The 141616-nt window shown below is 35.7% G+C and overlaps 14 protein-coding genes, 1 long non-coding RNA gene and 3 pseudogenes across 19 annotated transcripts; 10 read left to right on the top strand and 8 right to left on the bottom strand.

The window, feature by feature from the left end:
- The first annotated feature begins 6026 nt into the window (after positions 1-6026).
- LOC110707736 (aldehyde oxidase GLOX1-like) lies at positions 6027-8841 on the top strand. Its single transcript, XM_021885776.1, has 2 exons — positions 6027-6747; positions 7004-8841. The coding sequence occupies exons 1-2, from the start codon at positions 6097-6099 to the stop codon at positions 8324-8326; spliced, it is 1974 nt and encodes a 657-aa protein (XP_021741468.1). The 5' UTR covers positions 6027-6096; the 3' UTR covers positions 8327-8841.
- Positions 6582-7056, bottom strand: LOC110707737. The gene is made up of 3 exons (XR_002508586.1): positions 6968-7056; positions 6767-6842; positions 6582-6667 (listed from the first exon to the last, which is right to left on the bottom strand). It is a non-coding gene; the product is annotated as an uncharacterized LOC110707737 (long non-coding RNA).
- A 1616-nt stretch (positions 8842-10457) lies between the features above and the next one.
- On the top strand, positions 10458-12998 carry LOC110707734 (probable xyloglucan endotransglucosylase/hydrolase protein 26). Its single transcript, XM_021885775.1, has 4 exons — positions 10458-10980; positions 11386-11486; positions 11560-11753; positions 12148-12998. Exons 1-4 carry the CDS (start codon positions 10737-10739, stop codon positions 12566-12568), a joined length of 960 nt encoding a protein of 319 aa, XP_021741467.1. The 5' UTR covers positions 10458-10736; the 3' UTR covers positions 12569-12998.
- Positions 12999-14139: 1141 nt separating this feature from the next.
- Positions 14140-16702, top strand: LOC110707733 (AAA-ATPase At3g50940-like). Its single transcript, XM_021885774.1, has 3 exons — positions 14140-14740; positions 15130-15613; positions 16060-16702. Exons 1-3 carry the CDS (start codon positions 14217-14219, stop codon positions 16423-16425), a joined length of 1374 nt encoding a protein of 457 aa, XP_021741466.1. The 5' UTR covers positions 14140-14216; the 3' UTR covers positions 16426-16702.
- A 1583-nt stretch (positions 16703-18285) lies between these two features.
- LOC110707735 lies at positions 18286-19561 on the bottom strand (annotated as a pseudogene).
- Positions 19562-22936: 3375 nt separating this feature from the next.
- LOC110707731 (casein kinase 1-like protein 3) lies at positions 22937-27487 on the top strand. Of its 2 annotated transcripts, none has more exons than XM_021885771.1 (15): positions 22937-23394; positions 23530-23570; positions 23803-23872; positions 24011-24159; positions 24264-24359; positions 24442-24512; positions 24629-24690; positions 24771-24834; positions 24928-25012; positions 25108-25234; positions 25360-25442; positions 25533-25587; positions 26529-26665; positions 26774-26941; positions 27027-27487. In XM_021885771.1, the coding sequence occupies exons 1-14, from the start codon at positions 23319-23321 to the stop codon at positions 26933-26935; spliced, it is 1278 nt and encodes a 425-aa protein (XP_021741463.1). In that variant the 5' UTR covers positions 22937-23318; the 3' UTR covers positions 26936-26941; positions 27027-27487. The 2 variants fall into 2 exon arrangements, with proteins under 2 accessions (XP_021741463.1, XP_021741464.1); XM_021885772.1 differs by having other exon boundaries at positions 23295-23394; positions 23803-23894.
- Positions 27488-31118: 3631 nt separating this feature from the next.
- LOC110707732 (probable lactoylglutathione lyase, chloroplastic) lies at positions 31119-39805 on the bottom strand. The gene is made up of 9 exons (XM_021885773.1): positions 39353-39805; positions 38360-38561; positions 38155-38279; positions 37964-38028; positions 34981-35193; positions 34852-34899; positions 33573-33680; positions 32328-32468; positions 31119-31506 (listed from the first exon to the last, which is right to left on the bottom strand). The coding sequence occupies exons 1-9, from the start codon at positions 39480-39482 to the stop codon at positions 31465-31467; spliced, it is 1074 nt and encodes a 357-aa protein (XP_021741465.1). The 5' UTR covers positions 39483-39805; the 3' UTR covers positions 31119-31464.
- Positions 39806-61372: 21567 nt separating this feature from the next.
- Positions 61373-70604, top strand: LOC110707730 (protein phosphatase 2C and cyclic nucleotide-binding/kinase domain-containing protein-like). The gene is made up of 16 exons (XM_021885770.1): positions 61373-61748; positions 62003-62044; positions 62335-63643; positions 64728-64859; positions 64961-65188; positions 65297-65422; positions 65963-66108; positions 66731-66962; positions 67042-67358; positions 67466-67553; positions 67691-67757; positions 68304-68581; positions 68742-68807; positions 68927-69048; positions 69550-69706; positions 69803-70604. The coding sequence occupies exons 3-16, from the start codon at positions 62615-62617 to the stop codon at positions 70046-70048; spliced, it is 3234 nt and encodes a 1077-aa protein (XP_021741462.1). The 5' UTR covers positions 61373-61748; positions 62003-62044; positions 62335-62614; the 3' UTR covers positions 70049-70604.
- Positions 70605-74885: 4281 nt separating this feature from the next.
- Positions 74886-76568, bottom strand: LOC110708106 (E3 ubiquitin-protein ligase ATL42-like; the record flags this gene model as incomplete). The annotated part of the gene is made up of 2 exons (XM_021886216.1): positions 74886-75246; positions 75334-76568. Coding segments are annotated over 2 exons (1398 nt in total), but the record flags the coding sequence as incomplete, so codon positions are not given.
- Positions 76569-78756: 2188 nt separating this feature from the next.
- LOC110707729 (ninja-family protein mc410-like) lies at positions 78757-83184 on the bottom strand. Of its 2 annotated transcripts, XM_021885768.1 has the most exons (4): positions 82873-83184; positions 81654-81758; positions 80647-81509; positions 78757-79724 (listed from the first exon to the last, which is right to left on the bottom strand). In XM_021885768.1, exons 2-4 carry the CDS (start codon positions 81695-81697, stop codon positions 79273-79275), a joined length of 1359 nt encoding a protein of 452 aa, XP_021741460.1. In that variant the 5' UTR covers positions 81698-81758; positions 82873-83184; the 3' UTR covers positions 78757-79272. The 2 variants fall into 2 exon arrangements, with proteins under 2 accessions (XP_021741460.1, XP_021741461.1); XM_021885769.1 differs by lacking the exon at positions 81654-81758 and having other exon boundaries at positions 82873-83182.
- A 9722-nt stretch (positions 83185-92906) lies between these two features.
- On the top strand, positions 92907-96717 carry LOC110707725 (sugar transport protein 14-like). The gene is made up of 4 exons (XM_021885765.1): positions 92907-93543; positions 94738-95060; positions 95187-95816; positions 96111-96717. Exons 1-4 carry the CDS (start codon positions 93402-93404, stop codon positions 96558-96560), a joined length of 1545 nt encoding a protein of 514 aa, XP_021741457.1. The 5' UTR covers positions 92907-93401; the 3' UTR covers positions 96561-96717.
- A 1078-nt stretch (positions 96718-97795) lies between these two features.
- On the bottom strand, positions 97796-102022 carry LOC110707724 (protein FAR1-RELATED SEQUENCE 8-like). Its single transcript, XM_021885764.1, has 2 exons — positions 100505-102022; positions 97796-99304 (listed from the first exon to the last, which is right to left on the bottom strand). Exons 1-2 carry the CDS (start codon positions 101725-101727, stop codon positions 98248-98250), a joined length of 2280 nt encoding a protein of 759 aa, XP_021741456.1. The 5' UTR covers positions 101728-102022; the 3' UTR covers positions 97796-98247.
- A 113-nt stretch (positions 102023-102135) lies between these two features.
- On the top strand, positions 102136-107853 carry LOC110707728 (annotated as a pseudogene).
- Positions 107854-113495: 5642 nt separating this feature from the next.
- Positions 113496-116068, top strand: LOC110707727 (probable glycosyltransferase At5g03795). Of its 2 annotated transcripts, XM_021885767.1 has the most exons (4): positions 113496-113706; positions 113807-113937; positions 114551-114801; positions 115046-116066. In XM_021885767.1, the coding sequence occupies exons 2-4, from the start codon at positions 113919-113921 to the stop codon at positions 115712-115714; spliced, it is 939 nt and encodes a 312-aa protein (XP_021741459.1). In that variant the 5' UTR covers positions 113496-113706; positions 113807-113918; the 3' UTR covers positions 115715-116066. The 2 variants fall into 2 exon arrangements, with proteins under 2 accessions (XP_021741459.1, XP_021741458.1); XM_021885766.1 differs by lacking the exons at positions 113496-113706; positions 113807-113937 and having other exon boundaries at positions 113948-114801; positions 115046-116068.
- Positions 116069-116155: 87 nt separating this feature from the next.
- LOC110707726 lies at positions 116156-118601 on the bottom strand (annotated as a pseudogene).
- A 720-nt stretch (positions 118602-119321) lies between these two features.
- LOC110708105 lies at positions 119322-120434 on the bottom strand. Its single transcript, XM_021886215.1, has 2 exons — positions 119829-120434; positions 119322-119702 (listed from the first exon to the last, which is right to left on the bottom strand). Exons 1-2 carry the CDS (start codon positions 120432-120434, stop codon positions 119322-119324), a joined length of 987 nt encoding a protein of 328 aa, XP_021741907.1.
- A 5965-nt stretch (positions 120435-126399) lies between these two features.
- Positions 126400-130568, top strand: LOC110707723 (probable glycosyltransferase At3g07620). 2 transcript variants are annotated; one of them, XM_021885762.1, is made up of 5 exons: positions 126400-126590; positions 126972-128027; positions 128200-128300; positions 128722-129070; positions 129509-130568. In XM_021885762.1, the coding sequence occupies exons 2-5, from the start codon at positions 127272-127274 to the stop codon at positions 130175-130177; spliced, it is 1875 nt and encodes a 624-aa protein (XP_021741454.1). In that variant the 5' UTR covers positions 126400-126590; positions 126972-127271; the 3' UTR covers positions 130178-130568. The 2 variants fall into 2 exon arrangements, with proteins under 2 accessions (XP_021741454.1, XP_021741453.1); XM_021885761.1 differs by having other exon boundaries at positions 128164-128300.
- A 1476-nt stretch (positions 130569-132044) lies between these two features.
- On the top strand, positions 132045-137513 carry LOC110707722. The gene is made up of 9 exons (XM_021885760.1): positions 132045-132867; positions 133770-133857; positions 134042-134291; positions 134420-134524; positions 134646-134774; positions 135289-135338; positions 135443-135540; positions 135734-136018; positions 136733-137513. Exons 2-9 carry the CDS (start codon positions 133788-133790, stop codon positions 137240-137242), a joined length of 1497 nt encoding a protein of 498 aa, XP_021741452.1. The 5' UTR covers positions 132045-132867; positions 133770-133787; the 3' UTR covers positions 137243-137513.
- Positions 137514-141616: the final 4103 nt, after the last annotated feature.

Below are 141616 nucleotides of genomic sequence, written 5' to 3'. Positions count from 1 at the left end.
AATGAAAAATATTTACACATACGATATCATATCGCTTATTTATATTATGGTGTACTTTTTGTAGTTTTATTTGTAAATAGATATCTATGTTATTAGTTTACCAAACTAAAATTATTTTTTTCTGATTAGAACTTATTTTTACTGATTTTCTATTTTTTATTAAAACATATTATAAATGGATCTCATTTTAAATAACTTTTTGAAACGAATTTTATGATGGAACTAGTACTAAGTTATAAGATATTTATTAAAAGTTACAATTAATTTTGTATATATGAAATATTAGAAATATATCGATAATAAAACACTACAATATTTTTACCTTACAAAAATCCATCCAAAATTCGCTTACTTAGTATCTTATATGTCACAATAATACCTATTTTTCGCCTACGTGGCTCGACACTTGGCGAAAAATTGGAATGCCAAGTGTCGCTATCTCGTGACCTGGCTGCGAGACCGGCTTTATATATTAGTGATATGATAAGCCATATAATATAGTATGTCTAAATATCCTACATTATCATAACGAATTATTTGACCGTATTTAACATTCAAGTGTAAACGTTATCTTAAAATTTTATCAACCGGCACAAAATCGACACTTGGCATTCCAGTTTTTCGCCAAGTGTCGCGCCACGTAGGTGACAAATAGGTATTATTGTGACACATAGGATGCCGAGTAAGCGATTTTTGGATAGATTTTTTTAAGATTAAAATGTTGTATGGAGTTTTATTATCTATATAATTCTAATATTTCATATATAAAAAATTAATTATAACTTTTAATAAATATCTTATAACACATTACTATTTCCATCATAAAGTTCGTTTTAAAAAGTTCTTTAAAATGAGATCCATTTATAATATATTTTAATAAAAAATAGAAAATCAGTAAAAAAAAAAATAAGTTTTAATCAGAAAAATAATTTTAGTTTGGTAAAAATACTTTCAATTCATTAGAAATAATTTAAGTGCAATAAAAAAAACATCAAGTTAATAATAACATAGATATCTATTTACAAATAAAACTACAAAAAGTATACTATTATAAAAATAAGCGATATGATAGCGTATGTCTAAATATTTTACATTATCAAATGGGGTTATATGATCGTATTTAACATTAAGCTAAAAAAAATAGGACAATTTGAGCATTGCCTGGACACAAAACTAGTATGTATAGAATGAAGTGGGATCATTATGCGTCTATATAGAGAATGGAGAGGAGAGCATCGGCCCTATGTGTTTCCAAAAGATATTTAAAGAGGAGTACAATGGTAAATTAACCTCTGTAAAGATATTTTTTAGGGTTACATATTTTGTATACTACTAGGGTTACATATTTTGTATACTACTATGCATGTATTTAAAGTACTATTAGTGTATATATTAGTACAATAATATCTCATAATAGTATAAAATTTGATGTATGTTAATATATACAACTTTGCGATTTTTATTTGTTCACAATTATAGGGCCTATGCGCCAATACTTCTCCAACAGAGAGTACTTTACGTCTTTACCCCATTTGACTTTTAACAATCTCCAAGACACATTTTAAAAGATAAATATTTTCTTAATTGGAAAAATTGCATTAAATAATACCACCTTTCACCCGTCCGCTAAAAATAAGTCGACCTTTTGATTATCTCTAAATAATACCACCTTTGAGGGGTGTCCGCTTTAAATAAGTTGCAACTTGTTGGTAACCTGATTAATAGGTTATATGGACACGTGTCATCATTTTATTGGTCTGAAAATATAATTTTTTTTTAATGTTTTTAACTTTTTAAAAATTATTTTTTTTTTTTTTAAAAAAAAAAAAAAGCCACCCATCCCCCTCCCCCTCCCCCACGACCCAGCCACCTCCTCTCCCCTTCCCCCACACACAACTCCACTGGCGACGGTACGGCCGACGCCCAGCTCCACCACCACCACCGGTCGTACCACCCCTTTCCCCTTACCCCGACTTCACTTGCCCCTGTATTCGAGCCGTACCGGCAGCCCAACCACCACCATTGAAGCTGAAAAACTTTAAAAGCTTGTAGAGACAACAATGGAGGAAACTCCATTGAAGCTCACGTATAAGCTTGAGGACAAAATGAAAACATGCTCATTTCTTCACCAAAACGCATAAAATTGGTATCAAAACACTCACATTACAATATACAATAGTTTGGTACTAAGAATTATGCAAGTAACATCACCAAATGAAAACCCCCACTATGATTTTACTTAGGGTTCTTCACAAAAAAAATTGCCCATTTCCCCCCCACCGGAATCGGCCCCTCTCCCCTTCCCCCACCCTGAATCGACCCCCTTCCCCTTCCCACACCTAAAACAGCCACCCCTAACCCTTAAACACTAGCAGCTTCCTCGCAGCCTCATCTTCAAAATGACGGCATGACCCCAAACCTCACCCCAAAATTGAACCTAAAACCCCAAACCAAACCCCTAAACCAAACCACTTTCAATGGTGGAAAGGAAAGGATGGCGGCGAGGAAGCAAGTGGAGTGTGGATCGGTCAGCCAGCGGGGAAGGGGGGCTTGCTCCAACGGGGAAGAGATGGCTACAAGGGGTACCGAGGGTATTGGGGGCTGGTTGAGGTGGAGGTTGGGGGGAAGGAGGGAGGGGCTGATTTCTTTTTTTTTTTTTGTGTTTTTAATTGTTTTTAATTTTGTTTTTTGATTTAATTGTTAAAAAATCATAATTAAAGTTGTTATTAAGAGTTAATTACATTGTTAAATAAATTTATTAAAAAAAAAAAAATTAACCGGTTATTCAGGTTGTAGGTAAAATAACTTGTTTAAAGCGGAAACCCCCAAAGGTGGTATTATTTAGAGGTAATCAAAAGGTCGACTTGTTTTTAGCGGACAGGTGAAAGGTGGTATTATTTATGTAATTTTTCCTTTTTTAATTTGTACATTTTAAAAATTATAAATAAAATTGATTTTTTAGAATTAGATATTAAACCACTTTTTGCAAGATCTCAAATGAATATATTACTAGGTAGTACCCGTGCGATGCTCAGGATGTTAATTATGTATATCTATGTTAAAAATTATTGATATTATAAAAAAAAAATAAAAATAAAAAAAAATAAAAAAAACCACAAGAAGCAAAATACTACATATAATTTGAAATCATTAGTGTAAAAATTTTGATTGGATAAACTTGAATATCAAACTAACCAACCAAACGGCAGTAAAAAAAAACATAGAAGATGATTAAAAAATTTTAAAAAAAATAATAATGGAAGTAGGCGGGATTATAACTCTTTTGGAGGGAAACAAAAATATCGCTTCAGTATAATAATATAGATTTCTTATAAAAAAATTGTGAAAATATGTGATGGATCAATCTATGAAAAAAGTGATGATAACATACTAGTGATCCATCACTCTATGTTGTGATGATAATAGATTTGTATGATTGATGGGAAAACATAGATTGATCCATAATACTTCCTCCGCCCGCAATTATCTGCAACATTTACTAAAAATAGGTGCTCTCTATTATCTGCAACACTTTTTTTTTCCTCTTTTGGTAAATTTTTAGCAATAAAATGTCAACTTTACCCTTACTTAAAATTTGTAACTTTGTTTACAATTTGTTAATTACATTGACTAACCAACTATTCCACCACCTTACCCCAACCATCTTCGTCGCCCCTACCACCAGCCCAGACGACCCCAGAGCACCAGCTCCACCGCAATTCGTCGCGCATCTCCACCACCGCAATTTGTCGCGCATCTCCACCAGCACCACCTTACCCCAGCATCGTCGTGCATCTCCACCACCTTATCCCAGCACCACCGCAATTCGTCGCGCATCTCCACCACCTTACCCCAGCATCGTCGCGCATCTCCACCACCTTACCCCAACACCACCGCAATTCTCCATCACCTTACCCCAGCACCACCGCAATCCCGCGTCGCGCAATTCTTCAGATCTGAGTTTCGTGGTTGGTTTCGTGGGTTTGGTGATGGGTTTCGTGGGTTTTGGTGGTGGTTTCGGGGGGTTGCGTATGTGGGGTTGGGTGTTGGTGGTTCGTGGGGTGGCGTATGTGGGGTTGGGGATTGGTGTTGCGTGGGTGATTGTTGTTTGTTGGTGTTTCAAGGGGAAAAGGAGGGGCGACGATAAGGGGTTGGGAGGGGCGGCGCCGGCATAGAGAGGGGGGGTCTTGACGTCAGCGAGTGTGGGGGTGGGGACAGGGGGCAGGCGGGGTGGCTGGGCTAGGTTGGTGGTTTTTTTTTAAGTTATTTTTATTAATTGTGTGTTTTATTTTAATTAAGTTTAATTATCCCTTCTCTCTCCTCTTACTTTTCATTAATCTTGCTTAAGAAGTTTTGCCTAGGAGTCCGCAAAACTGTCCTTTGTTGCAGAAAACCTCGGGCGGAGGGAGTATATGTTGTGATGATAATAAATTGATCAATGACGATGAACAAACATACAAAGCTAGCAAAACAAAATGAAACACACATGCATGGTTTTGCATTTCTGCGGCTAGCCTAACCCGCTTAAATCTCTGACCTTTGTAGATTCAAATGTGGACTATTTAGGGGATGATCACAAATGGGGAATTCATGTTGTAATTACTCTCCTGTTTTCACTAGGAAAATGAGGCGATCTACTTAAAATTCATCAAGTATGACATGGTCAAGTCTGATTTGTCTTGTGCGATATGAATTTCGACCACATCTAAAAACATCAAGGCGGTTTTTGTTACGAGTAGATAGTTTTAATGTTTAATGTTTAATACTCCGTTTTAACTTAGTTTCCACATATACAAATTATTGATATTGATTTGGAATTATTAACATCCTGTTGTAAATAAAACATAGCCTGAATGGTTTAAAACATGGATGCTAAATTAAAACTCATTTTAAAAAAAAAAATTACAAGGATTCAAGGAGATGAACTTGGAAATATAATTAGAATTGGAAATATTTTTCGTAACCTAATCCATTTCTCATGTTTGTTAGGTAAAAATAGGAGTCGTAAATAACATCGAGTTGAAGTGTTGAACCTTAATGGTTAAGTCAATACTTCAACTCCCCAATCCTAGGATCACAATTCTCATTTCAGTACTCGAGCTTGAGCTGATGTCAGCGTCCTTTTGTCTAGAAAACTCACTTCCTACAAAAAGACTTTCCAAGGTGACCTCCAGCAAGGCCTCTTCCAAGTGATGGATCGAAATAAGACGGAGTTTGGTGAGTTGAAAGTACGTCAAAACCTCAATTGCACAGGCAAGCAAAATACAAGAACCCGGGGTGTCTACTATTCCTTCTGCCGTCCTTTGCCGCACCAACCTGAAGCCCCCGGGCTGCTCGTCCGTCAGGATGGCTCGACGTGGATCCCTGTTCTTATTCCTAGTTCCACCTTCTTGACATACTTTCCGGCAAGAGTTCTACCTTACTCTCTTGAACAAGCAAGTAAACTACCTTAATGCAAGCACTAAGTAAGTCAACTACATTATCGTGGGGGATGGCCCCACATAATATATATATACACACATTAACATGCATAACAATCAAGCCTTATTTTAATTAAAGGACTAACTAAACTAGTGTGACTCGTATCCCAAATTGACCTATATTTTTGGTCACACTAAGATTTACCATACTACATTTGGGTACATGAAATCAAAAATTACAAGAAAATCTTTTACACCCTAAATCCTCTAATTAACTTTGCTAAAAATAGCTAAAAACAACCATTAACCATCCATATTTTTGGCCACACACCACCACCTTAGCTTCATCCAGGTGAGAATTGCAACAAACAAAGGCAGCCCATAATTGAACACATTGCCAAAGAAAGTAAAAAATTCCTCAAAAACTAAGGGTATAAAGAAGTCATATTAAGACAATTAAAGGAAAAACCAAAAAAAAAAAAAAAAAAAAAAAAAAAAAAAAAAAAAAAATCAACTAGGGTAAATAATTTCTTCAAAGAGGGAAAATCAAACAAATGAAACATTTTTCTTTTGTTTTTCCCTTAATCTTAGTTTATATGTATTATTATCAAATGAAATAAAAAAAAATTAAAAAAATTGTTAATAATCATTTTATAGCTCATAATAATAAATAAACATGTCTACCTCTTGTACCTTGATCATCAAGTTCTTATGCATATTTTCTCTCCTCTTTGTGTGTACCTCAGCCCAATTATTTTTTGGATTTCCTCGTTTTGATGATCAACACCAAGGACAAACACACAATGGTAAACATAACGACGACAACAATGAGGAGAGACAACCACGACTTGGTGTTCCAGAACTTCACGATATATTTGGGCGCCTTATTCCAAGGTTTAAATTTGATATAGGAGGGGAAGCAGGAATTGGTGATGTACCTGACTTGCCCCTTCCTATAAGGGGTAGACAAGAACCAATTCATTTAAAAGATTTTCCTAAAGGAAAAAAACAAAAACCTAAGAAGAAAAAAAATAAGAGAGAGAATTTACCGGTACAACAACAACATGTACAACCAGAAGTAATTGGAGAGACAAATTACCTAGGAAAATGGGAAATAGTTTCTCAAAGTTCTGGAGTTTCAGCCATGCATATCCAGCTAATGCCTACCAATAAACTTGCCATGTTTGATGCCACTTCTTTGGGTAAATCAACAGTTGAATTGCCTCCTAATCGTTGTCGCCTTGTTCCTAACACAACAGATCAGTTTGATTGTTTTGCACACGCAGTTGAATATGATCCTGAAACCAACAAAATCAGAACACTCAAGGTAATTGTAGTTTTATTACCTTCTTGTATGCATGTCAGATCATGTGTCTCTATGACTCCTCCATGTCTTGGCATGAAATTTTTCGGCTTAAAACGCTGTTAGAAGACATGGCATAAGACGCACACAGATAACAACACACGTAAATTGGTAAAAATGGTAATTAACTTAATTGGTAAAGTCTTGAAATGTACATGTATATAAAACGGAATGAGAAACCAACCACATACTGCTCCGTAATTTTCAACCTTTTTTCCAGGTCTTAACTGATCCATGGTGCTCAAGTGGAGGGCTAGCACCTGATGGTACCCTAATTAGTACTGGTGGATGGAAAGATGGAGAGAGATCACTTCGATACTACGACTCCTGCGACACATGTGATTGGAAGGAATCCAACATTTTGTTGGCTGATATCAGGTGGTATGGAACCCAGACAATGCTAGCTGATGGACGGTATATAGTGCTTGGAGGACGTCGTGCCTTTAACTACGAGTTCCTTGCTCCAGAAGGCCAACCTAGCCCTGGAAGGATAGATCTTCCCTTCCTTAAAGAGACAACTGACCTACATGAGAACAACCTATACCCCTTTGTTCACCTCGCTCCAGATGGGAATCTCTTCATCTTAGCCAACTTTAAAGCCATCCTTCTTGATGTAAGAACCAACAAGATTGTCAGACAGTACCCTGACTTGCCTGGTGGAGCTCGAAACTACCCTGGCTCCGCTACCACTACCATCCTCCCAATAAACCTACAGAATGGCAACAAAGACATAGAGGTACTTGTTTGTGGTGGTGGACAACCATTAGCCTTTGGTAAGGCAGAGAAGGAGGGAATCTTCCTTCCAGCATTGGATACCTGCGGAAGGATTAAGGTCTTAGACCCTGCTGCCCAATGGGAAACCGAAACAATGCCTGCAGCTCGCGTTATGAGTGACATGTTGAACCTACCAAACGGCCAAATTATCATCCTTAATGGAGCCCAGAAGGGAGCTTCAGGTTGGCAGTTTGCTGATGAACCTATTTTAACCCCATTTCTCTACAGCCCAGACAAGCCAAATGGTCAGCGTTTCAGGTATTGGCACCCAGCCAGATCCCTCGTATGTCACTCATCATCCGCGGTCCTCCCAGATGGAAAAATTCTCGTTGCAGGAAGTAACACCAACCCAGGATACCTATTCAAGGATGTCAAATTCCCAACTGAACTTCGTGTTGAGAAGTTCGATCCTCCTTACCTTGACCAAGCCCTTGATGTTTTCAGGCCTAAAATGGTCCAGTTGCAAAACAAAGCCATAGGTTATGGACAAACTATTCAGATGACATGTAACATCTTTGCTCCCGCGCCAATCCTACAGAATGATGTAATGGTTACAATGTACAAGCCACCTTTTACCACCCATGGCTATTCCATGAACCAAAGGCTACTAAATTTGAAAATTTCTAGCTTCACCCTTCAACCACTCGGCAACTTTCAGTTACAGTTGGAAGCTCCTCCTAGTGGTGAGGTTGCACCTCCTGGTCATTACATTCTATTCATTAACTATCGCGGTGTTCCCAGTGCCGGTTCCTGGATTCAGCTGCAATAGTTTGCAGGGTTTATCAAAGTTACTTGTATTGATCTACTGTAGTTTCAAATTTTGGTATGTCTGCACTTTTTTTCTTTTTTTCTTTTTTTTTTTTTTTTTTTTTTTTATATATATAAATGTAATGTTTTATGTAATGTAGTTCTCAAACACAGCCATGGACTTTTTTATTACCTTTTTTGTTTTTTTTTTTTTTTGTAGAGCAGATGTTTAACATTAAAAAAATACTTAAATTCTTAAATACTGAAGGAATATCTAACAAAACAACAAAAATATTTTTAATAGCAACCACCTCTTGAGAAGTCTACTAAATTTAAATAGAGGAAAGCGCGTAAAATATTGATGATATCAGCAGCGTTAGGTTTTGTATACTACAAGATCAGAAAGAGGTGAGTTTTATGTAATTATATTTGTGCTGTCTAAGACTGTTGTGTATAATACACCTGTTGTATACATGATTTTTCCTATCAATGAAAAAAAAAAAATATTGTAGACATTTAAATCACCCGGCTAACCTTGTACTCAAGGAGTCATGGCCACTGAAGCTGAAAGAGCACGTCTGATAAAATCAGCCTGCTCGCTTAGGCAGATATCTTCCTCCCTGCTTTGGAAGAAGGTGACAGTAAACACCATAACCAAATCAATTTGAAGAAGGCGAATGTAAAAACCCTGACAAAAACTACCTGAAGAAGGCAAATGTAAAAACCATGACAAAACTACTTGAAGAATGCAAATGTAAAAACCATGAGGAAAGCACTTCGTGTGAACAAATCTCTCAAAGACCTAGCAAAAACAATCAGTCGCATGCAGGGAAAGAAGTTAACATCGCGCTATCATAAATAGAAGCGTGATACAGAAGAGAAAATGACTTGCAACAGATCAGATAAATACCCCCGCACTTCCAATAATCATATAAAAATATAGGCATCTCTTTTATATGTTCATTGCATTACATAATATTATATTAGTCTCTTTCATTTGGCCAACTGCATTAAGATTAAATAATAATAGAACTATAGAAGTATAGCATGAATAATTAAATGAACTATTTGACCAACTAACAGCTAAGAGAATCTAATTCTCTACAACGCCTGATGCACGTTTTTACCCCAAAGACCACAACTCCATGTCTTCACTTCATCCTAGCACATAAAATTTTAGTCCTCTGCACGTCTATTACCGCGTTCCAGCTCTGCAACAATGTTGTAGCCTTATACTTTTTCAGTTTTACATGAAATGTACGGAGATGATTTTCTACAATTGAATAAATTCAATGTTCAGGGGAATTTTTATTATTTGAAAGTTGAAACAATTATAATTAATAATTTGAATCATATTTTTGTAATTTCAAAAAATAGGATTTTTGTCAAAGGCTTATTAGATTAAACAAAAAAAACACACACAACAACATGGTGTAATATCCTGCCCATCAGAGATTTACTGTCATAACTTTTTTTTTTCCTTTCACTTGCTACATATATTGTCATCCAAATTCAATCTATAATAAATTAATAATATTCATTGGCTTTCATCAAGTAAAAATTGTAGCATGAGAAAATCAACATATAAGCTGAGACTAGGCATTTTAATGATAAAAGAACAATGCAAATGGCAGGTTAAATACTTGGTAAACCCATTGTAAATTTGATGTGGTACAACCGTTGTACTAGAAAATTATAGGGACGGATAGTATTATTACCGGTGTTTCAAATATCAGTGGATAAATATCAGATTTTCATACCACAACCTTCCATTGACGAACCAATATATGACAAGTTGTATAGGGAGTTAATATATTGCAAGCAACCTAAAAGAGTCCATAAGACCAACACAAGGCCAACAATGCTCAATAATAAGAAGATATAACCGATACAAATTCATTCAGATTACCATGACCCTTTAAGTTACACTAGATTAATACACTTTGGTGCGACTATACCCCTGCTTCCGAATTTTAGAGTTGCAAGTTTAAGTCCTCGATGATTTACCTTAACAAACCCCTTCCTCCCCGACAACCAGTCAACCACCCAAAAGTCACAACGGTTAAGGAGCAACGAGATACATGATAAGAAGAGCAATTGCAAAACTATCTAAAATGAACACAATACGGGAGTTCAGGTGTTCCATCCCAGTTATTTTTCTAAGCAATAGTCTTCACATGGATAGAGTTAAATTACTGAAACACAAGTGACTTGAGCTTTGAAGTTAATTAAAAGAGTAAAAGACTAGTCGTTAGGATTAATTGTCAAGAACAGTCAAATGAAATAGAGAGGCCAACAGAACTACAAAATATTAGAGACAATGAGACGCGGATCAGGACCATTTCAAAGAAAATTAAAAACTATATTTTGCATACATGGTATTCATTCAATAAGACGGCATTGCAAGAAGCTATATAAACTATGTCATACCAATGGAAGAAGCATCCCACAATAACAACTCTCAAGGCATAAAAAAAAATCAAAAAATTAAAAAAGAAAAAAGAGAGATGGGAAACCTGAAAGCAGTTCTCATAGCTTTCTTTGCCTCTGCAATTGCTCTTCAAGCATGCTCGGTTCGTGCCACATTATCAGACAGTACCAATTTCTACTGGGGTGAAACCCGTGGCAAATATACAGGTCCAGACAGTGTTGATCTAGTGTTGACAGAAGAAGGAGGTATGTATCTGCAGCAAATTCTGCTTTCATTAAGATATTGTTCTATGATATCTCATGCAGTATACGTATGATTAGTGAGCAAATCAGTTTAAGTCAATAAATTGTGTCGTTTAGGATTCATTCCATTCAATCACAAGATATGTGTAAGATAGCTTTTTGAAATCTACATATCAGAAATTTTATGGTGAAGAAAAGATAATATTAATAGACAACTTGACAAACTAATATTATTGTCCTAGTTTTAGAAGCTGATTAAACTGTAGCATAGTTGTCAGCCCCCGTTAAGGGCAACATGAATCTCTCTTCGTCACAATCTTAATACTGCATGAAAATAAAAGGCTAAAGGCCTGAATGTTGAAACCGCCTGACACAAAAAAAAAAAAAAAATGTCTGCTTCTTTATCAGGAACTGGAATAAGGTCAAATGTCAGTTACATGTATGGATCTATTACCTTGGGAATCATGCTGCCTTCTGGCAATTCAGCTGGGACTGTCACCACCTTCTATGTAAGTATCCTCCAATTCAAATTTGTCGTAGCATTGTATCCAAGACATACTGCTTACATTTGTGTTCCTGCAGCTGTCTTCTGCTAATAAGGCACATGATGAGATAGACTTCGAGTTCCTTGGAAACACTACAGGGGAGCCTTTCACAATTCACACAAATATTTTCACCCAAGGAAAAGGTAGTCGTGAAGAACAATTCAAGCCCTGGTTCAACCCTTCTGATGGTTATCACTTCTACACCATTTTCTGGAACACCTACGAAGTTGTGTAAGTTAAAAATCTTGAAATTTTTAATGAAAAACACTTACTCTTCTCCCTCCCCACCCTTCTCTAATTTATGCCAGGTTGTTTGTATTAGTTATTTACAAAGATGTTACTATGGTTGCATTTATGTGCAGATTCACCAATATTTTTGCGGAACAACCAGAAACCAATGCCTTTCCATATTAGTTTAACATTATGGCTTCTACTTTTAAACCAATTAACAGCTTTTCTGTTTTTACCAAACATATTATCTTGTTTAAGTAAAATAAAAAATCTTAAAGTCAATCACCAAACTAAGGTCTTAGTCAAACAGAAACACAAAGAAGAAAATCCCCCCAAAAAATCTAGATATAGATTATATCTTGGGAATTAAATTTTTCTCCTTTGCATTTATCAGGTGGATGGTAGATGGTGTACCAATTCGAGTCTTCAAAAACTTTCATGACTCCGAAATCAACTTCCCAGATGCACAACCCATGAATACATATTCCAGCTTTTGGAATGCTGATGATTGGGCAACCCAAAAAGGAGCTGTCAAAACTGACTGGAGCCTCGCACCATTTACAGCAAGCCTAGAAAACTACAACGTAGATGGTTGCTACTGCTGGAATACCGAAACCTGTGTGGAAACATGTAGCAATGCAGATGATTCTGCTAACTGGTGGACCCAAGAGAGTTACACTCAGCTCAGTGACAGTCAGAAAGAACAGATGACCAAGATCAGAAACGAGAACATGATCTATGCCTACTGCACTGATTACAGTAGATTCAATGCAGAATTCCCTAGACCAAAGGAATGTGACCTTCAACAGTATTAAAATGACGATCATTAATGAACCTCTCAACAAAGCAAGGCGTCTGCAGCAGAATTGACGCTATGAACCTTACACGATTCTTTTTTTAATTTTGTTCCATGTTTTCATCCTTAATGTTTCATTTCAGTAATATTATTCAATTATGAATTCTTGGTTATACAACATACATACATACATACATTACCTACAAATAATGGTTTCTTGGTTTGCTATTTCATTCTATTGTTTTGTATCAAATACATTATGGTGTTTTTTACCTTCTCCGAAAATTAACTACATATGTCAATCAAATAACTACAAAATCGTCAATTCAACCCAATTGTATCTGCCTCTAGTACAAGGCGCACCCAACCCCCTAGTAAACAACAACAATACTTGTTTTGAAAGATTATAGGTACTCATTTCAAACACCTTAGCTCATTTGCAAAATGAAAATGAGCAGTTAAGACCAAACAATTGCTAGCCTGGAAATGAAGAACAATAGAAAACTAGTAATACTCATTTGGGGAAAAAAAATATGCTAAGCCAAATGAGCATTAAGGGGTTGTTTGTTTCAACTAATATTATCTTATTTTGTCTTATTTTTTAGTTTAGATGAGTTTTGATGATTGATAAATTCAGGAAAAATTAATATGTGCGGCCTATGTTGTGCTCAGTTGCTCACACAGTCACGCTTGGGTGTAACTTTAGCTTCCTTACTCATAGTTAAAAATTACGAGAATGTAATAACATAATTATTCTAAAGGGTGGCTCCTTAGTCCTTAGCTCCTTACTACTTGTAGGATTTGAGTAACTTATAATTTCACCTCACAATAAATTATTTAATTTCCATCATCTATTAGACTAATATTCCTTGTTAGTCCAAACGAGTTAGATTTTTTTTTTTTTTTTTTTTTTTAATATTCCCTGTTAGTCCAAACGAGTTTCTAGGTTTTTTTATTTCTATTTTTTTTTTTTTTACTACCCCAAAACCTCTATGAATTTGTACCAAACTATCAAAGTAAAGTATTACTCCTTCGCCTCTAAAAAAAACTCACTCAGTCACTCGTATTTAAGAAATTCATACAATTAGAAAATGCGTTGTTACCAACTAAGGGCTTGTTTGGCATTATCAACAAACCAAGTTTTAACAAAAAAACCAAAAAACAAAAAGGTGTTTTCACTTTTCTGTTTGTCAGTTTTCAAAATTATCATAATTTTAATAAGTTTGACTAATTTTTGATTTATTATATAATATATATCATATAATTTTGAAAAACTAAAAACCAAAAAACAACAAATTACAGTGATACCAAGCGAACCCTAAATTAACCGACTGCCCATAAATCAGTCAATATAAAATTAAATTTAACAACTTCTTATTAGTTGTTTTTACTGATTATGGAGTACTTTTTAAAAATAACAACTGCTTCAAAAACTAATTAATTATTACTAATTTTTCCTATTCGGTAAAAAAAAAATGAAAAAAACTAAAATAAATTACCCATTGACATTCGCTTCAAACGACGCCGTATCCTCCAAAATCCCCTGTCTTTCTCTTCAAGAAACTGATGGATTCTTCATCATCTTCACCGCCATTATAAATTCCTACCAAAAACACAAAACAAAAATATAATTATTTTTTCTAATCAAAATTATTCTTATAAACAAAATGGTAACTTTTAGCTGCGAGACCGTGAATTTACCGCAAGCAAACACCATAATCTCAACCGCGGCCTCACTCGCCGCCACAGCCGTGCTCATTGGCACACTCGCAACCGATTTCATCCCCGAACAAGTCCAATCTTTTTTCTCAACCCGCACCAAACGCATATCAAAGTCTCTCTCCTCCCAACTCACCGTTGTAATCGACGAGTTTAATGGGTTAACGCCTAATCATATGTTTGAGGCATCTAATGTTTACTTGGGGACTAAGGTATCCCCTTCGACTCGTCGCATTAAAGCTAACAAGAATATCAAGGATAATCATATTAGTTTGTGTATTGATGTTGCTGAAGAGATTGTTGATTATTTTGATGGTGTTAAGCTTACTTGGGTTCTTAAGAGTTGTTCTAATGTAACTAATGAAGGGAGTTCTAAGAAGAAGAGAGGGAATGGGAGTGGGTTGGAGAAGTTGGAGATGAGAAGCTATGAACTCAGGTTTAACAAGAAACACAAAGATATGGTGATCACAAGGTAAATCTCATCGTGTCCTTTTAGTTGTGATATTTTAACTTTTACGTTATGTACGATTTTTAAATTGCAACGTTTACATTTTTTATAACCAAACTAATTTTTGTTTTACGTGCTTATAAAAGAATTACACTTGTCGAATATATTTGGAAAAAAATCCACTGATATAAGTGTAAAAATCAAAACATTGCACCTATAACTTGAAACCCAAAAAACCCACTAACCTAATGAGGAAGGTAGTCCTTTGGAAAGAAAAAAGAAAGTTTGTGTGGATTCTTAAATTTTGTACTTTAGGAATTTTTATGATTTTCCTAGGGTGTTTTTAAGAATGTGACAATTTACTATGTCTTACAACATTCAAAGAATGGGAATTTGTTTGCTGAATCTATTAGGTATTTGCGTCATGTTCTTCAAGAAGCGAAGAAGATAAAGCAATCAAGCAAAGAGATTAAGTTGCATACAGTGGACTATAATGGGACTGATTATTGGAGTTGTATAAATTTGGATCACCCAGCAACATTTGACAAGATTGCGATGGATCCCAATGTAAAGAGGGATTTGATTGAGGACCTTGAGAGGTTTATAAGCAGAAGAGAGTATTATAGGAGAGTTGGGAAAGCATGGAAACGCGGCTACTTGCTGTATGGACCTCCCGGAACAGGGAAGTCTAGTTTAGTAGCTGCCATGGCTAATTACTTGAAGTTTGATGTGTATGATTTGGATTTGAAGGAGGTTATGTGTAATTCTGACTTGAGGAGACTGTTGATTGGAGCTGCAAGCAAGTCGATTCTTGTGATCGAGGATATTGATTGCTCTGTAGAATTGCCTAACAGAGATGCCACAGAGGATGGTGCTAAAGCTGTGGATGATGATAAGGTATGGTTTCTTTTTGTAAATTTTTTAACAGGCTTCTGTTTTACTAACAGTGCACATCCTAGTTCACATGGCCTTGTGTCCAAGGATGATTTCGTGTTACTAACCATGGTCTATTTGAAGTGTTTGTGATTAGTGTCCGTCTATCTAAGTATCCTACATGGATACTTCAGGTCTTTGTGTAACAGAAGTCTGTCATGTATTCTGTATATTGCCACAAAAACTGTTACTGGGTAAATTACTCTGATGAGGTGATGATAATTTGTCAGTAACCATTGCTAAGCTTCATCTGTGAGCGTCATAATGCATGAGATGTTGCCCTTATTCAGTCAGATCTTAGAATCATATACAATCTGAAAATTTTTAGGGTTACACATCTTTATGAAATTTGTCTGAGACTCAGTTGACAGTGCTATATTAAGCCTCTCTATTCTCTCCTCTTACAATAGGTGACTTTATCAGCATTGCTCAACTTCATTGACGGGTTATGGTCTACTTGTGGGGATGAACGAATCATAGTATTCACAACAAATCACAAGGACCGTCTTGATCCTGCCCTGCTACGCCCTGGCCGCATGGATGTGCAAATCCACATGTCATACTGTACTTTCAGTGGGTTCAAGCTACTTGCAGCTAACTATCTGGAAATTAATGATGACCCACTTTTTAAAGTGATAGAGGAACTCTTTGACAAAGCTCAGGCTACGGCTGCTGAAGTTGCTGGCGAGCTTATGAAGAGCAATGATCCTGCAGCCGCACTTCAAGGCCTTGCTAGTTTTCTAAAAGATAGAATCAGAGATGATATGAGATTATGAGCAAGCATCGTGGCAGAGTTTATGTGCAGATGTCATGTGGTTTTGTTCATGCGGTCTGAAGCCACTAGTTTTTCAATTTTGATAGGGAGTTTATTTCTGCGCTACTCACTAAGTCTTTATAATCATTACTTAAAAAATTGTGGCACTAATTCTGTTCATCAATGATTATAATTGATGTAAAGTGAATAAAAGGTTTACGGAAAAGTTCATAATTTCTGCAGTTTTCTAGCAAAAAGTGTCTTTTGTTCATCATTGCATTCTGTACTAACCCTAAACTAATAGATTATCAAGGCTATCAAGCTTATCAAATTTCAATGATTTTTAAGATCAACGGCATAGCATAATTCAAGAACTTAAATAAGTAAGCAAATTAAACAATATGCAGGTCAATGGCTCTGTCAGTACTCAGTATGCCTGCTCTAATGGTTCCCTCCGTTCTAAATTCTAACTGGTAAAGCTCCTTATGTGACAGGGTGTATCTATTGAAATTTGTATGATCAAGGCTAAGCAGGGTTAGAGAACTTAAGAGTTGGAAAACTACAATGATATAATGAAGGAATTCGTATAAAAACAACTAGCACAAACCAAAGTGCTCAAAATAACTAAGCACGTGGTAAGCTAACATGCACGGTATAACTTAACACAGCAAATTTTGTACTGATCTAAGCCTTAGAAAGCTCTTTCGTTCCTCCTTAATCTTTTCCTCCAGTTGCATTTCCATTTTTGCATGACAACTGACTATTTCATGAACGAAAGTATGTTGCTGTCATAACTCATAAGATGGTCGTAACTATTAAAAGGATTATGGAAATTGACAGCTAAAACAAGGGAACAGAACAAGAGTGAAGTGGTGTTGAAGAATGTTCTACTTCATGATTCTCAAACAGCTCTAATTTTAAGCCAAGAACACTCATCTCAAAAACAAAAAGTTGCCGACTCTTAGGATAAATATTGCTCTGAAGTTATCCAGGCATCTTGATACAATGATACATATCAACCTTGATTATGTCAGGACACTATTCAGGCATAAGCAAAATAGTATATAGGCTTGCAGAATCTGAGCTCTGTTAGTATTCATGCTAAAGGTTATGTTCACTCTAAATTCTTACCAGACAACTAATAAATTCTCAACTATTTATGCATTTCAGACTACTGCCCTTGAAAATTCTGCACACCAAGACTAATACTAGCAGACCTACAAAGGGTCAGAGCCCCACCCACCACTATTTCATATTGTAGATACGTAGTATAGAAAATTCTTCAATGAGTATGAATTGCTCATCACTACCAAATCCAAAGTTATCAATGCTTCACAGTTTCAGATGTGGGCATAGGGCTAATATGACAACCGGCCGTCCACGTAATCATCAGACAAGGATTAATCAATCCGTATATCAGAAATGATCCATAGAACAATACACATAATGGCATAGATTATCACCTCCACAGGTGAAAATGGTTTTAATTTCCTCACAAGTATTCCACAATGCAAGTCCTCTCCTCACACTTTCTAATACCTTCAAACCTTAACTACAGGGCTACGATACACAGACTCTGGTGCTTGTGTCACTTTCCGGTATATGTCCATTGTCCAAGTATTGATTCTCAGGTAATTATACAAAATGCTTACCTGTTTAAGGTCTGTTTACATGTTTATGTCTAATAATATGAACTATGAAGTGTCACTTATCAGTGTCGAATATTCAACTCGGGCTACTCGGGTATTTGGAGTGAAACAAAAATTCGGAACCACAAAGTGAGATAATTGATATGCTATTAGGTAAATGTTTCAACCTTTCAGCATGAAAGCATCCTTTAATTAAGGGGAAAAATCAACACACTACAACATTATCATCACCTCAAACATTTGACCAACTATGAGATCTCAATGTTATAAATTTTAATCAAAATTTGACAATATCAAGTAATAAGATCAACAATATTATAACAAAAACACTACAAAATCGATCAAATTTACAGAATTAAATCAAATGGGGTAATCCCAAATCCAAACTTGAAAACCCCAGAAAAGTTCTCATCACATAACACAAAGCCAAACACCAAAAACAATGAAAAGAGTACCAAACAAAGCATACCCAATTCGAGTTTTCTCACCCAAAAGCATCCCCATAAGAGCAGTAGCAGCAAAAGTCGTGGCATTGGTAACAGGAACAGCAAGAGAAATGGGGGTGTGACCAAGAATAGCGAAAAAAGAGGCGGAAGCAGAGAGATTAAGGAAGAGGGGAAGTGAGTACTGCCATGTTAAAAAAGAGATTGAGGTAGTTTTGAAGAGAGAGAATGATGCGATTTTGAAGTGGAGTTTGATTTGATTGTGAAGATTTGAGTGATTTTTGGTCCCAGATTAGTGCGCCTTTTCGCATTAGGGCGTTTGTTGCTCCCCAAATTAGGCCTACTGCTATCATCTTCTCTATGTCGCCGATCGCCATCGTTGGTTGGTTGCTGATTTGATGTGAGCTCGAGAAGAAGGCACTAGTATTCGTTCCCGTACTGCAACGGGTCGTTTGGTTGGAGGGATAGAAATAAGAGGGATAGGAAAGAAGGATAAAGATAGGAGATTGATGAGTAGGATAAGGATAAATAATTTTTATGGCAATTTCATGAAATGCACTTAAAAAATTCATGAAATGCCATCGTATTTTCCGGAATTCACCAAATGTCACTTACAAACAGTAAAATGTCATGACATGTCATTAATGAAGTATTTCCGTTAGTTGACCGCCAGTGCCCGTTAGTTGACTCCACCACTTGCCACGTGTCACCTTCTGATTGGTCCGTTTTTAAAAATAAAAATAATTAAAAAAACCAAAATATTTAAAAATAATAATAAAAATAACAATAAAAAATTTTAAAAAAAACAACAAAAAAAAAGAGGAACTTAGAGGTGGCAGCCACCACCTCCTCCCTGCCGTCGAGCCCCCTGCCCACCCCAAAACCTTAGCCACCACCACCCCCTGCCGCCAGGGCTAGCACCAGGAGGCGCGCCGGCCGCCGGCAACCTCTCCTCTTCCCCTCCCCTATCTCGTCGCGACCCCCTAACCTGCGAAATCCCACACCCATACCTCCACCACCCCGAAACCCCACCCCCCTTCCTCTTCCTCTTCGTTTTCCGACCACCCTACCCAAAACCCATCCCTTTTCGAAAACTTGGTGCAGGCTGACCTTGGTGTGGCATAATGTCCATCAAAGTCTGTAGATGCCTCATAATGTCCATCGGAGAGGGAGAGGAAGGGGGGGTGGGGTTTCAGGGTGGTGGAGGAAGGGGGTGTGGTTTCGCAGGTTTGGGGGTCGCGGCAGGATAGAGGAGGAGAAGGGGAGGGGTCGCCGGCAGTGGGTGGTGGTGGTTAGGGTTTTGGGGTGGGCAGGGGGTTCGACGGCAGGGAAGAGGTGGTGGCTGCCACCTCTAAGTTCCTTTTTTTTTTTAATTTTTTTGATGTTTTTTTTAAAAAATTTTTATTGTTTTTTTTGTTATTTTTTATTATTATTTTTTAAATATTTTGGTTTTTTTTTTATTTTTTGTTTAATTATTTTTATTTTTAAAAACGGACTAATCAGAAGGTAACACGTGGCAAGTGGTGGGGTCAACTAACAGGCACTGACAGTCAACTAACGGAAATACCTTATTAATGGCATGGCGTGACATTTTACTGTTTGTCAGTGGCATTTGGTGAATTCTGAAAAACACGATGTCATTTCATGAATTTTTTAAGTGCTCAGTGGCATTTCATGAAATTGCTGTAATTTTTATCCCATATTTGGTAAGTATGGGAAATAAATTAGCGATAAGTAATAAATTTATAAAAGTACCCTTACTAACTTCTATCCTTTTTTCTTACCCTTTCAATTTCATTAAGGGTAATTTAGTCTTTTAAAACCCATTTCTTATCCCTTCCCTTTATATCACCCCCTTAGTTATAGAAATAGAGGGATAAGTAGGTGTTTTTATCTCTATCCCTAACCCCCTTCTTATCCCCATCCCTCTAAATAAACACTATATATCTTCTATCCCTATTTTTTATCCTTGTCCCTCTTCTTTTATCACCCTAAATAAACACCCTCCAGGAGTACTGAAAAATAAGGGTGAGCATGAGACGGGTACCCAAACAGTTAGTACTAACAGTTCGAGTAACTAATAACCAATATCACTAAAAGTGATATCCATAAATCAAACCGATATTCGGGAACCCGGATTTTCAAATCGGTTATCGGGTACCCAATAAATTATTCAATAATGATAATTAAACTTAATAATGTAGTTATTATGATATCATTTAACACTAATTAACAACAATACCACATGATCTTAACCAAATTATTATATTAATTTTTTTTTACGGGGACCAAATTATTAATAATATTACTAATCATTGATATTATAAAGTGATTATGAAGTAAAGTAAGAGTTTAGATTTTGGAAAAATAGATTCAAGTAGGAAAAAAAAAAAACAAAAAATTGCTTATTGGATCGGAGATAACCGTTAATTTTAAACTGATACCCAATAACCATACTCGATAACGGGTACCCGAACCGTTATGGTTATCGGATCGGATACCCTAATTTTTGGAACTGTTATGGATCAGGTTTTCGGTTTTTCAGGTAGTTTTGCTTAGCCCTACTGAAATTAGTCGAGGTCTAAGTTTAATCAAATCAAGCTATTGGATCAAATCAAATTAGTCAAGCAATTAGATAAGCTAATATAACGTGAATTAAACATAGCTTAAGGGTATAGGTGGTTTCAAACAAAAATGCTCTTAAACCATTCGGAATCGACCGATTAGAATTCTAGATGGCTTGAGCCATTTCGTAATAAGCTGAGATAGTTTTACCGGCGTAAAATTTTGAGCATTTTTATTGATTTTGAAATTTTATAATGTTAAATTTGGTATTGGGGTGATTTTTTATTGTCATTAGTGCGGTATGGGACCATTACGTTTGTTAGTGGGGGTGAATAGTTGAATTTTTAATTGTTTTTATAGAAGTTAAAAAAAAAAGGAGAAAATATACTTGTAATAAACTAGTGGGATCATAGGGATGACCCTAAAATGTGTGTCAACTAAATTGAGACGGGGAAGTATAACATTATGATCATAATTAGGCTTTGTTTTATCAACGTATATAAGTTAATATAAAACTTGATTAACTTATAACCTTGCATGTTCTTGTATTTGCAGGTTGTGACTCTAAAGACATAAGCATTCAATATATGTATGGCCATAATTAAAACTACCCCATTTTGTGACCCATACATTTGCAAGTCAAAAAGAAAAATTATATTTCAAAAACAATTTTGAAGAGTGGTATCTACTCGTAATTAATAAATTCTCTTACCAAGTATGTATAAATTTTTTTATTTATCTCGATGGTACTTTATTTGTCTCAATTTCTACTATATTTATTCTTGTGATGATTTAAAGATTTAGGTCATGTTTAGCTCACCTTATTTTTACTTATTTCAGATCAAATCAAAAAAATTAAATTCATATCAGATCAGAAAAAATAAGTTCTGACATACTTTAATCGTTTTATGTGTGGCTTTTTATCGCTAAATATCTTTAATCTCGAAATTTAAAAATTATGAAAATTACATATTAATATTAAATTACACATTATTACGAATCTAACAAGATCCAGCTTGGTATATTTTTTCTTTATTGATTATGGCACACAAGTCAAAGTTTAGTTAAATCAGACAATTAGATTAGATCAAGCCGGATCATAGCAGATCAGGCCAGACCAAATAAGTTTAGATTAGATAAGATAAGCAAAAATTAAGGCGAACTAAACATACCTCTATTTATTTTATTTTATTTTATTTGTTTTTTTACAGGAAAACAAACCCTAATTTAACAAAGTTTTCATCAGAGTGTTCATCAATTTAATCAAGATTTTAGTTTTCTTCAACCAAAAAAAAATCTATATGCAACCAACTTAAGACAAGGACTTATTAACATTTATGCAGTGGCAAATTGACATTCATTAACCATGAAAGTAAATTGTAAATAAACACACATAAATAAATTAATAAGTTCAAAAAAAGGTGCAGTTTTTTTTCGATTGGCAAATGCCAGGGTTGTCTTCCGAATGAGTCCCCGACCAATCATGGTAATTCATGTTTCAAATCTACAAAAAAATTTCTAATATGTTATGAAACACTGAAAAATTCAATTTAAAATCTTTGTGTTTTTTATTTTTTATACAATCAGGTTAAATTTAAAGATCATGACAATCAAATTTACACAATAAACAACTATTTTGCTTTAATCAATGTCTCAAAAAAAAAAAAAAAAAATTCAACTACAACCCACAAATATAACAATCACATACCTAACACACATCCCACACTTCTAGATGCAACCATTTCCAATCAAATAATCTCTTTAAAAAATTAACAAATTGAGATAAATACACTAAAAAATCCTTAAAAAAAAAAAAAAAAAAAAAAAAAAAAAAAAAGACGCCAAGAGAGTCAACAAGTCAAACACAATTTGCAAAATAAAAAATCGATAATAATAACAACACATCTCTCTCATTTGCTTATCCACTTCCAACTCAAATTATAATTTCCTTTCTCTCTCCAAAAAATAAATAAAAAAAAAAAATTAAATCGCCGAAAAAACCCACCTCAGACCCTCTGTCTCTACTTCCTCTCTCCTCTTCCCCCAAACAACCCCCGCGTGTGGCTTCAATTTTCTCTCTCCTCACCTCACTTTATCGGCACCTTTCATCGGAATCCTTTCTCTCTCCTCCTTTTTCCCCCAATTTTTGTATTAAACCCTACCTTAATTCTTCAAGTTCATGCTATTAAATCCTCAATTTCGATAAATTTTTCAATTAATTTTGTTGTTGATTGAAGTTTGATTCATCCATTATTCTTATGGATCGGATCGTCGGCGGCAAGTATAAGCTTGGTCGTAAGATCGGAAGTGGTTCTTTCGGCGAAATTTTCGTTGGTTAGCTTCAATTATTGTTTAATTTGATCTTTCAATTCTAACTTTTTTGGAATTTTTTTGCTTAGGTTTGTTAAGTTTTGCTTTAATTTGTTTTCTGGTGTTGATTGCTGATTTTTTTTTTTTTTTCAATTGCAGCTACTCATATTGATACCTTCGAAATTGTCGCGGTGAAGCTCGTAAGTTTGATTTTTATTGTTTTACCTAATTTGTTATTATTTGTTGAATTGATGAAATTTGATGTTAATTTTGATTGAGAGTAGTGGTGGAAGTAGCTTGGTAGCTGTTGATTTGATTAGCTAGCATAAAATTTTGCTTTTCAAGTAGTTAAAACCTTGATGATTAGCTCAATTTCAAATTTAGATGAATGAATATATTCTTATATTTGTTGAATTTGATAATGTTTTACAGGAGAATACTAAGACGAAGCATCCACAATTACGGTATGAGGCGAAGGTATACGACATTCTTCAAGGAGGAAGTACGTAACGATTTATCATCATGTATAGTGTTATTGCTACCATTATATCCAACTTGACTTTGTGTGTCTTTGGTGTTGTTACTCAGCTATATGTTTAATTTTTTTTTTTTTTTCCCCATTGATATTGTCTCATTTTAGGTGGAATTCCAAGTGTGAAGTGGTCCGGGGTGGATGGAAACGATAATATCCTCATTATTGATTTGTTGGGGCCTAGTTTGGAGGATCTCTTTGTATACTGTGGGAGAAAGTTTTCGTTGAAGACTACCCTAATGTTGGCTGATCAAATGGTACAAACATCTTTGATTTCCTGCTTTACATGATTATACGAGCTCGTGGGATATAAGAATCATATATGTGTGTATTTACTGGTGTTGTTATTTTGTTTTCCCAGATTACAAGAATAGAATATGTTCATTCGAAAGGCTTTTTACATCGAGATATCAAACCTGATAACTTTCTCATGGGTCTAGGTCGAAAAGCTAATCAGGTAGGTCATATGTAATGCCTTCTTTGTTTATCCTGCTATTATTGTTCCATACATTATCACCCTAAACAATTGTGCATAACAGGTCTACATTATTGATTTCGGACTTGCAAAAAGATATCGTGAACCAACAACGAATCGCCATATTCCATACAGGTGAATCCCTCAGGCTGATATGTTTTCTTTCTGTGGTTCTGAAACTATGGTTTATGATCCTCTTTAAAAATTTCTACCTGCATGTAACTCCTGAGCTATCTGCTTCATTTGTTCAGGGAGAACAAGAATCTGACAGGGACTGCACGTTATGCTAGTTGCAACACTCATCTTGGCATTGGTGAGTCTGAAGTCTATGGTTCTGGTTTTTTTATTTGTGGCCTTTGGTTACTGTCTCTTTATTTAGTCTCTTCATTGTAGAGCAAAGTCGGCGTGATGATTTAGAGTCGCTTGGATATGTTCTCCTTTATTTTTTGAGAGGAAGGTGAGCTATTTTCCTACATCTTTTAAGATTTGTCAATCTCAAGTATTACACAATGTATTATTCATAATTTGATTTTTATTTATCTCTATATAGCCTACCCTGGCAAGGTCTTAAAGCTGCAACCAAGAAGCAAAAATATGACAAAATATGTGAGAAGAAGTTGGCTACTCCAATAGAGGTATGTCAGCTCTGTCCACTGTCCCTAACCTCATTTGATTGTTTGTATGATGACTTGTGAATATATGTAATCCTGTCGCCTTTTTTCCTTCAAAGGTCTTATGCAAGTCACATCCTGTTGAATTTGCCTCGTACTTGCATTACTGCCACTCATTGACATTTGATCAGCGACCTGATTATGGGTTCTTGAAGCGCTTGTTTCGTGAATTATTTACTCGTGAAGGTACTTTATGGTAGTTGTCTTCTGTCTTAATTATTTGCAGTGCCATGAATCTAATTTTGTCGTGTCCCATTTTATGCTCAAGTTTGAACTGATTTGAGCTTTGATCATGTTCTCTGTATTCTCAGGATATTCTTTTGATTACATCTTTGATTGGACCATTATGAAATATCAGCAGGTTCAAAAGAGTAGAAATCAGCCTCAGTTATCGGTGAGTTCATACACTAATTTTTGCTCAATTTAGATGTGCTTTTCATTTATTTGTACCTCTGTGGGGATGTACATTGACATATATTTGCAGCCAGCTGCAGGAGGAAGTAGCAGTCGTGCAATGCCAATGGATGTGGACAATCAAGGTTTGATTTCATTGTGTGTTCTTATTTAGTCGTTTTTTAGGAGTGGTTTAGAAGCTGTCACTAAGTTTGGCTCATAAGCATCTCTTTCTTTCTTGCTGTTTTGCTTCATTTGTTGGTTATTTGACTAGTACACTAGTTACTGCTGCCTTTTTTTTTTTTTTTTTTTTTAAAATGTCAAAAGTTGTCGTCTGTCAACCTATTGTAAAGATTTGGTTGTCTATCTTTAAAAGGATTAAAGATTCTGAAATATTTATGTGGTGAAAATTTGTGAAACTTAGGCCCTTTAGAGCCTTCATGAGGCAAACCATCACATCTTTTGTTTTCTTTTAGAGTGAAGCTTGTGAAAGATTATTTTCTTAACCTCTGCCACTCCACCCTGTACTCCCAACCCTTAAATCCAAATCATACATAAGAGCAACAAATCATGTTCCTTAAGTTGTTGCTGTTGGGAAGGGGGGAGGGTGAAGAAAAGCATGTTTGTTTATTTCTATAATCAGTAGTCTAGGAACTTTTCAAGTTCTGTTTGTATTATCTACGTGCTTGATTATATCTTAATATTATGCTATGGGATTTTGTGATTTCCTCCTGCTTAAGAGGCAATTTCATAGTTCACTAGCAAGACCTATTCTATGCTGCCTAATGGAGCTGAGGCAGGGTAATATTCCTTGTATATTAGCTTCATTGTTGTTGTTGTATTATTTTGGTATTGTGAATAGCTATAAAATGAGTGCACTTTTTGAAGTCTTTGTAGTCATTACATGTCTGGATTAATGCTGTATGAATTTTCAGCTTAAATAGTGATGATACTTAGTCAAATTGTGGCCATTAACAGGGATGTTATTGGAGATGTTCAGTTTTGTCCAATTTTTTTAAAACCCTTTATCTTTGAGTGTTTGAAGGAAGATCTACACTTCATTGTTTAATTACTATAATGTTTTCAGGGGGGCAATATGCCATGCATGCTCATGGTATCACTGACCGTGCTAGAGTGGGCAATGGTGCAGCTTTTGATTCCCACATGCATTCTAGTTTAGCCGTTGAGAAAAAACGGACATCTGAAACCATGGCATACAAAGATGTAAGTCTATTTCAACACTAAAATCTAATGATGTGGCCGGTTTTTATTTTTTTTTAATAATTTCCAACATTAGCTTCGGCCTGAACTTAATCTTTTGTGAATGTTCAGTTACCATCAACTTCATTTTCTTCACAAGGGATCTTGAGAAAAGATGCTGCTGATCCTGTTAGGCCCACTGAAGCTACAAACTCGAATCAAGAACATGTTAATAAAACTGGTCCTTCAAGCAGATGGATTTCTCCCCTGATGCGAATTTCATCTGCAAAGTGATTGAAGGTGGTAATATTATCTATGGACTGCTGAATCTGTTTTGTGCAATGTATTGACATATGTTAAAAAGGATTACCTATCCTCCTTCCAGGTGAAAATTATCCTGGATGATCTCTTAATGCAAATCTCTGGGCACCTGTTGCACCTCAGTTTTGCCGCAACCATTGCTATTTGAGCTTGTGCCATGCAAGACATTCTCAGAAGTGCGGCAAATATATTTGGACTTACAGTGTATGACCTAAAAAAGCTTGGTGCAACTGGTGTGCTGATGCCATGAATCGCACACATCACTCTTGTATTTACAATCCTGTGTAATATGACAACTTGTGGCATATTCATCCGTGTGTGTTCCATAAAGGTTGCAGAATCCTCTCTGCCACACGGTTGTCCTCAACAGCGTCCATCTATTTGGTTCATGGTTTTGTGAGTTGCATTTTGTACTTTTATGAGAATCAGGTGTATGTGACAGTAGCAACATACATTAGCTTGACTATTATTAATTCTCTTCTGATCTTAATAAAAAAGTTTGGTGGTGTTTATTGTACCTCTTCATTCTTGCTACTCTATAAAGAAGCTGTCAGTTAAAAGGAAGTTTACATCATATCTCATATGCAAGTGCTCTATTGAGACTTTACTTGCAAATTTTTGTTGTCATGTTTTCCCTTTTCAAAAAGCTTTTTCTTAATTACTGGCAAATTGATACTATTGAATCCTGTTTTCATGGGCGATTTTCAAATTAATTTTCAATTTCTTTGATTTCTTATATTACATTGTCTAAACTAATGGATTTTGTATCTGTGCTTCTTGTGTAATAATCTTTGCTGGTTATCTTTCAGCATCTGCAATTATATATACTTCTTTTGTTTTCCATGTTTCACTGGTAAAATTTTGAACAACAGTTCTACAATGCACTTTCACAATGTATTCTGTTATCTGACCTCATTCTACATATCTATTGTCTGGTCTTACTGAGTTCCTTGGTAGTCCCCGGAATCATTCTGCGGTATAAGGTCTTCTTCTTATCTTACTTTCTGGCTTTATGTATGCTTCCTTTCCCGCCCTGATTTTTTTAATCTCATAATTCTGTCTCATGTCTGTTTTCGGTTTCATAAATATGCTTTAATCATTCTGTATTTGTATCGATTAAAGAATGCTCTGTATTTAGATTATTTCCTAGACCTGTTTTTGACCTCTTCTTTCGTGTCTGAAAGTGAAACCATATCTAGTATTGAATCTTTTCTTCTTATGGATCTTCATGTAACCAAATCCCTTCGTTTTACATGCAATATTCTTTTTTTCTGTTTTATGAAAACTTTGACAAAGGAGCATGCTGCATATTGATGATACTTGCTATTAACTGTTCCCATAGTTTTTTGATCCTTTGAGTTCACACTTTATGCTCTGCAGGGATTTTCAGAATAATGATATGGAAGGTCCTTGGTGTTCCGACTTCCGAGTACATCTCAACACGCCTCTTCTTGTGATGTGATTGCACAAGGATGCAGTCTACTGGTCTCTATATTTGGAAGTTATTTTTGTTACGAAGTACTATTTAGCTCCCGGTCAAATGCTGCTGGTGAACTCTCCAAGCTCTTGCATTGATCGTAACTGCTTTGGAACAAGGATTTTGTGGCACTGTAGTGTAGGGAGGTGTAATTTCTTCTTTTAAACTGCTACATCAGGTGGAGCTGTGGGGTTAAAAATCCAGGTCTGCAAATACATTACTCTAGCCACTTGAGCTTTTGCCAGCACTCAGCAGTGTTTATGGAGTATAAGCGACAAAGCTCTGATTACAGATATGAAGAGTTTACTCCTATTTTTTCATAAAAAATATAGTTATATGTTGAAGGGTGTGTCAGAATTTGAGCAGTGCCCATTCATGTATTGCCTGCCATATGCAAGCCTGCTCGGATATGGTGTACTTAGAAACCCTCTCGATCTATCTCTATCCAAGAGATGGAAGGGAAACGGAGTTTTGCGAATTCTCCCCGGAACTAGAAGATCACACAGATTTGTTTCTAAAAAACAGATTTTGGGATTGGCTACAATTGCAGTTTTAAGCTAGCTGCATTTTCTTAATATCTTGTTCACCCTATGCTGGGGTACAGCTGTGGCTGAATGATTCTGATTTCCTTCGTCTGATTCCAGAAGTCAAGTTTGTCATTGGGATTTGTTACTTATAAGGAGCCAGGTATGTTAACATTCATAGGAAGTCTGAATTTTATTGTAATTTCTCTTTTTGTGAGCTGGCCTGCACATGTTACCTTCCTAGTTCCCGGTTTCCTTTTTTAGGGTGGAATTGATTTTCTAAAGGGTGAGCTAAACTTTTGCTTCTGAGTAGCTGAATTAATTTACTTTGTTAATTGGCAAGGAGCTGTATGAGTATATTCTACTTGGATTTAGGGTAGGGCAAACTAGTTGAATTTTCTCTTGAAGGATTCATGAGTTTGTTAGCGGCCTGACTGGTCTATCACCGGCTTTGAGTCTACTTCATGACCAGCCTTCTTTCTTCTGTTTGAATTCTGACATTGTGACCCTCTTTTCTTTTTTATTTTCCTCCCACCACTTCTCTTATTCCAGGTGACCTTGTATCAACTGCACCTCTACTCATTAATGCACATATATGTGTGAAGGTGATATTTGTGACCTTTCAGCAAGCTAAACACAGTACTTAGATTTGCTATGCGTTTAGAAGATTTACCTTTCTTACAGCACCAAGTGTTCATTGTAGAGAAAGTGGTTACAAGGTTGGAGACTAGATTTTGATGATTTGCATGCATTTTGCACACATGCTACCTTTAATTGTTTGAATGATCTGTTTGTGCAATGGCTTATATTCGTTTCTTTGGGACTGTAGACTTTCGTGCATTCAACACACACCTCACAACACACATGGAATGCAGTTATTACAGAAGGGGTTGGCTAAGAAAAAGCCAAAACATGCAGGTTGGTGTCAAATTTTCTAGATTTTGGCTTAAATGCCAGCTAGATTTAGTTGAGTATTTTGAGCTGAAATTACTTGATATTGGACTGAGTTTACAGCACCGCACTAGATGTGGGGCACAAGTTCATAGGGGTGGTGTATAATTGCATTATGGCCCTCACATCTTGTATTTCTCCAAGAGAGTTGAAGCTGTGTTGGTTGAAACTTGAAATATGTACAGTGACGTATAGCAATGCAAGCTTTGTCAATGACATGAAGAGAAAAGATCAATGATGCTTAATTTGTGTTGCCCCAACTTGATAACCGGTGTCATACTAGTCGAGATTCTCGAGAATGGTTATTGAACCATTGCAACCAGGAGAATGTCATGGTTTATTGTTGGCGTTTTGTTATCTGTATGATTTTTGTTGCTCTTTGATCAGACTTGCGATACACACTGGCCAAGTTCTTGATTGTGGCCGTCAATACTTGCATGCAGTCTTGTCTATGGCTTTATTTACTAAACTTTTCTTTTAAGTGGGAACTAGTTCCCTCACGTAGCTGTAAAACTCTTTTTTTTGGTGGATAAGAAGAGACTTAGAACGACATTCTAAATTTTCCTTCAAGTAGTCAAAGTTGTTGCTTCTTTCTTTAAAAAAAAAAAAAAAAAAAAAAAAAAACAAAAGTTGTTGCTTGATGACTGATCATGCTATGTACTCTGACCACTGGAATCATGTTGAATCTCAAAGAATAAAATATATTAGGAGTACTTCGTATTAAATAATTATGGGAATTGATGCCAAGTTTTAACCCCATCACGAGCACCGCCATATCAGGCTCATAAGATTGTTTGCAAACAATATGAGGACTCGTTTGACTCGCTCAGAATTCGTGCTGATTACTGGAGTATGATGTTAAATGGCCAAAACTTTTGACAGAAAGATCAAAGATAGGATACAGTCTTGGGTAAAAATTAGTAAAGATGAAAACATTGGAGTTGGAATATTGATAAATGCTAACCCTAATTGGATTTGGATTATTGTACAACTGATTGAATAATTTAAGGTTATGGACTATCTATTATCAATGACCAAGGTCATGTAATTAAAGGAATAACGATCAAAATTAAACTGTTGTATTCCTGAATGGTATTATTTCTCTTTGGCATGTATGCGGATGCAAAATTTTAACCTATAATGTCTCTAATTATCAAAAAATAAAATTTAGGCAAAATTGGCTAGTTTATTACAAACTAATTGCTTGGTGCAGTTAACAGCATGACTTTTAAGTGGAGCAAAATAATAGCTCTTAATTTCTTGGATTGTTGCGAGTCCTAATTGCCAAAAACATTGGGAAAATGACCAGTTAAGGGTCATTTACAGAGCTATTGAGAAAGATTCATGGTCATTATAATTTTATCTACAACCCAAAATAAAGGATTAAACGAGCTTTTGACATACCTCTTTTATTGAAGATGACTTGACAAAAGATTGTTTTTTTGGTGGAAGAGCTATAGATTTTACACTAAATAAGCAAATGCTACAGAAATAATTTACACTGACGTAAACATAAGTTGGAAATCTGGACACCTGTGAGGCCGTGAGCATCATTCCAACTCCTTCAGGAAATCAATATTATCAACAAACACCTGCACAAAGAATATACTGTAAGATAATTTGCACGGAGTAGAAGGCTACAACCGCAACCTGAAAAAGAACTTTCTAATAAGGCCGTGGATTCTGAAACACAAGCTGAATTAGCAGAACTCTAGAGTTCAAAAACAGCCCCTCTATTTGCTTTACACTCAAGCTTTAGTAGCTTACAAGAATGCCCCATCATTTACACGTTGATGGTAGTACACCATACAGTTAGATTGGAAAGGTCAACCTCTAGTAATAGTGATTGATTGGAAGAACCTAAAACGAGCCAAAAGAGGAAGCTACAGGAGTCCCTTTGTTAATAACTCCAAACAGGTCCTCTATATACACATAATCAAGTTTAGAAGCTTACAAATATATCCATCATTAACACGATTACAGGGTCTTATGCGGTGAGATTAGAAAGGTCAATATCTTGTAACAGAGCAGCAAATTTATCACCCAAAAGTATCAGAAAATTAGCTAAATGGCAGGAATATACATTCTTTTTAGTGGGTTTACTTCCAAAAGGAAGGTCATAGATGGTGGGGCCGACAAGTTTGTATCAGGGCTGCACATTTAAGTAGTCAACCACCCTAAATTACAAGATTAAATAAATAAGCCACATTTAGAAATTCAATTGTGATTCCAAATTCAAACTAAATCATCTGTACTCTAAGCTAGCCTGCCAGCCATCATCTGTACTAAATAAAGATTAAGCTCTCAACAAAAAAATTCTATTTCTTTAAAATATGTAGGCATCAGCTAATCTAGGTCAATATAGTGAAAATATATAGTCGAAGTTAAAAATCCCCAAGTTTAAATGACATACCGTTTTCCAACCATCAAGATCAAGGCATGCTGTTATCTTGGTGTTGATACCCGGCAATGGTCCAGGCTCCCGTGTGATCTTTCCTCCACAGAGTTTAATTGCTTCAGCAGTTTTATAAACATCATCCGTTCCAATTGCAATCTGCAGCACCATAATTACAGGTTGACCCCAAAAGACTTAGTTGGTCATTAAAAAAGAAAAATATATACTTGTAAAGTCGTAAGATTTATTGCCAGACGGTAAGAAAAGAGTTAAGTGCAGAATAGCTGGAAGTTTTACTAATGACAGACTCCTAGATTTCAAAGGTGCTCAGACCTACATAAATGTCGGATTTTATGTGCAGTATTTCAATTTCAAATCCAGTATACCATAAATTAAAGGCATATATATGGTTCAGCCATTCAGGTAAGGAGTGAGGTTTAACATAGTGCAGGCCCAAAGGAAAGTGCCCTTCTATATAATGGCGTACTATGTTAAAGGTAAGGAGTGGGCCTACTATGTTAAAGCCCCCTCCCCCCAGGGAAAAATTGCACAATGTACATAACACGAGTCCCTCTTTTCATACCTCAGTCCATTATTTACTGTTTTGGAAACCAATATCCGAAGAGTTGTTCATATTTCAAGTTTCTTTTCTTTCTTCCAAAACAATATACATTATATACCTAAGGGCATATGCAAGTATCTTAAGTGAGGTTTGGGAATAATATGAGAAGAAAAAGTCTCTGGTGATCAGCTTGTTCAGCTATCTTCTAAGCATTTGGTCAGCAAGATGGGAGATTTTTGATAATAAACAAAGAGTTAGGAAGATTGTAGAATAAATCAATGAGTAGAGAGTGCTTTGCATAACTTGTTCCAGTCTATGGATACATTGCCAAGGGATATAAAGCATGTTAATTCTTTTTCCATAATTTTTTTTTTTTTTCAATTTTTTTCTTGGTTTTTAAGCTCCTAGAAGAATTATCTTCATTCATAGAAAACATATATCAGAGGTCAAGCTCTAGCTTTTACCTCTAAATACCGTATCAAAAATTATATACCTAAAGTCCAAGACGAACTTCTCATGATCAACTCAATGGATCACTAATTAACACTTAGCAAGCACTCCAAACAAAACAATGCAATAAAGCCAAAAAGGTGATAAAAACAAGTCATTATAATATTATTTTTACACGTAAAAATATTTATACGTCACGATTCCAGAGCAACAAAGCATAAGTTAGTGAGTGAAGAACAAACTATTCATACCTGAGCATAAGCATTTCCTTTGTCATATTCAGTAACTCCGTAGTTGTAAGTCAACTCCATAACAGCATTTTTGTCTTCAGGACCATATCCCAACATTGCTATTGTATACTGAAATAGACAGCAGAGAATTTAATAGCAGGCCCAAAGGTTTAACATAGTGCATAAGTTGCAATAGCAAGATTAAGGAGGGAATATTAAACAGATTAGTGAAACCAAAATAAGTGCCTGCTAATACACAAAATGGTAGTAGATATAGCTAATAAAGTGGCTGCAATAATTTACACCCTGCAGTGTTCACACTTCTATATAATGGCGTATATTCATTTTTCAATCCTGCATTTTGTTTCTAGTTTGATAGCTCTAATCATGGAGATAGTGGCTCCAAACATCATTTTAACGATGGTGAAGTTGAGGAAGGAACATCCCAGTTGCAACATCACGCATCACAGCTTTCAAAATGTGCATAGGTGAGTTGGTATATTCAACTACACCATTGCAATTAAAGTAATTTTAAAACAGTATTTTGTATGTACAACAACAAAGAAAAGAAAAGTACAACAAAGAAAACTCTGATAAAGAACCGGCAAGGGGCAAGATCAAAATTACTTAATTACATCCTAGCGTACAAAATGAAAAATAAAAGTATTCAAGTATTCAACTACATAGAAGCTTGATGAATTGTCTGTATAAAATCCTGAAAGAATACATCAACATGTAAAGTTATAAGCTCATGTACCAAATCACCTTCAGAAAGAATTTTGGAGAATAAAGTTCTGGCAGAACCAAATCCAATCGGATCAGCATATATTGTTCTCAGAAAGCACGAAGATGTATACTTCCTCTTTTTTCTTAGTGGCAACGTTTTGACTTTCACATATACTAATACATAATATTTTACATTTTTAGAAAGTAATTTTTTTTTTTAAAAAGTTCATATTTTGAAAGCATACATTGAGACAAATCTAATGATCTCACATGACAATTTTTTTAGCACAAATCCCCACAGGTAGTACCTAGTAAGTTCACAGTTCAAAATCAAGATGTTGCAAATAGACACAAAATGAGGAAGCTAAGATTAGTGGAATTAAGACGCAATAGAAGATCAGACAAATAGTAACTTTATCCAACACACAAAGGAAATGGAACTCAGAATCATACTACCTTCAACTTTAAGTCAAAGCAACCAAATATGTCAATGTACAACATATAGCTGATTGAACCAATTATTATTAAGGTATAATTTTTGGCTGCAATTGACAAAGTAAATGCAATATGTTACCTTGTACTGTGGATTATCCCGAGTCCGCAAAAGCTCCATGCCATAAGCCTGAAATACAAAATGCTTTTTAGTTCCTTTGATTAAAATACCAGTGTCAACCTGTCAAGGGTCAATACTTACAGCTCTTACCTTTTTATAAAACTCAATAGATCGATCAAGATCACCAACTCGCAGCATTACCTGGCACAAAGGCTCAGGTGTAGACCCCCTTTCGATAAGTTCAAACTTGTAACCATCAGGATCTTCGATAAATGCAATGACAGTATTTCCACCCTTAACGGGTCCAGCTTCCCGAGTTACTATTCCACCTTTAGCCTTTACAAGTTCCACAGTCTTGGCCACCTGTACAAGGACAGACAAATGAACATAAACCCAGAAACACATTCAAACAAAAAGAGAATACACAGAAGTACACAACCAGTGATGCACAAGGAAAGTTTTCTCCAGAGAATCAAGTTGCTATGTAGGATAACGTCCTCATTACTTAAGCCACTAAAAAATATGCACAGTATTTTAACCCTTCTGTTCAAAGAGGTGGAGTAAGGTAACTCACAGAAATTGTCAACACAATTTTGTCCTCGACCAAACTTCCATGACTATATGAAGGAAGACAAACACGAAGGATATAAATCATACTATATCTATTAATAAGTAATTAAGAAGCTTGTTCATGTACTGAATAGTTTGGTCTTCTGTAAAACCGCCCATCCATATGAAATAACATAAATTAGAGCATATTGTCAGTTGAGTGCTTGAGTCATGATGATCTGTAAGGCATTGCAAAAAGTGTGCCTTATGGACATGATGTATATGACAACATCTCGTGCCCCACTTTGGATACCATTTGCCCCTCAAAATGCCACATTTAACACTATAATGGTTTATACATTCTAAAAATCACCTCATTTAAAGAAACAAATTCGAGAGTGAGTTGCACGGATTCGAACCAATAATGGAGGTTTCAGTCGAAAACTCACGTAATCAAAGGAGATGCATCCTGGGGTAATATAAGATAGTTTTGGAGCATATATGAGTATATGACCATTAGTCGGTCATAGAAAGGCCATGGTGGCCTTGAGTTATTTAAGAGGGTTTGTACGAAAATTACTAAACTGACTGTTTAAAGGCGGCAAATGAACAGTTCCAAGCTTCCAACCACTCAAATGGCCTCTTGGGGTGTTGTGGGGTCCATGGTGAAAAGTCCAAAATTGTACAAAAGTGGAGGCCATCCACGCTTTTAGACCAATTTTTGAGGTTTAAGTACACAGTGTCAAAAAATCTCAAGATTGTCATATAATGTCATTTGGAGCCATATATGATCAATAGTTGATCGCATAAAGGCCCGTAGTGGCCTTGAGTTAATAAAGAGAGGTGTGTAAATAAATGGCTAAATTGACGGTGTAAAGGCAAAGTGGATGATTCTGACTACCTAAATGGCCTCGCGAAATATCATGGGGTTCATGTGAAGATCCCCCGATCAATTTCCATTCCGGAAATGGAAAAGCCTAAAATTGTTCAAAACAAAGGATATATCAAGAGGTCTCAATTTTAGAGGTCTCATACCAAATGTCAAAAAAAATTCGAGATTTGGGGGATGCATATCAAGGTCATATAATATTGTTTGGGACTTTATAGGACCGATACATGACCACTAGTCGGTCATATCAAGTCTCATGGTGGCCTTGAGTTAATGATAGGGGCGTAAGTTGTAAAAAAGTAAATTACCAAATTGACAATTTAAAGGCAAAGTGGATGGTTCCAACCACCCAAATGAACTCCTGAGGCGTCTTGGGGTCTATAAGAAGCATCTCGACTTGTTTCCTTTCCAAGTCCAAAAAAGTAAAAAATTGTTCAAAACTAAAGGCTATAAACCATGCTTTTGGGCCAATTCTGGGAACTTTATCCAAAATTAAAGTGAATGCGTAGGGTGTTCATCGGGGTCATATAAGTTGGTTTGGAACCATAAGATGCCTATTAATAAGTCTATAAAGTCTCAAAAATGAGTTTGATTCAGTTACATGGCTATTTTGGAATTGGTCTATAACTATACAACTATATGTTATTAGTTATATATAAATATGAATAGGTAAGCTTTGAAGTATTTTGGGTAGAATGAGAAGGAAAAAAGCCACCAAGTAAATTACAAGGATACGGAAATCTCTTTACAGGAAATATGTAGTATGCAGTGGGACAATAAGAAGAAAGATGAAAAAACATTAAGAAGGAAAATTTAAGAGAGAGAAGGAAATCGAGGAAACAAATAGGAAACAAATGGCACAAGGAGAATGAAAAGGAAAAAACAAGAGAAAAGTGAAAGCATAGGGCATGAGGAACTGTACAGACTATAGAGAAACAAGAGAAAAGAAGCAGAAGAAAAAGAAGAAAATAATGTTTGCACTGGTATTGAACTGCACTTGCAGCCTTGCAGGAGATATTTTCTTCATGCTGCCAGGAAGCTAATAGGCTTAGTAAGGTCAGGCCCATAGTGTGCACTTATGCCTATTTTTGAATTTATACTTAGGAGCTTCCACACCCACATATATGCGCCAAATCTGTGCCAAAGATTAGATCTAAAGAATATAGGAAATGGTGATAGCCTGAGTAAAATGTTTCTACATGCCAATTAAGCACACACACTAAAATCCCACATTAGACATGCACACTTATATATATTTAAATCCCTTCTTGTGATAATCTAATTAATATAAACTCTCCAATCAAATTTTAAACTTTGAAATGAGAGTATATTGTCATCTGATGGGACTATTCACTAATCAAATGAAAGAAAGAAAAAACTGGACTCAATTTGTTATCCAATTAACTGATTAAGGGACTGCAGCATTATTGCCATCTGATGGAACTATTCAATGATTAGATGAAAGAGACTCGATTCATCATTCAATTAACTGACTAAGGGACTGCAGCGTTATTTTTCAGTAGCAAACTTCAAATTACTTAACATATGTCAAGACAAAGATCAACGGAGCATCAAAGATCAATGAGTTCATATAATTAAAATAAATAAATAAATAATTAATTAAAAATTGTCTCTGGATTGTGTAGCCTCATATATCATATAGAAAAACGCTTAAAGGTAGATATATAATCTTACATCCTCAACTGCAATGCCAAAGTGACCGAAACCAGTTCCAATATCATATTTGTCAACTCCATAATCTGACAGCACCATATGAACATAAACATGAATAAATATTATAGAACATGAAAAGAAATGGGGTGGGGGTGATAAGAAACTTGTATATTGAAACAGATAACAATTTCATAAGGAATAATGTGGCTTACTGTAAGTTAGTTCTATGACAAAATGTGAATCCTCTGGCCCGTAACCAAGAAAGGCATTAGTGTATTTCTCCTCTGGTATGTCACGTTTTCTTAACAGTTTCATTCCAAGGCACTCCGTGTAGAATCTGAAACCATCAATTTAAACTCATGAAGAATGTAATTGTTAAATGGGTATAAACTACATTGTAAAGGAACATGGAAGTACTTTATCGTCCTGTCAAGATCTCCAACACGGTAAACAACATGGAGCATCCTTCGGTTGTCTTTCTTGACCCACTCCAGAACATTCTCTTCAACAGCACTAGTGCTGGCTTGTGCAGCATTACCAGCTGCATTGACAGAGAAGCCATTGCCCTCTCTCAACAATTTCGAAGCTCTTAAACCGAAGGAATATGACTGCGGAACAGCTGAAAAAAAAATGAAGATATATCAATTCAAAATCCTATACTCCTATAGTAACAACTATTCACTATCGAGAACAAACATCAGCGTATGTGGCTACAACAAGAATCATAGGCATTCCCATCTCAATATCTGAATCTTGAACACACCACATTCACACATCACTCTTTTATAAGGTTTACAAAATTACGAGTTTCGACTTACAGCTTAGCTCCACTAACATCAGTGATACTAAAAATAAAAAACAAACTCTTTGCATTCCTCACAAATAATTAATTACTTTCATATCAATTCTTACCCAAAACTAGCTCTTCACTAGGTAATAATACATATTTACTCCATTTAAAGACGCTTCGATATAGTCTCTAATAAACAACTATCAATTGAATCACCTCATTCCACACAAATACTCAAAATTTTTAAGGGGAAATTCTTCAGTCCATCTATCAATGTCAAGTGTAACATAACCTCAAATAAACATAATACAATGTTTTAACCTTTAACAACTAAAAAACAAGGCCAATTACAAGTTACTGATAAAATGCCACAAGATAACATAGCCACATAATTCAATCACTCCAAAAAATCAATAATACCCAAAACCCGGGATCGAATCGCGTCAACATCATTGCCTTTGGCTCCCTATACACTAAAAACATATTATAGAACATCCCAGAACCCAATTTTTCAATTTGAACCATAAACAATAATACCCAATTCAGCTAAAACCTGAAATTTCAATTACAAACCAAAATAAATAATCAAGATTTTGATAAATTGGGGAAAAATTACATACCACTACCCAGGTGAAGAGAAGAAAGCGGCCTATGAGAAGAGAGAGAAACCCCAAAACGAGTATTTGAAGAAAATCTAAAGCAGGTAAGAGATGGCCTCAAAGTGGACGCCATTGGTATAATTCTTACCATTTTATCAAATCTTGCGCAATCCTTTATATTGAATTTTATAAAAGACCCAGAAAATAAAAATAAAAAAAAGACCCTTTTTTTAATTTAATTTCTGACGATTTTATTGAATGTTTTTGTGAGGGAAAAATCGGTGGGTGAGCGCAAAAATCTGAGGAAGAAAATCTAGAAAAAAAAGGAATGAAGAGGGTTGATGCTCATCAAATAGCAATGAGTTGCAAAGTTGTAATTGGTAGTAAGCAAATGCTTTGGAAATGGAATAGAATAAAGAATAAGGAAGCTGTGGAGTGTAGTGAGCTGAGGTTCCTTGATTCGGATGGATGGCTTATGCCAAGGCGCCAAGCAGGCAAGCAGAGTTTTGGGACTCTATTCGGGTTAGTCCCTGTTCTTTTGAATTTATGGGCAAGCAGAGCAAAATAGGGCAGAATAGCAGGTGTCACTAAAACAAAGCAGCTTATTTATACTCAACAGAGCAAAGCAGATCAGTAACTCAAAATAACCGGGCCTTATTTGTTTGGAACTACCTTATACGAAGTAAAAATAAATTACATTATGACCCTGGTTGGTTGTAGCTTTTGGGCTAGTGCTTAATGTTTTGCCCATGTCAAAAACACTACTACTTCGTATTTAAAAAATAGGAGTGTTGGTAAGGTGGTGATTCGAGTAATAGTTAGGTCCTGTTCTTTTGAATTGTTCTGCTATGCTCTGGTTAAAAATAATAATTAATAATAATAATAAGTAATATTTATAGATAATAATAATTAATATTTAATATTTAATAATAATAATAATAATTAATATTTTATAATAATAAAATAATTAATATATAATATTAATTGATAATAATAATATTTAATGACAATAATTAATATTTTATATTATTTAACACATTTTCTAATGTTATAAAAAAAGAGTAAAAAAATCTACAAAAATCAAATAATAATAGTAATAATGATAATAATGCTGAAACATGCTCTACTCTACTTTGCACTACTCAGCTATGCTAAAATCTGCTCTGTTCTTTTCTGCCCAAAAGCTCAAAAGAACAGGGCCTGGTCAAGGTAACATTTTGATAGTTTTTCTCACTCGTTAAAAATAGTCGCGTTTTAAAGGCAACAGATAGCGTTACATAGGTGTCACTGTCGTCTTATGTAACATAAAGATTTATTTACTTGAATTTTGATTAATGATTGATCTAGTATAAAAAATAAAAAAAGAAAATAAAAAAAAAATTGATCACGAAGACCTCTTCATCATATATTCATGTAGAAGATAGTTAAGCAGTTGATCACGAAGACCTCTTCATCGTAAATTCAAGCATTACTTGAATTTTGATTAATGGTAAGGATTGTGCTTTCCAACCTTGAGGCAGGTTGGGGAATTCAATGCCACTAGAGACACTTTGAGGGTGGGGATCCCTTACCCTTTCCCCCTCACTCTTAAGTGTTTGACCCGCAAATATCGGATCAAAAAACCGTTAGGATTGAAGTACAGTCAGAAATGGATCCTTCCCTTATCTTAAAATATATATATATATATATATATATAGAGAGAGAGAGAGAGAGAGAGAGAGAAAATACTTGTCTTGTTCATGTTATGCTTTGTTACGTATTTACGGGCTATAATGCCATTTGGTTCGTGGGCCTTCTATTGTGAGACTTGTAATCTCAATTGGATTCTTCTGTGTGGCACATCATAATATACAGTCCATAATTAAGCTAGTGCATCAATTACTGGACCCTAGTCCATCTCTCAACGTTCATTGTGGTCCATGTGAAACAATAACAAGAATTGAATTTGGTATTAGACTTGATGAATCAATTGAAAATCATGAATTTAAATGGCTACTATGGTTCATGTGAAATACAAAGTACAATATTAAGGTATCATTTATAAAAATAAAAAATAAAAAAAACACATATTGAGCTATTAACTTGACTTAATGCTCATAATCTTTTGACTTTCATCAAAGACACTTTTTATATATATATATATAAATACTACCGTCCAACAATTAATCTCCCTCTTACAATATTTAATAAATTCAAAGCTATAATTACTTCCATTTTTTTTTTAAAATGTCATTTTTACTTCAAAATATATACTCCTTCGATCTCTATTTGTTTGCCTCGTCCAAATTTTTAGATTACGGCCTTCAAAAATAATCCTAGAACATATATATCTCCATTTTCATATGCGCAAAAATTATCATAACTTGATATTATTATAATATATAATGGGATAAATCTAACTAACAACATCCTATATGACTATACTATCTATTCCCTCTGGGTTTTTTTTTTTTAAGTGCAACGATTTGACTAGCAGTAAGTTCTATGAAGGTGTGAGAAGAAAGATATTAATAAAAAAAATAAGAAAAGATGTCAAAAAAAAGTGATTTACTTAAAAAAAAATGAAGGGAGTATATCTTTGTATATATGAGTATAACGAAAAATTTTAATCAATATTCTTTAAGTTTGATCTAAATGCTTGAAATAGACAAACAAATAAGAATAAAGGAGGTTGATTGCGTTTGTGGATTTCAGATAGAATTCACATTTGTGGCCGATTTATGAAATGGTTGGTGACCTAATCCAATCCCTTTATTAAGAGTGAAAAGTGACAATATACATACATGTCATTCTAATGAGTCATTAGTTCATACGATTAAGGATTAAAAGGTTGAAGGCTGGCTGATTAAAATGCATTTCAATTAGCTTGTTATAAACTGGAGATCCATATTGTAAAGTAACTTTCAATATTATATTAGTTTTTTTCTTTCTACAATACTTAAATGTTCAATGTTGTACGTATATATAATTAAGATGACTTGTGTGTCATTAGTAGTTTGGTGAATTTTAGTTTACATTGATTCTTGACGCAAAGATAGTAAAGAAAAGGGAAAGGAAAAAAAGAGCTATATTTTGTGCGATTTTAGTATTCTTATGTGACTATTTAACTATAATCGGTTGATGACATACATTAATTTATTAGTTGGTAAATTATTGTGGAAATGTAACTGAGACCCAAAAAAAAAAAAAAAAAAAAAAAAAAAAAAAAAAAAAAAAAAATCATTCGTTAACCTTAATAATAATGAAACATATTAGTATTGTTTTAACATGTAATCAAGTACTTGATCTAACTATGATCACTCATTTCAATACTTTTATTTGTATTGAAGGTAGAGCGGAGGAAAAATAAGTTTAAAGATTGAATTATTTGAATAGTTTGATGAGGTGAATAACTCACACAGTCACACCTTATGTCTATCTCTTAAAAATTTAATTCACAAATTTACAAATACTTTTAGGGTCATCTTTTCACACTAAAAAATAAGTTTAAGAGCTAATCAAGTGTTATAAAGCTTATCAGGTTCAATTAGGTATAAGTATAGAATGAAAGCAAGATTAATTAAGTCCCATAATATAAGTTTAGGTTAAATATTTTTAAACTTCTCAACAAAGTACTTCCTTTGTTTTGTTTTGTTTTTTTTTTTTTTTTTTTTTAAGACTTCTTTTGTTGCTGTTGTTAGACTTGACATATTTGTCAATGCACAATTTTAACCTCTTAAATATTTTTAACTAGATGAAAGCCCGTGCGATGTACGGTTTTTTCATCTAAGATTTTTAATTATTTGATTTATTGTATTTAATAATTTCAGACAAAATTAAAAAAAGTTTAATATTTTTTTTTACAATAATTTATAATGAATTTATTAAATATAAATAAATTGTAAATATGATTTTTTTTTTTGTTGTCTTAAATCTTTAATGTGAAATGATAAATTTTTAATAATTTAAATCCTAAATCATTATTCATTGTTTTACCATATCTTTTATTTCGATAGATACACCAACCTCGTCCACAACCAACCTTACTACATCAATGGATAAATTGAACCGTGAAATGTTAGCCAAATTGAAATTGATATAAATTAAATCTTTACATTCATATAAAATAAATCAATATATTTACCAATAAATGAAAAATTGTTTCGATATAAAATCAAATCTATGCATTGGAGTTTATTCATCATCTCCAAAAATAACCAAAGCCATCCACATATTAAGTATACAACATCTAATCGTATCCATTACATAAACAAATAATCATTAAGTATCCTAAATAAATACAATGTAACTAAAATGCCTACTTTATTTATATATATTAGATGGAAGCCCGTGCGATGCACGGTTTTTTCATCTATTTTTAATTATTTGATTTATTGTATTTAATAATTTCAGACAACAAAAGTTTAATATTTTTTTTACTATAATTTATAAGGAATTTATTAAATATAAATAAATTGTAAATATGATATTTCTTCCGTTATATAAAGGAAATGATAAATTTTTAATAATTTAAATCCTAAATCATTATTCATTGTTTTACCATATCTTTTATTTCGATAGAATCACCAACCTCGTCCACAACCAACCTACTACATCAATGGATAAAAATGTTAGCCAAATTGAAATTGATATAAATTAAATCTTTACATTTATATAAAATAAATCAATATATTTACCAATAAATGAAGAATTGTTGCGATATAAAATCAAATCTAAGCATTGGAATTTTTTCATCATCTCTAAAAATAACCAAAGCCATCCATATGTTAAGTATACAACATCTAATCGTATGTCATTACATAAACAAATAATTGTTAAGTATCCTAAATAAATACAATGTAACTAATAATAACAAATATAAATTTAAACATAAGATTTTAAAATTACCCGGACATTGATGACCTTAAACTAACACAAAATTACTAACACAAAATTCGCTTGATGGGGTATTGTATTGATACGAAATTTTATTTGTGTCGCATGATGTGTTAGATCTGCATGTAAAAAACATTTAGTAAATAAAACATAAATATATAATCGTTGAGTATTCCAAATTAATACAATGTAAGTAATAGTTAGAAACACTAATTTAAACATAGGATTTTAAAAATTAACCTAAAAATTACCCGACCATTGATGACCAAAAATTAACACAAAATTCGCTTGATGGGATTTTTTATTGATACAAAATTTTGTTTGTGTCGTATGATCAATTTATAATGGTAGGTATCACAAATTTTAATTTAATTTTGATTAACGAACAATTTGTATATCTTATCATAAATACTATCAAAATTCATCTTATATGATAGGTTTCAAACTTTATTATAAGCGTTTATCATTTAAATATTTTTTAGTATATTTTTTTTGGATTTCTTATACTCGTAGTATTGAATTCTTTTCCTATATTTTTACTTTATTTTTTTCATTAAAATAATTTAATTCGTGGATTATAATTTATGTGGCTTTAAAATTTTAGATATATCAAATCTAATTCGTTACTTTTATTTAGGTAGCGATGCACGGTTTTTTTTTCATACATAAATCTCAAGAAAAGATATTTTTCCTATAGACTCTAAGTTTATATATATACAATTATTTAATTTATTTTACTATTTAATAATTTTAGACGGAAAAACACATAATAATTTAGTTAAAGTGTTATTGCCTATTACAAAAGTATATTTTCTTAAAAAAAGTAATTTATTATGCGAATTTATTATTGTTGTTTTGTATTTTATTCGTTGTTGTTAGTTATATGACAACTGAATTTAATAATATGAATAAATTGTAAATATGATATCTAAAAAAAAATCGTAAATATGATATTTATTTTATCGATTACATATTAGGTTAAAATCTTTAATGTGAAAAGATAAATTTTTATTTTTTGAATAATTTAAATCCTAAATCATTATTAGTTGTTTTTTAAAAAATAGAAATAATAAAAAATAATAAAAACATGTATACTATTTATCTTTTATTTCAATAGAATCACCTACTTCATTCACACCCATATCACTTCCATCTAATAAAAGTGGATAAATAAACATGTTAGCAAAAAAAAAAAATTATATGAAATTAACCGTTATAATCTTATAAAATAAATCAATATATTTACCAGGAAGTGAAAAATTGTTGTGAAATTGATCTAAAAATTGTAATTTTACAAAATCAAATCTATGCATTGGAATTTTTTCATCATCTCTAATCACCCGAACAATAGTATTTTGGAAAATTGAATCATTATTTGGTTGTCACTGACAATACGTGCAATATTGCTTCTTATTTGTAATGAATGAAAAGTATTTAATTGAGTAAACTTTTCTTTCAATTAATTTTGGACGAATTGTACAAAGCTGGCTTTAATTGAGGTATGAACGTAATCAAAATTAAGCTAATTTGATGACTTGATTAAGCTACCTAAATCGCAAAAAATTTGTTCTAATCATAAAATTAATTAATATAAACTACAAAGGTTTATAAAAAAATTTAATAAATGTAAACAAGTTATAAAGATATAATACCTTCTCATCCAATAGGACCATTAGGCGAGAAACTCGTACTTTGATTTTCCAATCATTTTTGCTCGAATCTAATTCTCTAATTAAATCAGATCTGCGTGTGAAAACAAAATTTAGTAAACAAAACATAACATATAATCGTTAAGTATTCCAATTAAACACAATGTAAGCAATAATCACAAATTTACATTTAAACATGGATTTAAAAATTAAGCTAAGAATTACTCGGCCATTGACTAAAACTGACACAAAATTCGCTTGATTTGGTTTTGTATTGATACGAAACTTTGTTGGTGTTGTAGGAAGCGTCAATTTACAATGGTATGTGATTAGGGGATTTTTATCCACCAATCACCGTCTGACAAGTGGACCAACCAGGTTCCGCCACGTGTCTTTCACGTAGGCCAATAGGAGCCTGCCACGTGTCAATCACAGATACGTCCTCTACGGACCAATCAAGGCACGCCACGTGTCCACCCATGCCAAATGGGAAAACCGGCCATCAAGGCCCAATCCAGTCTAGAGGCCCGATCAGCCCCAGGTTTACCTTAAACCTAGAAAGTGGCACGTTTCCCAAGGTTATAAATACCTCCCTTAATCCTCATTAAGAGGGGGATTACGAAAAACACATTAATTACACACAGTAATAACCGGCTGATCTCGCTAACAAAGCAGATTACCAACACTAAGCACTCTCACCTAGAGAGACCTTATTACTTTAATTTCCGTATTAATTACTCCTTAATCAGGTACTAACTTGACCGTTGGAGGCGGAGCTCTCAGGAGTCTCCGTTATTTTGCAGGTACAGGCGTCCGGTTCCAGTCTCGGAATTGTAACTCTCCCGCAGGACATCAGAAAACCCCGAAACATTTGGCGCCGTCTGTGGGGAGAGTACTTCAGAGATGGCATCCAAGTCTGTACCGACTCCAGAAGAGAGGCGTCCCCTAGACGACCCTCAAGTTCAGTCGGACCATGATACCGAAAGTGAATTTGAAGTTGAAACTCATACAGCTCCAGACGGGACCCTAAGGGCCCGACGTACCCGTCATACCGAAAGGAGGGAACGGGAGCATCTTCAAACAGGAAGCGAGCCAGCAGGCGTACCGCTTGCTCGGCAACAGCCGACTGATGGGTCTGCTCCCATCACAAGGAACGAACTCATGACCTTCATGAGGGACTTCAAGGGAGAGATTCAAGAGTTGATCAACAAAAAACCGCCTGCTTCAGTCAAAGAGCAGTCGGCCAAGAAACCTTCCACTTCACTGAAGAGGAAGCCAGTTCAAGGGCGAGAGGCGACTCCTCATCCTAAATCCAAGAAGCGGGAGACACCTGCTCTTGATTTCACAAAATTCCGTTATCCTACGGGAAATAGGAAACCGGTTCGTCATATTCAGGCGGACGGGTCAAAGCAAACGTTCACAGATGCTCGGCTCCTGCTAGAGCAGAAGAAGAGTGACCGATTATCAGAGTCGGCTTCTACTTCAAATTTTCAAGACAGTTTGCGAAATGCCTCGATGAGGCATACTCAGTCGTACCATGAGAGTCAGTCAGGCGGCACCTCCCGTCAGTCCGGCTTTCATAGTGCCCAGGCGGTACCAAACTTACCATTTGTGCCGCAACAACAGTATTTTATGCAGCCACCTCCATTTGGTGGACCTGCAGCAAAAAACGTCCAACCTATGGACTGGCAGCTACGGTTGCTTAGACTTGGTGAACAGCCGTCGGCCTTCTCCAAGGAAATTACTGAAGCCGCTCAGCCGGCCAAAGTAAAAAATGTTCTAGTAGGCGCCTATGACGGCACTACTAACCCAGAAGACCATCTGATGGCATTCACCAACCTGATGTACCTTCAAGGGTTGGATGATCCCACTTGGTGCAAGTGTTTCCCAGCGACTCTCAAGGGAATTGTACAGCAATGGTTCGGCAACCTGCCGACTGGTTGTGTAAACAGCTTCAGGACGCTTGCTTACTTATTTGCCTCCAACTTCGCTATGAACATCCCTGCGAAGAAAACGACCCTTGATTTGGGAACAATTCAGCAGGGCGAGAAGGAGGGGCTTCGTTCTTACATCAGGCGGTTCAACCTGATGAGAATACAGATTCAAGGGTTACCGGATGAGGTAGCTTATACTGACTTTTTTAGAGGTCTCAAAGACGGGTCTACCTTCAAATTTGATTTAGTTCGAAAAAGGGTGGCGACTCTTCAAGAGGCCTTGATTGAAGCAGAAGCCTATATACAGGCGACTGATCTGTGTACGATAAAACAGTCGGACGGGAAGAGGTTCGACAAAAGAGAGGGACGACAGAAACAGTCGTCCAACAAAGATGAGAAAAGAAAAGAGGTCTGGGCGGCTGATTCCTCTAAACAGCCGGCTCAGAAAAAGAAAAAAGAATTCAAACCATACTCCCCAAAGTATGTGTTTAACAAGGATAACCAGTTTATCCTAAAAGAAATAAAGGGACGGTTCTCAATTGAGAAGCCGCTCCCCATGAAGGGTTCTGCAAGCAACCGGAACCAAGACAAAATCTGTGCTTATCATGATGACGTTGGTCATCACACCAATGACTGCATCAGTCTCATGCGGTACCTAGACCGCTTGGCTGAGCAAGGTGATCTTGACACTTATGTCAAGAAATCTACGGGGAACACCTCCTCAAAAAAGCAGTCGGCCAAAAAGAATCAACAGGCCGACAGTTCCGACACTGATGATGCAGTCGTCTACACCATTGCAGGCGGCTTCTCAGGAGGCGGCCCCACTATTAGGGGCAACAAAGATAATATAAGGCGGTTAGATGTAAATTCCGTTCACCAAGAACGGCCGTCCAAATATACTTTTCCTGAGATTGTTATCACTGAAGAGGATCTAGGAGGGGTAAGGGGGCCGCATGACGACCCTCTCGTTATTGAATGTAAAGTGGCCAACCAGAGAGTTGGCCGAATCCTCATAGATACCGGGAGCTCCTCAGATCTCATCAGCAGCAAATGTCTGTCAAAACTGAAATATCAGACGGACTGCATACATCCGGCCTCCCACCCTTTAATAGGGTTTGGAGGAGGAGTCGTCCACCCACTGGGACGAGTAGATTTACCCATTCGCCTGGGCGAAAAAGGGGAAGGACGACACATGGTAGTCCGGTTCCTAGTAGTAGAGGAACTCTCGGCCTACAACATGATTCTGGGTCGACCAACCCTGAATAATTCCAAGGCTGTTATAATCCCGTCTCTTATGCTGCTTAAGTTTGAGAGGGATAATGGAACAGTCGGCTCCCTAAGGGGAGATCAGAGGATGGCCCGAGAGTGCTATCTCTCGGATGTCAAGCCCACTGTTATGGCCACTGGGTCAAGTGGAGAAAAAACAGACCTTGACAATGTCAAGGAGAGTGCGCCTGTTCAAGAAACAGGCGACAAAAAGAGAAAGGCGTCCCAGACAGAGTCCGCAAGAAAAGCAAGAAAATAGCAATCATTGGCAGAGGAGCGGCCGGATGAGTTCCGCCCTCAGCCGGCTGGTGAGCATGCGGACCTGATATTAGACGACTCACGTCCTGACCGAACAGTCAAAGTTGGGACGACTGCTCTGAGAAACCTTGGTGACGACCTTCACAACCTGTTGAAAGAATACAAGGACATCTTTGCATTTGAAGTCCATGAAATGCCAGGCATTAGTCCTGATCTGGCGGTACATAAACTTGCTGTGGATCCGAAAAAGAAGCCGGTACGGCAAAAGAAGCGGAACCATGGCGAAGAAAGAAGTCAGGCGGCAGCCGCCGAAGTTAAAAAATTACTTGATGCAGGGTTCATTCGGCAATGTTACTTCCCAGACTGGGTTGCAAATGTGGTGCTTGTTAAAAAGCCGAATGGCACCTGGCGAATGTGTGTAGACTACACAGACTTAAACAAGGCGTGCCCCAAAGACAGTTACCCTCTGCCTAAAATTGATAACCTGGTCGACTCAACAGCCGTCCATGCCTTGATGAGTTTCATGGACGCCTATTCTGGTTTCCATCAAATTCCCTTATGGAAGAAAGATCAGGAGAAGACGGCCTTCGTCACTGATCAGGGGTTATACTGTTACACGGTCATGCCGTTTGGTCTTAAGAATGCCCCGGCTACCTTCCAACGAATGATAAACACAGTGTTCTTTGATCAGATTGGGAGAAACGTCGAGGCATATATTGATGATATGATTGTCAAGACTAAACTTCAGAAAGATCATCTGACGGACCTCCGAGAAACTTTCGCCACACTCAGGCGGCACCATGTCATGCTCAATCCCAAGAAATGTGTATTTGGAGTTGAGTCTGGGAAATTTCTCGGATTCCTTATCAATCAGAGAGGAATAGAGGCGAACCCTGAGAAGGTACAGGCGGTCATTGACATGCAGTCGCCTCGTACCGTCCGAGAGGTTCAGAAGTTAACAGGTTGTCTGGCGGCCTTGGGAAGATTTCTAAGCCGATCAGGCGACAAATGCCTATACTTTTTCCAGGCAATTAAGAAAAAGGCAAGGTTTGAATGGGGGCCGGATGCTGAGGCCGCCTTCCAGAAATTAAAGGTTCACTTGCATTCCTTGCCGAGGCTGGTCAGCCCTTTGCCCAAAGAAGATCTCTACATGTACCTGGCCGTCTCTGATCATGCGTTAAGCGCTGTTCTCCTTGCTGAAAGAGACGGCTGTCAGCTCCCGGTCTACTTTGTCAGTCACGTACTGAAAAATGCCGAGTTGAGGTATCCCCTAGTGGAGAAATTTGGTCTTGCACTCTTCACGGCTGTTAAAAAATTGAAGCCCTACTTTTTGGCACATGCAGTCGTCGTGTATACCGACCAACCAATCAAACGACCCCTTACCATCATGGAGTCGTCAGGACGAATGATCAAATGGGCCATAGAAATACAGAGCCTCGAAGTTACGTTCGAGCCTAGAAAAGCAGTGAAGGGGCAAGCCTTTGCTGACTTTATTGTAGAGATGACTCGTCCTCCTGACTCTCAAGTTCCAGACCAAGTCTGGAAGGTATATGTGGACGGAAGCTCTACTTCAAATGGTTGTGGAGCAGGCGTTGTATGTCAATCTCCAGAGGGCGACAGGTTCGAGTATGCTCTACGCTTCAGTTTTCAGGCTTCAAACAATGAGGCAGAATATGAAGCTTTACTAGCCGGGATCCGCATGTGCAAGGCGGCAGGGGCAAGAAAAATAGACGCCTGTTCTGATTCACAATTGATAGTGAGTCAGTACAATGGCGAATACGAAGCAACCCATCCGGCCATGATCAAGTATTTACAGGCGGTCCGACAAGCAGTCGGCTCCCTTGAGGATTTCCATCTGATCCAAGTGCCGAGATCAGAAAACAACCAGGCAGATGCACTGTCAAAATTAGCATCATCCGCCTCCTCCGATACTCCTCGAACTGTTTTTTGGGAAGTAATGGAGAAGAGAAGCATCGAGGAAAACCCTATTGGAGTCCTAGACAGAAGCTCAACCTGGATGGATTCAATCAGGGCATATCTGACAAACGGTACACTGCCGGATGATCCTCAACAGGCGGCAGCACTGAAAAGACGAGCCACCAATTTTGAAATTATAAAGGGAGAACTTCACAAAAGGGGGTACCTACAACCCTTCTTAAAGTGTGTTACTCCTGAAAAGGGACGAGAGATACTAGACGATCTCCACTCTGGTTACTGTGCTTCACATATAGGTGGAAGGACGCTTGCTCAACGGGCAAGGCGGCAGGGCTACTTTTGGCCTACTTTGGAAGCAGATGCAATGGAGATGGTGAAAAAATGTGACAAGTGCCAAAGGTTTGGCAAATTAATTCACCGTCCGGCTACTGCCTCACTACCATTCACAGCCCACTACCGTTTGCTAAGTGGGGCATGGACATTCTGGGTCCATATACGCCTGCTACAGGCGGCAGAAGGTATATACTTGTTGCCGTTGACTACTTCACTAAATGGGTAGAGGCGGAGGCTGTAAAGGGAATCAAGACGAAAGATGTAATTTCATTCATTTGGAAAAACATCATCACTCGGTTCGGGGTTCCCATGTCTATGGTTTTTGATAATGGTCCCCAATTTGAGACGCCTGTTCTCAAAAGCTGGTTGGGAGACCAAGGAATTGCACATTACTTTGCATCTGTCGGTCGTCCGCAAGCAAACGGCCAGGTAGAAGCCTATAATAAAATCATCTCAGACGGTCTCAAGAAAAAGATTGAACGAGCAGGCGGCCTATGGGCGGATGAACTACCACATGTTCTCTGGGCCATTAGGACGACTGAAAAAGGGGCGACTGGAGAAACTCCATTCCTCCTAACTTATGGTGCGGAAGCTGTTCTTCCAATAGAACACTACGAGCCGACTCTTCGAATAATGTTATATGACGAAGAGGCAAACTGGGAAGCCATGCGCCTGGCATTAGACTCACTTCCTGAAAAGAGGGGCAATGCTGTCTTGCGCCATGAGATCTATCGCCTGAGAATGACTAGATCATACAACAAAAAAGTACACAGGCGTCCACTCAAAGTAGGGGACTTTGTACTTAGAAAAATGGAAGCAGTTGGTAGGGCTAATGAGTCTGGCAAACTAACTCCCAACTGGGAAGGACCCTACCGAATCTATGAGGAAGTCAGGGACGGTACCTACCGTCTGGAAACACCAGACGGACAACCGTTGCCTCGAACTTGGAATGTAGATAACCTCAAAAAATATCTCTTCTGAATGATGTAAAGGCTACTTAACAAAGTTTGCACTTATCATTCAATTTTGTATTACGAGGGGCATGCCGTCTGTTCCTTTACAGTCGGCTACTCTCCATTGAGTTTTTTCACTCTATCTTCAGAGGGGCATGCCGTCTGTTCCTTTACAGTCGGCTACTCTCCATTGAGTATTTTACTCACAATACTTGGCTAAAAAGATTAGGGCCTGGCCGACCCTGTGCCTAACAGGCGGCTACCCTTCTTTGACTTAGCACCTACGTTCACCAAGAACTTACCAAGGCCACCGGCCGAATGATCAGACCAGGCGCCAAGCCACCTGATCAATTTACAAAACTAATACGACCTGTCCCAATATCATAGCAGGCGTCCGACGGCATCCCTCCGGATGAAATTCGTCGCAGAGAGCAGCTCCCTTTTGGGTGGAACATTGTTCTATAAACTAATTACACGGCACCTATACGACTGTCCCCAAGGGCAACCACGTAGCCGTTTTTGAGACAAGGATAACTCTATCACTAACCAAACCAGTGGTAGCAGTTGACATCTGAGTCAGATGACCGCCTGTATTACTTGGGATAAATGCAGGGGGTACCTATTGAGTTAATAGCCAACAAACATTGGCGAATCAAGGGGTCTAGCCGGCCTACGCCGCCTGGTACCTCTACTTCTCAAACAAAAGTGGCGCCGACTGAGTAACTCTAACGTTAACTCATAGTCACTCCTTCAAACTTAGTATGGAGCCTAAAAGGTATGAGTCGTCCACCTGTTAACAAATTACGAGTTAAAAGCCAACATTGGCAATAAAGGGAAACAACCGGCACCCGCCGCTTGTTATCCTACTTAATTACTTGACGACTAGGTAATACTATTTACTTGGTCAGACCAATTGAAAAAAAAAAAAAAAAAAAAAAAAAATGGCCGACTGAATAGTTCGAATACCGATTGATTAAATAGCCGACTGATCGTCTATCCTGGAAACAGACAACCAGTCGTCCAGGGGCATAGGCGGCGTACTTACTATTTGTACCTGTCTTAACGTTCGGCCATACACAACAGTCGGTCTAGTGAACAAAGGGATATTAGATATGGAATACTTAGACAAATTTGAACCAAAACAAAAATTTGATTAAAAATGAGCCGGTCATTAAGGACCAGCAGAATATTCAAAACCCCGGCCCCCTGGCCGGGTAATTACAAAGCAAACGGCACGCAGGCCGTGGAAAAAATACTTAAAGCTTAAGAAGGGGGCAGTTCAGTATCAGCAGCTGCCGCCTGGTCAGCACTCTTCTTGCTGGACTCGGCTTTAGCTGCACCCTCTTTTGATGCCTTACCCCCAAGTGGCACAAGCGCCACAACCGGCTCTTCCTCCTCCAACGCACCTTCCAATGCCTCTTCTTCAGCAGCCGCCAGGATCTGTTGATTATATGTTTCCGAACACTGGCGGTACGTTCTTTCCCAGGAGGCAAAGTCGGCACTGGGGAACAGTCGTTCCCAGGTCATGCGCTGGATTTGAGCGGAGTCTTCCACCATCTCCCGGACGAGCTCTTTCTTCTCTTGCTCGGCCTTTTCCGAGAGCTCTTGGGTAAGACTCTTCTCTTGGTTCACCAGGCGTTCTTTTACGTTGGCCAAAGATTTCTCCATGGCTTCGTAAGAGTGCATTTTTTGGCGAAGAGGTTTCAGCTCGGCCTTAAGGTTTGTGACGGTCGCCTCCAGCTCGTCAACCTTCTTTTGGGCCGCCTCTAACTGAGCCCGAACAGCTGCGGTAGCCTGCGCCTGATAATAAAGAAGATCAATGGTCAGTACTTCATTTTGGGCAATTTGAAACATTGCCTTATCACAGCTGGAGGCGGCCATAGCTTTTGCGGCCTTTACCTCTTTGTTTTTCCGATCAATCGGCTTGCGAAGGCTGTTGACTCGGAGCAGGGCCTAAGTACAAAGAAAAACAGGCGTCAGCTTCCAAACAAAAAAGATAACAGGCGTCCTGGAACTCAAAAACTCAAAAATATGCTAAGTATACCTCAGCAAGGATCCCTGAAATCCCATCAAGGTCAAGGGTGCCGGCACCCCTGACCGCCTCCCTTTCAGATGGAGGAACTACTTTAACCATGGACTTGGCTACCTCAACCAAGTCAAGCCCCTGAGGGCCGGCTGCATTAAGCGAAAGAAAAAAACAAGTTAGACCTAGTCAAGAAGGAAGCAAGGGTGAGTTTTTACAAGTGTGTCCATACTTCTAGGCGGCCCCGCCGGGGTTTTTGAAGAAGTGGCCGGCTGCTTCTCAGCCGCCACAGTTTTCCTGGAAGACCCAGGAGAGCTTGCAACAGTCGTCCTCCGGGCCTTGGGGTCCGGCTGTTGCGAGGAAGAAGCCCTTGGAGTGCCAGACTGAAAACAAAAAGAGTTAGTATATGCATAAGACAACTAAAAGAGGAAGACTTTTCGAAGCTTACCAAGGGTGCCCCCTTGTTGGGGGAGTCGGCATAAGACTGTTGCATGAGCGAGGCCCGCAACATGGCCGCCGCAGTCTTGGATGCTGTTATTTTACTCATGGCGTCAGCTGCAAGAAATAAACAGCAAAGTTAGTAAAAATCCCAAGTAAACAAGGCGTGAAAAAACAGAGTATTTGTCAGGCCGGCTACCTCTAGAGCACCGACTGCTGAGGCCACAGGCGGCCAAAAAGTACTCGTCATAGAGCCACTTGAAGCTCGGGACGCAGTTTAGGGGTACTTGCTCTCGTACCCCTGACGTAGGGTTCACCCTAGTCTCTACTTTGAAGAGTCCTTTGTCTAGGATCTCTCTTTTAGCCTTTGGGGGAACAGGCGGCATGCTGCGGCCGCCTGCGAGAAGAGGCGGATCCCTATTCCACTTGTTAAAACGTTGGTTCAGCTCCGTGTCTGAACCCTCTATGATAAGGAAGGTGTTCCGCCAATCCTTCCATTTGTTCGCTTTACCTCTCGTCATGAGGTAACCCCTATGGCTCGTTAATTGATACCAGCCGGTACCTCCCGACTTAGGGGTCCGGCTGAGATAGTTCATGTGGGCGAAAGCCTCAAAGCTTGGCTCCACCCCGTACATTTCGCACCCGGCCACGTAGCCGAGTACGTTTACCCAAGAGTTGGGGGCTAACTGCCATAACCCCAAATCATACCCATCTAAAATCCGCTGAACAACCGGATGTAATGGGAAGCGCAGTCCAGCTTTGATGGCCGCCACATAGCAGCCAAAGCAGCCGTCATCATAGCTGGTACCAGCCGGCCAGACGACAGTGTCTTCTGGATCCGGCACGAACAGTAAAAATTCCGGGCCCATTCTGTGGTTGGCAATAAAGCTCGCCACGTTGTCTTGCATGGTTGCGATCCGGCCCCGGGGTACCTTGCAGTAGTAGGGGGCGTTTTCCTCTCTGTAAGAGGCGGACGGCTCCGCCCAATTGTCCCCCTTCTCAACTGCGTGAGAAAGTCTCGCCTCTTGTAGGCGGCTATGTTTTTCTTCTGAGCCTGGAGAACTGTGGCCAGAAGAGCTGGACTCGGACTCATCCTCTGATGAGTCCGAAGAGGACGACTCCTCCCCACTCCCAGAGGGGCCCGCCTCCTCTCCCTTAGAAGGGGCAGGAGGAAAATTAGACATGTCAACGGTAAGATGGGAAGGGACCACCTTGGCCCCTCTTTCAGAACTGTCGGCTTGGCAGTCGCCTCGTTTCAATTCTACATCTGGCGCCTGGTCAGATGTTTCACTAAGGAGCACCCTTTGGGAGGAGCCGTCTGAGTTTGATATCATAGCAGTCTGTTTCGTTCTGGCCATCACGTTCTGCATAGACACAGATACAGTCGGACTTTGTATAAAGGGCAAAGATGGGTCCAGAAAAGGGCAGGCGGCACTCCTAGTCCTAGATTCAGCCGTCCCCGGTGACCGGCTGATCACTAACTAAGGTCGTGTCGTGTGCTTCCGTGGTGCCATTTCAAAAAATAAAAAGAAAATTAAGAGTAAGAGAACTGAGTTACCTGAACGAGTGACGGTTGATGAAGTTCTGGAAATCCGGTGCAGTCGGCTTGTCAGAACAGGCGGTAGGCAGAAAAGGTCCGAAATGTCAGAGCAAGTTCAGGGGTCCGAATGTTCTCGCAAAGTTCTCAAATGTGAAAATGACCGAAGTCAGCACTTCCTTATATAGGCAAAGTGAGAAGGCGAAGGGTCGCTTACAAATTCAAAAATTTGGGCGGGAAAATCTCTCGGCCATTTGCAAGGTGACACCTGCAGCAGGCCGTCGCCTGTCACCATGCGACACCTGTCACAGGCGACACGTGACCAGTCACGTGCCACCTGTGAGGGGCAAATGATTAGGGGATTTTTATCCACCAATCACCGTCTGACAAGTGGACCAACCAGGTTCCGCCACGTGTCTTTCACGTAGGCCAATAGGAGCCTGCCACGTGTCAATCACAGATACGTCCTCTACGGACCAATCAAGGCACGCCACGTGTCCACCCATGCCAAATGGGAAAACCGGCCATCAAGGCCCAATCCAGTCTAGAGGCCCGATCAGCCCCAGGTTTACCTTAAACCTAGAAAGTGGCACGTTTCCCAAGGTTATAAATACCTCCCTTAATCCTCATTAAGAGGGGGATTACGAAAAACACATTAATTACACACAGTAATAACCGGCTGATCTCGCTAACAAAGCAGATTACCAACACTAAGCACTCTCACCTAGAGAGACCTTATTACTTTAATTTCCGTATTAATTACTCCTTAATCAGGTACTAACTTGACCGTTGGAGGCGGAGCTCTCAGGAGTCTCCGTTATTTTGCAGGTACAGGCGTCCGGTTCCAGTCTCGGAATTGTAACTCTCCCGCAGGACATCAGAAAACCCCGAAACAGTATGCATCACAAATTTTAATTTATTTATTATTAAGGAATAATTTTGATTTCTTATCATAAACACTGTCAAGATTTATCTTAGATATATAAATCCTATATCTAAAGATGATTTTTTAAAAATAATTTTTAGTTTTTTAAATAAATTAAATCCTAATAAATCACTATTCGTTATTTTAAATACGTGGCAAAATTCTTAAATCTCATTCGTCACTTTTTCTTAGGTGGCGAGTGAATTTATTAATTCTAAAATAAAATACAAATCTAATTTTTAATTGGTTGAAATAATACCTTTGCTTATGTGGCGCGCCGAATGTTCTCGAAAAATGTCTACTTTATTTATATATATTAGACTAGATGGAAGCCCCTGCGATGCACAGTTTTTTATACATAAATCTCATGAAAAGATTATTTTCTTAATTTAACCCTATAATTTTTTTTTATTTTGCTTGTTAGAAAACGGATAATTTGTTTTATTTTTACGCAACTTATAATGCGACCTAAATTTACTAATATTAGTTATATAAAAATTATAAGTATGATAGATATTAGAATAAAATCATAATCCTGTTTGTATTTTTTTAACCTATGATTCATTTGTATAACGAAAACACGTTGTTCCACTATACATATATAGTTATAGAATCACTATTTTTCTTTCACAAACAATAATTTAGACCACCATTATTCTTTTACTTTGTATCAACTTTATACAATGAAAATTTAATAAAATAAACCCAAAACTACAGGGTTAAAATAAAGACGGTGGGAGTAATAGTAAAAGATATGACTTTATAAATTTTCAAATAGTAAAATGAAATATATATATACTACCAAGAGTGTTGCATTACTAAAATTAATCTAATTGAATAAAATTAAATCTTTATAATAATATAGATATTCTACCAAAAACTATAATACACAAAATTTAATACGATAAGTAACATAATTAGATTAGGTAAAACAAAACAAAACATACATCTTATAAAATAATGAATAACAATCAATTTATTTTGTTTACCATCAGAAAGCCTTGATATACTTACATTATTTCCAATATTTTTTGTTAATCAACGAATTAGACCTGATAAAAATTCACACCATGAAAAAGTGTAGATAAATAATATTCACATGTTTGTGATTTTTGTATAGTATATATATTGTCTATTTACAATTGAAAAAAAAAAATCAAAATTATATTTTTGAGAGGATGTATACAATCTTTAATATCATCCTATCTTATATATTTGTGGAGTAGCAAATAAATCTCTTGTAAAAAAATTTATCTAATCATGAAATGGGTTGCTAGATAAGATAAAAATTGAACAATTATTGGTTTTATTTTATTTATTTTATTTTTATTTTATTTTTATTTTTTTTTAAGAATATTTATAAATACTGAACGTTATTGTTTTTTTTGAAGAATATTTATTTATTTATTTTAAAAATTTGAAGAATATTATTTAATTATTAATAATTTATATTTCATTTAAAAAGTTTTTTTTTTATAAAAAAACAATTGATTGAACGTCTTCTTAAAAACAAAATGAACATATATTTTCCTTTTCAAATATTTAATTTTAAAGTATTTGTATATAATAATTGTATAATTTATAGTTTTTTTTAAAAAAATTTAAATCCTATTATCAAAAGATCATCTTTTTAAAAAGATAATTTTTAGTTTTAAAATAATTTAAATCTGAATAAATCATTATTCGTCGTTTTTACCTACGTGGCAAAATTTTTAAATTTCATTCATCACTTTTTCTTATGTGGCGAGTGAATTTCTTAATTCTTAAATAAAATACAAATCTAACTTTTAATTGGTAGAAATAAAATACAAATCTAAATTTTAATTGGTCGAAATAACTTTTAATTAGCCCGGCCGTGCGATGCATGATTTTTCATACATATATCTCAAGAAAAGATATTTCCTATATACTCTAAGGTTTTTTTATTTATTTTTTATTATTATAATTATTTGATTTATTGTTACAATTTAATAATTTCAGATAAAAAAATAATTATAATTTAATTAAAATGACATTGCCAATTACAAAAGTATAATTTTTTTAATGTAATTTATAATGCAACTTAATTTATAGTTGTTTTGTATTTTATTCGTCGTTAGTTATATGACAATAATATGATATCTTTCTAAAAAAAAAATAAAAAAAAATTGTAAATATGATATTTCATTGATTGCATATTAGGATAAAATCTTTAATGTGAAAAGATAATAATTTTTTATTTTTAAAATAATTTAAATCCTAAATCATTATTCGCTGCTTTACACTTGAAATTAAACTCTCAAATCTATATATCATTTTGTATATTTCTCTTGATCTCTAACAAATTATCTATCTTTTCAAATTTTTAGACATAAAATGTTTTAAAAAGGTAAAGTTTTTTTTTTATTGCGTTATAAGTTTTAAATTTTGTTTATGAAAAAAACATCTTATTAATCGGGTATTTAGATAAAACCATTAATTTCACAAGATAATTTTTCTTTTTTTAATAATTTAAATCCTAATATCCCACGGTTTTTTATACATAAAATCTTATAAAAATATTTTTTTGTAATTAGATCATACTCATAATATTTTTGAACATATAAAGTAATAGTTATTAGATGTAATATTTCGATGTAAAAAAATTTGTATTAAAATTTTTTTTCGATAGGATCACCAACTTTGTTCTCACCGATATCTCTTCCATCTAAAAAAAGTGGATAAATAGAACATATCAGCAAAAATAAAATTTATATAAAAGTAATCTTTATAGTCTTATAAAATAAATTAAAATATTTACCAGAAAGTGAATAATTGTTGTGAAATTAATCTAAAAATTGTAATTATACAAAATTAAATCTATTATACAAAATTAAATCTACGCATTGGAATTTTTTCATCGTCCCCAATTGCCCAAACAATAGCATTTTGGAAAATTGAATCATTATTTTGTTTTCGCTGACAATGCGTGCGATATTGCTTCTTATTTGTAACGACTGAAAAGTATCTAATGGAGTAAATTTTCCTTCAATCAATTTTGAACAAAATTGTAGAACAAAGTTGACTTTAATTGAGGCATGAACGTAATCACCTTGTAATTAAAAATAAAAAATTAAGTTAATTTGATGACTTAATTAAGCTACCTAAATCACAAAAAATTTGTTTTTAATCATAAAATTAAAGGTTCATTAAAAGATTTAATAAATGTAAATAATTTATAAAGGTGTAATACCTCCTCATCCAATAGAATCATCAGGCGAGAAACTCGTACTTTGATATTCCAAAGATTTTTGCTTGAATATAATTCTCTGATTAAATTAGATCTGCATGTAAAAACAAAATTCAGTAAACAAAACATAAACATATAATCATTAAGTATCCCAAATAAACACAATTTAAGCAATAATCACAAATATACATTTAAACATGGGTTTTAAAAATTAGGCTAAGAATTACCCGGCCATTGATGACCTAATAAAACTGACACAAAATTAATGACACAAATTTGCTTGGTTTGGTTTTGTATTGATACGAAATTTTGTTGGTGTCATATGATGCGTCAATTTATAATGGTAAATATCACAAAATTTAATTTAATTATAATTAAGGAATAATTTTATTTCTTATCATAAACACAATTATTTTAAAAGATAATTTTTATTTTTTAAATAAATTAAATCCTAATAAATCAATATTCGTTGTTTTTACTTACGTGACAAAATTCTTAGATCTCATTCGTCACTTTTGTTTAGGTGGCAAATTAATTTTTTAATTCCAAAATAAAATAGAAATTTAATTTTTAATTGGTCGAAAACATACGTTTGCTTATGTGGCACGCCAAATGATCTCCAAAAATACTTACTTTATTTATATATATAATAGATTGCTTAATCTCTTCTTTCCTTTTTATTTGTTATGTTTTGACTGTTTTTCTCTCATAAACAGATTTCAAACAAACGACGAATAAATAGTGTCGAATGTCAAAATAAAATACGCAGTAGTACGGAGAATCAAAAACACAACCGAAGTGGTCGAATTTAGAACTAGATAAACATTATAGTAAAGGAAAATCCCTAGAATATGCAAAAAAAAAAAAAAAAAAAAAAAAAAAAAAATCCAGCAAAAGATTAGATTAGTAAGATATGTTGAAGTGTAGTCCAAAGTCCACTCAATCTACAGACCATTCTCACACATGCAATGTTACAACTTTTTTCCGTACCATAATTTTCCCACTTTCTCTCTCTTCTCTTTCACTCATTTTTTTCTTCTTCTTCTTCACTTTCTCTCTCATCCCAATCTCTCACATTACATGGTATGATCCCTACTTCGACACGTCCTCCTCTCTTTTTTTCCAATTTTTATTAAATTCTGAAAATTAAACAAAATCCAATTTCCCCCATTTTTCAGTTTTGTAAATTTCACAACTTTTAATGTGACAAAATTCCTGCAAAATTCTTTGTTTTTTTTCATTTTTTTTGACTACCCTTTTATTAAATTTGTTTCCTTCTTAAAGTATGTAGTAATAATAATAGTAATCTGATTACATTTCTTTATTCTGGGTGTCAGATCAAGTAATCAATTTCATTAAAAGAAGAAGGAATTATTGTGGTAAGTCCAATTATTTATTTTTAATTACAACTTTGTTTAACTGTTTTTCTGCTTTTCTCTGCTGTACTTACTGAATGTGGGTCTTTTTATTTTGTTCTCAATTGTTTATAGATAAGATGTCACGCTTGTTGATCGGATATCATATAAAATTGAGTATTTTTGTTTAATTATTTATATTTGGTGATGTTGAGTAACATTGATTTTAGCTGTTTTGAATTTTGGGTAGTTACTGATTAATCTTTCAAGCAAGTTTTAGTTATGGGGTTGATGTTTGATTTTGCTTTGGACAGTTTGGATAAGATCACATATTGTTTCTAAGTAGAGCTGTCAAAAACCGACACGACATGAAAATCTGACTGCCGTGTAGTGTACAGACGTTGATTTGGCAATTTGACGGATCATATTGCCAACTTGAGGAGGAGGGTTTTGTAAGAAATTGTGGGTTTAGTGGAGGGTTTTTGGTTAGGTTAAATTGCATAATTGTGTTTACCAAAGTTCTCTGATGTTGAAGTTGATGAATGTGTTGGGAATTTCAGCATTTGGGGTTGCTTCAATTTTAGTTTTTGAGTGATGGGGTGTGTTTATTCAAGATCTTGTATAGGCCAGGTTTGTATTCCTAGGGAAGCGCGAATTAAGCAGGTAGAAAATGTGAGGGGTTCAGAGATTGGAGTGTATTCTCCTGCTCATTCAGAAGGGGAGGATGATCAAATTCAGGAATTGAACCAATTGAGCTTTAGTAGGGATACTGAAGCTGGTATTAAGAGGCTTTCTAGAGTATCTGCTCAGTTTTTACCGCCTGATGGAGGAAAGATGGTCAAGGTTCCGTCTGAAAATTATGAGTTGAGGTACTCATTTTTATCTCAGAGGGGTTATTATCCTGATGCTCTTGATAAGGCTAACCAGGATAGCTTCTGCATACATACACCGTTTGGTACAGACCCGAATGATCATTTTTTTGGTGTGTTTGATGGGCATGGAGAATTTGGGGCTGAATGCTCGCAGTTTGTAAAGCGCAAGCTGTGTGAAAATCTGTTGAGGAGTAGCCGATTCCACGTTGATCCTGTTGAAGCATGTCATGCTGCTTTCTTAACAACTAATTCGCAGTTGCATGCTGATAGTATAGATGATAGCATGAGTGGTACCACTGCTATTACAGTATTGGTTAGGGGTAGGACTATATATGTGGCCAATGCAGGTGATTCAAGAGCTGTTGTAGCTCAGAGGAGAGGAAAGGATTTAGTGGCTGTTGACCTTTCGATTGATCAAACTCCATTCCGTAATGATGAGCTTGAGCGAGTTAAGCTTAGTGGAGCAAGAGTTCTTACTCTTGATCAGATTGAAGGGTTGAAGAATCCAGATGTACAGTCTTGGGGCACTGAAGAGGATGATGATGGTGATCCTCCTAGGTTATGGGTGCAGAATGGAATGTATCCTGGTACTGCTTTCACTAGAAGTCTTGGTGATTCAATTGCTGAAACAATTGGAGTGGTTGCCAACCCGGAGATAGTTGTCATGGAGCTTTCACCAGATTATCCCTTTTTTGTCCTTGCTAGTGATGGAGTCTTCGAGTTTCTTTCAAGTCAAACTGTGGTTGATATGGTGAGTGATTTTTCTCCATTTTATTACGGTTATGTTTTGTGTCATGGAAGAATTTTACTAAGTACCATTTTATGATGGTTAACTTGGCAGTTTTATTTTAAAAAAGGAATTCTGTTTTAGCTAATGTCAAATGAGATCTTTAGTAAGTTGCTTTCTACTTGGCAGGTTTTGATATAAATTTAAATTGTAGTGTTGGCATTTTTATTATGAATCATGAAAAGTACTTCCTCTGTTCTTTAATACTTGCACCATATGGACTTTTACACTACTATTTTACATAAGCAAAATATTTTCATGCTCTTGTTAGACTCATCTCAATACATACTATTATCTGCCTTTTTATTTTTTTACTTCTTAAAAGATAATTAAAGATATTTATGTTTAAAGTTATCTATTGTTAAGCACGAAACTCCAGATGTTGCAATTAAAAAGTAATTGAGGAAGTATAAGCCAGCAGATCACTATTTTTCATGTGTAATCTGCCAGAACTTGGAGTTATATTTGATGATCCTTTACTTATTTTCTTATAAGAGATCAATACGTGTAAACGGCTTGGAAACTTTGGCCTTTTTCCAATAGACTGGATTGAACTGGTCTATCGAGGAGGGGGTACAGTAGGCATTGTATTATTATTTTTATGTTAGCAATAGCTTGAAGAATAAGGAAGTTGGTTAGTTAGAGGAGATAGAGGGGGTAAGAGAATCAGGAAAGACCAGCGAGAAAAAATAAGGAGGGTTGAATATTATGGAGAGTTTTTTTAGTTAAATTTTGCACAGAGTAATTGAGAGAACAAGCCTCACAAGTCAAATGATGTGTCCAGCCTATCTCATTTCATGGATTTAGTGGCTTGTCCATCAGTACAATAACCTCTCTCCTCATATGTATCACGGTATTGTCTTCTGACTGTCATCTATGTATCATTTCTTTGAAATTTCAATATCATGTTTATTTATGATCTTTGCTCTGGAGACATCTTTTCTGCTTGTCTATTGCATAAAGCAATGTGTTGTAGGTTAGGTCTGATTCAAGGAGTATATTCTAAAGTTTATTTATCCATCGCTGGATTTGATCTTTTGCTTTACAGGTCGCCCTGCATAAAGACCCTCGTGATGCTTGTGCCGCTATTGTTGCTGAATCATACCGGCTTTGGTTGCAATTTGAAACTCGTACCGATGATATAACTATAATAGTAGTGCATGTTAATGGGCTTAATGATGTAAGATTACTCTGGAAACCAGCATGTTGATGGATTTATTTTTTGTGCGATTAACTATGGAAGGTCCTTGCTTATTCTGCTGTTTGTTACAATGTCTCTAGGTTTTTGGGGGCACTGCAAGTCCTGGTTCCACTATGAATCCCTCTGCTCCTCAAGTGTTGGAGTTAACTGGATCAGAGTCCCCTGCAACCGTGAGCTGGAATTCTAGGAATCAACGTGTAAGGCATGATGTATCTCGAGCTCGTCTTCGTGCCATTGAAAGTTCCTTGGAGAATGGAAATGTTTGGGTGCCTTCGTCTCCATCCCACAGGAAGACTTGGGAAGAAGAGGTATTTTTGTAAAGAATTGCGCTGATAAATGAAGCTTTTCTTGTATTTTCTGGATTCTTCTTCTTTTCAGTGGTAAAATCTGGTAATATTTTTGTGTCAATGTTACAGGCACATATTGAGCGGGCATTACATGATCATTTCCTCTTCAGAAAGCTTACTGATTCACAGTGCCAGGTCTTGCTGGATTGCATGCAAAGAGTTGAGGTTCAGGCTGGGGAAATTGTTGTCCAGCAGGTAAGCTACATATTTTCTTATAGATAGTCAGAGAAATTTTTGATCTATATGATTGGTTAATAAGCTGTTGCATATAGATATTTTAGTACAATCTGCTAGTGGAATATAGTAGTAATTGGTCTGTGTTAGATCTCTACATATTCTACTCCGCAAGGAGTCTGGATAGCTCAGATAGTGAGAAGCTCACCTGATTATGGGCTCAACCCTGGATCAATTCCTTGTGTTGGGAGGGACTGAGGGAGAAGGGGGTGGGGTAGGGTGTGTAAAACCAAACTTGAGAGAGGGATAGATGTGAATCTTACCGTTGGGAAAAAGGTTTACTGTCCTCAATCCTTAATATCTTTTTAGATGCCCAAAATACTTCTGAAGGTTCTAACAGTAAATGATACAGCATTTTAAGGACAACAAATTTAACAGAGATGGGTGAATAGTAGAAGACATGCAAAATATTTTAACTTCCTGAATTTGGCATTTTTGAATTAAAGAGGGACTGTGACCTAAAAATGTGATGCATGCTTGAGGCATATCTTTATTTTGCAGGGTGGTGAAGGTGATTGCTTTTTTGTCGTTGGAAGTGGAGAGTTTGAAGTTTTCGCAACACAGGAGGAGAAACACGGTGAGGTACCACGGGTTTTGCAGCGCTACACAGCTGAAAAGTTATCATGCTTCGGGGAGCTGGCGTTAATGTGAGACTTTCTTTCTTTCCCTTGAATACATTGTGCCATGCCAATGTAACTCGTTACCTAGTTGGATAAAATTATTGATGTTCATCAGTGAGTAGTGCAGCTTTCTTCGGTGGGAGAAGTTAGATGTAGAGTATGTGGATCATTAGCTGTTTGTTGGTTTCCTTGACTGGATGGCTTACAACATTCTAAGATGATTGCAAAAGAAGAAAAGGAAAGAGAAGAGAAAGGAAAAACCTAGTGTTTCTGTTTGGTTTAGTAAGTAGGACAATGATAGCCTGATAGAAACTTAAGGTGCTACCATCCAAATGTCGCCAAGATGGAATGTGAAATGATAGTTTTATAAGGAAACTCTTCGCCAATGCCCTCGCTTTTCTTTGCAAATCATATGCTGATATGCATAATGCATAAATTGTAAACAAGCATGGTGATGTGGTTTTATTCCTTGTTATACTTACAGGAGAAGCTAAAATTAGCTTGAGCTTGTCTTCTTTGTGTTGCTGTTCACTGTTGAAAGAAATGTCTGGACGATAGTTCTATTTTCTGTCATTTTTTTGACTAATTTGGTGACATGCTGACATTAAACAGTCCGGCAAAACCACTTATTGTTTCTTCTGTTCTTCAGGAATAATAAACCACTACAGGCCTCTGTGCGTTGTGTGACTAGTGGAACTCTGTGGACTCTGAAAAGAGAAGATTTTAGAGGAATTCTCATGTCAGAGTTTACAAATCTGTCATCTTTGAAACTTTTACGATCAGTGGATCTTCTTTCAAGATTAACAATCCTACAGCTTAGTCAGATTGCAAGTTCTCTGTCAGAAGTTTCTTTTTCTGATGGGCAGTCAATAGTTGAACAGGTATAACTTCTGTTGGAAAATTTCATTTTTGTTAGGTTAGTAAGTTGTCTTACGTTCTTGTTCTCACACATCCTTGCAGCATGATTGTGTATCTGCATTGTACATAATTCAGAAGGGAAGAGTAAGGATAGAATTTGATGTCGACGTTCTGTTAAGTCCGAATGTCTGCAGCCTGAAGTGTGATTGTTCAATCCAAAGTGAGTTGAAACACGGTAACAGAAGAATGTTGGTAGAGAAATCCGAGGGAAGTTATTTTGGGGAGTGGGCACTTTTTGATGAGCAAATTAGTCAATTAGCAGTATGTGCTGTTGGCGATGTCGTCTGTTCTGTTTTAACAAAAGATCAGTTCGATTTAGTTGCTGGTCCGCTGACAAAAATTTCACTGGGTGATCAAAAGTATGTTTGCTACATTGTGTACTAGGTGCACTAATTATAGGAGTTCCTGTTTTAATGATAACTGTGCAGCCAACAATTTTTAATCAAGGTTGTTTGATATGATTCAGGTCAAAGGAGATTCCTGTGGTCTTAGGTGAGGAATATGAAAGAAATGCTCGACCATTGGTCCCAAATAGAGTTCAACTCTCTGATTTGGTGAGGATCATTAGATTTATTCCAGGCTTGGGTGCTTAATATCTCAAAAAAAAATCACTTAAGTCTGTTCTAAATATGGGTGTTTCATCTCTTGAATGAAACATGTCCCGGAGTAACTTATGTCTTTGGTCTTGTAGGAATGGAGAAGGTGCTTGTATTCAACTGACTGCAGTGAGATTGGACTTGTACATCTGAAAGATTCAGGTGGGAGAAGCTTTTAATTGACTTCTGGGCCTTGTTCTTAAGCTCTTCATTTCCTGGATTGTTTGTGGTGATTATCTTGCTTGAATATCACGTGAAAGTCTGTTTCAGTTTCCGTAACTTCTTGTTTGTGAGTTTTCTAAATGCTTTGGGGGGAACTTTTGTTTTGATTACCGACCTTTACCTTTAGGCTGTTCCCTCACTCTGTAATTTACATCGCGGCCATCTTTATAACTTTTATATACTATTATGCTACAATTATCTGCAAAAGTTAAAAAATGTTTTATAACCTGGGTTACTTGTATCTACATAGCCAATTTTTTCACAAGTTTTTGCTCATTTACTGGAATTTGCCATCCCAATGGTGTTCTTTGTGATATTTGTCTATTTGTTGTCATTCCCTTGCTACGTAGTTTCTACATGAGCATTTTACTTTATTGTACTAAAAGTAGATAATTGAAGATTGGTGGTGGTGTTTAGAAAATAGAATTGTAGAATGATTAATAATATATACATTCTTACGCAAACCTATGTTGGTTTTGTGTGCAGAAAATTTCCTTAGCTTGAAAAGGTTTTTGAAGCAGAAGGTTAAAAGGCTTGGAAAGGAAGATCAGGTATTAAAGGAGAAGAACCTGATGAAAAGTTTAAGTGATTCAGTATGCGTACCACAAATTATAGGCACCTGTGCTGATGAAACACATGTTGGAATACTACTGGATACATGCTTGGCTTGTCCTTTGGCTTCAATTTTAAATAAACCACTTGATGAATCATCCGCACGGTTCTGTGCTGCCTCTGTTGTAATAGCATTGGAAGAGCTCCACAAGGTCCATTAGCTATTTCTTGTGTTTTTTTTTTCTTTTCTTTTTGTAGATTTTTTTTCTCTATACATTTTGCGTAATTCATGAAGTTACTCTTGTCTTGTTTCTCTTGAGGAACTTTGGGATTCAGTTGTTGAATTTTCTCTGTATTCACATGCTTTTACAGAAGGGTATCCTATTCAGAGGAGTTTCTCCTGAAGTACTGATGTGTGATCAAGCTGGACGCCTACAGGTCAGTTGCATAAAAATCCTAAATTTTATGGTTTAGTACTTTAGTTTCAACAACAGTGTGTGTTTGTTTCTCATGAAGATAGCTTAGAGGATAGTATGATAAATAATTTGTGTTTGTAGTTTGTAGATTTCAGATTTGGGAAGCAGCTATCTGGCGAAAGGACAAACACAATCTGTGGAATGGCAGATTCTCTATCTCCGGAGATAGTACTGGGAAAAGGCCATGGTTTCCCAGCTGACTGGTATTATTGATATGATGAACACCTTTTCTCTATTTTTTAAGCATTTGGTTCTGCAGATCCGGACTTTGAAAGTTCTGTAGTATAACATTTTAATACTAATTCACTTCCTAAGATGAAGATACAGAAGCATTTTCCTTTTCCCTTATTTAGAAGTGAATAAGAATTTCTCCTTTTTCTCAATCCTCATCTATATTTTAACTGAAGCTATATGTATCTCCTCTTCTTTTATAGAGGGTTGGCCGTAAAACTTCTCTAGGAAATTGCAGGGATATGTATTTTCCTGACCAATTATGAACCTTTTGATAATAAATTATAATTTTGTGTACTCATTCTACTCACTTTTGGCCATAACATTACGACTTGAATATTTCGAAGCTATTGTGTATTACTTTTATTGGAACATGTATACGCTATTTTCTTTCAATATTATGCTGATTGCTGAATGAAGAACTTTTGTTTCCTATCTCTATAATATGCTTTTAATACACAGTTTTTCTGCAGGTGGGGTTTGGGAGTTTTGATCTATTTTATGCTGCAAGGGGAAATGCCTTTTGGATCATGGAGAGAGAATGAGCTTGATACAGTTGCAAGGATTGCAAAAGGGCATTTTAATTTCTCTCAGTCTTGCAGTTCTGAAGCCATTGATCTTATAACCAAGGTCCTTCATATTATACTCTCTTAATTGATCCCTTGAGCTACGTTGGTTCAATTTTATTTCCATTTATCTGAACAACTCTTATGATTGATTATTCAGTTACTTGAAGTTGATGAAACTAAGAGACTTGGAAACAATGGATCTGATTCTGTCAAAAATCATCAATGGTTTGAAGGAGTTGATTGGGAAGGGCTAGTAAATCGTACTGTCCCCGTCCCTCATGAAATTGTTTCTCGCATAAGTCACCATTTAGAGAGCTACGTTGGTGATACTTCCCCGCCACTGTCTTCTCCCCGTCGGAATTTTGAAGAACTCAACACACCGGAGTGGCTTGAAGATTGGTAACCAATACTCTACTCAAGGTGTGAACTTCCCTCTATATTGTCGTTTGGATGATGATCGTATAGTAAAATAGCTAGGGGGAAAGCTGCACTGATTCCACTGACTAAGGTCCAAAATCTTATCATTTCTTTCCCCCTTCCTTTTTTGTTCTGTACAAGAGGAATGATAGTGCCGAAATCATCCTCTTTTTTTGGGTTACCTTAGTTGCCTTGAATACCATTTAAGCAGAGCTAGATGCCTGTAAATAAGTATAGTTTGTAAAGGAATGAGTTTTCACTTTCTCATGAATTCCTTTAGAGGTGAATTTAGCCTCCCACCGTAATTTAATGGTGGATGTAGGTAGATTTACTCCGATCCCTTAAAAAAAGGAGGTAAATTTACTCGGATCCCTTCCAAAAAAAAAATGGTTAGATTTACTCGGATTTATTGTTGTGTTGACAATCCATTGAAATTGAAGGGATGTGTAATTATGTATATGTTTCTACCAAATTGTGCCTTTCCTGCTGCTTGATTTAGACTGCCGCACCATGATAAATTTCATCATCTTTGTGTTCTTGGAGCAAACACTCTTTTAGCCCTATATTTGCATTCTTTTAATTTGTAGCCGTGATTTGTATTTGATTATGCTTATTTGAACTTACCTGATCTTATTGGTCATAGAGCTGTTTTTTTCCTTTAACGAAGAAACAACAAGTCCTTGAGGCATTTGAAAACTCGTAAAATTTTCATGAGAATAAGTTTATAAAACAGGAAAATACGATCTTTATTCAGTCTAGTAGATGAGATTGATGCACAAGCCACCGTCTTTGACTATTATGATAACCTATAATGTAAGCATCTTATCGCGCTTACCTTTAAGCTTACCAAAGCCTAAAATAAGAGGCCATATACATTAAATATATTCAAAATTAGTAGTCTGTTATATACTTTTTTAAACATTATGAAATCGACCCTATTGTCTTATTATTAGAAAATGTATAGATTGAATTGATTATACAACAATACAACATAATTCATGATGATGTGCCGTTAGACAAGTGTGAGGAGCAGTTGCAGATAGTTTGCAAAAACTAAGAAAATGATGACTGAACAACTATTGAAGCAGTTGATATATGTGACGAAAATCAGCAGGAGATGATCCTTTATTTGTGGTCCAATTTTAGGTTTCCAATTGCATGGTCCATGTTCCCTTTTTTTGTTATATTCACTTCGTTTTAAAATACTTTTTTTTGATTCACTTCGTTTTAAAATACTTGCTGTGGTTGAAAACACTAGTCAATGCATAAATGTGACTATATATATGCAATTATGAATTCATGAGAAAATATATATATAAAAAAATAATGTTTGAAATTTAAACGACAATACTAATCTAATACGAGTAACATACAAGTATTTCACTGTTTTTTTGTGTATTTCAGTTTAATTTTTGGTCAAAATTAACATACTTTGTACAAATTATGTGAAGTTTTATTGTTGCAAGTAGTATGAACGGATGAAATACAGTACTCCGTAATATTTTTTTCATGACTTCGTAATGCAAATATACAGCATATGTTGAGGAACACATTGATGCTGTATTTTAGGATTTATGTTTTAAAAATTTGTTGTTGTTCTCATTTTGCTAGACCTCATGGCCACCCTATGCTTTTTGGGAGTATCAAACTATGAGAGTATCAAACTACTTCGTCTGTTGTTCTCTATTATTTTTTTATTTTTTTAAAAAACAAAATGGTAGGAAGAGTCGTTTTCCGATAGGGGTAAAGCGACGCACCTGAAATTGATTCCATTAATCGTATATTCGTATCCACCATGTTTGGTTAACACTTCAATTACAATAACTTATTCTAAGGTTTTGAGGAGTTTTGATTTTTACTTTTAACTATATTTTTATTTTTATTTTTGCTAGCATTTTAAGTATGGAGGCTCTGATATCATGATAGACTTACAAATTTGTGGAAAAATAGTCGTTCAAATTGTGCTATCCTAAGAAAATATGTAATGGAATTAAGAGAGTTAAAAGGTCGTAATTCTGGACGATCCGAAAATTAATTCTAACTATGAATATATATGATAAATCTTAAATACTTATGCAATTATGTAGAAAGAAAAATCGGAAGAGAAAGGAGAAAGGGTGTGAAGATTACTCACAAGGTTACGACCTTTAATAAATGTGTCCCGTATATCAATTCAAACTACTCTTACATACATTTTGCTATTGTTTTGAAATTGTCAAATGGCTATAAATATTTTTATTTTGACATAGGCCTTATTTTTTTTTCACCAAAACCCATTGAGGAATTAGTGCTCATAATAATGAAGTCATAACACATAAAAACTAATTCCAATTGACATCAACAATACGAATTGTGACCCTATGAGATACATAATCTTGGATAGCAATGTTTATTGTTTAACAACATGACATTAAACTAATTAGAATTTGTTTTATACGTATTATTTTATAGCCCTCTTAAAAAATTCAAAGAAACAAGTGTATGTAGGTTTAAAGGGATCACCCAAATTGTGGTTGAGACTAAAGCAAATGACATAGGATCTATATAACAAGACAAATGACTGAATGAGTAACGTTAATTAGTTATCTCAAATTTTGTATGGTCTAATTTCATAACTTCATGCATGAGCATGAGTAATGGAATATTCAACCGTTGACCTCATGGATGATCTAACTGTCTACACCAAACATCATATCAATATACACTGATTCGTTTATACTAATCTATCAAAAAAAAAAAAAAAAAAAAACCGTTTCATTCCACATTGCTAAATGACACCCACAATTAAATGAATCTTATTCCATGTTCTGAATTTTACAAAATTAATAGAAGATTTGATAATATAAAAGAAAAATTAATAGAAGAACATTTGATTATGAATTTTCTTTCAAAAGCTCAAAATTGTATTCCATCATGCAATAATTAGCTAGGGCATCAACCGGCCTGATTACCAAGTGGATGTCAACTAGCTTGGTTAAAGTTTTGGGTGGTATCTAAGACCTAATATCGAATCCTTTTTATATTGCTACCCTTACGGTTTTGTTTATGCCAAAAGTAAAATAAAAAATGAACTATTTACCAAAAACAAAAAGTTCCCTAAATAATTTTTCATAATTGCGTGTATTTTTCTAAATATCCAAACAAAGTTGTCAAATATTCTTGAATAATAATGGTTCGTGATTGACTTTTTTTTTTTTTTTTTTTATTTATTAAGGTTGGCGACTCATGTAAAGATTGCAAGAAGTCTGATCTAACAATTTCAAAGTTTTTTTTTTCATCAAACAAAGTCTTATCCTTAATTAAGAGGAGCGAGTTTGAACATCAATTATATGAGGCAAAAAAACAATAATTATCATACCCCAAAGAACCTCATATCCTTCACTTTCAATTCTTTTATTAAAGGCATTTAAACCACCTCAATTCGCACTTGTTGGTTTGTTTTATAACTATAAACTTGTGATTAATCTAAACAAGTTGCTAATCAAATAAGCCAAAATAATTCGAACTCAGCTGATTATTCAATTCCTTAGATGGAAAAGTTGATTGATGTTTAAACAACACAAATCGATGGAGAAGTTGGGGTTAATGAATAATTGACGAACCATGCATTAGGTGCTAATTTTTATGATTCTCATCTTCTTTTTCCTAGATAATTTTTTAATGGAAAAACAACTTGCTTTCATAGACTTGATCTTATTGGTAGGGTTGGGTATGTACTTGGTGTGAAACTATGAACATGTACCAACTTGTCATTTCTCAGTTGTAGAACAATTGAAACAGTTTGACTTTGCGCAATTTGTATATAAATTTGACTATAACGAATAGTGTATGTAGTTATATTAAAGATACAGTAGTAGCTAGTGGATTAATTGGTTATTGAGTCATCAAAGTGAACAAGTGGTACCATTAGCTAGATTGACGATTTGCTTGACCCGAGATCAAATCTTGTCTATATCACCGCCCTTAATAAGAGGATCCCTTTAGATGCAAAAACAATCCGAGTATTGATAGGGTTGGTTTAAAATAGGTCAAGTGCATTATCTAATAGCTTGTCCTATTCACAAACTTTGTAATATAATCTTTCAGTTTAATTAAGCACCTTGTTGTAGATGTCATTATCTTAATTAAAAACAGTTCTGTTGTTAATAAAGAGAATCTTTCAAGTAAATCAAATTTTTGGCCGTCTAAAAGACAACAATGTCATGTATGACTTGATTATTTAGTTTCTTGACTCTTGAAACCAGGGTGGCTCTGGCTGCTGCAGTTTCTTGTCCCCCTTAATTATCATATTAGTAATATTAAATACATGTTAATATTTGTATGGTGTGCTTGTATAATGTATACTACTATGACTTCTTAAACAAGACTTTGGAAAAAAAAAAAAAAAGGTTTCCATGAATGGAAAATAATGGAGGTTATTACCAGAATTTATATCCGATAAAGCTCCCGTCAAAAATAAGATATCGAAAAAGTTATATATTTTAAAGTCGATTTCTTAATAAGTGTCTGTTAAGCTTTAAATATATTCTTTTTTGATAGTTTCGTTGTTAAAAAAGAGGAATAATGAACTCAAAAAGGGATTGTATTTTATTTTTGAGTTTTACACTATTTAAGTATGGAAAGATATCTTACTTAATTGTCACCTTATTTCCTTAAAAATACAATACTCGAGTTTTCAAGCAATTGTCCCTGGTACGTAGTTGTTAGAAAAACCGTTTATAACTTGATAAATACTCATATTATGAATTTTAAATCTCAAATCAACTAATTTAATCTAGACTGTATATGTTGCATGATTTTTAACTAATAAATATGTAGTAGATGTTATAATTATAAATAAAGGGACATATTATTTGTACAAAAATATCACTAGAATTTCCTGTAATATGTACACATTCCAAAAAGAAAAACTAAAAAGAGGAAAACATAGTGTAAAGAGAAGAGTATTTTGATATGACAAAAAGTTTGTATTTCTTTGAAGATATCTATATTTAATAATTTGGATAAAAAAAAAAAAAAAACTATACATCCAATGTCTGACTATCCTGAAAGTGCTGTTGCTGAGACCTGTTTTTTTCTCTATTAGCAAACCATTGAACTGTTTTTTTAGCAATGGGAAACCATTTTTTTCTTCTATTAATTATGTCTTCCCTAACATAATCATCATCATCATCATTATTATTATTATTATTATTATTATTATTATTATTATTATTATTATTATTATTATTATTATTATTATTATTATTATTATTATTATTATTATTATTAATCTCTGAATTTGCTAAGCATTGTCTTAGCTTATTCTTCATGCTCATCAAATCCTTAAACCTCGAAAATGCAGTGATCTCTGACATTGCCCTCTTATCAGCTGGGATCAAACTACTTCGTCGTGGAGGATTCAAATTCGTGTTCGTGTTCGTGTCACTTGAATGTTCGAAACCCATGTCGTTTTTCGATCTAGGATTTGAATTAGACCTCTGAAGTTGACCAAGTTTATGATCAAATTTACATTTCTTGTCCATTTCTTCCCTTAAGTTGATGATCTTACACTGATCATGTTCGCCACTTTGGTAGCTCAACAAGTTGGAGGAAGGAAATCTATTGCTTGACATTACGCCGAGCATTTCTGAGTTTAACAACATCAAATCTGAAGAGCTAACATCACTCCAACGATTCTTGAACACGATATCTGATACAACAATCTGATGATTTAGCCTATGCAAAACTTTTCCTAGACCAATATTTTCTTTATTACTTTCTTGTACTAATTTCAAATGCATTTCTTCTTCTTCTTCTTCTTCTTCTTTTCTTGCACTATGAATTCTCCTAAAACTTCCTCCTATACTAAACATTGAAGCTGAGCTTTGACCATCAGTTTCGCGCTCTAAGAAAAGCTCGAAACTTGATGATGCCCCTGCCTCCCCTGTATCATCTGCAGGTTTATTCTGCCCTGCAATAATGAACCTCATGCTCATCATCCTCGACGAGTTTGTAATAGTCGTAAGATCATCAACTGTTACTCTTTGCCTACATAAAGGGCATGTTGAGTGATGCTCAAGCCATAAGTCTACACACTCTATGTGAAACCCATGTTTACATTTAGGTAGTAGTCTCAGGATTTCAATGTCTTCGAATTCTGCTAAGCAGACAGCGCATTGTAGACCTTGTTTCGATCCTTTAAGAGACGCGAACCTAAAGAAAGGAAGGGAATCCACCACTTCTCTATCAATCCCTGAGAACCTTGTATTGGTGCCAAACATACCGCCTTGTTGGGTGTTTCCATTGCGGCTAATACTATGGATTGCTGATGGTGGACTATGGAAGAATTTCGCATAAATTAGTAAGATTAATGTTAAGGAAAACATGAAGGAAAGTACTCCGATTACTACAAATAGGCTTGGTTGAAAATTTGAAGATGTAGAGGTGTGTTGATCATTGTCTTGAGCATTAACTAATCGCGTGCTAATTAACGCGATCATAAGAGGGAAAATCATGGTTGTAATTTATTTTTTGGGTTCTAGGCCAGTGCAAAAGGAGAAATATATGATGAACAAGAAGTTTTCTTGTTCATGTACTTGTTATGTAGGAAAGCATTGTAAGAAAAAATGGGAAGAAATTAGTTTGAGTGCAAGAAAGTCTTTCTAATTTTTTTTTTTGTAGATACTACGAAGTATATAAAGTATTATTTATTATATTTATGTGATAATTATCTCCTTAAATTTCTCCTTTCAATATACTATTTGTCACTTTTCTGGGTTGGTTCCTTTATCTAAAGAGATGCTGACCTTTTACATGAAGATGAGTATGGTTAGTTGTTCTGTCTCTTAGGTTATAATTATATGATTAATTTTATAATAAGATGTTTAATTAATTAATTAAAAGAGTTTAGTGGGGAAACATATTAGAGGTAGAAGCTGCACTTGTGCAAATTATATTGGGAATAGATATATAATTTGAGAGCCAGATCATGAAATGGAGGCAGCTGACTTGATTACTTTTGTAATAAAAATTTAGAGGATATGAAGTATTGAAGTCATAAACTAACTGCCCTAATTTATTTAATAATTAACCTAAAACTAATGATATCATATGTTTTGTACGTGTTGCCAACTTAATTAGCATATTCCCGTTTTTATTAAATTATTTTTTAATAACTTTTAGATAATAAAATAATACTATGAACAAGATTGTCCGAATAAGCCACAAAGACATTATAATTTATAATTTTAAAAAGAGGGGATTCGAACATGTGGCCTATCTTAAGGAGTCTCTCGGTGTTTGCCATTAACCCAAATTATCATTAGTAAATTATTACATATTGTGGTTTGACATTAACACTATGTTTTATGGCAACATATATGTGTTATTATGTGTATTACAAGTAAGAAGTACCAACTTTTTTGTGCTAATTAATGCACTTGACAATTTTTTATGAAATTTTTCATCGATGAATAAGGAGCATAATTTTGGATTTTTGTTATGAGACCAATTTGTAGCTGGCACTTGACTGTTCTTTATAGTGTTCTAAATTGAACTGTGTGGTTATATATTTAATTCTCAAAATTACATTAACAAGTAGTCATAAGTTTAATTTTATCGAAACTTCCTTTATATTTTTTTTCTTTTTTGGTGTAGAGAGATTGGCGATCTTGATTTCTACACCAAAAACTGCGTATTACAGATTTGCTTGAATACCACCCCAAAACTTAACAACCATACCGAATCCTTTATTTACTCTTGATAATGTTATGCAATTCTTAAGGTGTTAGATGTTGCCCAAAAAAAAAATGACAAAAACTTTGTTTAGTTAATGATCATTGTAGACTCTTAATCAAAAACTAAAAAATTTCAACTATCCTAAATTCTGAGTGCATGCTCTGCTGTTTGTGCAACACAGTTACAGACATCATCATCTAAATTAAATTGCACTTGACTCCAATATTAAAATGTGGTAAGAAAGATGCCTAATTTGTGAATTTATAATTACCTTTTTAAAGCCTGGTTTTCAAGCACATAGTTTTTCTTTCTTTCTTTCTTATTATTATGTATAAATAAAACAATTTTTGGTCATTGCAATAAATGTTATGTTACACATGCAGTTTCTATATTTGGATGAAGGAATACTTTCCTCATTTCCATGTGCCGCTCTTCAAGAATAGCTGCCGGATATCTTGTTTTGTGATTTATAACTTCTTACAGCTTGGATTTCTAGATTAAGCATATGAAAAAGAATGCTGTGTGTGTGTTGTTCATCAAATTATGAGCATTGTCCATCCACTTTCCACAACGATTCTTGCTATCGCGACTTCAGTATTGATATCGGTGTTTATTTTGAATTAGATTCGTAGCATATTACCCTTTTCCGTACCTTTTACCAAGTAATCCTAATAAATACGACTATTGGTTTGGGAGGGTTGTAATCTTGGATAGTATTAAGGACAATTACGAAGATCAAATGTAACCTACAGAGTATATTATTTAGGATGGGGCGAAGTACAATAATACACAAATCCGCCAATTCATGGATAACTTCAGACATAACAAAGCCAACGGCGCAGGGCACTCTGATTAGACTCAAAACTCAGTCATGTACTACTGTAACATATTGCTACTTGTATTAAGATACTCCTATAATTGCATCGATTTTTTGTGCCAAAACTGTCAATAAAACAGATCTGAATTTTCTTCTGGTAGCAACAAAACAGCAAAAAACTGACATTTATTAGTAGTAGATGGTTTACATATCCTTGCAGAAAACTGCTCTACAAGATTCAAAAATATTATTACATGGATCCAGGAGGAAAAACACTATCCAAACTAGCTCTAGATTTTCATACTTAGTATTATCACAAGCAGCTAGCTCAGCCTTACAGAATTTACAGAAGTGAATGCTAAAATCATACTCCGTACTTTCCAATATAGTAACAATGCTGATTCCTGGATTCAAGCTACCCTGATAAACAATAGTTGCTTCTCACGTCGGATGAGGAGACTCAGATGTACAAAGTTTTATCTCTCAGACTCTCACTAATATCGCTAGCAGAGAAGACTTTGTAAATAAATTCTTGATGAGATTACCCAGTTGTTAATATGAATTTAAATGGCAGCTCATAAATTATCTCTATTAGGAGCAATGAAGATTTTACATACCTTCATGAAATCTTCACTCCAACTCTTTGCTCTATCCATTACTTGAGATACAAACATTCAGGATTTCGCAGAAGTTGTGGGATTGGTGCTTCGTAGGGATGTTAAGTTGGGGGTGGTGACAGGAGTTTGTTCCTCCTCTGTAGCATGCCGGACAAATTCTTCAGGAGACATATGGACTCCATGGCAGGCACATACTATCTTTATCTGGGTGGCATTGTACTTATATGTGACACCCGAAATCGTCTTACCATTGGGTCCTGGACTTGTTGTAGATACCCAAGGTAAATTCGGAAAGGACCCGGATCCACCAAAGTTCATCTCGGAGGCAATTCCTGGCCTTATGGCTGGATACTCGGATGGAAAGCTGCTTCCTCGTCCCTTTGCATCACCTTCAACCTGGGAAGAGGAGCCTTCCTCAGCTACTAGTAGAGGTTGACCTTTTGGCTGCTCTGAAGGGTGCACATCAAGCCGTGCAGACTCAGATGAGCTATTGATAGCTTGCATTGGAACTGCATGTTAATGGAGGACACCACATTTAAAGTAAGGATAATAGTCAACAATGAAGTTGAAAGAAATTACAGTAAGGAGTTCCTCAACCATGAGAAGTGCTATTTACTAATTGGAACCCACATCATTTTTCACATAAGCAATCCAGTTTAAAGTTTGATGTTTGGTAACCACTATGGGAAGTCAAACTATTTGATAACACAACAAGCTAAAATTGAGCTTAGGATAGCTCGGCTTTGCACAGCTCAAATTGACTGACCCAATTTCGAGCTCCAAAAATTCAGGATTGAGTTGGCAGAGTTGGAGCATAACCCTACCTGCGATCAGGTTAAGAGTTACAGCTAAGATTAGATTTCTTCAGATTACAGCATTCTTATGGTTAGGGATCCTCATGAGCATTCTGTAAAATGTAAAATTTTTATTCCCAAGTCAATAGCTCAGCTATCCCATTTAATTTAATTTATGGAATATGGATTTAAATTTAAGCCTACTAAGGAGCCTTTTCTAAGTTTAGCTTTGCTCATTGCAGTATCATGTCGCACCTGACATTAAGCTCATAATCACACATACTAGCATAAAGCATATCAAGGAACAGAGAGGTTTTTAAGATACAAATATCTCATGGTTTCCTTGTCTACAAAATTTTTAGAATCTTCAAAAGAACATAAACTATATTGATAGACAGGAGCTATCAATACCATTAGTCACTAACAAGCCATTGCATGCAGTCTTTGGTTGTTATGAGATGGCATCTAAAAAACAGCATCAAATCTTAATCACCTGACTGAGGACCCCCTTCCAAATTAACACAAAAAATACATAGAATATCATACACCACGAGAAAACTGAAAGTCTGAAACACATTCAACACAAAGTAAAGGTTGAGCTCATACTGCGATTATTGGTGATATATATCCTTTTTACCTGAAGTTGATATAGATATTCCAGCATAAGTTGCAGGGATGGATTGAGGCTGAGTAGCCATTCTCCAAGGGCTATCCTTATTGTCCAACACTGGAAGCTGGACAGGAGAATATCCAAATGACATTGGCAAACTCCCTAGAGCTGTAGCGTGCAGCCTTGGCCGCTCTCCATTTGCAGAAGTGATCCCCTGCATCATTCCTGGTAGTGAGTAACTTGGTGTACTTGGAGCACTAGCTGATGGAGGCTCTTTGATGGTTATAGAGTAAGGAACATTCAAGTTATTCATTTGCACAGTAAAAGGAGCACTGCTATTTGGTTTTCCACAAAGTTCCTTAGGAGCCTGAGAGGAGCTACCACTTCCTCCGGGTGTTCTAGATCCATCTTCATGGTGAGAGGCCAATTTGGACGTTGAACCCTCAGCTTCAGATTCTGCCACATCTTCATTATCTGCGGTCGATCCCTCATCAGTCGTAATTGATATGTGAGACATTTTGTCCTTATCTTGTATAACAGAATTACGAGAATCTGTCTCTTGTTTCTTCGGGTCATTCATCTCTTCAAACGTACTTTTACGTTTATTACCGACTCCAGGTTCATCACCGGAGACATTTTCACCATTACCATTTTGCTGCAAATTATTAAAGAAGTTTTCTTGAGGTTTCACAGCATCATTTTTGGGAAGTGATTGTGGAACAGCACTAAGGAAATTTTTGAAATCATTTAGAATTTTATTGGTTCTTTCATCTGGATCAGTTTTAGCATCAGCTGAGTTACTGCTCCTATCCTTTGATGTGGAAGATGAACCACCACATGCTAATCCCAAGCTGAGTTCAAGCCCTTTATCATCATCCATGCTAGGAGACCTACAAGCATCAAATATGAATCAATTTAGCTCCTATCACCTTCTATTTTAACATAATTCAACCATGCAGTACTAAAGATAAATTTACACTCAGCGAGGAAAGCAATAAGAATTTACTAATAAAATGACAAGGCCAAATTCTTACCAGGCAAAGATTCTAGAAATAAATAAATGAGATGCGAACATCATGAATGCAGTTTAAACCCATTTTCTCCTCATCAAATGGAACAAGAGACACAATAGAAAAATGCTGCAAGCAACATTGTCAGACATTTTGTGATTAAATGATAGCTTTAAGCAGATCTTATTTGCGGTTTCTTCAGCCATATCCAAACATCTAAGTAAGAAGAGGCTTTGTCTATCATGAGAATGAAAGCAAAGGGCAAAATGAGAGAAATTCACCCTAATTAAAGAATATATTACAGCTCCTCAATTCCTTAACACTTATAGAAACCTAGCAGCTTTTACATCATTGTCATAGGTGTTTCAGAAAATAGTGATGAGCTGACTATGAGGGAATCATAGCCAACAGCACATCAGCAATCTATACAAGACCGTTGGCTACAATACTTAAACTTTTAGTTAAAGGTCCTTCATGAATTATCACTCTATTCAATGTTGGCAAAAATACATAGAATCCAGAGAGTAAAATGAAAGGTCAGTTAAAACTCAAGCATCAAATCCATTCAGCTAGACATCGTTGTAATATACGCAACCAAATCACACATTTACCGAGTAACTCGGTTGGCATTTGGCAATAAGTACTATTGCTAAAAACTAGCAACTAGGAATTAGTGGTTGAAGATTCAAATAACTTTTCCACTAATTGAAACCCTCTTTCACATAGATTTTGAGAAACCAAGCTTTTGACTTTCTAGCTTATAGACCATACCAATTGGAACTTAATGCCTAAGAGATACTAGAATACATGATTAGCAATAACTCCATAAACCACAAGCTAAACAGCTCAAAATCCAAAACATAAATTATAAAAAATAGAAACTTTTGGAGAAAAAGATAATTAGGAACTAAATCACACAGATTCCAACACTGTAATAATGAGGAGAACTTAAAAAATCCCATCAATCATAACCAATTAACACACAAAATAAGATAATCCGATCTACCCAGCAAAAAAACATGGTTCAAAAACACAAATTAACCACAAATATAAGCAAACATCCAGAAAAAAACAGAACCCCATTTTAATTTAATCACTATTTATCAAAACCCAGAATTTAAATAAGGTCAAAAACCTCAATTAATTGTACTCAGATTCAAGGATATCAAAAACCCAGAAAAAGTAGCATATAAAAAACAGAAAATTGAAAGATTAATATTAAAAGAAAAGGGAAAAGGAGTACCTGGTATTGTAGCCCTAGCTTAGGAGTGAAAAGGGTAGAGAGAGAAAGAAGGGAGAGAGAGAGAAAAAGCAAGAGAATGAAGAGGTTGAAGGAGAGAAGAAGGGGGAAATTACAGAGAAAATGGTGAATTTTTGGATTAGAATAATAGTAAGTTTTCATTTATTTTTAGAAACGTGATAGTTATGGTTTTTTTTAATTGATAAAAGAAAAGCAAGCATGAGAGTTGTGGAGGTTGTTGATGAAGTCAGCTGTAGCTTACAATTACTTGGTAATTATAATTTCCACTCGTGCTATTTCTTGTTCAATCCAAATATCCAATCAAGGTGTGAATGTAATAATTTGAATGCTTTGACACTAGATTAAATGGTGCAATCTTGTCTATTCGTCGATAAGATGTAACCGTGCAAAGCAAATGTGATGAGACAAAACTAAATTGTAACAAAAGAGAAGGACAAGGTTCAATTGAGGCACTTTAAATTTGCGCACAAGCGAGGTGATGGCGAGAAAAGTCACAATCTTAAAGCAAATGTGAAAAGAAAAAACCTACTTGTAACAAGAGAGAAAGACAAGGTTCTATTGAGAAACTTTAAACGTATGTACAAGTGAGGCGATGACGAGAAAAGTCACAATCGAGGGACTTGTAGATGAAGGAGGAGCGTAATTTGAAGTATAATTGTTTTTACGGCTATTTCACCAAATGCCACTGAGCACTTTAATAATTCACCAAATGTCATCGGGTTTTTCAAAATTCACCAAATGCCACTGACAAACAGTATAATGTCATGTCATGCCATTACTGAGGTCTGCCCGTTAGTTCTCCGTTAATGTGAATTGACGATTTTGCCTTTATTGTGTTTAATGGCGCCATAAAGCCTTTTGACTCCCTGAATTGACCTAATAACTTAAATAATTAAAAGTTGAGGAGTTGAAGTCTTCATCCTCTCACCTTTCTCTGTTCTTCATGCAAAGTCTTCATCAGTCAACCCTGCAATTCGATCAAGGTGGAAGCTTTTTCTAAGTCTAAATTTTGATCAGCAATCGTTAGTAGCATGAAGTAGTAACTGCGCTTGTATTTGGGGGAATTGAAGTCGTTGTTCGCAGGGAGGGGGAGCAGTGGTAGTCAATCGAAGCTTGAAAAGTGTTGTTACGCTTCCAAACTAGCACGCAAGGTAACACTTTGTCCATCGATCTTCAATTCGAGTACAGATTTTGTCAATTTTTCCTGATAATCGAATTAGGGTTAGGGAATGGTTGGTTGAGTTAAATGTTGTGATGTTAAGTTTAAAATCATGTTATTTTACTGAATTATGGGTTTGACTGTGGCAAATGTATTTTTTTGTATGTTAGGGTTACACTTTTTCTGTGATTTTGATTCATTAAAATGAGATTTTGTGAAGTGTTAGAATATTATGTGGTTTGGCATGTGTGCGTGTGGATGTGAATTGTGTGTGTGATGAGTAACTTGGTAATTTTTGTTGATAGGATGAGTAAAGTGTGGCTGAATGTCCATTGTAGAGATGGTGGTTTTGATGTGTTGGTTGATGATACAGACCGGACTAGTTTAATGGATTTGTTTGAGTTTATGTTTGAGGACTATGTCAAGCAAAATGTAATCCCCCGTATTTTTAAATATTTTATAAATGAAATTTTATTTTATTTATAATATTTATTTGTATTTTTCTAGAATTTAATTTTCAAATTATTAATTTGGGTCAAAAATTATTTTAGGCTAAATTATTTTATGAATCTATATCTCACAATCCATTATTATAAAAACAAAGCCTAACCCATTTGTTTATTTAATTGGCCCATTATTTTCATGAGGCCCAATTCTACCCTACAATTCTCGCCTATAAATACCCCATGAATCCCCAAATTTTCCCCACACAAAAAGGTTAGTCTTATTTTCTTCCTCCTTTATTTCTTATTATTTTCATAAAGCTTATGTAATTGATTTTTGGGTTTTGGTTTTTATTGCTTGAAATTAATTTATTTAGTATCAAAATCAAGTTTTTGATATTTTAAACTAATAATTTCATATTATAATTGTTGTATTAATTTTCAGATTTTGTAATTTTAAACCTAGGGTTTTAATTTAGTTAAATTGGGATTTTAGGGTTCTAATGATCAATTAATTTGGGGCTTTTGTTCCTATTGAATTTCTAATGATTAATTAAGCATAAAAACAAATTTTCAGTTTTCTGTAATCAACTTATGATCTCCGTTCTTAATTTTTTTTAATCACGTTTTAATCACGTTTAGATTCTAACTCGTTTGATTTTTACAAAATAATAGTGTTTTTCGTGTGTAAACAACGTTTTAATGAAAACTCACTACCTTTGGTAGTGAAGAGGTTTAATGTTTAAAATAAATTTTTAGATTATTTAAGTTTTAATCTTGGGTTTAAATTGTATTGATTTCATGTGTTTCAAGTCTCTAATTTTATTAAACAAATGTTGTGGTTATTTTATGATTATAAAGTTTGAAACTTTAAAGTTTAATTGCAAGAATAAATTTTCAGATTTTTGGTTATTGTTTTGGAGTCTTTAATTACATTGAATTGAGGAATTTTCGGGTTTAAAGTCTACTAACTTTCTATATAATGTATGTAGTGATAAAAATTTCTATAATTTCAAGATTTCATGTGTAAAATAAATTTTCAGATTTTTATAAAGCTCTAAACTAGCTGTAATTTCATGAATTAGTATGTATTTTAAGGTTTTTATGTAGGAAATTTTAAGAATAATATATAAGCTTTTAATTCTAGCAAAAATGTAGGTTTTAAAGTGTTGTTTAATTGAATTTTGAAGGTTTTAAAGTAAGTTAGTATTGTTGTAAATTATATTGCTTGAGTATTGATTGAATTATTATTGTTTGGTTTAGGAGAGGACTTTGTAGAAGGCGATTTCTAGTTCCTAAAGTGGTCAACCAACTCGTTTACTGAAGGTACGTACAAGGATACGAAAACCTTGACTTTAGGAGCATGTTTAAGGAGTGGGAAGACTTAGAATCATGTTAGGAAACTTGTAGATTGGATTACATAATCAGAACTTCAAGGTGGTGGGATTTTGAGTGGGGTGTTGGATATTTCCACAGTTTATTAAATTTCATAAGTTTGGATTTAATTAAACTCTGGTTTGATTTATTCACTACTTTTATTGGGTTTTAAATAAGGGCCTTAATGGTTCCAACTTGTAAGACTAAATTTGAATTTGATTTTTGGTTTTGAAACTTATTGATAACTAAGTTAGTTTTTCCGCTGCTAAATTCTGAACTAGCCTTAACGTTTGAACACGTGGGGGTAGCACGTCGGTAACTCACTTGCAGATTGTTAAAGGTCTTTACAGGTTTTAAAAGAGAGAATTATTGGGGTGTTACACAAAATGTGTGGCTCCCTAAGTACTTTGCTTTGCTTGTTAACAAACCTAGTACTAGGAAACTGGAGTTATGTGTTGATGGTGATATGATGAAAATGTGGGAGTGGAATGTGGGTAAGGAAATAATAGATGTATGGTTGGAGGAAAGAAAAAGTCCTGGTTTGGTGTTTAAGGATGCTGAAGCTAGTTGGCATAGAAGGTTAAAACAAAAGGCTTAGAGGAATAGGTTAGACATGGAAAAAAAAAAGAAGAGGTTAGCTGAAGAAGAGGAAGCTTAGAGGGATCTTGATGAACAACAACCTTACACTGTTGTTGTAGAGGTTCCTGTGGTTGTTGTTGAGGACTCATATTTTAGAGTGTTTCACAGTCCAGTAGCTGATGAGGTTTTCCCAGGCCCATCCAAGCCTCAGGCAGAACAAAGTACTAAAACAATACCACTAAGGTTTGGTCAAGGCATCAGTTTGATGCAACACTTTGTTGTGATCATAACACAACCAATTTTGTTGAATCATTCAATTCCTGCACCAAGCCATACAGAGATCTACCTGTTCTAAAACTTCTTGAAGGTAATTAAATGGTTTGTTGTCTACCAGCATCAGTTTGACAATGCTTTTGTTGTGTTGCTTACCTTATATGGTTTCCACTTTTCAGCTATAAGGCAATTGTGCATGAAGAGGATGGCTCCAAGGTTTGATAAAGCAACATCCATGGGTGATAGGGACCTCACTGAGTATGCAACCAAGATCCCACAAACAAGATCTGATGAGTCCAGGTTCTGCTATGCAACTCCATGTGGTGATGATGAGTTTGAGGTGAGGGACCAACATGTGCATTTTCCTATCAAGCTAGGGACTGGAACTTGTAGTTGTGGGAAGTGGCAACATTCAGGGATCCCGTGCAAACATGTGCTAAGGGTGATTTACCACCAGAGGCTTCAACTTGTAGATTTTGTATCTTCTTATTTCAAAGGGAGGGCATACAAAAGCACTTATGTTGAACATATGCACCTAATGCCTGACCCAAGTTAATGACCTTCATTCAACCTCCTGACATACTTCCACAACCAGTGAAAAGATCTGCAAGTAAACCAAAGAAGCAGAGAAGAAAAGGGCCAAATGAAGCAAGGAAAGGGAAGAGGCATAGCATAGTTAAATGCAGCTTATGCACTGAGATGGGCCACAACATGTTGACATGTGTAGCAAAGAAAAAGAATGCAACAACTGAAGCAAGCTCTTTAAACACCAAGAAGAAAGCAAAGAAAGCCGCATGAACACCAAACCCCTTTCCTATTGAATGCACAACAACATTGTTTATGGAATCTAGTTTTTGAACATTAATAGTCAACTGTGTGCTATGTTATTGTGGTTTTTTTGGACATGTTCTTTGTAATTTTTTGGGGATGTGATGTGAACAGGAAACCAAATTTTTGGTGCACATGATTGAAACTGGAAGAATTAAGCTTAAATGAATTCAATTTACCACTTTATCCAATTTCATTGCAATTACAATATAGTTCACTTCATCATTACAATAACAACTATTACACACATCACTACACCTAATTTCATAACAGAATTGAGTACTTTTTGCTGCAGCTTCACTTTCTTCTTCAATTGCTTCAAATCATCATGCATATTGCTATGTCCCGACCCATCCTTATCATAACAACTTCCCCTACTTTGACCTTCTTTCGGCTTGAAAACTTTGCACCATTTGAAGCTATTATATGAATCACACTTGTAATAAAGCCTTTGTGGATTAGATGTTGACTCCGAGCTTCTAATTGCATATTTTCTACCACAATTGCAAAATTTGTTTGGAACTTTTATATATGCATACTCATGTATTGAGGAGGATATATTTGATATCAAACTCATGATTATGCAAATAGAGGGCTGCTATGTGTGTTCTAAGTGTCACATTTATACAAGAAATTGGGTGTAACGGCTAGTTTATCCCAAAAAAAAAATTCAAAAAATGGAGAAACTAACTAGCCGTTGTAACTCATTAGTTTAGAGGTACATTGTGTAATAATTTACATAAGTAATGGCATTTCATGAAAATTTTAAATTAGTCAGTGGCATTTGGTGAATTAAGAATCCCAGTAACGGAGAACTAACGGACATACCTCATTAATGACATGACATGACATTATACTGTTTGTCACTGACATTTGGTGAATTTTAAAAACCCCGTTAGCATTTGGTGAATTATTAAAGTGCTCAGTGACATTTGGTGAAATAGTCGTCGTTTTTATTATTGTAATCTTTCCGATTATGAATAAGAAGACTAAAAGGTAATTTTTCTCTATTTCTTTTGAGTTAACTATGTTATGGGTCTAACCCACATTTGTCTTGTGTTTTGAGCCCAAATAGGTAGTCTCTTGTTTTAGGTCCAATTTAAGTTAAGCTTATAAGCTAAGTGTTTTAATTATTGTGTCCATGTCAACAAAGTTGCAGAGGAACATCAAGAAACCCACGAAGTAAAATTCGAAAAGAAAAAGAGGAGTAAAAGGGTGTTTGAGAAGCTTCTTCATTTCGGTTTTTTCAATTCTAAAAACTTGTATTTTGGTTATATTCTTCACTCTTTGTTCTTCTAGTAGTTTATTAATGTCTATGTATGTACTTGTTGATGACTTGATGGGCTGTAAAACCTTTGCAAACTGATTTGAGTTTATTTTATCCACAATTTCATCATAATAAGAGGAGAAGGGTAGACTCTTCACAAGTCTCGTAGCTTTTACTCTTCACATTGAAGGGATTTTAATTTCCACGTATATTAGCGTATCGATGTGATTTGGTCACTTCCATTTCGTTCCTCTCGTATGGTTTGTTTTTCGTGGCAAATTGTATGCTTATTTTATTTTATTTTTTTTGAAAGAAATTGTATGCTTATTAATTTGTGGTCAATTGAGGTTGTTGTTCTTAGTTGACTGTCTTGGAGTTGATCCGATCCTAGTGAATGTTTGATATACTATGCACTGCTCCAAAAAAAAAAAAAAAAAAAAAAAAAAAAAGAAGCTAAAACAATAAGGTACTAATCAATATTGGATGAGTAGGACTCATCACAAGTTTGATGAGACGACCCAACCAATATAACACCATGCACAACTTTGGAAGAACAACAATATAATTTGAAAGGGCGCGTCTCTTAACACTTCAGTGAAACCATGAATCCATGACTAGCCCACCGTCTAGTCACCCTTCGTACACCATGCACGGCCACCACCTATGCCTTTTGATAGCTTTCATAGCACAAAATTAATTTTATTCTTTTGGGAACTTCAATTCACTGAATATCAAATGATTTTATTCCAAGAATTTGTGCAACATGAAATTCAACAAAAGATTTGTATAATATTAACCAATTCAGTTATTCACAAACTAAGGCTGTCCTAGAAGGTTTTTTGAAGCAAATTATCTCACATTCACCAATAAAATCGTTTCATATAAGTTTGAATGAGCAACAAAAGGCATTACAATTAACAACTTATACATTTTTGAACCTTTGTATATAGGCCCATTGGGAAGAAAAGATAATCAAAGATTCAAAGGTTTTCAGCATTGCTATATGTAATTATGAAGCACTCTCTCTATTCCTTTTTATGTTTTACATTTGATATTGTGTATAGCGATTAAGGAATAATTACAATGTATATATTTTCTTATTATACTCATATGTTTTTTTAATTTTAAAAGTTGATACATACGTACTACTTTTATGATTATTTTAATTAAATGATAATAAAATTTATTTTGAGGGATGGTACGCGTAACAAAAATTTTTTAGCTTCTTATTTAGCGTTTTATATTGATCGAATTCAGATAAACTATGTAATTCTCACACTTTATGCTGCTAATTATCATGTAAATTCTTATCTTCTTACTTAAGATCAATTGGGCTTTAGTTACAAGCTAAGATAAATATTGCACAATTTGTGCATCTTTTTTCTAATAAAAAATGCTATGTGCTTTGATTTCGCTAGCAACGGTGAGCAAAATTTGTGTTTTTTTGATTAAAAAAATGGGTTTGAATTCAATGATTGCCGTATTTATTTTCAAGATTGCTCTTCTAATTGAATTGCCTATCTTTCTATGGGCATAGACTACGTTATTCAATATATAAGTCAAAAGTCAATATACAAATTTCCAATAAATTACATTATCCAAAAAAAAATGTATATAGGCTCAGTTCTACCAAACTTATTTTCACTTATTTCTTTAGTCGTACTTAGTTCAAATAAATTATTGTAAAGACTATATGAGAAACGATGAGGCCAAATATGATTAACATAAGAGGAAATGAAGGTCAATAATTTTATAATTTCATATAAGATTTTTTTTTTTTGACAGATTTATTTTCATATAAGATAAGTTTAAGACTAATGAGATATAAGGGCTCATTCTATTTCTTTATCATCACTTTTTCCACAAATTCTTATATGTGGCTAGCCACATGGTGTGACCACTTCACATAATCACGTGTAAGACAATTAATTAAGTAATAGGGGTCACGGTGATGAGCAAATGTGGTTACCTTAACGTATATGAGGATACTTAAAGGAGAAAAAGGGGTTACTCTTTTAATAAGGGCCTGTTCTGATTAACTGAAAACAACTAAACTGATTGGAGTCGAATTGAACTGAACTGAATAAAGCTGAGATAAATTGTTTATGAGAGAAGAAAATTAGGAACTAAACTAAACTGAAATTAAGCTGAATAGAACAGGCCCTACATGGAATTATTCTTTTGTTTTAAAGGGTTACTCGAATGAACAAATAGAGTTACTTATTTATAAATTAATTGATTTTACTCGTATAATGAATTTGGGTTACTTTTATGGAAAATATAGGGTTATTCTTATGAAAAAATGAGGTTACTCATACATATAAATGAAGATTATTCAACTCATACATATAAATGAAGATTACTCTTATAAACTAATGTGGCTTCATCGTGTGGCTAACCACATACAAGACTTACCCCACTTTTTCAGGAAAAAAAAGGTTTTTATAAAAGTTATCAAGTTTAAATTGCAGTTAAAAATTAAAATTAAGTTCAAATAGGTTCAAGTAAGTATATATGAATTTCGGTTAAAAAGAAAAAAAAAAGTGTATATGAATTTAGATTAGATAAGATAAGTTTTAAATAAGTGATAATTAAATTGAACACATACTTAGGATAATAGGCTAATAAGTTCATACAAAAGTAAGATAAGGGTTGATAAGTTCTCCCTTATACGTTGACAAGTACATTGAGAAAACTAGTAAAAAAAAAAGTATGTATATATTATTTTAATTAAATTTCATTTCTAATTTTTTTTAGGAGTTCTAATAAGCTTAATAATGAATATGTAACTAATGAAGTTTTATGGAGTACTTCGTAATTGTTATAATTGGCGTGATAGTTTTAATTATTTTTAATTTTTAAAGGATTGATGATGAGGATATGACATCAAATCTCATCAATATCACATTAATTTAATTAATTGTATCAATTTGTTTTCTTATTATTCCGCATTTAATACCAAAAAATGAAAAAAAAATAATCTGAATTTGAATTTGCCCGTTGGATTAGCATTATCCAACCATTTAATTTGTAAGGTGCAATTAAAAGCGGTACTGTAGTAAAAAAAAGGCGACGGGGCACGAGATAAATGGAACTTCAATAAGTTTGTTGGGTTGACTTGGATTTTGTTTGGAAGATAAAACTTACACATCCTTTGATTTTGCTTAATCATAATTATCTAATCTACCTTATCTTTTCCACGTAACCAACAGGTCCATATTTTGTAATTCAATCCAGTAAAACCTATCAATTTAATATCCATTTCAAACTAATCCTTTTGTTACCACAATTACCTTTTTGTAATCCATGCATCGAACGCGAGTACGTAATAAACACAAGTATTTTAGTTATACTTTCTCCGATTTAATTAGAGCTTCGTGCTCTTATGTATAACTTTTACCGTATATATATAATAATTGACAACGTAAAAATACATATCGAAATAAATTTAACAGGAATGGTTACGTAGCGTAGAAATCCAAACAATGCTCTTCATGGTTGATTCAAATATTCAATAATAGACATTTAAAAAATAAACAAGTCATTAGGTCAGTCACACTCACTGACTGAGGTTGCCATAATTGACTCAAAATTATAGTATACATACATTTCTTTTTGAAACTTGATAGAGACCACCAATTAAATTTCAGTATTTTCAGCTTTATTATAGAAATTGTTACTCACTTAGAGATATTTTAGGATGCCTAATTATTTAATTATAGCAAGTTGACAAATTCAATTATAAACAAATTGCTAAACAATATAGCAATAACAATAATTAAAAAAACCAAAAACGATTTAACTTCCAACCTGGACCTAGTGAAGTAGAAAAAGCCTCTCAATCACAAGAGCTAAAAAAGCCAATTATTAAAAAACAACTAATTAATCCAAAATTACCTTAAAAAAGGAAATTAAGTATTAAGTACATGTACATCACCTAAAAATGGTAATATTATCATAACGATATGAAACAAAATCAAGTGTTTACATACGATTGATGATTATAATTGTTATGTGATTAATGTTTTCACTTTTAACTCCTTATATATATGATTACGCGTAATATATTGCTACGGAGAAAAATAGACCATTAACAAATACGTCATTATAGGATCAAGTTGTTAGCAAAATCTTAGCCAGTAAAGTACAACTGTACAAAGTCTTCATCCTCTCTCTAATTTTCTCTCTCTTATCCTATTATGCATGTTCCTTTATAAATACACCATGACATAACATTGAAACAAGAAGAAAAATACTAGTTTTTGTAGGTGAGATTGAAAGACCCCAAAACATAACTTTCTTCAACTTATCCCATAAAACAAAACCAAAGAAGTTTAATAAAAACTATATAGTATAATAATACTATATAGTTTTCATTAATTCTTTGCTAAGTTGTTTTAAAATCATTATCAGGGTCCCCCATTTCCCTCCATTTGGAATGATCCTGGAAAAGTTTGAAGGAAGTTGTGTTATTTTTAATAACAGATAACATCAGTTTAGGCAGTAGTTTCGCATATCAACGTCGTGATTACAAGGAGAAAGAGCGCGATACATACACACAGATTTGTCGTCGTGATCAGGAAGAATGGCAGGGGGCGCATTTGTTGATGGAGCAGCAGCCGGGCGAGCAGCTTTGTACGAGTATAAGATCACACCTTATTTTATCTTTGCTTGCATCGTAGCAGCGAGTGGTGGATCGCTCTTTGGTTATGATCTTGGTGTCTCCGGTCAGTTTTTCTTTCTTCTGTTGTTCACAATTTTTGTTTTGTTTTTCTTCTTAGTTTCTGCAATACAGAGCGAAAAGGGTAACACTTGTACAGTTTCAAAGATGGGAAAATATTAGAAAAAAGTGGACCAAAATGCCCCTTGTAAGTCAGTGAAAATTCAAACCCGGGATTGGGTTATTAGTCTAATATCGGAGATAGATTTATCATTACTTAATCGCTACCTGAAAATAAACTAGAAAAAAGATATATGAATTTGATATGAGAATTGAAAAGAAATTAATCTGAGTAATTGGTATATGTATCACTTAAATTCTTTCATTCACACATTTGAAAATATGATATTTACACCACATTCAATGAACAAATGTAAAAAAATTACTTGGGAGTTAGAGATGGTCATGGGCTGAGTCTGAGACGGCTGGTCGGTTGAAAGTCAATGAAGTGGCTCGATCAGGCCTGGCCATATGCTGGCTGATAGCCGGATCAGTTCACCTTATGTTTGAACAGGAACCGGATTGAGCCTAATCAGGCATAACCTTTGACCTTTGAACTAATCAGTGAAGGAAAAGGATGGGTTAAAAATTGGAATGTAAAATAAGAACTAATAAGCGATTAAGAACTTTTTGTGAAGCAATGACAATAATAGGGTGGGATCATATAAAATTGAATAGACAGGGTACGAAGGAAAAGGAAGGGTTAAATACTGGAATGTAAAAACCACATTCATCATAATTCATAATGTTGGAGTTTAACATTCACATTTTAAAAAAGTCAACTGTAAGCGAGCTGGTGCAAGCAGGGAGAAATTATTGGATGGTCCCGAACCATTGCTCCTGCCTTTCCAAACAATTGGTGATCATCATTACTACATAAATTGGTAACCAACCTATTATGAGGAAAGAGAGCTGGACCATGCAATAATTACTGCCTAGCACAGCCAGCTCTCCAACGAACCAGATCAGGTTTGTTTCTATATGTTGGCTAGGACTTTTAATGTTTGGCTCATTCTAGAGAGGCTAAGTTAGAACTAAGACATTGAACACCTCTACTGAATACTGAACTAGCTTACCAGCAAAATTTCTCTTCAGATATAATTTTTCAATGTTATTTTTTCCTCTTCAATTTTTTATAGCTATCAATAAAAATCAACAGTAACAAATTTATTGAAAACTTACCGAAATATTTTTTTTATAGGTGGAGTGACTTCAATGGATGATTTTTTGAAAGAATTCTTCCCAAAGGTTTACAGAAGGAAGCACGCACATTTGCTTGAGACTGATTACTGCAAATACGATGACCAGATTCTGACTCTCTTCACATCCTCCCTGTACTATGCGGCTCTGGTGTCTACATTTGGGGCTTCTTATATGACTCGAACCAAGGGAAGGAGAGCTAGTATTCTAGTCGGTGGTGCCAGTTTCTTCATTGGAGGTGTTATCAATGCAGCTGCCCAAAATGTTGCCATGCTAATCATCGGGAGAATTTTCCTTGGTTTCGGCATTGGATTTGGAAACCAAGTAAGCCCCAACTTACATACTTTTGTCTTCAGTTTTTTTCATATAAAACACTGGCTTTTGGAAAACACTCACTTTAATACTCTGTACCTTTTAACTGATGATCAATATTTTTGTTTAATCTTACAGGCAGTTCCTCTATATCTTTCCGAAATGGCACCTGCAAAGATCCGAGGAGCAGTTAATCAACTATTTCAACTAACGACATGCTTGGGAATTCTAGTAGCTAACTTCATCAATTACGGGACAGCAAAAATTCATCCTCACGGATGGAGGATTTCTGTGGGTTTGGCCACCCTTCCAGCAACTTTAATGTTTGTCGGGGGCCTCTTCCTGCCGGAAACCCCAAACAGTCTAGTGGAACAAGGCAGGCTAGATGAAGGAAGGAAAGTGTTGGAAAAAGTCAGAGGTACCACAAGTGTTGATGCCGAGTTTGCTGACCTTGTCGATGCCAGTGACGCAGCAAGGGCTATCAAGCATCCTTTCAGGAACCTTCTTCAGAGGAAAAACCGCCCCCAGTTGATTATTGGAGCTATAGCACTTCCGGCATTCCAACAACTCACTGGCATGAACTCCATTCTCTTCTATGCTCCAGTTTTCTTTCAGAGTTTGGGATTCAACACAAATGCTTCTCTGTATTCATCAACCATTACCAATGGAGCACTTGTAATTGCTGCATTGATTTCCATGGCTTTGGTAGATAAGTTTGGAAGAAGAGCCTTCTACATTGAAGCTGGTGTAGAGATGTTGATTGAAATGGTAAGAACAAAATACAAATAGATATAATCAGAAGAAACTAGGGAATATTTGCAGGTTTAATTGGCTACCTAAAGAAACATTCCAATGTTCCCCAAATTCTTTGTACAGCAAAAAACCTTTCTTAGATAAAATCAACCCGAAACAAGCACAGAGCTCTGGTACTCAGAAGAGAACAAAATTGAAGATTAAATAATAAAATGAACTGCTGAAAAGTAACTGTGCACTAAACTTACCTCCTCTTCTTTTTTTTTTTTTTTTTTTTTTTTTTTTTTTTTTTTTTTTTTCCCATTTCAGGTGACTGTTGGCATCATTCTTGGCCTCTACTTTGGGGATGGGAAGACATTACCACATGGAATTGGCTACTTCCTTGTTATCTTGATTTGCTTGTTTGTGTTGGCATATGGAAGGTCATGGGGTCCATTAGGTTGGCTAGTACCGAGTGAGCTCTTCCCCTTAGAAACAAGGTCAGCTGGTCAGAGTATTGTTGTCTGTGTCAACATGATCTTCACTGCCTTGATTGCTCAATGTTTCCTCGTGGCTCTCTGTCACCTCAAGTTCGGAATCTTCCTTCTGTTTGCTGGGCTGATCTTGATTATGACAAGCTTCGTGTTCTTCTTCCTTCCTGAGACAAAACAGGTTCCGATAGAGGAAGTCATCTTCTTGTGGAGGAATCACTGGTTTTGGAAACACTATGTATCAGAAGAGGAAGTGAAAGCTCATACAGGTGGCAAATTACACCCATAAATCTAGGATTTAATAAATTGGAGAACATATTATTAAGCTAAATGTTCATAAGTTGTGTGTGTATTTTCCAAACCAGGATCACAGCTATTATTTGATGTCCATGTCATATTCAATAGCCAAGTTGACGTAATTAGAAAATAGTGTGTTTTGAGATTTACTAAACAGCAACGGTTGTTACAGCTATGTTACCCTGATTCCCCAGTCATCTTATACCCATATAACTGAGAATTCATAAAAATTAAATAAAAAAGCAGGTTACTTTTTTTTAAAAGAAAATATTATTGAATCCTCAAACGGATATAAATATTTGAAAGTGACCATGAAATATCAGAGCATGAAAAAGCTTTCAAAAATCAGATGCTTTAGCAGGACTTACACTTTTGTAGATCCAAGAAACAAAGTGTAGGACTTGACAAAAATGTGCTACTTGTGGATTGTTTTTCTTGATGTACTCCACTGTTATTGCAAGCATCATAAACCAAAATTTAATCAGTTCCATTATCAATTCTGGGACAATTGACTTGTGACCCAAATATCTCTGAAAACGATATAATAAAATAGAATGATAAAAAATAAAAAAAAATATTTATATAGTTTATATATCATGAATGTGTCAGTCTAATGAGGATAATACCTTTTTCATCATACACCAATGAACCAACTGGTAGCTGAATATCTTCGCACAATTTAATCTCTGCTCTAGCACAGTGTCATCCTTAGTGTGTGTGTTAAAGGTGACATCAGAGGCCTCCAGAAGTAGTGGAATTTTTTTATCATTCGCTTCAGCAGCAAATACAGCTTCCGCCATAATCATATTTAAGTACCGATAAGCGAATGAGTGTGAAGATGGATAATGAAAGGAAATTTCTCCTTCAATTTAACCACTTCAACTCACTGTAACAATATAAACACATAAAAGTGATTCGCTTCAAGTAAGGTTAGATAAAATTTACACATACTGTCTCAATCAATTCAATAAAACAAACTAGTGATTACAGATAGGACGAGAATCACATGTACTATGTTAGTTACATATAAAATCATGAGATGCAGATCTTTTACCCACCAAATATGTTTTCATTTTCAAATAAGATGAACACACACAGGGGAAATCCTGAATGTACAGAAGAAAAGAAGGGAAGGGCTCCGTTAACACGCGTAACATAGTTAACATTAAGATGAAGAGCACATCAAGAATACATAGAGCAGATAATAAGATATAAGCAAACTCTGAGTTAACACCAATTTCACAATTGTCATTGGGGTTCAATTCTTGTCAATTCATTCTGACAAATTTACATGCTTCAAATGCCTCAAATTTTCTTTTATCCTCTAAATTGCCACATCCACCATATATAGGTGTAACAACTTTTCATAGCATAAGAGGAAAGGCAGGTTTAGATTTTTGGTTACAAAACTTACATGTCAAGATTTTCACTTTACTGTTGGCATCTTAGAGCTATACACCAGCAATCTGTAGTCTGTTAATACTGGACAGACATCATGCCAAAACAGCTAGAAAAGTTGGAATTTTTTTAATATAGGAACATCTTAGATTCTCAATAAATCTTAGCATGATAAGCACAGTTCTCTAATTATTGGCACACATTATCCAAAGCTACGATATTAACTTGCAAGCTCTCAGCCGTTTCTAGTCAGCATCAATGTTATCTAACAAGTTATGTGCCTAACCATCTCTACCTACCACAACAGAAGCCTTGGTTCCTTGTGTTGGGTTTGACGGTGTCATCTGTGATTGACCATTACTTTCCACAATGCCATCGATAACAGTATGCATATCTTTTACATCAGTGTCACCCATACTACTAACACTCCTCTTGCCCAACCATTCATTTAGTGAGATTTGAATATCTTTCAACCCGTTCATCACAACTGCCATTGTCTCCTCTGCATTACTTGAAATATCACAAAGTGGTTCAAACACAGCCATCATACTGTCATACCTTTTCACCTCGACCAAATTTGATGGATCATGGTATGCCACCTTCACTCGTGCATGCTTCCGGGATACATCCTTACGCCACTGCTTCAGTATGTATTTATCAGGAACTTCCCCAAACAAGTGATGATCTAGCACCCTTATACAATGCCTGCACAATATCCCATGAGTCTCGAACAACTTGCAATCACACTCCACTTCTCTTGACTTAACATTGTAACATACTCGGTACAATCTCCTCCTGTCAGTTATGACCTCCTCACTTGAACCCTTGAAAACAATCCAAACACGATCCTCCATGAGATGCACCACTGTGTCTCCAACAACCTCCCCCTTTCCATAGCAGTAAATAACTCTCTCACACTCCCTTTGAACCTCTCTAAACTTATTATTGGTATAAACCTTTTGGAACACCTCCTCCGCCTTGAATCCAGTTACCAACTTCCTTACATACTTCATAGACTTTGTATCTTCATTCTTCTCACTGGATACCTTATCCTCCATTGCTGCACAGTACTTCTCGGCAAATTCAAACAACTTTGTGTGCCTTGTCACAAAATTGTCAAAAAAATTGTTCATACTTCCAACCCTCTGCATACCTGCCAAAAATATATCCTTCACGAATGCTGGGACCCACATCGCTCTTTCCTCATAGAGTCTCTGCAACCAATCATTATCTCCCAACTCATACTTGTCGACAACACGAACCCACCGACTCTGAAACTCATCAACTGTAAAACTTTCATAAACTACTTCCTTGAGTTCATCCTCTAATTCTTGGTACCTACAACAATTATATCTATAAATGTCAAAGACACAGCAACCATTCCAGAAATGTAGTTCAACACTTAATCAAGACAGATATAATGTGAAAATTTTGGTTTCCAGTCATTTATGTCAGTAATGGACTTCGATGATTATCATTTACACATAACTAAATTTGCCGTGAATTCGGTCTGCTTACTGGAATTTTACTGCTTTCCTGTCTCTGTTTTTGCCCAACTCAAAAATGTTACGTCTTTCACTATTATCTTTTATTTCTCATGATGATATTACTTTCCATATGGTGTACAAGCTGATTCTGTATTCTTAAATCTTGCTGTTGAGGCTTTCCCCCAATAAGCCACATCTTTATGCCTTTTTGGGAAGAACTTGGTGTAGTTAAACAGAAGGTTCTACAATAACTGATGCAATTTCACAAAGAATACTTTCATCAAAATTTCTAACAATTATGATATAGATGAGTGTTTTGGGTCACAGATCAGGTTAATTAAGCTCTGTTTGTTGTCAATTCCAAAGAAAACATCAGGAAGATTTAGGGTTTTAAGCAAGGGTAATGGTTGTGTGACCTCAATTGGGGTATAATTCATCTTCCTCGCAAGACACACAGGGGATGTGGCTGGGTTACTGTGGTCATGGTAAAGGATCTCACTCAGCAATTAGCAAGAGTGACAGGTTAGTAAGCTTGACAGTCGGCATTATAATTTCAAAATGTACACATCTGTATTAAGCTCTTGCTATCATTATTTGTAGCAGATTTCTAGATTTTCACTTTTTTAGGATCATTACATGCCACAGCCACAAACAACATAATTATGTAGAGATTTGATGAAAGCAATGTTGTCAAGCATAAATTTTTTTAACAATTTTATTTGTTTCCTTTTGTTATTATCTGAGCATTTGATGTTAACTAACCTTTTTTTCCATCACAAGTTTCTGGCAAGGTGCTTATAACTTTAGACACATCAAATGCTAGGTCCCTTTTCAACACATCCGAACTTCATATTTGCTCTTACTAGATCACATATTTGCTCAACTTTCTTCTATATACATGATTTTCATTCACATCATATAAAAACTAACATGAAATAAATTCATATCAGGTTGGGGCTACCAGAAGTTAGAATAACTGCATACAATACACATTAAAACACAATGCAAATTCCCATCATTAACCTGTATATTAATACTTAAAAGTTGTTACCTTGCATACATGCACATCTTTTTCAGCAACTTTTGCAATATTTGCCTAATACACCACTTATGACAAGTATCCGGGATGACTTCCGTAATCACCTTCCTCATTGCTTCATCCTCATTAGTCAAAATAGCATCAGGGGCCTTTCCTCCCATGCATACCAACCATTGCCGGAAAATCCAAGCATATGTGTCAACATCATCATGCGAAACTAAACCACATCCCAACAAGACTAATTGTCCGTGATGGTTAACACCTACAAAATTAAAAAGTGGCAACTCATACTCATTCGTCAAGTATGTTGTATCAAAGCAAACAACATCCCCAAACTCTTTATATGCTGCTTTACTCCTTGCATCTACCCATAAAACATCCTGCAACACCCCAAATTCATCAAATCTATGGGCATGGAATAGATTTTGGTTGTTTCGTTGCATTATCTCAAATAAATCCATCATAGAATTTGCATCACCACCCTCCATTCTCAGCCTTCTCTCATGCTCTAATACACGGGGGCAACACTTCTCCATCATTGGCATATCCTCAACAACTTCCCTCTTCACCGTTGAACTCCCATGAATTTGTGGGACACATGACCCATCATTAAAATCATTAGATAGCCTCCTATTTCGAGTTTCCCCAACCCCCTTCATCATACCCTCTTTCACTAGCTTTGACTTCGTTAGGGTCAACTTGTGATTATGCTCCAACACAACTTTCTTCAATTCCCACCCATCTTCCGCATTCAAACTAGCATAAACCATCGCAGGACACTCACACTTCTTCGACTTACGTTTTCTTATGCCTTGATCATGACCTTCCATGCTTCCACCAATCTCTATTCCTTTAGCTCTCCTCTTCGCCTCCCTCCTTGCCTTAGTATCCGGTACACCATAACACTCACACCGCCAAGTTGCCGACCTCCTAACCTTACCACTCTCCTTTCCTGTTCTATATGCACCTGATACCCTACTAACACAAAACCCTTGGTCCATCCCAAATCTTTTATAATATTCATCCACACCTTCCCATCTCTCAAACACCATCCCTACCCTCGGCGGCGGGGTCAAGGGCAATAAACTCGACTCCGCCGCCTTCGACTCGTTTGTCGAGGACACTCCTTCTAATTCATCAACGATACTAACTCCACCATCAGCCTCTAGAGCTTCTAAAGACACTCCCACATCTACATTACCACTAAATTCCTCACAATCTATATTCATATTCATATTCAATTATGCAATGATGCAACATCCAAACACCCCAAATTAATACACATCAATATCTAAATAATCAAATTTCACAAATTATATAAATTTATTATGCCAAAATTAGAACCCCAAATCAACAAAACACAATTTTGTTCACATTAAAAATACAATTTTACAAATTACCCGCCGAATTCCAACTTCCAAAGGCGCCATTTTTGTACAATTTTCCGGCGAGCGAAGGAAACGTCGTTGTATTGAGGAGAGAGAAAGTGTGAGAGGATGATTTTGTGTTTACTTCAGAGGAGTAGAAATTTTGGGGTAAAATTCGGAAAGATGATTTCGGGACAAACGACGTCGTATGGTGGCATTCTATATATAAACGACGTCGTATTAATGTTCTTTATGTACCGACATTTTTCGTTTGTCACTGCTTATGTTGGCTGCTGATACAACAGGTACACTTTCTCTCTCTTACTTCACTAGTTCACTGTAATTAACTACTCAAAATTCAATCTTTTTTTAGTATAAGAAGTATAATTTGCTTAGTTTTTTCCAACTTTTTTGTTAAAATGTTAATGGGTGTATAAAATTTAGCTAAAAGATTTCTTTTTAATATGGGTCTTAATTTTGGTAGTTTTGGAAGTTATGAGATGAATTTTCTGTGATGGGGTTTTATTATGCTTTTTTCTTCAATAATTAGTACTTCGTATTATTTATGTTTTGGTATGGCTATTTTGATTCTTCAGTTTGATATTGCATTTACCAGGATCACACAAGGTGGTGTTTCACTTGATTATTTAGGATATAGACTATAGAATAACATATGGCTGGTTTGTTCATGAAATTATGCAATTATGGGCGAAGATTGCTCGTTTTGATGACGGGTTTTTTAGTAGTTATGATAGTTTTAGCTCAATTTTGGGCATTGCTCTTTGGTAGATACATATCTACTTTGTCGCCTGGCGAAGAGGCTTTGCCTCTAGCAGCGATAAGAAGTCCATCTTCTTGGATTTTGGTTAAGGATGGTGATTTTGATATGGTGGAGGGAGTAGGTGGTAAGAATGCAAGTGGATTGGGGGGGGGGGGGAGCGCGAAGACAATGGACTTACATTGGACCGTGATAGAGCTAGTAGAAGTGAACATGATGATACTTCTGGTAAGGATTTATTAATGAGGAAAACTAGTAGTGTGGAGAATGGAGCAAAGCAATTCTATGCATTGCATAAGAATTCTACTGAGGATAGTAGTATTGAGGATGCTGGAAGTATGGATGTTTTAACAAATTATTCTGGTCAAATTTCCATGGATACGATGGAACCTTTGGGTACTAGATCAATTGTTTCAACATCATCGAGCAGCTCACAAATTCACAAAATCAAGCAGGTTGTGGGGTTGGAGGCTGGCAGTAAGAATGACACATCTGTGATTGAAAGATATGTAAGAAAGATGAGAGGTGCTACGATTACTTTATCTGAGATGAAATCAATGTTGCTCGATGGACCTGCATTAACAACCTCAGTGGTATGGTAACTATGGTAGACTGGTAGTGCCATTTTTTTTTTTTTTTTTAATTTTTTTTACATTCTAATTTATTTAATTAGTACATGTGGGTATGTGAGAGTGAGGGATAGCTTAGTTGGTTAGAGCTTCCCTAGGAACGATTCTCATCATCCACCCATGTGGCTCTCTAACACCAAAAAAAGTATAGCAAATTAATCTCTTGTTTTTTTTTTTTTGACTGAATCTAGAGGCGAAGAGGAAGAGGATCTACAACATGTGACCGCCAACTTCTTTTTGCAAGCTTGCAGATAAAGAATGCTCCTGTTTTAAGGAATATATCTGACTTGCATGCTCCTCTTTACTGAAATGTCTCTGTGTTCAAAACATAAGTCTGTCTATGATCGTCTTACTAAATTTTGTGATTGTTTGAGAAGCCAAGGATGCTTGATTGCTTGCAATTTGCCAATTTGCAAACAGATGACTTAGGTACTTTTATGTGCCTACGTTCTTACTAATTCAAAGACTTTTTTGAAGCAAAGATTGAAGCAGATATTGGTAGAAACGTTGTCCACCAGACTAGCATGTATTAAACATGTCCACCGGAGTAACAAACATTATCCGGACATGAAATCCTGCATTATTCTGTTTATAAGCTAGGATTTCTTGTGTTTATCAGAGCCCTTATTTCAAGTGCAAGTGTAATTGTTTCTGCAGGAGCTATGACTTAATGGAACGTCTACTCAAAGTTTACGTATACAAAGAAGGGGAGAAGCCAATATTTCATCACCCAAGACTACGGGGATTATATGCAGCAGAAGGATGGTTTATGAAACTGATAGAGGGAAGCAGACACTTCACTGTAAGGGACCCTAAAAAGGCCCATCTTTATTACTTGCCTTTCAGTTCTGAAACACTACGCACAGTCCTGTACGAGAACAAGTCAAATAGTATCAAGAACTTGGAGCATTATCTCACAAATTATGTGGAATTGATTAAAACGCGATACCGCTTTTGGAACAGGACTGGGGGAACAGATCATTTTTTCGTTGCTTGTCATGACTGGGTATGTCTTCCAACTTCCTTTCGTTGCTTGTCATGACTGGGTATGTCTTCTAACTTCCAAGCTCTATAATTTCCTCTATATAAACAAAGGTCATTGTTTTGTATATCTGTTAGATGTCAGTGTTACTTGAGTGTTCAGTGTTCTAGATTCCTTTTTGTTAAATTTTCATTCATTTTCTTAGTCAAACCAAATCTCTGCATTATTTGGTCATCAAAATCCTTTGCATATGCAGCACTTTTGTTTCTAGTTTTTAAGTGAAAGCATTGATATTTGATCCTTCAATATTGAATACCGATTTTGAGAATTGCGATAGTATATTGCATTTGTACACTTCAAAATAGACTGAGAACAGGTCAAAATCTTCAAAATAAGCAAGTTCTACCCTTGGACCTACACCTCTAACCAGCTCTTGTACCCTCATCTGAGTGATGTACACAGATCCTTGAAGAATAATTTGGGGTGTGAAATTCATTTTTCATATTCAGGAAGGCTGAAGGTAACAATCAAGAGTACAAAATTACAAAGTCTGCTAGTTTAAGTACCAAAAGAATCCCAAACTTAAAAATGACAAGCTGTAATGCTGTATAATATATTGCCTTGACTTGAATATCCAAACTCACACTCTATCCCCCTGATAAAACAATGACCTTTTCAGGGCCCGCGTATAACAAGAAATCATATGAGCGGTTGCATTAGAGGATTATGTAACGCCAATGTTGCAAGAGGCTTTAACATAGGCAAGGATGTCAGTGTACCTGTAACTTATGTTCGCAGTGGAAATGACCCCACAAGAGACATAGGAGGAAAACCACCTTCAGAGAGAAATATATTAGCCTTCTTTGCTGGACAATTGCATGGCTATCTCCGTCCATTATTGTTGCAATACTGGGAAGATAAGGTACCAGATATGAAGATCTTTGGTCCAATGCAGCGGGATATCCAAGGCAAAGCAGTCTACAGGGAGTACATGAAAAGCAGCAAGTACTGCATTTGTGCCCGAGGTTATGGGGTCCACACACCTAGGGTTGTTGAATCCATGTTATATGAGTGTATTCCTGTAATTATCTCTGATAATGTGCCTCCTTTCTTTGAGGTGCTAGATTGGGAGGCATTTGCTGTGTTCGTTCTAGAGAAAGACATCCCAAATCTGAGGAACATCCTTCTTTCCATCCCTGAAGAACGGTACCTTGATATGCAGCAAAGGATAAGAAAGGTGCAACGACATTTCATTTGGCATAAAACACCAGAAAAGTATGACCTGTTTCACATGACCCTTCACTCATTCTGGTACAGCCAAGTCTCTCATATAAGGCCTTCTTAAAATCTATTGTTGCTAGCTGAAGCTGAATCTATGACTTGTCTGCATCTTCAGAAACAGTAAGTTAGCAACTTTTTTCTAATTTTATTACTCCGTATTGTGTTTAGACTTTTTGTAGTATGTTTCAAAGACTAATCGCTCTTCCTTTTTCCCTGATGCGATGAATCTGGTATCCTCATGATCTGACCTGGTCGACCCGACCATGATATTTGGTTCATGATCTTGCTTGGTTGACTTGTTTCACATTACAGAGTACTTGAGGCATACCCTTGATCTGTTTGTTGAACAATATTGCACCAACCTCCCTTTACCATGTGTAAACATGAACAAGATCATGCCTCAATGCCTCATCATACAAAATCTTTTCAAATTTGAGTAGCTTTTTTAGTGTGTGCTTTTTGAGCTAGGGAATGAGTTGAATGCACCTTGGATGAATTGCTGATCAATTTATTACTAGTGCAATAAATTGTATTCAGCTTCATCCTTCTATGTAATAAGATTTATAGGTTTAGATCATATTGCCAAGTCATCATTTACCATATATATATTTAAATAATTTCCAAATGTTGCATATCTACACAAAATATTATCATTTCTGTATCAAAATTACATCTTACATCTTAGTGTTGAATATGTCAAATCTCCAGCAAGCTTTAATCTTTCCCAAGGAGCTAGTGGAAGTTTGAAGATATATGAGGAACAGTTTAGATGCTTCTCTTTGTAGTTCTCACCAAATGATGTTCAATGTGAGATTTAGGCTTGTAGCAGCTATGAATAAGTGCCTTATTAGCTAGATGTATGAAGTTTAGATGAATAAAAATGGTCTTTTCTTGTGCTTTTTTTGTCATCGTGGATGTGGACAGTATAGTGAGTATATCGTCTGAGTCCTGCTAACTGGCTGTTGACAACTGATGGAGCCCTAATTCTGTACCTTATCCATGATAGTTGAAACAACAATTGATCATTTCCCAGCTATACCATATTTGACCCACTATTCCTCGGATGCCGCCATTCATGGCCGTGCCACTGCCATAAGTCCATAACAAAAGTTACAGTCTTGCAGAGATAAGAAGAGACGGGAAACAAGGTGAAAGATGTTGGGGTAATATATGGAGGAGGAAGTAATATTATTATATTGCCGTTAAGAGGAGAGGAAAGAGGAAATTAATTTTAATTACTAGTATTGTTAATTGCAGTGTTCATATATCAAGATAATGGGACAATTAAGCTATTAATGTTTCTTGAGATTCCCTAATAAACTTTGTATTAACCATAATAAGAAGTATAATATAGTACTTTACACTGTCAGTCTCAAACGTGGTCTCTCATGAGGACTGCAGAAAGTCAACAAACTATCACTTTTTATGCACTCCCATGATTTGATACTGAAAATTACTATAATATTTTGTAATCTCATACTGAAATATTTTATGAGTTGAAGTTGTAGCTGTTTCTCCCTCTTTAGCCTGAAGATCTTCCTCTTCACCTCCTGCTTTTACCCGTATCAGATTTTTCGTTATTCCAGGGTCTGTTTTGAAACTCCATTTATAGAAGTGAAGCTAGTTATGCAAGTATGTATTATGTATGCTAGATTATATTTCTCTTCATTGATTTTGTGGTATGGAGAAGACGAGATGTTGGGTTAATTTGGCAAAAGGAATTAACATCAATTCTTTTTGTTCATCAATTGTTTAGCTAATGGCCTTTTGTCTGTCTCCACTTGTTATTCAGGAAATTGCTGGGATTTAATTTGGGTATGCTCACTATGTTGGGGTTTCCTGATACATAAATATCTGAAGGTAGAATATGACGGCGCAATTCATGAAATTATGCAATCCTGGGAGACCAGTAGTTCCTCTTTTTGTGGTGGTATTTTTAGCAGCGATGACAGTTTTGTGTCAGTTTTGGGAATTTCCTTCTGGGAGATACAATTTTTCAGAATTGTGGCCCAAAAGTATACATTCTGGAAATTCGATGATGAATAGTACTTTCTACTCAGGGAACGGAATTGATATCAGTACCAGTAACCGAATAGAGGAGGGTGAGCCTTATCACAAAAGAAGTGGAAGGGATGTTTTTGGTAAGAATATTTCAGTCACGACAAATGATAGTAGCATGGAGAACGGGTCAAATCGATCATATATCCTGCAGAATAAAACTACTCAGAACAACGACAAGAAGCATCTTGCTAACTTAAATGTGGAGTATAACAGTGTATCTGTTTTTACAAATAATTTGACTGGAGCTAGCTCAACTCCCATAGATAATGTTGTGCGACAGCGGAAGCAAAGGTCGAAAACAAACAAGAAAACAATAAAGAAATTCAATGCAAACAATAAGAACAACACCAAGAATTTACGTGGTTCACTATCGATGTGATAGCTACGTCCACGGGCACCGAGATCGAATGATTTCACTATAAACTGCAAAGATTACAAAGATGATTCTTGTATTTCTCAAGAACGGCTTTCACTCTATCTCTCTTCACCCTAATACTGATATTAGGGAGGTTTTATATTAATCCCTAATTAAAAGATACTTGGGCAAAAAGATAATAAAATAAGATAACCTAAAACCGCAAAATCCGCGTTCCGTATTTTTCCTTCTCCGCCCGGTCAGACCGGGCAAGGTCTGCCCGATCGGGCGCGAGAAGAAAACTCCATACGAATGCTTCAACGTATCCAACCCCCATCGCCCGGTCAGACCGGGCAAGGTCTGCCCGATCGGGCGAAGGCTCGCCCGGTCGGGCGAAGGCTCGCCCGGTCGGGCGCGAGAGCAGCTTCTTCAACGAATTTGCCAGGCACCTCTTCTTCTTCCGCCCGGTCAGACCGGGCAATGTCCGCCCGATCGGGCGGACAAAGCTACGAAGTACGAGTCACCTAATATACTTATCAACAATCTCCACCTTGACGAGAACTCGTAGTCAGCAAACGACCCCATCAAGACATAGTGAAAAAACATCTCAAGCCAAACCCGATGCAGGACTCATGCATAAGCCATACATCCCGATAAGTCTTCAACCAAGACCCATCACATACTCGTCTCCAAGTATAACAACTCATAATGCTCCACCTGCATCACAAGCCCCGGGCAAGCTCCACCTTAATGCCAACACACCTACACCAGGAGCTCCCCAACTTCGCCCCTCAGGGCCTACTACATCACGTAGTAATCAATATTTAGCAAGTCTAAGCAATGTTTAAACTTGCTAAACGGAACAGGCTTAGTGAAGAAATCAGCCGGGTTGTCAGCAGTCCCAATCTTCTTCACCTTAATCCTCTTGTCAGTACGCAAGAAATGATACCTGACATCAATGTGCTTCGTCCGATCATGGTGTACTTGATCTTTAGCTAAGCAAATCGCACTTAGACTATCACAATACACTGTAGCAAAATCCTGTGCAATACCCAGTTCACCTACTAGGCCTTTGAGCCAAATAGACTCCTTAGCTGCAGAAGTTAGAGCCATATACTCAGCTTCAGTAGTTGACAACGTAACTGATGACTGCAATGTAGACTTCCAACTAACCACAGAACCACCCAAAGTGAACACATAACCAGTCACAGACCTCCTGGTATCCACATCAGCTGCATAATCAGAATCACTGTACCCAGTGACCAAGCATTCCCTACCATTCCCGTACACAAGACCAATATCAGTTGTCCCTCTCAGGTAGCGAAAAATCCTTTTCACCCCTTGCCAGTGTTCCCTCCCAGGTCGAGCCATAAACCTGCTTACAACACTAACAGCATGCGCAATATCCGGCCTAGTACAGACCATAGCATACATCAAACAACCAACCGCGTTTGCATATGGAACTCTAGACATATAAGACAACTCCTCCTCTGATTGAGGTGACATAGACAAAGACAACTTACAACTAACAGTAGTTGGCGTACTTATAGGCTTCGATTTTTCCATCCCAAAACGAGACAAAATCTTTTCAATGTAGCTTTTCTGAGTCAAGAAAAGCTTACCTCTAGCCCGATCCCTGTAGATCTCCATACCCAAAATCTTCCTAGCTGCACCCAAGTCTTTCATGTCAAACTCCGAGTTAAGCATCTCCTTTAATCTAGCAATATCAGATTTATTCTTTGTGGCAACCAACATGTCATCAACATATAACAAAAGATAAATCATGGAACCATTATCCAGCTTACTATGATACACACAGCAATCATATGAATTCCTGTCAAAACCTTGTGAAACCATAAAAGAATCAAACCTTTTGTACCACTGTCGGGGGGATTGCTTAAGTCCATACAATGACTTTAGCAATCTGCAGGCATAGTGTTCCTTTCCAGGAACTTCGAATCCTTCGGGCTGCTTCATCAGAATCTCCTCCTCCAAATCGCCATGAAGGAAAGCCGTTTTAACATCCAACTGCTCCAGCTCAAGATCAAAATGTGCTACAATTGACAATAACACACGGATAGAAGTATGTCGAACCACAGGTGAGAATATCTCAACAAAGTCAACCCCTTCTACCTGACTGAACCCCTTAGCAACTAGCCTAGCCTTAAAACGTATTTGCTCAGTTTCCGACAACCCTTCTTTCTTCTTGTAAATCCATTTACAACCCACAAGCTTCCTCCCTTCCGGTACCTTTACCAGTTCCCACACTCTGTTCTTGTAAAGAGACTGCATCTCTTCACCCATTGCGGCAAGCCATTGCGCAGACTCACTACAACTAATTGCTTGTTTATATGTGGCAGGTTCAAATGACTCTACATCATCAGCTACACTCAATGCATAACCTGTCATCGCATCAACACAGCAATTTCTTCCCTCCATCTCTTCAATCAATCTAACAGGCTTCTTGATAACTCGTTTAGGCATCTCAAGAATGGTGTCAGGTTGACTAGATGACCCCTGATTAGATTGCTCCACCTCATCCCCAGAGTTAGAATGAGTAGGAGTAATCTCAGGTTCAGGAGTACCCGGCACTGGAACATCAGCATCATCATCAATATATTGTACCCGAGGTAAATCAGCAATGGTAGACTGATGTACCTCAAGTACCCCATCTGTCTGTAATAAATTGTCTCCTTCCCTTCTCAAATCTGAAATCTCTGCATTTTTAATTGAATACATGGTGTTTTCATCGAAAGTAACATCCCTACTAAGAATGACCCGACCCTCCGAAGGTGAAAAAATTCTAAACCCCTTCACACCATCCCCGTACCCAACAAAACACCCCTTCTTGGCTCGTGGATCCAGCTTACCCTCAATAACATGATAATAAGCAACACAACCAAAAATCTTCAAATTCGAAAAATTAGGCAACTTACCACTCCAGATCTCAAACGGAATTTTGGAATCAATTCCAGAATGAGGACCCCTATTAATGACATAACAAGCTGTTAACACAGCTTCACTCCAGTACCTCCTCCCAAGCCCTGCATTAGAGAGCATGCATCGGACTCTCTCTAGCAGTGTCTGATTAACCCGTTCTGCTACACCGTTCTGCTGTGGTGTCTTCCTGACAGTATGATGCCGACCTATACCCTCATCTGCACAGAACTGATTAAACTCGTCTTTGCAAAACTCTAGCCCATTGTCCGTTCGTAGCTTCTTGATCTTCCTTCCTTGTCGATTTTCCACCAAAGCTTTCCATTGCTTGAAAACTTTGAAGGCCTCATCCTTTGACTTAAGCAACCTAAGCCATGTGTATCGGGACTTGTCATCAACAAATGACACAAAATAGTGGTAACCTCCCATACCTTCAACTCTAGATGGACCCCAGCAATCTGAATGGATGTAATCGAGCACTGCATCAGTAATGTGAGCACCCTTGCTGAACTTTGACCTGTGTTTCTTACCAAACACACAATGCTCACAAAATTCAAGGTTGGCAACCTTGACCCCGGATAGAAGACCCCTCTTGGACAATAGCTGCATCCCCTTCTCCCCCATATGACCAAGCCTCATGTGCCAAATCTTAGTCATCTCCTGGTGAGATACAGATGCGCAAACCGCAGAACTAGGCAGTGTAACACCCTCAAAAACATAGAGGGTGTTCCTTTTGATACCCTTAAGTACCAACTCAGAACCTCTGAAAATACACAACTCCCCATCTGAAAACACACCATTGTACCCCAATTCATCCAGGGTACCCAATGAAATCAGATTCTTTCCTAAAGCAGGAACATGCCGTACATTAGTCAAAGTTAACCTCCGCCCATCAACAGTCCTCAACCTCATGGAACCAATACCTGTGACCTTACATGGAGCATTGTTACCGACTATAACCATACCCCCATTGCGAGGTTCATATGTATCAAACCAATCTCGACGTGGACACATATGGAACGAACACCCCGAATCTAGAACCCAGTTATCAGATAAATCATCAGACCTAGCAGAACTGACTAATGCTAAATCTTCCTCTGAATTATAGCTCTCATTCGGTTTCTCTTCAACTACAGCAGCCTGGGACTTGTTTTTCCTCACCGGACAATTATTCCTAAAGTGACCCGGTTCTTTACAGTAATAACATGTTTTAGTAGTAGTTTTACTAGATCCATCCTTGCCGTTTCCAGCACCCGACCCAGCATTGTTCCCCTTGTTAAACCCCTTATTCTTTTTAGACTTTCCGGACTTAACAAATAACCCACTACCATTATCCCCATTATCACTCGTAGCTTTCATTCTGAGTTCCCTAGTATGAAGTGCTGCCTTCACTTCTTCTAAGGTTATAGAATCCTTACCAACAACAAAAGACTCTACAAAATTCTCAAAGCTAGACGGTAGAGATACAAGTAAAATCAACGCAGCATCCTCATCATCAATTTTAACATCTAAATTACGTAAATCAAGCAAAATAGAGTTAAGTTTTTCTAGATGTTCCCGTAAGGAAGTACCTGACTGCATCCGGAGGCTAAACAACCGCTGTTTCAGTAATAATTTGTTGGTCAACGACTTAGTCATATACAATGACTCCAGCTTCAGCCACAATCCAGCCGCCGTTTCCTGATCAGCAACCTCCGTGATGATTTGATCATCAAGACTAAGTAATATGGTAGAGTGTGCCTTCTCTTCCATAACTTCTAACTGCGAGTCAGTCGGTCCGTCTCCTGACTCCGAAGTAGTACTCTTTGGAGCCAACGGACGCCATATCTGCTGTTGTTTTAACAGAGCCTTCATCTTAATTTGCCATAGCCCGAAACTATTTTTCCCGGTAAACTTCTCAATTCTTATTGTTGAATCTCCTGCCATTGTTATCTTCAAGAAACTCTCCAAGGATTGAACCTGAGCTCTTGATACCAATTGTTGTGCGACAGCGGAAGCAAAGGTCGAAAACAAACAAGAAAACAATAAAGAAATTCAATGCAAACAATAAGAACAACACCAAGAATTTACGTGGTTCACTATCGATGTGATAGCTACGTCCACGGGCACCGAGATCGAATGATTTCACTATAAACTGCAAAGATTACAAAGATGATTCTTGTATTTCTCAAGAACGGCTTTCACTCTATCTCTCTTCACCCTAATACTGATATTAGGGAGGTTTTATATTAATCCCTAATTAAAAGATACTTGGGCAAAAAGATAATAAAATAAGATAACCTAAAACCGCAAAATCCGCGTTCCGTATTTTTCCTTCTCCGCCCGGTCAGACCGGGCAAGGTCTGCCCGATCGGGCGCGAGAAGAAAACTCCATACGAATGCTTCAACGTATCCAACCCCCATCGCCCGGTCAGACCGGGCAAGGTCTGCCCGATCGGGCGAAGGCTCGCCCGGTCGGGCGAAGGCTCGCCCGGTCGGGCGCGAGAGCAGCTTCTTCAACGAATTTGCCAGGCACCTCTTCTTCTTCCGCCCGGTCAGACCGGGCAATGTCCGCCCGATCGGGCGGACAAAGCTACGAAGTACGAGTCACCTAATATACTTATCAACAGATAAAGTAGAAGATTTGAGTTCCAGATCAAATACTTCTGTATCCATTAGCAATTCACAGATGAACAGATCAAACTGGCCAGTGGAGTTGCAGGGTAGTTTGAATGATTCATTCAACATGGAGAAGTATTTAAGAAGGATGAGGAGGGTTAGCTTGATTACCTTGTCTCAGATGAAATCCATGTTGCTTACCAGTCCCAAGTATATCAATTCTGTGGTATAATGGGCTCTTTTTTTCATTTTGATTTTCTTACAACTAAGTAGAGTTTCTTGTGTCTTGCATCTTAATGAAATGCTTATTTGCTGATTTATAACAGAGGCAGGAATGGTCAGCAATACGTGATAATGAGCTTCAATCTGCTAGTATACAGATTAGGAACGCCCCCATTTTAAGAAGTGTGGCTGACTTGCACGCTCCTCTTTTCTGGAATGTCTCTATATTCAAAAGGTAAGCCAGTTTGAAGATATCTTTGTTGATATATGTGTTTATGTTTTTTTGCCAAGTGCTTAGAATCTTTTATTTATATTTCCTCCTTTTGAGAGCATGTTGATGAGGGCATACGAAGTTGACGCGTATGCTTCAGGATGAATTTGATCTTGGTAGAATTAAAAAACTTCGGAGAACACATTTTCTCTGTTTGATTATTGAGGCCTTCTTGTAGACTTGGCGACATTTGAGTTTGACTGTTGATTTTCTCAATTTGTTTACTTAATTCTATTAAAAGAATTTTAATGCTTTTTTTTTTCTTTTTTTTTGGAGAAATCTAATGCTATTATTACTAAACTATTTTTCTTACTCTATATGCTTAATTTTGTAGCTATCCCTTTTAATAATTATTTAAAATTTCAATCATAAGTATGAAATTACGTAACTAGCAATTTGTATAATACTATAATCTATTTGCCTGTACACAAATGTGCCATATCCTATAGCATCATTTACCGAAAGGACTGTGTACGTAGGAGCTATGACTTGATGGAACAAGTATTTAAAATTTATGTATACAAAGAAGGGCAGAAGCCCATATTTCACCAACCAGGGCTGACGGGAATATATGCAGGAGAAGGGTGGTTTATGGAACTGATAGAGAAAAGTACTCGCTTCACTGTAGAGGACCCTAAGAAAGCTCATCTATATTATTTACCCTTCGGTTCCACAACTTTACGCTGGACCTTAAATTCTGAGAAATCTCATAATCCAAAGAAGTTGGAGGATTATCTTAAAGATTATGTGGATTTGATCAAGAATAAATACAGCTATTGGAATGCTAACGGGGGAGCAGATCACTTTTTTGTTGCTTGTCATGATTGGGTATGTTTTATCCTATCTCTTTGTACCTTATTTTCGCTTTGTTGTTCAGTTTATGATTTATCTGTTAAATTATTATATGTCTGTTCTGGGTTCCTCAGTTTTTGACATTTTGTTTATCAAATAAGATAACACAAATGTAGGGAAAATTTCTTGTATCTGGAACACTGTTGTATGTGATGGTTTTTTTTTTTTTTGTTGTTGTTGGTAAATTTCATCTTTTTACTGACAAAAATGTGATTCTTAGGCTTTACGTATAACGAGGAAGCATATGAGCAGCTGCATAAGAGCTTTGTGCAATGCCAATGCAGCTAGAGGATTTAGTATAGGCAAGGATGTTAGTGTACCGGTAACATTTATTCACAATGAAGATGACCCTTTAAGAGATATGGGAGGAAAACCACCTTCAGACAGAGATATATTAGCCTTCTTTGCTGGAAAAATGCATGGATATCTCCGACCATTGTTGCTCAAGTATTGGGAGAATAAGGTATCAGACATGAAAATATTTGGTCCAATGCCCCTTGATATTGAAGGAGAAACAATGTACAAAGAGTACATGAAGAGCAGCAAGTATTGCATTTGTGCCAGGGGATACCAAGTTCACTCCCCTAGGGTGGTGGAGTCCATTTTGTACGGGTGTATTCCGGTGATAATTGCTGACAATTATGTGCCCCCTTTCTTCGATGTGCTAGATTGGGAAACATTTGCTGTTTTCGTGCAGGAAAAAGACATCCGAAACCTGAGGAGCATTCTATTATCTATCTCAGAAGACAGGTATCTTGATATGCACCACAATTTGAAAATGGTGCAAAGGCACTTCATATGGCACAAAACTCCACAGAAGTATGACTTGTTTCACATGATCCTTCACTCACTTTGGTCTAGCCGGGTTTCTCGGTTAAGGCCATTGTAGGAAGTCTTGGTGGCACCCATACTTTCGTTTCTCATCTAGCAACTCTACAAACAACAGGAGCCGGAGATAAAAATCTAGACCCCTTCATCAACTGTAAGTTTGTCATTTTAAATTTGCCGTAATTTGCAATTTATTGTGAATTTGTACAGTGTAGCATGTCTTCGAATTTGAAGTAGAATTTGATATTGTCAAATTGAGTAATAATGCTTAAAAATCGAGGTAGTTAGGTGAAAGTTAAGTAGTTATGCTCTTTATTCTTTAATTTTGGACATATGATTTAGTTAGATTCTCTAGATTAGAATGTTTATTCTGTTGATTTGAACTTATGATTTATTCACAGCAAATTAAACAATTTAGAAATACGTACAACTTCTTAATAAGCTTCTTGCATTGTTTGATTTCTTTCTTGCACATTTCTTTTGCCTCTTGTTCCAACATTAGTTAGCCAAGACTATAATATAATAGTAACATGTCAAGCATAGTCCATTGGGCCATATGGCTCGAACCACTCGGCCAAAAGTCCCGTTTTCCTCTTATGGTTCAAGCCCATGTCCTTGCAAAGCTGATCATTGTACCAGATGTGTACTGCTCCAATGCAAGATCTTCTGTAATACTTGCCAGAGTACCTCTTCATAACTTTCTCACATTTTAAGACTTCTTTCTCCATTTTTTCAATGCTTGGCAATTTGAATTTACCATCAAGTAGATCAAATAACCAACGGCACCTTAACTCTGAAGTGTACAAGTTTGCAATGCTCTCTGTAGATCCAATTACGGCTAATTGTGGAATTCGTGGATGGATACATTCCCTACAAGTATGTTACAAATTATTTATCAATATTAATGCAACATTACTTCGATAATTTCTCTCATGTATGTGTACTATTTGAAATTTTCTTACTAGTATGTCAAAAAAAAAAAAAAAAAAAAAAAAAAAAAAGTGAAATTTTATGTACACGTCACGTGCATATAAAACCAGTACAGTATATCATTATACATACTAAGTACAAAATTGAGAAATAGTACAAACCGAGATAATGGAGCTGTTTCGTTGAAAGAGTGTAATACACTTGAAATTTGGGAGATGCGAAAATGTCTTTGAGCTTTTGATCTCCCTTAAATCCAGTAGCAAGTATAACCAAGTCACTTTTAATTAGTTTTGTGGGTTGTCCAACAATACTTTCACCAAGTACAACACCACCTTTGTGAAAGCTGAAATTTGTTGATCTTTTCAAATCAATGCTTCCTTTCTCAACATTGGTGTAAAACCCTTTTGGAGTTCTTACAATCATACATGAGCTCATCTCTTGTAAAAAGTTGTAGTCTGGTACCATGTTGAATTTTTCTAGAGGTGGTTTCTTCTTAATTTTGCGCTCCACTAATTTGCTCAATCCCCATCTCTACATGTAATCACAACCATATGATTAGTACTCCCTTTCGTAGATGTTACGTGACATAATGTACTTTTTCAATTTCTTATAATTAAGGATATGAACTCTAACTTCGAATAAAGAGTACGTACCAAAGGAGAGAGTAGTGAGGCTAGGAGATTGATTACAGAGCCTTCCCCCGGTGTATGTAGCAAGAGTTCAGAAAATCCAAATACAAAGTGAAGGACTCATCTACATTCCAATGAGTCCTACGTATCATTGTGCATGGAAATTCTACTAATGCAATAAACAACATCACATTTAAGGAAGACAAAAACATGATCATTCATTTTGGTGTTGAATGTCAAAAAATCATAATGCAAGCTAAGTCATCCTGATCTCTAATTGTTATCGTGTGATCATTTCATTAACGTAACATATTTAAAGTTGTTCGTAAATCCAAAAATGTAGGCGAACTCATCACAAGCTTATTTATTACTTCGTATGTAATTAATTATGAGATGATCTTATCCGAACATGGTTTGGTTATAAGTTATATATGGGCAAAGACTATGCAATTATGCAAATTTAAGCAATTTAGGTCATACCATTGGCAACTGAACACTCCATAGCAATGTCCAATGCAGATTTTTTGAAGCCAACTACAGTAACTCGCTTCCCTTTGGTAAAATTTCTAGCATCTTCATTGTCCATGTTAGAATAGTCCATAGAATGCATCACCTTCCCTTCAAAAACCTCTGGCCCTTTGCCTAAGGGAAACTTTGGTATATTTGGCAGATCACTGAATCTTCCAAGACACAATATCACAAAATCTACTTGCATAACCTGTATAAATTATTGGAATTGGTCATTACTATGAAAAACTATCACCCTAGCTAGTCATTCACAAATCAATTAACGTATGCACGTATTATTGTTCGGAAAGTATATCAATCTAAAACCATTATTACTTTTAGAAAAGTGACAACTTTTTTCATACATATGAAAATAGTGCACAACATTCAGGCACACGAGTTCTTTATAATTTAAATAAGATAGTTATAGATCGATAAGTAATATTTTTCATGGTAAAATACATCAAACACAATAAAAAGTTACGAGGGAAGTATTAGATCGATGTAGGAGCGAATTGGAAAACTTAATTATAGTGTATGTAATATAAAAAACCTATTCACATGACCCATTTACTTACCTGATTTACTTGAGTTGGTTGAGTAAGATATTGCACGGTAATAACCCATTTATTACCCTCATTGCTACCCCAAAGAGGACAAGAATGGATTTCTTCATTATTAGAAAGACATTCATACTTTATACTCACCACCTTGGTGTTAAACTTGATATGTTTAAGCAAATCAAAATGTTTAGCATAAGATTGAATGTAACTAAACACTTGATTTTGATTAGGGAAATTTGTTTCTACAGAAGAAGGCCAAGGGAAATTTTGCTAATAGACCACTTATTCCTGCTCCTATGATGCCTACTTTTCTTTCCATTGTTAATTCTATCTTGTGTTGTGTTGGGGTTGGTGAGTGCACAGCGGAAGCGAAGATGTGTTTGATTGAGAAATATAAACTAAATTGATAATTGGCAAGATAATTAATACAAATGAACACACGATTTTATACAACAACGAGCACTTTTATTCCACTATTTGAAAGTAGGAGAGTACAAGAACCCTTGAGAGGGTGAGTATTACAAGAGAACTCTCACTATAAGAAACTCACAAGGAGTATTATGATAGTAGTGGAATGTTACAAGGAGGGAGAATATATAGTAGAAAGGCTTGTGTTTGGTATAGCTTCTTGTGTTGTGTTTTATGTTGTCTTGTTATTGTTATTGTTATGCCCTTGACCCATATTTATAGGTGAGGATGGAAGCTTCTAGATTTTTATGGGAATTTCTCCATAATTATGGCTCTTAATCTAGAGGCTTCTACTTTTAATATTCTCTAGAATATTCTAGGAGATATTAAAGTTGTAGATAACTCTAGAAAAATCAAGTGTAATCTTCTCTTGATTTTTCAGGAAGCTTCTAGATTATACTCCATCAATATAATGGGCTTATAAAATTTGGGCCATACCCAACATGTTGCTCTCCATAAATTGTGAACCCGACCTCGGTTTATATAGATGATCGATAATTAAAAATATTATATTTCTCTCAGTTTTTTTTTTTTGATTTTTTTTTTTTTGACAATAGCAAATTACAATAAACTAAAGCACCAAATTAGAGAGCGTGCACCGGCACTTTTTTGCGATATCATTAGCCTGTTGCACCTGATCCCTCTTTACCTTACTAATAATGCAAATCCTCAGATGGGCTGCCTTAGTTCTAATATCTTCAATCATCCACACAATCGAAATATCATGTCCTCGTTCGCTTCTTAAATTCTCAAGCAACAGGGCTGAATCAGAAAGAATGAGAACTTCCTCCTTTCCTTGATAAATAACCCATTTGATTGCCTCTAGACATGCCCAAGTCTCACAATGTAAAGCCGAAGAAGCCGTGCCATATCTACCTCCTCCATCAAAGGTGTGAGACTGGTTATGCCCAGATGTAGCCCATCCAATCCCCGCCCTAGTAGATGACTTGTCCTAGGAGCCATCAATCTGCACTATGAAGTTAGAAAAGCTAGTCTTATGAACACCTAACTGTACATAATTGAAGCCAGGCGGTAGAGATGGGTCAGACTGCCCCTCGACCTCATTTTGCCCCAGAACCGTAGTCCCTCCAGTGAACACCTCGTGTTCCTTAAGAGCTATATTAACCAGTTCTGTAGTCGTTGCTATTGTAATCTCATCCCTATTGAATATTCTTTTATTTCTTGCAAGCCATAGACCCCACAGAGTTGCAATAAGCCTGGTGATACGGGCACTATGTTTACCATCCTCGCTATAGAAGAGCAGGATAAAGTGTTGGATCCAACTTCGAAGAGAAGGGAAACCAGTCATATCATGGCAAAAGGTCATAGGACTATTCTCCCAGACAGCTTTTGCCAGAGAGTAAAACCGGAACAAATGTTGGCTATCCTCCATATCCAACTCACAAAAATCGCACATCGCATTGATCGCTATTCCTCTGTGAGTAAGGTTAACCTTTACCGCTAATCCATCATGGATGAGTTTCCAAAGGACTATCTTCCATTTAGGTAAGATATTCAATCTCCAGATAATTTTAGTAAAGTTTTCACTTTTTGTAGAAAAGGAGAAGTTGTCAATCACCTGATCTTTACAGAGAAAGTAATACCCCGTTTTGACACTGTATCTCCCTGACTGATGATGTTTCCAGTATAGGTAGTCTTCTTTTGATTCCGATGGAAGTTCCATAGCTAGGATTTCTTTGGAGCTATTCCAGTCAAAGCACTATCTAATCTTACCAGGGTCCTAAGAATTGCTTTCTCTATTTATGAAATCACTCACTCTCCATCTCATAGTAGCCCCAAGAGTTTGGTTTGAGTTAGCTATAGGGATTTGACCTTTCACCCAGGGCATGCTAAAGGCCTTTATACTTTCCCCATTTCCAACTTTCCACGCAAAGCCCTCTTTGAAAGAAGAAAGCACTCTTTGTAGTCCTGACCTGCCCATTGATAGTTTACCTGTCTTACTGTGAAAACTAGAATGTGCTCTGGAAATAAGGAGTTGTGGGTTGAGTTGAAATCGTGTGGCCTGTTGAAAAATCAAAGCCTCATTAAGTTTCGAGATGTTTCGAATACCTAGGCCTCCCATACTTTTTGGAAGTTGGATAACCTCCCTACGAACCCAATGCATTCCTTTAGAACCCTTGTTCGCCCACCAGAATCTAGCTATTAAAGAATCAATTTTGTTGGCAACACTCTGGGGAAGCTTAAAGCATTTCATGACATGAGTCGAAATACTAACCAAAACTGTGTTGATGAGAATTAACTTTGCTGCTTGGGATAAGTGCAAAGAGGCCCAAGACACAACCTTTTCCTGTACTCTGTCAACAAGGTATTGAAAGGATAGCCTTTTCTTACCTTGGATATCAATCGGTGCCCCTAGATGCATCCCCACATTGGTCGTTTCAGCCATAGACAAAATCCTCTTTAGAGAAACCCTAACCTCTTCCGTTGTACTAGGAGAGAACTTGACAAAAGATTTTTGCAGGTTTAGCCTCTGTCCCGAAGCCGTGCCAAATCTTTGAAGAATATCATTCACACACATACAAGATTCCTCAGTAGCCTTGAAGAAAAGCATAGCATCATCAGCAAAAAACAAGTGGGAGATGGATGGGGATCTCCGTGAAACCTTCAAGCCCTTTATCTGGTTTATGTCTTCTGCCAGTGATAGCATCCTAGACAGGATATCCATGCAGAAGAGAAACAAGTAAAGAGACAGGGGGTCCCCTTGTCTTAAACCACTCTTAGGAGAGAAAGGTTTTGAGGTGTGCTTGTTGATGACAGTTCTGTAACTAACTGTAGACACACATTGAGATCTCATCCTAATCCAATGGTCGAAAAATCCATGTAAATGTAGAACTTTTGTTAGGAAGGTCCAGCTTACCCTGTCATATGCTTTAGACATGTCGATCTTAACTGCTGCAAGATTTGATCGACTTTTCGAGTTAATAAGATGCATCAACTCATGGCTCATCAGGATATTATCTTCCATATATCTCCCCGGGATGAAAGCATGCTGGTAGTCGGAGATGATGTTAGGGAGCAGTAATTTCAGCCGGTTGACCAGACATTTAGAAATACATTTGTAGATTGTGTTACAGAGGCTTATCGGTCTAAAATGACTAGCAGTTTCTGGAACTTTGACTTTCGGGATGAGGACCAGCAGTGTTTGGTTCCATTCCTTTAGCATATTACCAGTCCTTATAAATTGTTGGACACTATCAACAACCAGTTGTCCTACATCCTTCCAAAAAAGGTGGAAGAAATCCGCAGTTTAACCATCCGGACCCGGAGATTTAGAACCATTCATATCAAACATAGCTTTCCTAATTTCCTGAGTAGAGAAAGGTCTATCCAGCCGCGCCCTATCCTCCATACTCATAGCTTGAATATGCAATTGTCGAAGCAGAAGATCAATATCTTCCTCATGGGTTACCCCCATTTCGGGATTAAAGACGCTCTTAACCGATTGCAGAATCACCTCCTCAACTTCAGCTTGTCCCTCAACCCATAGACCTTCTGCATTCTGTAACGTTAGGATGTCCTTGAATTTCTTTTTTTGTTTCACCCTTCTATACATTAGTTGGGTTGGGCAATCACCAAACTTGATCCAATTGGATTTCATTCTCTGTTTCCAATATTCGAAACTTAGCTTGCAATCTGGGATAAGGGAATTTATTTGATTGATGTAGTGTTCCCCGTCCTGCAGAGAGGTAATGCTCTCCCCTACCGTACCCAAATCCGAAGAGACACCCTTCCAGTCAATTCCCCAAATCTTTTTGTTCTTCAAACACCAATTTTGAAGAGAACACCTCAAATTACCCAATTTCTTTGCCAACTGAAACATATAAGACCCGTGCACTTCTAAATTCCAACAATCCATGACAATTGCTTTAACCTCAGGGAATTTGAGGCACCAATTGTCAATTTGCTACGGCCTATTAGATCTTTTGGAAGATGGATTAGAGTAGTAAGTGATCGCTGCATGATCAGAACATACGATTGGCTCATGAACCACTCTTCCATCTGGGGTGTGATTAAACCACTCTTCGGTAATGTAGGATCGGTCAAGTCTTTTGAGAATAAGCTCTTGACCCATTCTTTTATTACTCCATGTAAATCTCGGCCCTGAAAACGGAACTTCAGTGACATCACTCCTTAGTCTCCAGTCAAGGAAAGCATCACTACCTCTAATAAAATTGGATCCTCCAATTTTATCATTCCCACTCTCAATTTGGTTGAAGTCGCCAATAACTAGCACATTTTTGTAATTTTCCAAAAATAGTTGAAGGATTCCCAAATCACTCTACGGTTCTCCACAAGAGGCTCACCATAAAAGAAAAGTACATACTTAGAATTTCCATTTGACTTAGAAATTTTACAAAAGATGATGTTTTTAGAATAGTACATGCAATCAACTACATCATTTGACCAACTTAAAACTAACATACCTCCACTAGTACCAACCAAATCAAAACCAAAAAACTGAGTTGGTCTTAAGCAATCTAACTTATGAGCAGCATTATCAAAAGCCATTTTAGTTTCCGATACAAACAAAAACATAGGAAGTTTAGTACGGTAGATCCACACTAGATATGGAATTGCAAGGGAGTGTGGATCGTTCAAGCCCCTACAATTCCATGCAACAACATTCATCTACCCCTTGGAGGCTGTTTTGGTGCAGCCCCTTCACCCCTTGTCAAAATATTCCCTGCATTTAGAGTTGTAATATGCATATCAACATCCATGTCTTCCTCCGAAGCCCTAAGAGCTGAAGTCACCTCCTCACTCCTTCGCCTTTTACAAGATTCAGAAGACGAAGAAGACCCTTCTTGGTGTCTTTTCAGTTTTGCCCTCTTAGCTATGTCCTCATCAATTTCCATCCCAAATTCCCTCGCCATGTCCGGATCTGAAATAGCCTTCGAAGCGAACCTATTTCCACCATTTTTATCCTTGAGCCATATGTTGAAACCACCCTTCTCCGACCACCTGTACATTCTCTTAACTCTCCTTCTCTCTACCCAAGACAAATCCATTTCGCTATTTCTAACCGAGTCCCCATCACAAGAGTGAGGATTGTGTTTCGTTGCTTCTTTGATTCTGTGCCTTGAGTTAGCACTATCATCATAATTAAACAAATCAGTAAAATTAAAGGAGCTAAAAGGAGATACTGGGGTGTTTGGGGGATCAAACTCCGTTAGAGGGAGATTTGGTAACCCCGCAAGATCAGAGCTGAAGAGCCTTAAGAACGGTGGTGTAGCAGCCCTTGGAGCATGGGCTATGTGACGGGGGTCACTGTTCCTTGCATTCCTTATTCCCAATGAGAGAATGGTGCTTGCCTCAATCACACACGCATACTCACTATCATTCAAGTGATCAGAATCCAGCCTATTTGTTGCCATTATAGAAAGATTCACCACCCCTGGTTGAGGCAAAGAAGTAGGAGGTAGAGCCTGGACATTATTGTCGAGAGAATTCAGATTATTGCTGCCAAAGATGGCTGGTGAAGCAGCCCATTCAGAAATACCCAAAGTGCCAAAGATTATTTCTCTCAGTTGCTTCTCATATAAATGTATATTAAGTTATGTACATAAATTAAAAAGTCGTTAGTTAAGCAACTTATATAATATAAATTTTGATTACGAGAATCTGAAAAGTAAGAGTTCATTAATACATTAAATGATACAAACATTAATAAGATAGAAAATTTGGTTGAGTGGTCAAAATAATATGAAATGAATTAAGGAATTGAAGTACAATATGGTGTTAGTATAATCTTATAAATTTGTTACAATTGAAGAAATCTGCTACAAGGATGCAAAATTATTCTCTAAGAGATAGCAAGAAATCTTTCTCTTCTCTTGATGTTTAAGTCATTGACCTTGGCTCATACGTACATATACTTGTGTCACCTAAAATTGAATTAACTTGATAACTTGGTAAGCAAAGAAGCGTTTATTATGATAGTTGTAGCAAATTAAATTTAAAGCGATATACGTAATATAATTTCTATAACTTTCATACAATTTTATTTTTTTTACATGTCTATACATATCTTTGATTGACCCAAAAACAATGACATACAAGTATTTAGTTAACTTCTATTTGTAGAGAACAACCATTAAACGTAATTACTGTGAGAAGCAAGCAATGATTAGCTAGATTACCTAAAGTTAACGAAATAACAAGTATACGACAGAAGAAGATGATGAACGTGTATAGTACTTCAATTCGTATATATGGAATTACCATTATCACTCAATCGTATTGTGCATGCGTAGGAACTAGGATTCTTAGGCGCAAAGCTCTACTTGACTAGGCTAACATAAGATGAGGAACCTGAGAAGATAAAGTAGAGTTATTGCATAGTTGCATATAGAAAAGGTTTATTACTCACATAATATATTAGATTAGTAGTAAGTTAGGATATGCAGACACTTCAATTATTGCATAATTGCATAGAGAAATTAAAAGGTTTATTACTCACACAATAGATTAGATTAGTAGTAAGCTAGGATACACATACACTTCAATTATTGCATAGTTGCATACAGAAATACTTAAAAGGTTTATTACTCACACAATAGATTAAATTAGTAGTAAGCTAGGATACACGGACACTTCACCTAACAGATTATTAGACTAATAGTAACTAGTCAAAGTGTAGGGTAGAAATTACAAAGGAGTAAATTAAAGGATGTATGACTGTATGTCCATGAGGACAGGGGCGGACCTTTGTTACAGTGGGTTGGGGCCCGGTCCCCCTAAATTTTTCTAAATTGTTGGTTATAAGTATTTTAATGTCTAATAATTACATTTAAAAAGTTATGATATAGTGATTAAATATTGTTATTTTTAGCAAAAGGTGAGAGGATCAAACCTTGACTCTCCAAACTTTTTGGCCCAAAATCTGCCATTACATGAGGACAACATGAACTTCTTGTGATCCTATTTTCTAAATTGGATCTTGAAATATGTCTAAGATTTGGATGTCGTCATGATAAAAGGGAAAAAATCGTGATACTTTCTCATGAGGATGATTTTTTTTTTTTTTTTTTTTTTTTTTTGCTAAGCTTAATTGTTGTCTTGAACATCAAATTAGCTAGGTGTAAACATATTTGTGGATGAAGAGTGTAATACATAAACAAACATAATAATGTACAAATTTGGTAAAAAAGACCCAACTTGCATTTTTAGGTTTGGTTGATAAGAGATTTATTCAAATTTGATTAACCTTAGCTTATTGCTTTCAAAACCTAAGAGCACAAGAATTTATATAGAAGTTTTTTTTTTCTCTCTTTTGCTTTTTGAGGGAAAAAGTTCATCCTACTAAAATAACTCAATTTCAAGTTAGTTAATCTCTGTTAAGATTTAATATTAGGGGCTACTAAATGAGGCCGCCTCAGTTACTCAAAATGAGAAACAAAATTTGTTTCTCAAGAGGTTAAATTTGAAAAAACCGCTACTTGTTCAAGTAAAAGACTAAAAAAAAAAAAGTTACATTTATTTACAACTTTTCCATTTAAGACACATGATTTATTTCTAATGTTGAGAAATTTGGCTACAAAACAATCTATTAAAGGATTATTTATTCACAAATAAATATAGTACAAGTAGTTGTAACTAATTTTATTTTTTAAAAAAACCCCTGAAAATTTAAAGAAAAACTGATTTTCAATTTTGTAATCAAAGTATTCCAAAGTTTGCAACTTGCAAGTGGGAATAAACAAACCAAAAGTTCAACTTTCTGCATCTCCAAGCTGGGTTTCAAAAAAAAAAAAATTTAAGCTTATAACTGCACAATTCTGGGAACTGGGGTTTTCAAGCTAATTTTAACCTTCTAAAGGTGAGTTTTTTTCCTTAAGTTATGCTTTAATTAGAAGAATTTACGCCGTTAATCATGTAATTGCTATCTGAAACTGCAAAGCTTTGAAATTGCAAGTTATAATTTGTCAATATTAGAAGAACAAGCTAGCAAATTTGCATTAATTTCTGTTAAATATTGTGTTTTGTTGTTGCTTCATATGCTTCCATTTTTATGCTATGGTCTTTAAATTCTGAATGCCCAGAATTCCAGAAAATTTTCTGGGGTTTTCCTTTATTTTTTTAGCTGATTTAGTTCTTGGCAAAAGTGGAAAATTAATGATTAGCTTTTGTATTTTCATTTAATTATGTTATGTTTTTGTTCATATGTATGATTTAAGAGTTTTTTTGTGCATGTTTGCAGTGAACTGGAAACTGATTTTTAAGGTTTGTTGATGAATCAATTTCTGAAAATAATACTACTATTGTTGGGAAGTTAACTGGTTCACCATATGAAAACATATGTTAAGCTAGTCTTGAAGTTAATTGGTGAAATTAGAACTATTATAGAAGCTAATGGAAGAAAAGGATCTCTGTAGACAACCATAGGAGATAGATTCTTGGTTTGTGCCCGGGCCTCGTCCTTTTCTTAGAATTATTTGGTGGTTGAATCTTAGAATTTGGTGGTGGTGGTGTTGCTAGTGTTGAATCTTAGAATTATTTAATGGGTATGGAGTATTCTGCTCAATTCCAAAAGCTGTGTCAAATTGAAGCAAGGAGGAGTTTAATAATAGTGGGTATTGTTGCTATTGCCTATGTGATGCTTCAATTCTTTATGCTGCCGTATGGAAATGCATTTAAGTTCCTACTTCCGGATAATGAAGTTTCTCTTAGTGCCAAAAGCGGCTATTCTTCAAACCAATCATCGGTTAGAGCAGAAAAGGAGGGTGAGATTAATCCTTCAAGTTTTGTAGAAGTGGTTAGAGAAGATGATAAGATTAATGATGATGATGATGTTAATGAGGATGACAATGTGTCAAAGGAGTTTGATAGAACTAAACAGGATATTGTTGCATTGGAGGGTAATGATCGGGATGAATCTCTAGGACTTGACAAGCCTTTGAAGTTTTTGGATGTCATGGAGGATAATAACTCCAAGGTGGAGGCAGATAATGCTGGAAAAAGTGAGATAGTGGGACTGGAGGATCAAAATTCATTTGACAGCGGTTTGGAGTTGAATGAGAGTTCTAGTTTTCATGGAAATGAAAATGTTGAGAGTTGGAACCAAGCAAATCATTTACAAGCTGAAAATGTGAGGAAGCTCCCAGATAGTGATCTTGATGTTCCAAAGAATGATTCAGAAGTGATGAGTGTTCGTCGGAGGAAGAAGGTGAGACCTGGAATGCCTCCATTATCAGTGACACCCATAGTCAAGATGAACCAGATATTAGCTCGGCACCTTGCCTCTTCTAGCAAAATGGTATGTCCTTTGACTATCCCATTTTCTTGGTAGCCCTAACCATTTGAGACTGTAACAGTAATGAATTTATCCTTCAAATTCTTGATGTTGTCCAGGAATTGATTTTTTAACTTAATATTTATATGTGATATAGTAGAAACCTCATTGGTTGACTCTCCATGACTGTGACAAGGAAATTTTTGATGCAAAATCAAAGATTATCTATCCTACTGTGTCTGATGTTGACAAGGAACTTCATGCTCCTGTTTTCAGAAATGTTTCTACATTTATGAGGTAAGGGCTAAAATTGTTCATGTTGTTGTGATAAATCTTCTCAGCTCTAGTGAGAGGTTTGATAAAAGAGCTCTTTCCTCGTGTGTAGTTATTTGCATAAGCTGTTCACTTGACATTAAACAGAAGTTTGAGAAAAGTTATAGGCTATTACATTATTACACCAGTCATACTAGGCTTTAATCTGTCGGAAACTTGAGGAAATAATTATTAGCAACACTATAATCAACATACTGCTCCTTGAATAGTGATGCTGTCGTCGAATATAAACTTATGATGCTTTGTTATACTGTTGAATTATACTAATCTTAATAATGATACTTATACCTGTGTATTAAGGCCTCAATTTTTGCATAGTTTATTACCTCTGTAATCCGGATAGGTATATGCTTGCTCATCAAAAAAACAATTCCTTGCACTGCAGGAGCTATGAGTTGATGGAGAAAACATTGAAAGTGTATGTCTATAGGGATGGAAAAAGGCCCATATTTCATCAACCAACACTTAAGGGACTATATGCTTCGGAGGGGTGGTTTATGAAACTTATGGAGGGAAACAAACACTTTGTTGTTAAAAACCCAAACAAAGCTCACCTATTCTATATGCCTTTTAGCTCAAGAATGCTAGAGTATGCACTGTATGTGCCAAATTCTCACAATCGCACGAATTTAAGGCAGTTTATGAAAGGTTACACTGAAGCAATTGCAGCAAAATATCCTTTCTGGAATAGAACTGGGGGAACAGATCACTTCGTCGTTGCTTGCCATGACTGGGTATGTTCCTAATCATTCTACCGACTAGTTTTATTTCTCTTTTTGCTCTTTGTTGGCATTTTTTTTTTTCTCATCTAAATGATTAATTAAAACTTAAAATTGGAAGTAATACTACATCACCAGAGATGATGCACTAACCTAATTTAACTAAGAGGAGACCTGACCCTAACCCAATTTCGCTGAGATGCGGAAATTTTTCCCAATCTCAAGGGTATTTTTTGATTGGAAGGTGCACCGATGAGACTAGGTGATGAAATCTAACATGTTAGCAAATCTGCCCTGTCGAACTGTTAAATAATTGTTGGAAAAGCATGAGCAGTTTGTGAAATGTTTTTCTTTGCACATGCTTGACAATTTTATTGTTTTTAGCACTTCATGAATCGACATTTTGTGGTGATCTTTCGGTGTTTTGCATATTTTCATGTTGGGTACTTTTAGGCCCCATATGAAACAAGGCACCATATGGAGGAAAGCATCAAAGCCCTTTGCAATGCTGATATAACTATAGGATTCAAGATAGGGAGGGATGTGTCATTGCCAGAAACCTTTGTTCGTTATGCAAGAAACCCTCTCAGAGACATTGGAGGAAAACCGCCTTCTAAGAGAAACATCCTGGCTTTTTATGCTGGAAACAGCCATGGATATTTACGTCCAATCCTGCTAAAACATTGGAAGGGCAAGGACCCTGATATGAAAATATATGGTCTATTGCCCACTAGTGTTTCAAGAAGGATGAACTATATGCAGCACATGAAAAGTAGCAAGTATTGCATATGCCCCAAGGGCCACGAGGTCAATAGCCCGAGAGTTGTGGAAGCCATCTTCTATGAATGTGTGCCTGTAATAATATCTGATAATTTTGTCCCACCCTTTTTTGAGATCTTGAATTGGGAGGCATTCTCAGTTATTGTTGCAGAGAAAGACATTCCAAACCTGAAAGACATTTTGGTATCAATACCAGAAGAAAGGTATATTGAAATGCAGCTTGCAGTAAAAAAGGTCCAGCGACATTTCCTCTGGCATTCTAGACCCGTGAAGTATGACCTTTTCCATATGATCCTTCATTCTATATGGTATAGCAGAGTATTCCAGATCAGAAGGCAATAACCAAAAAATACAAGACCAAACCATTTTATGCTAAGGATTTGCTAGGAATGATGTAAAGATGCACAGGATGGAGCTGCAACCTTGTTTGCTTGCTCGCTCTATCTCTGAACAGCATAAAACGGGAGATTATACTTATACCAGGACCTTATACAACACATTACATTAGGTATTTTACTCATGAATTAGCCATCTTGATATATATTGTGTAGCTGTGTTCGATTCCACGTACTCATTTTTTGTAATAATATTATTAATAATTATTTTTTTGTCACATGAAATGGGTAACTTACCCACTGAATAGCTCAAGCCATTTCCATTAATTGGAAGTGTCATTTCTTTATTGATCTGGAAGCCATGCCCATCATTGTACCTTCCTGTAAGATTGTATACTGCTTTCGGACGTCCTTTTATCTCAATTTCCAGTTCGGAAGGATGTTTCCTTTTACCTGAACATATATAGTGATAGCCATAATACAAGTATATGGGTATTAAAAACATCGATGTTACCTTTTGAAAATTAATAATATAATATTAGTGCAAATGAGCTGATATGTTAATGAACTACTCGCAAACAAGCTCTTTGTTATAACAAACTAATGGCCAATGGATCCGACTCACCCATTTTGCACGGTTACAGATAAGCCGACCCACACTTACAGGAAGAAAAGTTTGGAGATTAAAGACAATGCAGTCCTTCAATTCCTGCAAATCTCAACTTTGATTGACAAAAACATTAATGTTGTAATTCAATCCCGATAAAGGTATGTTTACTTATTCTGTCACTCAAACAACTTCTGAATATTTCATTTCATAGAAGGAAGTAATTTTTTTTTTTTTTTTTTTTTTTTTTGATTCATAAACTTCTTTATATTTGTTGCTTAGATTTACTATGCACATAACATGTCAATTTATTGTGTCGATGCAATATTACTTTACAACAGGCAAAAATTGATATGTAATATATGTCCATTGTGTACAAGACCTATTATTGTGTTGATTACTCTTAATTTTAATCTTAACTTAAACATCCTTGTAAACTCGAGCTATACATAACAAAACCGGTTAATACTCGATTAACTAACCCGTATGATCAATTTACAATCCAAACTCAATAAAAAATTACATGATCTACATCTTACTTGATCTCATCTAATTTATCCCAAAAATTATTTTATTTAATACTTCGTCTAACCTAGCTGATTCTTCAACAAAACATGATTCGACCTGAATTGACCAGGTCCCTCAAAGTCGAGCCCATATGCAACAATCCATATCTAGTTATCTACAATAGTTATCGATATGTTGTACATTAGCTTCAAACGTAAGACTCTAGTAGACTTTACAGCAATTCCAATCCAACTAAATTTTCAATTTTCATGCAATTCTAGTGAACAACACATTCGTCTCCGTTGCGCCACGTATCTTAATTTTGTTCAAGCCCACCATTTTATCACCAATTCTCCACGAAACATTTTTTTAATTCCATTAATCCTATCACAATAGAAAGAAGGTTTTTGGTTAAATAATAAAATTTCAATTATCTAATTTTTAACGAAATTGCTCCCATTTTGTGGGTCTAACATGCTAGGTGAACTTTTCCTTCTTTTAAGCAAAGCACTGTTTTCTTTTCTTTTCTCATATTCTATTTATCTAATATCTTATCTTATTTTCGAATGAATTAAATTTAATTTGATCGTGAACACGTCTTTGGTACAATACCCAATGTATACCATAGAATATATGTTCTTTTGTCGTAAAGAGAGTTGTAAGGTGAATGACATAAACAAAATTCGATCTCAGATTATTGATATCACTCTCAAAACTTTAACCAATTAATCAAGTTTAATTCACAATATTTTTCTCTTTAAGGCTTCAACTCAAAATCTAGTGTAATGAATTTTGATCTACATTATAAATTTAGATAAGTTTAGATAAATTATAAACTCAGCCTCCTTATGTCTAGAGTTTCAATTGGGTAAGAAAACACAAAGGGAGAAAAAGTGAAGGTGATTTGGATCAGAAATTCTAAACTTAAATTTTGGTCCAAGATTTTGCAGACATCACAGTTAAAGCGTGAGAATCAAATTACTTCCAAAAATGGCGGTTTGATTTAAAAATTGATTCATAGACTTTACCCAATTTATATATTTCCTTGAAAGTTGAAGTTTTGTTTCTTCTTTATTTGTTCTTTTTACAGTCTGACTATAACTATAAAAATCAGATTTTGCTCCCCAGTTGAAGATTGAAAGTGGAAATCAAGTTTAAAGTTTGTATCTTTCTTTTTCAATATTTTAATCAAATTTAAACAAAAACTATTAGTTTATTACCCAATTAATAATTGATAAAATATTTAAATTTATTTAATAATAATTTGTGGGTTTTTTTATGAGGTCATTTTGGTCAGAGTTGGATGATTCTGTAACAGATAACTATTATTTGGTCAGCTCTTACCGCCATTCCCATTTCATGGCCACTCAATCTTTTTCTACTTTCAGTTAGAAATTATTAATTTTTATTTATATAATAATACTTTTTTTTTTATAAATATATTAGAAAATTGATTTATATAAATATATACAAGTTGTATTTACTCAGTGTAGTGTACATGGAGTATGGTAGATGTGAATACTCATATAAATTCTGGGAATTAATTTGATTAGTGGTGGCCAATTTGCTTATGGGTTTTGCAGGTATGTGTTTTCTTTGCCTTTTTGTTATTGGGTTAGAATCATTTTTAGTCCTTCTATGTTGCAAGTTTCCTAATATTATGGGAGGAAGTTTATAGTAGAGTTTGTTTTATTGTTCATGTGTATGAGATTGATCAATTTCGGATATAAACATAGATTTTTCTCATAGGTGATCATTACACTTTTTAAGTTGATAACTATGTAGTGTTTTGGTGAAGTGAATGAGGTGAAGTTTTTTTTCATGTGAGAATGTGAGATTTGTCTGCTCCTACTCTATGGAAGCTTTTTTTGTTTTTTAACTAGAAATACATGCTTGATCTTAAGAGTTAGAATTGGAATTTCAGCTTTATAATGGTATTTTGTTGTGTTTGTCTTCTTTGTGAGAGATCAAATAGATCAAACTTGTTAATTGTGTGGAAAGATTGAACCATGTAAATCTTGGTTAACTTTTATATGCAAAGATAATATGGGATGGGTTGTTTGATTGGATTGGATGTATATCTTGGTTTTAAGAACTCGGCTATTTGCATAATCTAAAAAATTGCTATAATGCTTATAACTTTGAGATCTGTTTGTTGTGGTTAGTTGTATATGTCCATGCCTTTATGAGAAGCTTGATTATACCATTCTAGCTAGCTCTGCTTGGCCTATAGCCATCTCCGAAAAAGATGTGAGAAATCATCTCCCAATGTTGGTAGATAGTGACAATCTAGGTGGGATTTCTTGTTATCTCCATGACTTAATAGAGAGGTTTTTGGTGAAAACTTAAAATATGTGTGTGAATCCTCCTATGGAGACTGGAGAGGGGGTGGGGCATTTATGGGGTGAGATTGATAATTTAATCAATCTCAAAGATTACATAACTTTCTCTTTCCCTGAGTAACCTGAGCAATCTTTTGTAACAGCCTGTTTGCAGGAGATCAATGGATGACATATTTACCAGGATCTTGGATTTGACATCTTACCTAAGCACTCCACTTCTTCATTTACTTGGTAGGTTTTTTGTTACTCTGTACTTTCGTATATATGTGTGAATAATGTGATGCCATTATATGGTGTTGCAATGTTAGCAAGTATAACAAATTACTTTCTCCACTGAGCTTTAGAATCATGAACTAAATGTTTGTAAGGCGTCGTTTGTGTGTTTTTCTAATTACATGTCTATATTTTTCATTAGATGATTTGTACTCTGGAATCTTTAATGGACATTTGGAAAGTCTTGTGGCTCGATTCTCAGTAGAGTATTCAAGCTCTGCAAGATCTGCTTTTGGAGAATGCTCATCATCTCCGAAACATAATGCTGCCATATATAGAGGAATACAGAGAAGAGCTCTAAATGTCAAAGAGCCTTTGTGTGTAAATACAAGTACAGAAACTGAAACGGAAACAGGACAAACTCATGGAGGAATGCCCCTTGTTTTTGGAGGGTGATGTTGCTTTTTCTCCAGTTCTTATTTTCTTATGTTTTTTAATGTAAAATACAAATTTGATAAAAAAAAATTCATTGCTGCTATATTACATGTATTCTTACCTGAAGTTTTTTCATAAACTGTAGGTTGACTCTCACATTATATGGTTTGAGGATTTTTCAGAGATTAGCATTGGCTTCTTTAAGATGTTTTCTAGGGTATTGCAGATTTACAATAGAGCAAGTTAAATGGTAAGCATATTAAATGAAGCCTCTGACATCATTGCCTTTTGGTTTGTAGATGTAGCACCAAAAAGGCAATCTTTTGGATTTCCACCTTATCTTTTGCTTTGCCTTGTTGTTGTCATTTCAGTACCATATCCCTAGTAAAAAAGGGTGTGCGTGGATCAGCTGATGATATAGGTTGGTTGCAGCGCACTCCTGGTATGCCTCCTGTTACAGATGGAACAACTAGATTCTTGGAAGTGCTTCAGGATGTCAGGTACATACTGATGCATATATGATCAAACGGTTTATAGTTTATATTCTCGTTGTTTGATTTTCTGAGTCCTTAGGTAATAGGTAGTGACTAGTGAGTTACCATTTCAGCTCAAAATTTCTATTTTTTCTGTATTCTGTTGTTCATTACTTAGTATATTTTACAAACTTTTAGAGTATATTGGCTGTGTTCTCCTGCTGTGCTAACATCTTGCTCATATATAACAGATTAAATTCAAAGTTCATCGTGAATAACGTGTAATCTGTCTTTTGTTTCCTGTGAAGTAATGATGGATGCTAAAAAGCATGCTCCATTGTAAATGAATGAAATGGAAATTTTGGCTAATATATGTGGTGATGTTTTACAAGCTACAGAACAATTTGGATCACTATTTACTTTTGCTATGGATTCCCCTGTGGTTAAGTTGCAAATTCATGGCTTCCTGTTTATTCCTTATATTTTTCTCGCAATAATAGGAGACAATGTCATTAAATCATTCAACTTATGTTTTTCTCAGGAACGGGAATCATATGCTGCCTGATTCATTTGTATACCTTCTTATACCAGGTGAATTCCTAGGATGATTCTCTTAATTGCCTTGATTGAAGATTGAAATTAACACATACAGCATGATTCCTTATATTCTATATTTTCTCGTGTTCATTTATTAGGCCTCTTTAGTAATCATGGCCCCTTGTACTTTGTTGCAACCAAGAGATACTTTTCTAAGATGGGCCTCGCTTGCCACATTGCCAAGATACATAGCGAGGTGAAGAGAATTATATTATCTTTGATTCCTGTCTAAAATCGATATGTTGTATAATGTATAAATAAGTCTTCAACAATTTCATCCTCTGAAGTTTCATCTTTTTCTGCTATCTGTCTTCACATATTTTGGTCTTTTCCTTCTTTCTCCTGATTTATATTTTGCTCCTGACCTGTTTGTTGCTTCCTAAGTGAAGGCCTCAGTGGACCACAATGCATGGGTATTGAAACAATATGTCGAGGAGCTTTACTGGGGATCTGGAAAGCGTGTGATGCTTCTTGGTCACAGCAAAGGTGGAGTTGATGCAGCAGCTGCCTTGTCAAAATATTGGAAGGATTTGCGAGGCAAGGTTGCAGGGTTGGCCCTTGTGCAGAGTCCATATGGTGGAACTCCCATTGCATCCGATGCTCTTCGTGAAGGCCAGGTTGCTGACAAGAAAGCTAGGAGAGTTATAGAGCTTCTCATTAGCAGATTGATTAAGGTATAATTTACTTTTACGATAATATTAAACATGAACTATTTATTTTGCCTTGTTTAGAGTGTGTGTGTATGTGTTTGTAGTGTGCTTGGATGTTTCATGTTAATGCTCTAATAGCTATGCTAAAAGATAAATTCCTTTCGTCTAGAATCAGTTGTCACATTGTTTCAATCCTGTCATTCTCAAAGATTGAATAATTTAACATACATACCCTTTTTGTTGTGTTATTTACGCCATCTCCCCATCACTTAATGTAAGTCGAGGCTTATAAGGTATCTTATCATAAACCGTTACTAATGTAGGAAGGTGGCAACTTTTTCCGGACATCCTGTAATAATATGTGTCCAATATGCAACATTTTCTATGTAGGAGAATCTGGACTGGGTTCTGCTGTCATTCTGTTTCCTTTTCCAGTTTTTTTGTCCAGCTGAACAAACCTTGCTGTGAATGACCTGCTTTTCAAGCTATACAAAATATTACCTTTGAATGTCAGCTGACCATAAAATACTGCAATAACTCGAGGTTGACTAGTTTAAATGATGGAAGTGATAAAATCCTAGAAATTAAAGATTCAAGATAATATACATGATTGACAGAAAATATTTTCTCTGTTTAGGCTACTTGCAAATTTTTACTACATGCTCATTATTGTCTTTGAATCCCTCGATTATGATATTATGAAATAATTCTACTGCAACCTATTTTTTCTGTTTCTAGGGTGACTTTCAGGCTCTGGAAGACCTCACATATGAGAAAAGGAAGGAATTCGTCCTAAGCCACAAACTTCCTGAAGAAGTTCCACTCATCTCCTTCCATTCTGAAGCAAGTATTGCCCCCAGTGTTCTTGCCACATTGACTCAAATAGCCCACGCCGAGCTCCCATGGTTTCCTCTCCCAACATTATGTGGTGTGCCATCCGATGACTATGTCCAACCATCACGGAAGGTACCTGTAATGATTCCCATATCAGCACCCATGGCCGTCACTGCTCTCCACCTTAAACTAAGGTATGGGGAAAAGAGTGATGGACTTGTTACATGCCGTGATGCAGAAGTCCCCGGCTCTGTTGTGATTAGGCCCGATAAGAAGCTTGATCATGCTTGGATTGCTTACTCTTCATGGAAAAAGAATCCTAGTGAGCCTGATTGCTGTGAAATGTGTGAAGCTATCTTGACCTTGCTTGTAGAACTTGGTGAGCAGAAAAGGGCAGACAAGAAAGCTAATTGATTAATGTAAACGGAAACTGATCATACGACTATACGAGTACACGAGTATAGATCAGTTTGATTTCTCTTATATGTTGCTAACAATGCTCGTATGGCCTAATAAAATGTATGAATGAAAAGTACCAAAAAAAAAGGGTGCTTGTTACTTTCATTTGTTTTAGTTTTCACTTCTTTTATTTGTTGCTTTGTATGTATGAATCATAGCTCTAAACTCTTGAGTCATTACACCTTGAAACAGTATATTAGAACAAGAATTGACGAAAATTACTGAATTGTGTTTCTATTTAGTCTGTTATTTACAATTTCGTTCAAGGAGGTTAGGTTTAATTTCATTAATTTGCAAATCATGTTTAAGGATCTAGGAGATTTGATTGGCTCATCATGTCTAGGGAAATCTTCTTGCTATGAGTTTCTGCCTGAGGGTTTTGGGGGCAAAAGAGTTCAATTTTTTGATTGATCACTTCTATATCCTATTCGGCCTAAAAGAATTTAATTTTGACATAAGATTAAAGTTAAAAGATGATGGAATATGAAGACATGTTTTATTTAATAAGGATGGTTTACAGTGGCTACAAACCCAAGTATATGTAAATCTTATTAGAAGATAATTTTGTAAATATCTTTTTATTATCTTTTCCTATTTTTAATTACTGTTTTTATCTTCCTAGTCAAAGTTTCCTAGGTTGTTCCTTTATTCTAGGCGTAATCTTAGGCTTAGTTTAAGTCACTGACTTTCTTTGTTAATAGCCTTGTAATCTATAAATATGGTGTTTCTTGCCTTGTACAATCATGAATAAAATCATCATTCTTATATTTCTCATATGGTATCAGATTGGTTTTTGATCCAATTTGCATAAACCCTCGCTTCCGCCCCTCCCCTCCCCTCCTTTGTATCAGCATGTCAATCTATCACCGGCTTCCATAAACAACATTCAAAAGTAATATTACGAATCTAGCTACATAAAGTTGAAAAACCTAGAACTTTATAACGTTTATAAAAGAAATAAAAAGGCTATTTCATGGTCCTAAACTATTGCTTCATCCACTCATATAAAATTTTTAGTTCATTGTGTATAATATTGTGGTAAATTGGTAAGTATGATGCATTGGTAAATTGGTAATAACGTATGGTGAATTGGTAAGTAAATTGGTAATTCGCATATATATTTCTTAGGTCCCAAGACTTCACATATGATGTATGGTAAATTGGTAAGTATGATGAATTGGCAAGTAAGGATGATAATGTGGCAGGTGAAGAATGCAAATAATACCCAAAAATAAAACGTACTTTGTGATTAACATATTTAGGAGATTATGTTAAGATAAAAAGGGCAGGAATTGATTCTCCTAATTTGCTACGTGCATGCTATGATATTCATTTTTTCTTAATGTGTGTATAGCGTAAACGTTAACTTAGGAAACATACATTTGCCATAACTCTAATACCTATGAATGTAATAGGTAAGTAATAAGATTAGGGTTAAAGGTACAAATTTTGGCTACTATATATATAAGTGCAAGTTAAGGTTAAAGTTTACACTATTTCACCGAATGCCACTGAACACTTTAATAATTCACCAAATGTCATCAAAGTTTTCAAAATTCACTTAATGCCATTGAGTTCTTAAAAAAGTCACCGAGTGCCATTAATGACTAACGACCGTTAACTTTGTAGTCATTAGGATTTAATCGTGACACATGTCATGATATGATTAGTTCATTTTAATCATTTATTTTAATTAATAAAAATAACATTTTTTCTCGATCGTGACGAAAATTGTTCGGATAAATTTTTGGGGGTTATTTTGACCTTTTATGGGTTCAAATTAAGCTCGAAATTAGCAAAAAATAACGTAAATGTCCCGTTTTGTGTGTCAAAAAATATCTCGATTAGCGAATCATTATTTTTTAACCATGAAAATTGATCAGGTAAGGTTTACGAGGTTATTTTGATCTTTTATGGTTTCAAATTAAGCTCGGAAGTGACAAAAAAATAACGTAAATGCCCCGTTTTGCATGTCAAGAAATATCTCGATTAGCGTGTCGCTTTTTTAACCATTAAAATTGACTAGTTAAGATTTTGGGGGTCATTTTGACCATTTAAGAGTCTAAATTAAGCTCATATTCGGCAAAAAATTTACGTAAATACCTCGTTTTGCATTTTTTTCGGTAAAAAAAAATACGATCTTAGCACGCAAAACAGGTCATTTACATTATTTTTTCGCCAATTCCGAGCTTATAAAGGTCCCAAATGACAACTAAAACCTTACCTAGACAATTTACATGGTTAAAAAAACCGACACGCAAATTGAGATATTTCTTGACCCACAAAACGGGGCATTTATGTTATTTTTTTGCTAAATCCGAGCTTAATTTGAATCCATAAAGGGTCAAAATGACCTACAAAACCTTACCCGATCAATTTTTATGGTTAAAAAATAATGACTTGCTAATCGAGATATTTTTCAACACACAAAACGGGGCATTTACATTATATTTTTGCTAATTCCGAGCTTTAACTTGAACCCATAAAGGGTCAAAATAACCCCCAAAACTTTATCCGAACAATTTTCGTCGCGAAAATCGAGAAAAAAAATGTTATTTTTATTAATTAAAATAAATGATTAAAATGAGTCAATCATATCATGACATGTATCATGATTTAATCCTAATGACTAATGGAGTTGACAACCATTAGTCATTAATGGCACTCAGTGAATTTCTTAAAAATTCGGTGGCATTTGCAATTTTGAAAACCTAAATGGCATTTGGTAAATTATTAAAGTGCTCAGTGCCCTTTGGTGAAATAGCCGTAAAGTTTATTAAGTTTTTACACATCTACTATCTATTGTACTACGTAATAATTTTGAGAGTAGTTACTTTAGTGCTTTAGATTGAGGATGAACTCTGATAAGAAAGAAGTGAAGCGTGTTGCATATAGTGTAAGGTATTTCGAGTGCTGGAAGAATCATCCAGCTAAGAATGGAGGGTTTGTGTTAGATGGATGTCAAAAGTTTATGGCGAGTGGCGCCGATGGTGCCCTCATTTGCTCTGTTTGTGGCTGCAACCGGAGCTTTCATCGTCGAGAATTTTAAACCGATGGTTTATTTTCATCGTGATCAAGCTCAATTGAGTTTAAATTATTAATTAATTAATTAATTAATTAGAGGTGTACAAGTATGGCCGTGGTTTGCATAGCTAAGAAGGGATTTGGTATCTTGATTAAAGGATGTGTTAGGATTATGAATAATGCTTGTACTGAATAATTAATTCCGTAATTTTCTATTATAAATTTCAATGAGAGTTCCTTTAAAATTAAATAGAGGTGTTCAAGTATATATTAATTAGTATATTGTTTGCATGGCATAAGAAGGAATTTGGTTTCTTGATTAAATTAAAGGTTGTGTTAGGATTATGAATGCTTGTACTGAATAATTGACTGTGTAATTTTCTGTTATAAATTTCAATAATAAAAGAGTTCCTATAATTAATTAATTATTTTAGTGGTGTACAAGTATTAATTATTATATTGTTTGCATGGCCAATAAGGGATTTGGTTTCTTGATTAAAGGTTGTGAATGCTTGTACTGAATAATTGATTCTGTAATTTTCTATTATAAATTTTAGTAATAAAAAGAATTCATATGAAACTCTTTAGTACAATATTTTAACATTAGTAAGTATATATTCAACATAAATTGCACTAGTGTTATTTGATATGAGGCTTGATCAATTTACTTCATTTTCGAAAAATAGTGTTGATCTATTGATTTGTTGATTTTATGAAGGGATCTAATGGGTGACTTTATTTAATATATATGTATCGAATGTTGGATTGAAGGTTAACATCAAGCGTTAAGTTGTGCTCCATAGTAGGACGACATGATATTATGAAAATATTTCAACAAGTTGTCTAGATTTCAGATGAACAATATTCGCAATTCCCGTATTTCCATTTTTTACACATTACGGAGTACTATTTATCTTTTTACTAAACCTAGCTAATTACATAGTAACCTATAGTAATTTTGAAACAGGAAACCTATACTCAATACGTACACACCATGTATCATTGCAACATGCATGCTATGATATTCATTTTTTCCTAATTGTGTACACGTTAACTTAGGAAACATGTATTTGCCATAACTCTAATAACTATAATTTTAATAGGTAAGTAATAAGATTAGGGTTAAAGGTGCAAAATTTGGCTACGTACTATATATATAAATGCAAGTTAAGGTTAAAGTTAATTAAGTTTTAACGCATCTAGCTACTATCTATCTATTGTAATAATTTAATTTTAAGAGTAGTTATTTTAGTGCATTAGATTGAGGATGAAGTCTGATAAGAAAGTAGTGAAGCCTGTTGCATA

This window comes from Chenopodium quinoa, unplaced genomic scaffold (assembly GCF_001683475.1).
Source record: "Chenopodium quinoa cultivar QQ74 unplaced genomic scaffold, ASM168347v1, whole genome shotgun sequence".
NCBI classification, from domain to species: domain Eukaryota; kingdom Viridiplantae; phylum Streptophyta; class Magnoliopsida; order Caryophyllales; family Amaranthaceae; genus Chenopodium; species Chenopodium quinoa.
Note: the sequence above shows the minus strand (reverse complement) of the source record. Positions and strands in the feature narration are given on the sequence as shown.

Coding starts and splice junctions, on each gene's coding strand:
- LOC110707723 (XM_021885761.1), top strand. CDS start 127,272: ATGGGTATGGAGTATTCTGCTCAATTCCAAAAGCTGTGTCAAATTGAA. Junction 128,028..128,163: donor TTGCCTCTTCTAGCAAAATG/GTATGTCCTTTG, acceptor GTGATATAGTAG/AAACCTCATTGGTTGACTCT. Junction 129,071..129,508: donor TCGTTGCTTGCCATGACTGG/GTATGTTCCTAA, acceptor GGGTACTTTTAG/GCCCCATATGAAACAAGGCA.
- LOC110707724 (XM_021885764.1), bottom strand. CDS start 101,727: ATGAATATGAATATAGATTGTGAGGAATTTAGTGGTAATGTAGATGTG. Junction 99,305..100,504: donor AAGATGTGCATGTATGCAAG/GTAACAACTTTT, acceptor TAATTGTTGTAG/GTACCAAGAATTAGAGGATG.
- LOC110707731 (XM_021885771.1), top strand. CDS start 23,319: ATGGATCGGATCGTCGGCGGCAAGTATAAGCTTGGTCGTAAGATCGGA. Junction 23,571..23,802: donor AAATTGTCGCGGTGAAGCTC/GTAAGTTTGATT, acceptor AATGTTTTACAG/GAGAATACTAAGACGAAGCA. Junction 24,835..24,927: donor CTTTATTTTTTGAGAGGAAG/GTGAGCTATTTT, acceptor ATCTCTATATAG/CCTACCCTGGCAAGGTCTTA.
- LOC110708105 (XM_021886215.1), bottom strand. CDS start 120,434: ATGGAACTTCCATCGGAATCAAAAGAAGACTACCTATACTGGAAACAT. Junction 119,703..119,828: donor TGTTCACTGGAGGGACTACG/GTTCTGGGGCAA, acceptor GATGGCTCCTAG/GACAAGTCATCTACTAGGGC.
- LOC110707729 (XM_021885768.1), bottom strand. CDS start 81,697: ATGATGTTCGCATCTCATTTATTTATTTCTAGAATCTTTGCCTG. Junction 81,510..81,653: donor ATTTCTAGAATCTTTGCCTG/GTAAGAATTTGG, acceptor TGATGCTTGTAG/GTCTCCTAGCATGGATGATG. Junction 79,725..80,646: donor AATATCTATATCAACTTCAG/GTAAAAAGGATA, acceptor ATTAACATGCAG/TTCCAATGCAAGCTATCAAT.
- LOC110707736 (XM_021885776.1), top strand. CDS start 6,097: ATGTCTACCTCTTGTACCTTGATCATCAAGTTCTTATGCATATTTTCT. Junction 6,748..7,003: donor ACAAAATCAGAACACTCAAG/GTAATTGTAGTT, acceptor CCTTTTTTCCAG/GTCTTAACTGATCCATGGTG.
- LOC110707727 (XM_021885766.1), top strand. CDS start 114,466: ATGGAACAAGTATTTAAAATTTATGTATACAAAGAAGGGCAGAAGCCC. Junction 114,802..115,045: donor TTGTTGCTTGTCATGATTGG/GTATGTTTTATC, acceptor TGTGATTCTTAG/GCTTTACGTATAACGAGGAA.
- LOC110707730 (XM_021885770.1), top strand. CDS start 62,615: ATGGGGTGTGTTTATTCAAGATCTTGTATAGGCCAGGTTTGTATTCCT. Junction 63,644..64,727: donor GTCAAACTGTGGTTGATATG/GTGAGTGATTTT, acceptor TTTGCTTTACAG/GTCGCCCTGCATAAAGACCC. Junction 69,049..69,549: donor CATGGTTTCCCAGCTGACTG/GTATTATTGATA, acceptor GTTTTTCTGCAG/GTGGGGTTTGGGAGTTTTGA.
- LOC110707725 (XM_021885765.1), top strand. CDS start 93,402: ATGGCAGGGGGCGCATTTGTTGATGGAGCAGCAGCCGGGCGAGCAGCT. Junction 93,544..94,737: donor TTATGATCTTGGTGTCTCCG/GTCAGTTTTTCT, acceptor TTTTTTTTATAG/GTGGAGTGACTTCAATGGAT. Junction 95,817..96,110: donor TAGAGATGTTGATTGAAATG/GTAAGAACAAAA, acceptor TTCCCATTTCAG/GTGACTGTTGGCATCATTCT.
- LOC110707733 (XM_021885774.1), top strand. CDS start 14,217: ATGGTAACTTTTAGCTGCGAGACCGTGAATTTACCGCAAGCAAACACC. Junction 14,741..15,129: donor AAAGATATGGTGATCACAAG/GTAAATCTCATC, acceptor TGAATCTATTAG/GTATTTGCGTCATGTTCTTC. Junction 15,614..16,059: donor AAGCTGTGGATGATGATAAG/GTATGGTTTCTT, acceptor CTCTTACAATAG/GTGACTTTATCAGCATTGCT.
- LOC110707732 (XM_021885773.1), bottom strand. CDS start 39,482: ATGGTAAGAATTATACCAATGGCGTCCACTTTGAGGCCATCTCTTACC. Junction 38,280..38,359: donor GATCTTGACAGGACGATAAA/GTACTTCCATGT, acceptor TGATGGTTTCAG/ATTCTACACGGAGTGCCTTG. Junction 38,029..38,154: donor TGTCATAGAACTAACTTACA/GTAAGCCACATT, acceptor TGGTGCTGTCAG/ATTATGGAGTTGACAAATAT.
- LOC110707734 (XM_021885775.1), top strand. CDS start 10,737: ATGGAAGAAGCATCCCACAATAACAACTCTCAAGGCATAAAAAAAAAT. Junction 10,981..11,385: donor AGTGTTGACAGAAGAAGGAG/GTATGTATCTGC, acceptor CTTCTTTATCAG/GAACTGGAATAAGGTCAAAT. Junction 11,754..12,147: donor TGGAACACCTACGAAGTTGT/GTAAGTTAAAAA, acceptor TGCATTTATCAG/GTGGATGGTAGATGGTGTAC.
- LOC110707722 (XM_021885760.1), top strand. CDS start 133,788: ATGGATGACATATTTACCAGGATCTTGGATTTGACATCTTACCTAAGC. Junction 134,775..135,288: donor GAAGTGCTTCAGGATGTCAG/GTACATACTGAT, acceptor TGTTTTTCTCAG/GAACGGGAATCATATGCTGC. Junction 135,541..135,733: donor TTGCCAAGATACATAGCGAG/GTGAAGAGAATT, acceptor TCCTAAGTGAAG/GCCTCAGTGGACCACAATGC.